Source organism: Dermacentor silvarum, chromosome 1 (genome assembly GCF_013339745.2).
Source record: "Dermacentor silvarum isolate Dsil-2018 chromosome 1, BIME_Dsil_1.4, whole genome shotgun sequence".
NCBI classification, from domain to species: Eukaryota; Metazoa; Arthropoda; class Arachnida; order Ixodida; family Ixodidae; genus Dermacentor; species Dermacentor silvarum.
The window spans coordinates 135,705,803-135,849,981 of NC_051154.1; the positions used below are offsets into that span (position 1 = coordinate 135,705,803).

At 46.3% G+C, this 144,179-nt stretch overlaps 4 protein-coding genes across 4 annotated transcripts; 3 read left to right on the forward strand and 1 right to left on the reverse strand.

Moving 5' to 3' along the window:
• The first annotated feature begins 5,912 nt into the window (after positions 1 to 5,912).
• Positions 5,913 to 15,162, forward strand: LOC119436075 (uncharacterized). The gene is made up of 3 exons (XM_037702822.2): positions 5,913 to 6,074; positions 13,560 to 13,771; positions 14,805 to 15,162. The coding sequence occupies exons 1-3, from the start codon at positions 6,056 to 6,058 to the stop codon at positions 15,057 to 15,059; spliced, it is 486 nt and encodes a 161-aa protein (XP_037558750.1). The 5' UTR covers positions 5,913 to 6,055; the 3' UTR covers positions 15,060 to 15,162.
• Positions 15,163 to 36,459: 21,297 nt separating this feature from the next.
• LOC119436076 (paramyosin) lies at positions 36,460 to 70,023 on the forward strand. Its single transcript, XM_037702823.2, has 14 exons — positions 36,460 to 36,710; positions 46,121 to 46,177; positions 47,655 to 47,908; positions 49,438 to 49,516; positions 50,476 to 50,721; positions 52,182 to 52,378; positions 54,882 to 55,231; positions 58,441 to 58,681; positions 65,409 to 65,604; positions 66,119 to 66,247; positions 66,698 to 66,862; positions 67,268 to 67,474; positions 68,104 to 68,304; positions 68,746 to 70,023. The coding sequence occupies exons 1-14, from the start codon at positions 36,609 to 36,611 to the stop codon at positions 68,941 to 68,943; spliced, it is 2,622 nt and encodes an 873-aa protein (XP_037558751.1). The 5' UTR covers positions 36,460 to 36,608; the 3' UTR covers positions 68,944 to 70,023.
• On the forward strand, positions 62,108 to 63,396 carry LOC125939998 (uncharacterized). The gene has a single exon (XM_049655645.1). It carries the CDS (start codon positions 62,624 to 62,626, stop codon positions 63,212 to 63,214), a length of 591 nt encoding a protein of 196 aa, XP_049511602.1. The 5' UTR covers positions 62,108 to 62,623; the 3' UTR covers positions 63,215 to 63,396.
• Positions 70,024 to 78,609: 8,586 nt separating the features above from the next.
• Positions 78,610 to 106,943, reverse strand: LOC119461427 (bifunctional arginine demethylase and lysyl-hydroxylase PSR). The gene is made up of 6 exons (XM_037722766.2): positions 106,880 to 106,943; positions 102,527 to 102,698; positions 98,162 to 98,386; positions 94,964 to 95,099; positions 79,349 to 79,478; positions 78,610 to 78,695 (listed from the first exon to the last, which is right to left on the reverse strand). Exons 1-6 carry the CDS (start codon positions 106,941 to 106,943, stop codon positions 78,610 to 78,612), a joined length of 813 nt encoding a protein of 270 aa, XP_037578694.1.
• Positions 106,944 to 144,179: the final 37,236 nt, after the last annotated feature.

Sequence of the window (144,179 nt, forward strand, 5' to 3'; positions counted from 1 at the left end):
GTATCAATATTCCCCGTTGTTGCACATCACCATAAATAACAGTGCACCTGACACCATTTGTACAGAAAGACGTCTAAGCGGGGCTACGCTTCCCTTTAATGCTTATGTGTCCTACGGACTCAAGCGTCCAATACTGCGACACCGGACACAGGAAGAGATCGGCTGTTAATAAACGAACGAGTGCACTGAAGATGAACTCGAGCATCTTTGCGTACGTTTGATCGATATAGTCAAACGTAAGTACAAGATATACACGCGAGGGGACAAGATGCAGCAGAATTCTTTTTTCCTCTCATGTTTACTCAGTCGGCCAGCAGAACCTCTATATTTATTGTCAGGTCAATGCTTGCTCTAAAGTAGAGCCGGATGGAAAGATCAACGTGTTGCATTATCTTTGCTTCGTCATACGTGGCAAAGGGAGGAGCTGTTATCAGGCTTCGCCAAACATGGCTAGCTATACTAGCTAGCATGTTACACGTTTACTGGCTGGCCGAGATGGCGTAGAAGGGCACAATTTTCTAATTCCTGTCTATACGGCTCTTTGATTTCGAACCCGTGTTACAGGGTAACCGTATTTTGTTTTACATCCTCCTGTTTAATTTTGATCAATAATGCGTATTTCATTTGTAAAAGAGAAAAACGCACTAGTTCTGCCCTTTGCTTTCGACTTTTTATGTATTTTGAACAATTCGACTTTTGTTTTCAATGCAAAGTTGAAGCTCAGAAGAATAGAACTTCAATCCCTCACGTACTACTGCTATAGAAAAAAAACAAAAAAAAAACATTGTAGTTGAATACGAGTAGCAGCATCGTCGGTGAGATGCCTGCATCGGAGTAGTGTTGCTAAATAATTCACTAGTCATTCGCAATCACTCACACACTGACAGCGAGAGCTGCAGTTTTAATTAGCTCTTTTTCTTGCATTAAGAGACACTTGTCTACTGGACTATGGGGACATATCTCAGTAACATTGTAAGAGACGCTCAGGCGGAATAATTGTAGGTCATGATCGCCAGGTTTAACCCGCTCTGTAGCCAGCACCACTTACACCACTACCCCCACAATTACCACCACCACCGCCACCACCATCACGACCACCACTACCACCACCAAAAAACGACCACAACAACAATAGCAGAGTGCTGTGAAGGCTACTCCGCCAATTTGCAGCAGCTCCTCGCGTCTATCACTGTATCGTGTAATAGCCCACAAACGCGACTGCTGCTCATAAGTGTCAGCAGTATTAGCTTTTATGACTTAGAAATACCGATGCACATGCTGCACCCGCTGACTGATATCTCTTGGCAGGAGTAAAAAAAAAAAAATCCTGTACGCAAAGATGAAGACATCACGGCAGCCGAAGAACATTGCGAAATACCTTTGACATCTGATCAGCGAAACATTGTTCGTTTGCATTGAAACAAAGTGGAGTGCAGTGGCATGTCGAAGAGGTCGTTGTAAGGGGCATAGAAAGCTGCCAGAATATTGAATAAATGCTCATCAAATGTTATTTGCGTCTTGCTTTGCAGTAAAATAATAAAAAATTGCTGTCATATGACCCTTATGGAGCACGGCTTTGTTTCAATAAACCTTTTAGCGATCACGTGTTGTCGGAGTGCTATTCCTGCATCACTATGGCTGTTTTATGGCGCCTCTGCGTTTAACTAAATAATGCTTATAAGGAATACTTTTTTTCTCCTGATGGCTTTACTATCATGGGAGTCAAGATTACTATCTGTATCAGCCTGCACTAACGACTATTATAACTTAATACACGTTTCCCGCTCTTGAAGTAAATTCTTGTTGTTATCGGGCCCATTCATATTACTCGGGAGACAGCGGAATTTCTATATGGTGAGTGGATTAGTCAGACCTAATTAAGAGCTGCCTAGGAACACGTCTTCTACTTTCATTGATGGTTTATGCATTTAATACAGGTATGCAATGGGTTCCAAGTGAATGACGCAGTTACATTATCCTTTAGGGAGAAAAGGGTTTATGACAAAGGTCTTCAGCTACTACTTCAGCTACTTTGGATGATTGGACGACCTCGCCCAATAAACAGGGACACATGCTCAGTAACGCAAGTAGCCTACTAGCTTGGATTGCTAGGTATGTGCTGGCTGCTGTTTTGCCAAGCAGACAACATGGGTCACTGGGTATGTTCCCAGATAGACTTCTTGCTGCTGACTGCTGTCTGGCGCATGGTATGCGCCACCGGGTAGGAGCCACTGTGTGTGTGCCCGAACAGTCAACTTCGGCGACGCGTATGTGATATTGGTATGGACACATTCTTGGTCAATACCGTAGAATCGAAGTGCTAAGGTGACAGAAAGCCTTAAATATATTACTGGGATAACGCTCCATCCGCAACAGACACCTCCTCATCGAGTGCAGCCGGTAGATGGACAGCCATTGCGACAAAGTTGCAGCCAGGATCCTACGGATAGGGGGGGGGGGGGGGGATGCTACGGAGTTTCAACTGGGGTGCAACGATTACAACAAGATATACTGTGTTGTTGTATCGCTCAACATGGAGGTTCGCAGCGAGATTGCCACTTCGTGTGTCTGCTGATGTGCCCATAACATTTCGCGATTCACGGATGGCATGGGAGCATGCAGCAGGTTACAAAAGAACGCAATCACTCACTTTGGCAGTCATCTTCGATGGCTGCCAAAATGTTTCTTCTAACGATGCATTATCAAATTATAAAGCAAATTCAACCAAAATGTTCTGAAAGCTCATGAATACATCATGGTCTCTACACCCCAGTGCTGAAGAGCGCCAGTTTAGCAATATCAGAGCACAAGTTACTTGAATTGAATCGAATCTTTATTTTCATGCATCATACTGTGGTGTGTGGAGTGCGCGACACAGTGCGGTAGATTGAGACAAGAAGCAGACGACAAGGAGTGCGCGCGCCGAAGCGAATTCCGTGCTGGTTGAAAGACGACAACGTCGAAGAGCGTAGGGCACGTGAACGTGCGGCGCAAGAAGAGAAAATAAAAGGAAAATCATCCAATCGCAAGAAAACACGGAGCTTCGAGCGGTCAATAAGAAAACGACGAATAGGCCAGAGCGGCAGAAAAGCGAGCCGCGCTGGCAGAAGGGGGAGAGTTCCAGGAAGCTACGCAAGGAGAAGGTCGGCCACCGGACCGGGGGTTCAAGACGGCCGTCGGGTTCCGGACCCGGGCCACCAGGACTTCACCCGACCGGGGCCTCCTGCCAACCCGTTCCTGGGCGTCGCCACTCTGCCCGATCGTTAACTGCTGCCCGAGGCCGGCGAGCGTCTGCGCCCGTGGGCAGAACGTGAGCTGTCGGGTTACGGGCCCGAGTTCCACAACCAGCTGCCCTGCCAGAACGCCAGCGCCGTCTGCCCGTGCTGCCGACACGCCTGTCTTCTCCCTTCAAGCCAGAGCTGCTACGCTCCAGTAGCCCGATCAACGATCCAACACATCGACGTTTGGTGAGACCAACGCCAGTTCTTGAACCGTCTCCGCTTCTCCGCGTCGAGACTGTTGTGCGCCCACACGCTCGATGCCTGCCCGAACTTGCCTGCCATCGTTAACGTTCTAGCTCCGTGTGTGTTTCGTATTACGAGTTTTATTGCGATAGCAATTATATGAACGCTTAACTGAATTTCTGCCGTCGCCGTCGCCGTGAGGTTCCGTATAGACAAAATCTTCGCCGCGCGCCGTATGCCCGAGCGGAAGCGTGCGGGGACGCGCGCTATCACGGAGAGCGAACGCACTCAATCTCCCACGCGCAAGCAAGGAAGCGGGAAGCCAGCGCCGGAGGGAGCGGGGGGGGGGGGGGGGGGCGCACATCTACTCTGCCAACAACCGCGCTCGTCGCTCGCCCGCACCGTCTATTATCTCCACATGGCTCTGACCTTTCTATGCGCTGTGTATTGCCGCTCAGTTTCCGTTGAAGCGATAGACCGCACGAACTTTCGCCCGCTGCGGCGTATGCGCTTGCTGCCAGCGTTTTGAGAGTCGTTGTCTGCAGTCATTCAGTGTGATCTATTCACATTTGTTTGTGCGCGCTCACACCACAGTTAGTAATAGTCGGGCCACATTTTCCAACGCACGCTACACATGCAATGCTGCCCGGATCGGCAGTGCAGCGGTACAGGTGTGTCCCTTCGCACGCGCTGCCCACGGGAAGCGCTTCTCATCAACACCACCGTTTCACACGCGCCTTCTCGTGGTCATCGAGTCTCTCTGCATGTCGGTCTACTTACGCCGCAGCACACCTGCTTACTTAATCAGCTCATGTTTACTACAATTCATATTGCTACCAAAGCCGCTCACCTTACTTCGTATGACATTGCTGTGTTGCTATCGCATTCATTGCTTCGCCCTTAGAGCGAAACTGTGACATTTTTCATTGAATGTTTGATTTATGGGTTGCTTTTCGTTTGTTTTAATAAATGTTTGTGTGCGTTGCACAACAAATGGCTTTGTCCTCAATGGGGTTCTCGGAGGCTCCGCCTCACAGAACCGTCTAAACCATCAAAGAAAAGAACCTATCATCACACATACATGAAGGATGGCGGGAGTAAAAGCTGCATAATCGCAGCTTCAGCGAATGCACCAATTTACTGACATTATGCGCATCCTGTTGATATTATATAAATTAGAGTGACCTCCGATTGGTTAAGCCACTTCACTACACACGGCGTATGTGGAGGGGCTCAAAGTTACCAAACATGGCTGCGAATTACGTCTTTGGGGAAACGGTGGTTGATCGGTGCATTGACTGTTGGTCGCCTTGAGAGCGATTCTATAGCCATAGTGTCAACACTTTGATTCCCCAGAAATACCATCATGGGAAGGTATCCACTGAAAGACAACACTACATTCCTTGCTTCTCAAGTTCTTGATTAAAGGCAGTGAATTCCGACAAAATTTCGTAGGAGTATCGCCACGGGAGAGTTGTTGGAGTGCAGGTTTTGAGTCCGTTAAAACGACGATGTTCGGTACAGCGCACCGTTCGAGCCTGCGTAGTGCAGCTGTAATAGCAGCACTTTCTGTAATTGTCAGTGAGACCAGGAAGTCTAACAGGCCTGGCCATGCGACCGCAAGGGAAGTGATCCAAAATGCCGCAGTGCCAGCGTCTTCGACCAGGTTGACTGACTCATCCGTGTACACTTGCAGATAATCTTGGTAACTTGTGTCTAGGTGCTCAAAAACGAAAGAGCTTGCCTCTGAAGAAGGTGTGACGTGCTCGGAGCGCTACCCAGGGATGCAGAAATCACAATTAATGTCATATAGCAACCAAGGCGATCAGTTCGCTACCTAGCTCTTTTTCAAATGATTGATACCGATGGCGCGTAGTGTGAGTAGTGCTACATACGTAAATGCGACAACGAGGTCTATTGTTCTCTGGAGAAGGGCTTGGCCAGGGCGGAGAGCTTAGTGTTTGTAGTGTTATATAGCTTATACCAGGACCACACAATGCAATGGGGCAGCCTCAAATAACGAACATTATCGCACACAGAACAATCGGACTACGCAGGTTCGACATGTATGTCTGCACTCTAAGTGTTTTATTGTGATTTTACTGCCAATGCTGGCTGCATGCATACTTCTCTTGGCATCGCGATATTTTGCGCTGAAATACAATGTTTATAGATGTGTATTTTTTGCTTACCATCTCGTCCGGCCTGTTCTTATCAGCTGCGGCCAATGGCCACAGCATGTTTAGGCGCCCTATATCTTGCATCGTTGCTATAGATAACATTTCTGACGGTTTGCGCGAGCGAAGGAGTCTCAAGTACAAGTGCGTTTATACCTTGCCGCGAAGATGCCGAGGGGATACTGCGGTGGATTGCCGACTAAACACACCCCCTTTTCTCTCATAATCTTCCTCGCTGCGCCTTTATCGTCCCCGACGCGTACGCCCACACAAGTGCCTCACACTTTCTTATCGCGTACACTGCCGACTGGGGCCTCCTTGCCTGAGAGGCGTATATATGAAGGCGCCGGTCTGTTCTCCCACCAACTCGATAGAAGTGACTTCCTGTGATCTGCTGAGCGCACCGCACTGACCATGGCTGCCAACTACGACGGTATGTGTTATTTCGTAGGACGCCATCAGCCGTCAAACGACGCTTGTTCATAGTTGCAACGCGCGGCGATATTTTCTTTTCATGATGCTTTCTTCAGATAAGCGCTGACGGCTTTGAGTTAAGGTGACACCTAACCTGTAAACTGCGATGGCATGGAAATCATTTCAAAGAGCAGAATGCGTGTATTAATTTGCCTATTTTTGGTGCAGATGAAAAGAAAAAAAAAGAGAAAGCGAGACAAAAAAGAAAGTGGACCGAAACAGTCGGTTTTAGTTTCTTTGCCTCCTTTACACAACCTTAAAATAGTTTAGAGTTTAACTGCACGCAGGCCTAATTCAATGGGAGGCGTCGGTACTGGCTGAAAGAGTCGAATGGGGCACGGAGCTCTCTTTAAATGTTCTGCGCATAGGGTTCAGTGTATGTTCGCGTAGGAGGAACGCAGTACTTGATATTGCTCTCGTTGAGCTGCTGTAAGTGCACAGAGAAATGTTTGAGTAGAGTGACATACTAAAATAAACGTATAAAAGATGGCATATGTAAGAGTCGGAGTCTCCTGGAAATGCGACCGTCTGGTGTCGTACGTTTAAGAAAAATACCTCTTGGAAAGTTAGGCGCTCGAAAGAAACACTGTTTCACACTCGCGTAGGTTAACAATGCTAATATGTGTGATGATGCTAGCCAGCGCCCAATTATACTATAAAATCTAGCGAGTTAATCTCAGTCATTTGGACGTCAGACCACCCTCAGAGAAAAAGATAGTGGGACCTTGGCCGAAGTTGTCGTCCGTGCACAAGATGACCAAAACATTATTACGCATTTTGAAGGCGACTGAACTGCACAGACGCCTGTGACTATGAGCAAGCATTTCTCTGCCACTGTATTCACACTGGTGGCCTCTTAATTATTATAATTTTGTCATTTTCTTCCTCTTTTCATTTTTTTCTAACTTTTTCCTAACCGAAGCATAGTGTAGGCAACAGTGTACGACCTTGGTTAACCTCACTGCCGGTCCTTCCTCTTCATCTCTCTCTCTGTAACCATAATAGACTTTCTTTCTTATCCTCATCTTTGATTGATATTCTTTGTCTTTCGGTATAGCACAAACATAACCATTTAGCGCCCTTTCCTTAGTAAGCAAGACGAAGCGTAAATGCAAAACTTCGCCACCAAGCTTTTCATCAGCACATCAATGGATAAAAGAGCGGAGTGGAAAAGCACCAGAAGGAGGCGGGGGGGGGGGGGGGGGTGCAACACATGCTTTAAGAATAATGCGGAAAGTACCCAGCACTGCGACAATCATTCTACCGCGCCTGCTTCATTGCAGCGGCGTTTGCATGACATCGACAGTGGCGAGTACTTCTATAGCGCATCGCACCCTTGCAAGAGGCTGCAATGCGCTAGCAGTGCCAATCGCATTAATGCGCCGAGAGATCTAGCGTATAGATCGAGACGAGTACGTTGTCTCATGTGGTGCATGAAAACGATGACGTATTGTATTGAGAGAGAAAAAGTGAGACAGCTGCCAGCGTGTGCTCTACTCAATTCACTGGCAAAATGCACTCGCCATGTACCGTTTAGGTTTCGGACGAAGGGCGATCCACAACATATAAACGCTTAGCGTGGAAGCTTTGGCGTGTTGGGGATTCATAGAAAAAAAACACAGCGCAAAAAAGACAGGGACACGAGAGAGCGACGCTCTCGCTGTCCCTGTCTGTCAACGCTGTTGCATATGACCCTGATCTGCAAAGAAATGCGACATGCATTCCATTCACGGTAAACGCGGCTTATGAATACTTAACGGAATTTTGATGCGATTACTGGTGGGTTTGGTATAGTACAATCTTTTGTTACTGTTGGCACAAAAAATGGATACATTAAGCGCCATATTTTCACTACCACTCGGAACTGACAGGAATATCCAAGATTGCTGGTTGCAGTTAGAAATTTTTCTGTTGCGTTATTTTTTTCTTTTGTACTGTGACCATGGGCGCTATAACGTAAATGATTCCAAACTGTTTTGATTCCAATTTCTGCAATCAGCCTCCACGATTGGTCAAAACATTTTCGGGCCACTCCCAACTTCGCCTGTCTGTCACGCGACGTCACGAAAATTGCGATAGCTCCCCATCTGATATAACGTGTACACACTGATTATGCATGATTAAACCGCAAAAAGAAAAATAATCATTCCACTTCGCCTGTCTGTCACGCGACGTCACAAAAACGAGAAAACTCACCACGTCAAAGCGACGTGTACGCGAAAAAATGCATTAATATGCGGAACAAAACTGAAAATGTTTCTGAATAGCCACAGACTGCCCCGTTCGGAAAGGAATAGAAGATGGCAGCCCGCCGATCGCTCAGGCCCTCGCCACCCGCACCTGCTGGTGAGCATGTATTTATTTGCGCATGATAAACCTTTTTGCGTGGCAGTAAAACGTTATCGAGCTCTTTCAGCATGCATACGACATCGCTCTGCCAACTCTTCCTTCCTGAGGGTCCGTTTTAACGGCATTCTTATCCTTCCGTTGCACGCCGCCGCGATTTTCAACCAGCCACCGCAAGCTAAGTAGGGCGAAGCGGACCAATCGGTCAAGCAGACACCACCCTCTTTATGCGGTTATCTATTTTCACTGTGCTGGCTCGGTCCCATCGAAACCCTCTCCACTAAAGCGTGCTCCTCGCTTCTTGTCAGCCAATTAGATAAGAAAGACCGCTGAGTGTAGACAATGTTATTGGTTTTGAAAGCGAACAAAGGTGACCTCCTATAAACGAGGCGAGTGTTTGATTGGGTTGTCGCTGCGGGTCACCGCCCGATGTTTGCGTCGGTGGTTACGTAAATTTGACGTCAGCAGTTTGGAATCAAAACAGTTTGGAATCATTTTACGTTATAGCGCCCCATATTTCATGATAATTTAGTTTTCGGTAAAGCGCTGTTTACTCGTGCGACCACGGGGCCATCTGTATAGTTGGCTGGATTAAGAGACTTCGGGTCTTACGGCGCTTCAATGCGAACGCTCATATGGAGTACAGAACTCGGCATGCGGCTTACGCCAAGCGCCCCTCAACTCTATAATAAAACCGAGTGTTCGTATTTTTGCGACAAATACTCTTTCAATACAATTATCTTGGAACCCGTAGCAGCAGTGAATATATTATATACAGAGTGTCCCACGTAACTTTAGCCAAACTTTAAAAATATGCAAATGCAACCTAACTCAATAGAACCAAGGTAATGCTGTTTGCGGTCGCTCAGAGATACTCAGATTATTTTTTACATTCCGCCTAATTAGATAATTAGTCATAATTAATTAATCAACTTCTCAATTATGTTAATTAGATTAAAAGTGTCAATGATAAAATTGTAGAGCACTATGAAAAACTCCCGATACAGCTTTCTGTTGCTCAATGCGTGCAACATAAAAGTGTTTTTCCGAGCGTGAAAGAAGCCCGCGAATGCACGCAAAATTGCCGCGCGACTGGCCGCTCGAGGCACTTTGCGTGTATTCGCGAGCATCTTTCACGCTCGGAAAAACACTTTTATGTTGCACGCATTGAGCAACAGAAAGCTGTATCGGAAGTTTTTCATAGTGCTCTACAATTTTCTCATTGACACTTTTCATCTAATTATAATAATTGAGAAGTTGATTAGTTAATTATGACTAATTATCTAATTAGGCGGAATGCAAAAAATAATCTTGAGTATCTCTAAGCGACCGCAAACAGCATTACCTTGGTTCTGTTGAGCTAGTGGCATTTGCATATTTTAAAAGCTTGGCTAAAGTTACGTGGGACACCCTGTATATTCTAATGCGAACACAGGACAAGAGAGCAGCGGGCAGCGTTCGCAGCGTGTCTCAACCAGAGCAGCTCAGGCAATCTCTAGCTCGCGCTTCACGGATGACTGGCGATGTGGCTGCAGCGCCGGGCGTTCGTCTTCACTACAATATATATATCGCAGACTTGATAAAGTAGCGTCGGTGCCGAAAGGTTTAAGGTCGCTCTAGGGGTGGTAAAAACTGCTTCTAGAGCATGTAGAGGATATTTTTAAGCCACTATTGCGCCTAAGATACCTATATAGAGAGAAGAACTGAGTACCTTTATTTTGATGCCACCAGAATGTCAGCAACACTACACGAGATTGAGTGCTCAGCATCGAACAGAAGCAGTCGCGCTAGGAGTGACCTTTGAACTTTTCACACAGTGTTTACTTTAAACCAACAGTGAATAGGTAGCACCCGGTGGTAGGGGCGCTCGAAGAAGCAACAAAACACTGCACGCCATGATAATTCAAACGTAATTCATCATCGGCATTGTGGAAGGCGCGGCAGGTAGGAAACATGAGACTTGGACCGATTGTTACGTGACCCCAAAATAAAAGCAAAATTATTTGTAGAACTCGTGTTAACATCCGCTTCAGGGCATTAATGAACACTTTGCGCTCATAAGCAAAGCCAGGTTGTCCTCGTCAGAGTATGTAGACATATCAAATAGTATCCCGTCATAGGCGCTATTAAGTCCACTCTACGAAAGCACCAGGCTTTGCTGAAAAGGGTTACAGTAGGATGTAACGTGTTTACATGTTTTGTAATGCCAATATTTAAATTTTCTTAAGGTTCTTGCAGGGTTCAGCGTAGTTTCGGCGCCGTGAACTTCGAGTTAAGAATGGCCTTAGCCCTGATATTTAACTCCCTCATGCGGGCAACCAAATTCAATCCTCTTGTGCGCCTGGAAATTTAGTGCGAGCACTAGAATGACTTCACGATGCCATTCACCTACAGAACTGCAAGGCTGCGAGAAAACCCGCCTAAAAAATACGTAATTGTTATCTCCCATTTCTTTCAGAGTGAGAAGACTGCAAGAAAAGTTCAGGTTTAATACTTGCAAAATGCGCTGTGAACCACATGTTTGAAGTTTCCGATGTTACTTTAAGTAGTTTCGCCACCTTAAATAAGTTAAATGTTTATCAGCAGACAGCGATTCAGACTTAATCGGTCGTTACCATAGTGAGTACGTCATTTCTCTTCCGGGATAACACATTTGCGGATGGTCTTTGGCGTCAATGTAACAGCACCTCCGGAGAGAACTTCAGCGGGAAAAATATGGGTTCAATCTTTCAGTAAGTACCGACTAGAGCAAGGAATCCAGGGACAAATCCACAATAAGCTCTTACTTTAGAATTGTCTGTAAGAGCGAATTTCTGCCATTAATAAGCTGATGTTGGGCACATTATTAGCGAAGGCTGTCAGCACTTACGAACAAAAAGCTTTGTGAATTCAGCCTCAGAGTTCTTCTGGGGTCAAATGTGCTGTCCGCCATTGGCCGGCCCCCTTCGGTAATAGTATGTACAGCATCAAGTTTGGAAATTACTCTTACCAGGAATTCTAGCATAAGGACGCTCTGTGAATACGGTCCGTGAACTACTTCCTACGGAGCTGACTCCGTGAGAATGACTTTGTTGATGCCTTAAGGGTGCTCGTCTGGCGACAAATGCATTTACACCCTTGGGAGCATAAAAAAGTTTTTCCACACTGAGTGTCTGTTGCGGCGTCTGTTTCAGGGAAACCTGGTGTCGGGCTACTTGCTTGATTCTTATCAAAAAGAAAAAGAAAGAAATTAAGTGAGAAAAGAAATGAGAATCATGCGGAATATGAGTTTAAGCTGCTTCTGCGTCAGATTTGTCTTGGTGGTATTAACGGTTAGTAGTATACGCTTTCCTATGATATATTTGCTTGTATGTTATTTCATTCTTGAAGTCGTACAAGGGCTAGACAAAGACGAAAAAGAGACCTTTAATGAACATTTATTTTTATTTCTTTTGAATGTAATCATCCGTGCATCTGGCCTGACTTCTGAATTACACAATAGTTGTTCGTTCTCAGTTTTACCTTTTTCCAGTTCTTTACTCGTTCGGCCAATTACCCGTGCGTACAATCCATCTTATTTGTGCCCCCCCCCCCCTCCCCTCCTGTGAGTGCGTGCCTATGTTTTGAGGGATCATCTTCATCATCTAGCGCTCTGAGATCGTGTGAACCACCTTTTCTGGCTTCGTCTCAGCGTCGGCAGCTTCAGAAGTGAATTCATACCAATTTGTCTAGGTCAGGATGATGATGAGGATGGTGCTAGCTACGCGCCCATCTAGCCCTGCAAAGCCATGCTGGCAATTACTTCATCCGAGCGTCTCCTTTTAAGCTGCGAGGATAAGCATGCCAGAGAGTCAAATGCAGCGTGAGTAAAGCGTTACCAAGACAGATGAAGGTGATTATAAGAAGCAGAGGTAGAAAGCTATCACTCCACTACGTTCACCTTTTACCCGTTCAGCATACTACATCAAGCGACTGGATACATTTAGCATTACTTGCTAAACGCCACTACTCTCTGAATAGATCGGTGCCTTCAAAAATCTTCAGGAGAAGGTGGAACACTCTCCTAAAAATTCAGTGTCCCTGCGGGAAAATTAAGTCCTCCACGGTAGCGCTGTGGAAAAAAGGCTGATTGTTTCGGCCAAGGTATCCGTTCTTCTGTCGTTACTGCTATCCGACTTGTAGAGCTCCCGCATACGCCGCCTATTAACCGTTCTCCCACGGGCTTTGCGTATGGGCTCGTGCGATCCGCTTTTTTAAATGCGAAGCATTTCTTGGCGAATATTTGCTACTTTGACAGTATCTATCTATCTATCTATCTATCTATCTATCTATCTATCTATCTATCTATCTATCTATCTATCTATCTATCTATCTATCTATCTATCTATCTATCTATCTATCTATCTATCTAACCACCTACGTCTTGGCGCTCTCATGGTCGTTCCGTTAACTTGGTCGGCTTCCCGCACTCTGCTTCGCATAACATCGATTCCCACAGGGCGTGGGATCTGCCGGCTTTTTTTTTCTTTTTTCATGGCTGCAAAAGAAGGCTTGCCCGAAGCACTTAGCGAGAGGCACATGCTGGCCTCTCACGGCGAACGAACCCGGCAAAAGGCGCGGTGCATGTGCTCGAACTGGTGAAAAAAAAAAAAAAAAAAAAAAAAAAAAAAACAAGACACACGTGGTTGAATTGGGCGCAGAAGCCTGTCTTCTTATTTTCTAGCATTTGCCTGCACTACCCTAAACTACTTCACCTCTAAGGGTGGTCGAACTTCAATGGACGCCCCGTGAGCGCAAAAGAAAGCTTTAAGATTCTGCAGCACCGTTCTGATGAATTCAAGTGACATTGTTTACGGTGGGACGAGGGCGAGCGCTCTCGAATAAGGCGAATTGTTTCGGCATTGTTCGTTACAATTTCTTTTCCTCGTCATAACTTCTCATCTTTCCTTTAATTCAGGCTTCGTTACCACGTGAAGTCGGAGCAGCCTACTGCTCCTTGTAGGGAGAAGCTACGCTTTTATTATTATTTTTTTTTGCGTTAAACATTTCTTCGTCTTCCATGGCGGCATGCTTGCGACAAGGGTGGCCCTTTATATATTGCGTGATCTTTGTGGCGCAGTGACCAAGTACCAGCTGTGCTGTGAATGGGTGAAGTGCTTCCAGAACCGGCTGCCCTACCACGCTCTGAGCGCGGGAGAGTTGAACGGCCATAAAGTGTACGTCGCGCGGGCGGTGCACGAAGGCGAGACGCTGATCGGCTGGGCGCAGCCCGACGTCGCTTGCTGCTACGTCAGCTGGGCCGGCGAGGCGCACGCGCACGAGGAGTACCAGGTGCGTCATTGCTTTTTGTTTCTCCCTTGGAGGAAATGAAACGTTTCTTTTTTTAAAATTCTGTTTTCCACTCATGAGTACCCGAAATAGGGCCGGGTGTGCAATGTATAATGCAATAAATTTCCGTATATAATTAAAATAACTTATGTATAAAGCGGCATACAATAAAGACAGAACAAAACCTGGATCTTAAATTAGTCGGTCAAAATATAGTCACTGAAGGTGCTGTCGAGACTGTATAGTGCAGACGGCCGTTAAGAAAAACGGCGGCTTTCTTGTTTCTCACTGCCAGAATTTTACGCGCATAGGTATAGAGTAACTGCGTATCCGTAGCGAGAAATCACTCAAGTAAGAAGAAAATGTGGAAACGTGTAAGGGAAACATAGGTGACGGAAACCATGAGAACGTCCACGAAGACTCTACACTGTATAGATTACATGCATTTTCCACGCGGAATCTATACCCTGACAATTGCTTGTACAATTTTAGGTCACATACTTGACTCAGTTGACCCAAGCGTATTGAACCAAATAACCAGGTCAGTGCTCGAATGACTTGTCTAAGCTTGCCGCACAAGAGAATTAAGCCTCAAGGGAGAAGAATCACTTAGCTGCACTTGACAAATAAGTCGTCTATGCAGGCTCGTAATTGCTGAGATGGTTCCTTGCGAAAGCGGTATCATTTCCCCTCATTAGCTGGTTGTGTGAGGTTTAGTAAGCCCGAGAGAACAAAATATAGTATGATAGCGTCACTGGCGCGTGAAGTAGTAAACATGGCAGAAAACATTTAGATGCACCTTCACGCGCAACTGAGACGGCGTGCATTAGGACAAATGCGTAGGTTGGGGCCAATCACAGAACCCGGTGATAGCACGCAAGTTATAAGGTGTAATCATGAATGGGGACATCTCTCGTGACTTCCGAAGTAGGGTCCACCTCTTTCTTTGCTGGTCCCATGGCGCTGCGCGCTGAAGCGTGCGAAGGCGCGTGCATGTGGACGATGCGCGTAAACGAGCCAACTGTTGTTCGCGCAGTGCTTGGCGACGGAGAACCCGGAAAAATTGGACTGGGTGCCAGCCAGCGAAGGAGATGTGCCTAACGGCGCCGTGCAAGGCGGCAGCACATCCGACGGCGAGCAGTTGTTCGTCGGTCGCGTACAGAGCGGCGACGACGTTTTCGTTGGAAAGGTGCAGCCCAGCCACAAGGTCCTCTACGTGGCGCACGATGGTCAGGAGCTGAAATTCGACCAGTACGAGGTCCTCGTCTGCAAGAAGCTCGAGTTGTGCTAGTTCGCTACCTCTGAGCTCCAGCACAGTAAGCAAGGGAACAAGCTCCGAAAGTTATACTTCCTACCCAGAATATTAATAAAGTGTCGAGCAGACTTCGCGAGGCCTTAGTAGTCTTTTGTTGTCGATGGCACACACTTCTCGTGTGACGACGCTTGCTGACGCGAAGGGCAACATCCGTCGCTACAACCTGCATTAAATTTCAATATCTGCAAAAAAAAAAAAAAAAAAAAAACGATTTGAAGAACTCAGGCAGAATACATCTTTGGGAAAGGGGGGGGGGGGGTGTCTGTCCATGTAAGCGGAACTTTCTTACTTTCGTAGAACGGTAACATTGAAACAAAACACATGGTATGTATAATTTACAAATCTCTTTATTTACAGATTACAACATGACGATGGTTTCGGGTCGTTTTTTTTTTTTTTGCCTGCGCTTTTTGTGTGTTTTTGTTTCGCAGCTGTCTGGATCGTCTGAGGGGCGCCATTCACGAGTGAGAGAAAGGGTCTTCTGTGGTCCTTTTTATATGCGTCCGATGGCGTTAATTGCATCTCTTTGATTGGCTAATAGTTTAGAGTACCTTTTCGAGCTATTTGAGAGAAGCAACTGCTCTTGCTACTGCCAAAAGACCACGTCCTACTATGTGCACGCGTCATAAATCACGCGAGTCAACTAAAAGCACATGTAGCGCACAACGTTTAGCCAATCGCCACAGTCGACCGGGGCTTAATTGTTATTCATGAGAGTTAAAGATGCTAAGGGAGCTGTTTGTGTGGTCCGAATTAGGTACTATATAAGCCCATACAAGAGAATATATATCCTGTGGCATGTTTTTAATGAGTTGTAGGAGCGCGAAGTTTTGACATCAGTGCGTGCCTGCGCAGTTGATAGAGGTTAGGTGAAAGATACTACCTCCAAACCATCCGCAAAGGCGCTAAAAATTTATTCGCTTTAAATTCTAGAAACCGGAATAGTCGGCGCTGTTACCCTACACCAGGCACGGGGTCCGATGCCGCTGCTCATGCACTCTATTGGATACAAGATACAACACCCTTCGTAGTTTATTATGGCACACGCAATATTTCTGAAATGCTAGTTCTTAATTTCAAACACAGTGGATGGAGGCGGGTACAGAGAAGTGAAGAAGGAAAGTGAGTACAAATCAAGTGACGTCGATGTAGACGATGAAAGCAATTAACATGTCACATGAGAATGGACACCCGATGAATCATTCTGTCATGGAAAACACTTTACGACTGGCATTGAAAGCGGTTGAAAGGAAGGAAAGACAATGATTTTTTATATCGTCGGTGTTTCTTTCCCCGCAGGTGTAAATCGGAAGGAACTGTTTATTCTCCGATTCATGGCAATCTACTTAGAATAGAGGCTGATCTAGATTTCAGTAAATGGTGTACCTCAGCTGTCAATCCAATTGACGGAATACTTACACACTGGTCATCGCTACCGGCCGCGATGGCTTAGCGGCTATGGTGAGCTGCTAAGCACGAGGTCGCGGCATCAAATCCCGGCCGCGGCTGCTGCATTTCGATGGGGGCGAAATGCAAAAACGCCCGTTTCACGTGCATTGGGGGTGCGTTAAAGATCCCCTGGTGGTCAAAATTAAACCGGAGTCCCACACTACGGCGTGCCTGATAATGAAAAAGTGGTTCCGGCACGTAAAACCCCAGAATTCATTTATTCATTCACTGGCCATCGCGCCCTGATATCTCGGCAGTCTCGGAAATATCCCGTACCAATTTCTTAGTAGTCAGATTTAAACTTGGGCTGGGTGTGCATTCTGTGCTGCGGTCACAATAGCGACGATAGAGTTCCAGGTTCCGCAGGTGTTGGCAGTCTTAAGCAGATTGTAAGCGTGCTAACGAAATCGGCCGTTTGCTGTATTGTCGGCGCTGGGAAGGCATACTGTCGGGTATAACAGTATGAATACGAGCAAATTAAATAAATGACTCACTCTGGTATGTGGATTAATATCTACATACCAAAGTGAGTCGTTTATTTAATCTGCCCATGAACAAACTTAGGGTCTTTGCTGTATGTAGCACGGGTAAAGAAGATATGAAGCAGAAAAAAACAACCATAAAAAATACACGTTAAAAACTAGGAACAATGTAAACAAAATAGGGAGCAATTGGGCATCACACGAGAAAAAAACACACACAGAGAACAAATATAAAATGACAATTGCGAAAAAGGACAGTTTGCATACAACAAAACACCAGGGTTAAGTTCAGAACAAAACGAAGGAGGAAAATACTTGAACAGTGTGGGAAAATGACTAAGATACAAGATTACGAAGATCAGGACAGAACAATCACAGAGAATTAAGAAAAAAATATCTATGCGAACAATATAACTGTTATAATGACTGTCTCCAATGCACAGCTGAGTGTTGGCGATGGCAGGCGAGAACGTGGAAAGGTCCATGCTCCCTGGTAATCTCATGCAGAATTCGAAGCACGATGCAACAGAGAGATTCGGGGTAAGTGTGGATACCATTAAGTTTGAGCGGAAAGTGAAGGTCATCGCAATTACGTTCGGCAACAAAGGGATGGTAGTGACGATAATGTAACAGTGCTAGAGCAAGGTCCTCAGTCGACATTAGTAAAGAAATGCTGGTAAATGGGTACAAACGTTTTATTGGCCAGTTCTATGATGTCACTTTTAGATTTAGAGCTGCGATTTCAGACCGACGACGCGTATTCAAGTTGAGGAATACATATTGTTGCGTACAACTTAAGAAAGGGTGTTGTAAAATTGAAGTATTTTGATAGCCTACAAACACAACCGAGATAAGCACAGACCCCGTATCGCCACACGTTTAGTGTGAGTATAAAAGTGTAAGGTTGTGTCAAAGAGTTCACCAAGATAATTGATCTCGAATATCTTGCACAAAGGAACACAACGCACAAAATAAAATAACAGAATACTTGCTGTCTTGCAAGTTAAAGTCATAACATTGGTCTTAGCGGCATTCAAGGTTAGGACATTCTCCTTACACCATTCACAAAAAGAAAACAGGTCGGCCTGCAAGATACAACAGTCATCAACAGTGTGAATTTGATTTAAAAACTATGTCACCAGTAGAGAGTAAGAGAATTTCGTAATAGTGGATGCAGACATAAAACGATCACTGAAGGAAGAAAGAACATTTGCCTGCTCAAGAAGAAAAATGTACATTGAAAAAGTATAGTACAGGAAAGCAGGATTACAGCACAGGAGTACAGGATGTGCAGGAAAATGACATAGAAAAAGGGAAAGAGAGAGAACAAAAATAAAAGAGTATCTTAATATTAGAAATATAAAAATGAAATCCGAACATCCTGCAGAACAACATGATAACGATACTTGTCTACGTTACACACAACAATGCGGCAGTCAACTGCCTTGCAAATGGTCCAGAAATTTGCACAATATTAGTCCACATTAGTTTTGACTACAGTAGGTAGTCTAAATGAGTCGCCTTCAGAAACGATAGCAGGCTCTAGAACTTATAAACTTGCATTCCACTGCGCACTAAGTGAGGAAGAGTCCAGGCTAAATGTCTCTGGGGCACCGACAAAAAAAGGACGTGATACGTTCGGATATCGTCATTGTCGGTGGAGCCACTCGACCACCACAGCATACGTTATCCGAAGCTTAAGCAGCAAACAACAAGCTGAACCGGGCCCACGAACTCGTGGAGGAAATTATCTGGTAGCTAATTGATTCAGTGGGTCAGAGAAGGTGGTAGCGGATTAGCATCAATGAGGTGGCAGGTTATGGCAGTGGCAGGTTGTCGCCCGGACAAGTGTTGTACTTATTATGAGCCCCAGAATTATGAAGCCCATAATTATGAACCCCTGCCTCTTCATATCCGGCAACACCCACATGCGATGTTGCACCTACACACTGAATAAGGAGACACCGCGCGACGCAATCGTGGAAGCGGTGGAGGAAATGCGACACATTAAAGAGCTGCTATTGCAGGGTTACTGTAGGTGACTAAGAGTGGCGTGGGAGTCATTCGGGAGAACAACTTTGCAACCCGTGACTTTCTCTTGTACATATCTGAGCGCTGCGTCTATGGCACACGTCTATGGCGTCTATGGCATAACTATGCGGTTATTGATGCATATGTTATACGGGCGGCACGTCGTGCCAATGTTTCGGGGAAGAACGCGGCGAATGCGCTTTCATCGTTGTTATGAATCGATGCATCTGTGTACGTGCACACTTGACCACAGTATTCGGCTAGGTGCGAAGGACTAGACCAGACAGAACCTGGTCAGAACGTCGCGGTGATTTGCGGAGGCCGGGGGTGAAGAGGCGTACGGGGAACTGAATTGCACTTACATCCTTAGTAGTAGAAGTCATGCCCAAAAGATGCTAAAAAACACTGCTGCCATTTTCATTGTGGGACTCGAAAAATAGCGAACGAGGCGGGCAAGGAGGTCTTGTCCATCCGGTGTCCGGCGAAAGCGCTTGAAGTCGCTCAGCTCTCGTTCATTTTCATGTAGGTTGATGAGAGCTTGATATACTTCCGTGAGCAGAGGGGTAGAGTGGGTTCCATGAGACAAGCCGATGACCACTCAGAAGGAAATACAATAGTCGCGTTCCACGTGAGACGTCAAGCAAAGTGGCACGTTTAGCAGTGGTAAAGCATACAGAACGCTGGAATGTATAGCACCCGGATGGATATGCAGGGCTTGATCCTATCCAGCTCGAGCAGCCACAACCACAACAAACTTTAGAATTGATTACACCCATTTGTCGTACAGGCCTCACAGCAGGCTGCGGAGGAATACTATGGTCAATCGGGACACTTAATAAACGATGATGTCGCACCAAAGTTCTAGCTATCCCCTCGAGGTACAAGCAGTTCATATTGCGACAGGCACGTTATTGCGAATGGCAAGCTATGCCCACCGACTTGTCGGGTGTAATCTCCAGGCCATGTTCACTGAGATAATTAGCTGTTACATCAAGTGTTCGCTGCCGTGTGGCACGGATACATGGACGGTAATTTGAAGGGCAGCTAATCTATGATGCATTATCTGCATTTAACGCGATGCCTACAAGAAACTCACAGTTCTGGGGCAGTGTGATGCAGGTTCTTTACTTTCATTAATGCTTCAGACGGTTACCTGAGGCAGAACCTCCGAGAACCCAATTGAGGACAAAGCCATTTGTTCCAACACGCACACAAAACTTTTATATCTAGAGCGAAAAAACAACATCAATAAGCATTCAACAAAAAGTTCACAACAGGGAACAACATGCACTCAAAGCTATAAAAGTACCAACAACACGCGAGTAAAGTAAGATCACGCGTGTACGCGCGGGTAACAGTTTGACGTGGATGAGCGGCGGCGAAACGACGAGACGCTGTTCGACGTCGTCGTCTTCCATCCAGCGCGAGATTCACATCCGCGCGTACGTTCCTTGTTGTCCTCTTCTTTAGACTACCAGGCGGCGTCGACGAGTGCAGCAGCACCCACATCGAGCTCCGCAATATCCATGTTTTCGTTGCTTATAGTTCCAGTAACCGACTGAAATTGTGTTTCATCGTCACCGTGAACTTCTAGGGAACCCAGGGACACCATCTTTCTGGGCCTAGGTACGTTTTCGGTGGCTCCAGGACCTTGAGAAGATACCAGCCACGCAGCGTCGGAGGTAGCCCGAATCAGGGCTAAGGCGCGGCGGTTGCCGCCGCGCCGCGTCGGTGCAGCATCCGTCACACGACACCGACGCATATGGCGTCTCAACACCTCGCCTCTGTTGCGGCAGGCGACTCAAATGGTGCGTCGGCCCAACGGAAACTTCCCACAGAAGAAGACGACATGGATTTCTCTGAGTCCTTGACTTCTCGGAAACCTACTTCTCCAACGCTTCTCCCGGACGCTGAGGATCTGCGGCCAACTACGAGTGAACCTGACGAAGAGGGATGGCAGACGGTGCTGACGCTTCGTCAAAAACGACAACAAGCGAAGGAACGCCTACAGGTGAAATATAATGAACCTTCGCAGAAAGAGCAGAAGAAATCACCCCCCAGCCGCAGACGCAGGGCGCGACGGAACAAGCTCCCACCACTGCCGCGGGGCGACTTCAAGATTATTCTCCGTCCACACCAAGGACTTCCGTTGAAGACTCTGACCAGCCCAATGCTAGCAGAAGTAGTGATCGCAGCCTGATACAACAAAGTAAGGGGTGAGCAATTTATACTGCGCATAAAACAAGGCTCAAACATCGCAATAGTTTCAACACCTCAGCAAGAGACTGCTGATCTCCTGCGCAAGATCACAGCCCTGACAGTTAATGGCAAGAAGCACGCGTTCAATGCCTACGCTGCCACCGGAGAAGGCGCCGTCAAGGGAGTCATTCATGGACTCCCCCCGCATACGCCCGGAGAGACAATCAAGGCCAACCTCCGAGTCCGAACATAAGGGATAGAAATAATCCAAGCAAGAATGCTAGGGGACTCCAAGAGCGCAGCTATCACTTTCCTCGGAACGGTCCTACCGCGGTTCGTCTACTATTGCTGTGGGGAGATGGCATGCCATCCATACCGCAACTAGGTGCAAGTTTGCAAGACTTGTCACAGTGTCGACCACCGCACGAGCGTTTGCCCGCAACCGGACATGAAAGTGTGCACAAGCTGTGGGGTTCGCGAGCCTGAAGACAGACACGACTGCTCACCACGATGTGCCGTCTGCGGGGAGCAGCACCTCACTGGCGACCGCAGCTGCCAGAAACGCCTGAAGCGAACGCAACCAAAAGGTAGACTGACGAGCGGAAAGCACGGATCTGCTCAACAACATCGTTCACGGTGGTTTGCAAATGAAGACGAAGAATTGGAGCTCAGCGATTTCCCAGAGCTCTCTCAACGGCAAGAAAGGACCCGCTCTGACCCTTGGCAAGCAAGAGAATCAAGATCAAGATCGCGATCGACGTCGAGTACCAGACGGCGAAATCATCACAGATCTAGGTTAACATCCTGGGTGCAATATCAAGACTCCAGCACCCAAACAGAAGAGGGCTCCACAAGGTAAATATCACACAGCGGCCACATACATAGAACAGATAAGCTGGGCGCGAGTAGTGTCTCACACTGCCGATCCAATAACTCAGAATCCAGCATATAAAAAAAATTTAGAGGAGAAAAGAATGTTAAAAGCTAGTATTGGAGAAATTCGACGGGAGCTAGCTGATCTCAGACAAAGGAATGACTCCCATACAAACAAAGCCACGCCAGAAACCACGAACGCGTTGCCACAGGCGACAGGAAAAGGCGATAAGCTGGACAATATAGCGCAACAAATACAACTTCTTATTGCGGAGCTGTACAAGCTCAAACGACAGGTAGAAGACTCCTCTTCCCACACCACGAAAGAGGGACCGAACAAACTCAGGAATGCCAGCCCAGGAACTCCGACACGCAGGCCCAAACAGATAGCGCTGACCGACAGCGAAAGCACTATCGATGGCAAATCACCACACGAGAGTAGTCGAAAACCTCGAGGTCTGGCAGTGGAATTGCAGGACTCTTAGAACGAAACACGCAGCACTTTCGCGTTTCATAAATGCGACGCCTGTTCCCCCGGATATCATATGGCTACACGAACCCGGTAAGGGGATACCGAAGCTCGTTGGATACAAGATGCACACGCACTCTGACAATCCTCAGATAGCAATGCTGACACGGGCGGACATAGCGGTGGGCGTGGACTACGTCCCTAACTGCAGTATCCAACACCAAGTCCTCACGGTCTGGCCATGTAAGCACGGCAAACCGAAAACAGTTATTGCCAACGTCTACAGCCCACCTAGGGACAGGAAGGCAAAATTCGACGTGCTATAGCTATGGCCACTTTGCGCAAAGTGAAACGAAACGACCGGGCGATCATCCTAGGTGATTTTAACGCTCCGCACTCTGACTGGAGCTACGATCGAGATACACCAAAGGGCCAAAGGCTAGTCGACCTCACGGAGGAGCATGAGCTGGTATTGCTCACGAGGCCTGGCGAACCAGCCAGAACAGGAAACAGTGTAGCAAAGGACACGTCACCGGACCTAACTTTCGGAAACAATGGCAGAGGCGTCATCTGGACCAACCTAGGGGAAGACCTCGGCCGTGACCACTGTATAATCAGTGTTTCAATTAATACAACGCGTGTTCGGCATAGATTAGGGAAAGCCATCATAACCGATTGGGTAGCTTAGAGAGAGAAACAGAGGCAAACCGCATCATGTGATAGTACTAGAGAATGGACGGAATTCATCAAGGCCATACACAGAACTACTACACGGGAAATTGCGACAACGGTCGAAACACCGGCAGTCGACGGGCACTTACTACACCTATGGGAAGCGCGGAGAAGCCTGACCAGACGGTGGAAGAGACAGAGACATAACAGAAAGCTCAGGATCAGGATAGCCCAGCTTGCGCAGGAATCCAATGAGTACGCACGGCAGCTGGAAGACACCAATTGGCTTCAGCTTTGTGATACACTTAAAGGAACGCTTAGCACAAAGCGAACATGGGCTTTTCTCCGGAGTATGATAGATCCCGCAGGAACAAGGACCACCACAAGCCGAACACTGAAGTTAATAGAACATGAATACGATGGCACGACCGATGCCCTCATTAAGGACATTAAAAGCATATGCATAGGAGTGCATGACACAAAATCAATGCAATACAGCTATAAGGGACCTGAAAACGCCGAGCTGGACGAGCCCATAACGACGGCAGAGCTCTATGCAGCCGCACAATCTTTCCGGAAAAACACCGCACCGGGTCCGGACCAGGTTACGAATGCGATGCTGCGCAACCTGAGCCGGGAGTCACTGAAGCAGCTCACGACCTACTTCAACAATAACGTATGGTCTGACGGCGGGGTGGTATCGGAAGGCTGCAAAGAGGCTACAATCATACTCATACCAAAACCGGGTAAACCTAAAGATCTACATAACCTCAGGCCAATATCGCTCACGTCGTGCGCAGGGAAGCTTTTTGAGAAGGTGATCCAAACCAGACTGAGCAACTACATCGAGCGGCATGGACTTTTTCCTGACTCTATGCTTGGCTTCAGGCCACATGTTTCGGCACAGGACGCCTTCCTCATGCTCCGTGACGAAGTTTTGGACCCGTTACAAAACAAGGAAGCCAGGATAGTTGTGGCACTTGATGTCAAGAAAGCGTTTGACACAATATCTCATGAAACGATCCTCGAAGGCCTCGAAAACATAGGTTGCGGAAAGAGTGTGTTTCGGTATGTCCTTACCTTCCTTCGCGAGAGGAAGGCAACGATTGGTTTGGGCAGCACTCGCTCTGACATCTTTGCAATGCCTAATCGAGGGACTCCACAGGGCTCAATCTTGTCACCGCTTCTTTTCAACGTTGGGATGAGGCGACTGGCCCTAGAACTTGAACAAGCACGATACCTCGGATGTACAATCTATGCCGATGACATTACGCTCTGGGCACACCGGGGTTCTATGGAGAGAAACAAGACCTACTACAGGAGGCCATAGACAAAGTGGTAAACTTCACCAAGCACGCGGGTATGACGTGCGCACCCGAAAAATCTGAGTTCATGAAAGTACGCAGCAAGCGTCGTAAGAAAGTTGCCGCCCCAAGGATTGACTTAAATGTGGATGGCCGCGCCATTCGCGAAGTCACCCACATGAGAGTGCTGGGCTTATTTCTACAAGATAACGGCAACGTAGAGGACACAATTCGGAGTTTAAAACCAACCGTTCAGAACGTGGCACGCATGATCTGTTGAGTGGTACGCAGCCGCAACGGTCTCGCGGAGGACGAAACTATCAGGCTGGTGCAAGCGTTTGTGATTAACCGCATCACTTACGGCCTCCCTTTCCAAAACCTCAACAAAACTGAAATGAGGCAAGTGAACACCCTTATCAGAACGGCATACAAATCTGCTCTGGGTCTCCCGAACACAGTCAGCACGGATCGCCTGGAGCGCTTGGGTATTTACAACAAATATGAAGAACATGCCGCTGCAGTTCTGATATCCCAAAGAGAAAGGCTGAGCTCTACGCCGCAGGGCTGGTCTATCCTCCGACGGCTGGGATACGAACCTCGACCCCTGTTCTGCGACGACGACACAGACTTGTCTCGAAATTTGAGGGACCACCTCTACGTCTCACCCATTCCACGAAACATGAATGCTAAATATCACGAAGGCCGCAGCCAGGCCAGGATGAGGGCTCTGCAGAAGCGATTCGACAATGATCCGGCCGCCTACTATACGGACGCGAGTGCAACTACTCGCAAAGACTTCTACACAATCACCGCAACCAACCAAGTCACTACGATAACTGCCACAGTGAAGACTACCTCGGTATGCACAGCAGAGGCTGCAGCCATAGCGCTGGCTATACGGGACGCCGACTTTAAGGGTCAACCGTCTTACGTGCTTACAGACTCGCAGGCAGCGTGTCGACTCTTCATGCGGGGAATTCTACCGCGCAGCGCTACAAGAATACTGGGCTCACGCCTCGACCTGGATCACGGCATAATGTGGTGCCCAGCGCACAACGGACTGGATGGGAACGAAAGGGCAGACCGCATAGCTCGAGGAAGTAACAACCGAGCGGCGGCCAGAACCCTAGAGGAACCTCCGTCCGCAGTGCGCGACATATTGGAAAATCAGAGAAGGGAGAGACGGACATTCGGCCTTCCGCACTCCAAACTAACCAGAATACAAGCGCGGGACTGGCGTCGCATCCAAACGAACGCATACCCACACCTAAATCTCCTATGCAAGATGCACCCGGCGCATTACACAGACACCTGCCCGTGGTGTGGAGCAAAACCCACGCTAGCTCACATAACGTGGGACTGTGTGGCTAGGCCGGGAGATATCAACTCATCCCTTCTAAGGCTGACAGACTTCGTACGGCAGTGGAAGGCACTGCTCGCAAGCGAGGACCGGGAGAGCCAACTGGACCTCCTGGACCAAGCTCAGCGAGCCGCTAGAGCCAGTGCGCTAGCGCTAGAGCGCTAGAGCCCTGGACTGAGGGCCCCACCCAGACCTGCCTTAAACCTTTTACCTATTTAATAAAGTTTTTTCCTCCTCCTCCTCTTCTTTTCTTCTCCCAACCACGGCACCGTATCGCGCACTACACACATCACAGGCAGCCAGCCCGAAAGGGGAGCAAGCGCACATTTTAGAAGGGGTGACAAAACAACGCACATTGGATGCTACTTGTCACACTACCGACTTGTACTTTCTGCAGGAAGTTATTCAGAAATGAAATGCGGCATCCTACCCCGGCGCTCGGAAGGGTCGAAAAAATCACTGCGTTCGGGAAAGAATCTTCTCAGACGTATAGATGAACATGCACGTAGGCAGAGTACTTGTTCGCACGAGCGAATTTGAGTGACGATGCAAGCCGCAATGCTGGACACGACATGGACAGAAACCACTCAAAATTTGGTCACAGGATGTAAAAGAATAATGATTAAATAATAATAAATCATTAATACAGAAGATACCGCAACGCCAGGGGACACGATAAAATGAAACGTGGTATTGAATCTGCATTATGAGAATTTATTTACTCTCAGTACACAACAAGCCCGTATTATTGTGCTTGAGTGAGAACATGATAATTAAAGAGAAGGCCAGTTGATTACTATGTTGATACTCAGAACAAAATTACCCAGCTTGTGTTGTTGCGTGACAATTATAGCCTACATTTCGGATCTTTACCGTACTCCTGCATACTTCCTGGCATAGTGGTTGGCAGCTGTTATTTCTCGGCGCCTGCCAACTACTACTTAGAGAGAAAATGAGGCTTTCTCAACGGCACTTCGCACAGCCGCAGTCGGCCTATCTATCACATAAGAGCTTCATGTAGGAGCAGACAAGCCGTACGACACAATTATTTATAGTATACTCGGTGCGGAAACCAGCGATATGAGGTGGGAGACAGACCAGGTCAAAAAAAAAAAAAGAAAAAAAAAAAACACGTTAATTCCTGACAGTGTTGCAGCGACTGTTTTTACAGGGATTCTTGAGCGGCATCCGCGACGACTAGACCGTACTGTCTAATAAATTTTGTAAGATGTTTGAGTAAAACAAGAAGCCAAGCTTGGAGTTGCAGGTTCTTCGTATACGCAAAAGGGGGGTAAATTAATGCACAGAGGAAGAAAAAAGCTTGTTACTGCATGCTGCGAATTCTCCGTGCTTTACAAGGAATATCATAAAGTTTTAGCCTGATACACTATCAAACAAAATTGAAGTGAAAACATCGGAGGGCGTGGCAGATAGTACAATCAGCGCAACCTGATGGGCGTGTTCGGTTCAGGCGATTAGTGCGAGGTTGCATGTCCCGCTGCAATTGTTTCTGCGACAGTTTGCTGCATACTTGATTTTCTGTTATGGTTAACCTCCCCATTTTTCTCAGTTCTTTTGTATCTCTTTTGTTTTGCCACCCCACCGCCGGAGCGCAACTTGGGCAAGGTGCTGCCGCAGCTGTTTCTGTTGCGTGCTATCGCCCCGAGGCAACCCCCACGCGCATACGCCAACAAGCTTAGGTTCGCGTGTAATTAAAACAAAATCTGTCCAGCTTGAGCGTATAACTTGAATGAGTGCTTTGCCGAATTTGTTGCTTTAATTTTTTTTCAAGACATTGAGCTGTGAATGCGATACTCAAATGATCGCATTAATCGAGACCAGCATGCGCCGCTTGGCATCGCGCTCATTTTCCAGTGACTAGGGAGCCTTCGATACCGGAGTGACATGGTCGCAAGAAAGGAAATAAAGCCGTGCATGCCACGAACTCAAGTTCCCGCTCGACTCGCACGTGCGGGCTGTCGTTCGGCAAACAACTGCGGTTGCGGCAACACCAGTGGTGCTCCGGCGGCGGTGTTGTGTGCAGCAAACTGCGAACGAACACATCGCCAGTGATGTGTTCGGGCTCGCACCGATTGCCTGAACGGAACATGCCGAGCATGTTGCGCTGATTGTACTAACAGCCGCACACTGCACGGTTCGGCCATTTGCCTTTGAATTTTGGCTGATATATAGCAAGCGCTTTGCAAACGCAACGGCGAGAACTCTACGTTTCGAAACAATCCCGACTCCTACGACACATTTAGTGCGACGTACGCAAAAGTCATGGTGTGAAGAAGTTGCGAATACCCGCCTCCTAATTCCGCACGTGTCTCAACGCTGCGATGTGAACACTGCTTGGTAAATAGCTCTTTGATATCTAGAGCTCTTAGGGGAGCCCTCCACTCCGCTGTACGGGACTGGCCAAGACCAACACCCAGTATGATCAGCAGTCAGCGTTAGGCGATAGCCATTACCTATAATTAAAGTCGCCTAACAGGGAGCGCGAACATTATGCTTTAACCAAGATGGGCCAGGACGAGGAGCAATTGGTAGCAATCGGCCATACCTTGCGAAACCATTCACGGATTGCGTATAGTGCACGCTGCACAAACGTGAACTCTCGCGTACGTATGCAATACGCCGATAATATCTTGCTCTGAGTGTTCGCACTTCACATCTGCAAGAGCTCGATGTGTGCAATTCCCCCGCGTGTCTGGAAGTAAAAGCTGTCTATTTGGCAAAAATCACGGAGGAACCTTGAGCAACTTAGACGGTTGTGCAAATGCTATTCGATGAAGCTCTGAAGTGATAGCTCCGTAGTCATAGTTCAGCGCTTGAGCTGATTCCGTGCGAAACTGCGCAAGGCCTTGGGCTGAACCGACAGCCTATGATTGACACCCTCGGGCACCGGACTCCTCCTTAGTTTCGGCCCGTATACCAAAGTACCTTCGTACTGGACGGGCCGGGCCGCCTACAAAATGCAGCTTCGGCCTCACAATGATACACATACAGTTAGTTATTTGGCCAATGCTGTAGTTTGCTGCAAGTGATGCAGTTCGAAACTCCCCTGCGGGGTTTTTCGCTATCCTTGTCACTACTTTGTACTTGAGTGAAACTGTCAGTTTTCTGTTGAGAGCGATTTCACATTATGGGGCACTGTTGTTGGCACATTTAATGACGTTTTTTTGTTTATTTATTTGTAATATTATTGTTATCTCACAATTTCTTATTAAATTGTTATTTGATTACTTATATTTTTCGTATATTATTTCATCATCTTTTTTTGCTTTCTATTCATCTGCTGTCAAGAAGTTCATTCCCGCTCCTGGCCTCAGAAGACACGTAATTGCTTTCCGACAATAGACCTCCAACAAGAACTATAGATTTAAGTCTATATAGCCATTTTCCTAGTAAGTTTCTGGATTTAACAAGGCGAAACAACGAAAAGGGAGCCTGGAGTCTTGAGGACTAGTGAATATTTGGTTAAAAACATTTTGAGCTGTATAGACGACAGCAATGTTTTTGCATTGCAACCCAAGTTATTGTAATTTCAGGTATTTTGCGTGTTGTTTATTTATTTATTTCTTTGATGGAGGTGCGATTCACTCTAAAACCTAATAACAATCCGTTAAATAAGAACATCCGCAAATTTCTGGGGTTTTCCGTGGTTTTTAAGGAATTCATGTTACATTATTTCAGCAATGTAGCCATTTCGTTGCCTTCTTTGCCTTCTTTTTCCCACTTTTTTCCCACTCCTCTCCTTTGCGATCCATCTCCTTGCATCGCTGCAAACGCGCTCAGCCCGCCGCAGTGCACGTGTCTCTCGTGACACGCGGTCAGTAAGGTGGAGTGTACTTTGTTTCTTATATTTTTCAGCCATATCCTTGTGAACATGCTGCACTCATCCTTAGAGACTTACAAACAAATCTAGCCCTGCCGGCTTTCATATTCCTCGACGGCATAGCGCGCATCGTGATGCCATAAGAACACCGTGAATATCATTCAAGGCTGAACAGGGCGTTATACAGCCCCTTGAAGGACTTCCTGGCCGTTATGTTCACGATCCGACTCTCAGCGGAATGCAACCGATACAGCAGTCAACACCAAACGACGTCTCCGCCCGGTCCCGTTGCGCTTCGTTGCCAGAAAGTAAGGGGGATACTATAGAACACGTCGGACACAGGCTTTCACATCAGAGCCAATATTTGCAAAAGAAGCCTCGAGTAACACTGGCAGTCACGTGCCCCCCCCCCTTCTTTCTGGCTGTGTTCTACACGAGGTCGTTCTATTTACTTGGTCGCGCTGTAATTCGTGGTGACTAAAACAGCGGCGGTTGTTGTTTCGAAAGGCTGCTGCCGCATGCTTGTGAATCAGAGGGAGCATCCACTTCTTGTCGCTGACTCATCTCAGCCAGAATCAGGCACCCGGGTGTACCGCGCGCGCTTCTGGAACAGTGCCACGGCTAAGGCGACGTCGGCAAGACTATACGCGGCCTGCGCAGGGGGCAAAAAATAATGCAGACGAGGAAGATCGCGCGCAGCCGTTGACAACCGCGGCGCGCTGCACAAAGCCCTTACGGACACGGCGAGAAAGAAAAGCGCCAAACGGATCTCCTCGGCGCACAGGAAGTGCAACAACTACAAGAAACAAGCGTATACGGGTGCAGAGACATTCGTGACAAACGATGGCTTCTCTGCATTAATATGGGAAAGGCGGTGGTGTCGCGAGGACTATACTCGCTGTTATATCAGAAACGGGGAGGCTCTCTCTCGAAGCTGCGCGGGACCCTTAATGGCGTACGCTGGCGCTACTCAGCGTCAGCATCAGGCCTCGTCAACCGAATAAAGCCAGGGTGTAATTAAGCTCCTGTATGCTTCTAGGCTTCACTTCGCTGGTATAACTCGCGGCTTAAAGGAACACCAGGCGAGGACATTGCTGAAGAAACAAGAAACTATTCCGCACGTTCCGCCTCCGGTGCAGTACGCACGCTCAGTAAAGGCGGGGCAGTGGTTGCAGCCACAAGGGCCGAGCGCGGCATTCATGCGTCACCGCTGACACCGAGCGCGCCATCAAGCCCGTGATCCGAGGACTCCGGTTTGACACATAAGTATAAGCTTGGAGAAGTCTCGAGTATTGCGGTTTACGGGCAATCAAATTACATGAAAAAAAAAGGGGGGGGGGGAACGCACAATGCGGAACCGTCCATAAGAACAGATGTTTGAATATTCTAATATCAGTTTAGTTCCTCACATACTTCCCCGCGACTCAGCATAGTAGTAACACAAGAGAATTGGGGCATGCTAATAAACGGATAAATAAAGGCCAAGGTGGCAACTTGATAACAGCAAACAAAATCAGTATCTCTCTAAATTAGCTAGGTAACTGTTTGTCTTCTAAAGCCATATGATTTTCTCTTATAATGCCGTCGTCTATTAGTGATCGCATCTAAAACATAAAGGATGTAGAATTCGTACACCTGTTTGATGACAGAAGGCGCTGTTATTCCACGCCATCGTACTGCTTAAAAGTGATCTCACACCTTGGCACAATGCTTGTTTGGACTCCTCCGTTATACTACGAGCTTAAAGGGATTCAAAATGAACATTATAAACAGTGCCGACTGCCAAAGCGTTCATAAAAAAATAATTCACATGCACAGATGGACACTGCACCAGGGGCACGCCGACACTTGTGCGTCGCCTCGCAGCCTCACTGCCCTTTTCCCAGCTTTGCGGCACGAGTTCCACGAGGACAACCCTAACGGAGGCACGCGCCTGCATTAAAGCACGCCCGCCATCGCAAGGCTGTTTCAGCGAACACTTTCAAAAATTTTGAAAGGTTGTCTGTGGCAGATAGCACAATTCTAGTTCATGAGCTGGTCTACTCGAAGAGGCGGACATTGCTTGTGCAAAAAAATGGAAATGGATTGGCGACTAATTAACATAATTTCACTAATTAAGTTTTTAACTAATTACCTGATGGCCCTATTGCAGGTTACAAATTCTAGCCGTCGAGTTCACAAGGCAGATCCACTTGGAACGAATTGTCAGGATGACACCAGTTTAGAGGTATTAATTCCCGAACATTGCGGAGAAATGCATTGGCGTTCCAGTTACTTTTCTGGTTCAATACATAAAGCAACGTTTTGTTAAGAAAGTAATTGTGAAAGTAACTAGGTGGTTCATAAGTCAAGACTATACTCGAGTGCAAAGACACGAATATGTATACAAGAGAGATGGAGGCGAAATGCACGCCGTGTGCTTGCGTTGTAGTGCACGTTAAAGAACCCCAGGTGGTCAAAATTAATCCGGAGCCCTCTACTACGGCGTGCCTCATAATCAGAACTGGTTTTGGCACGTAAAACGCCAGGAAGAAGAAGAAGAAGAAGAAGAAGAAGAAGAAGACGCTCCATCTCACCTGCTCGTGCATCTCTTTTCTTTCTCTCACTACCCACTCATCATTCGTCACTCTCACCACCGCACATTTCGTTTACATTAACGTGGTTACAGTGGCCTCAAGTGAGGCAAAATATATTAGGGGAGAGATGAAAACAGATACCTAGCGACAAGCATTGCATGTCCGAACAAATTAACTCTTTATTGACGGCTCATATAAATAGGGGGAAAATGTGTAGTTTCTATCTCAATGTGCAAAACAGATAAAAAATAAGCATAAGCAACGAAAAGAAAAAAAAAGACATATTGCGGAAGTTTTTTTCAGCAATAGGGAAAAACACAATGCAGAAAACTGGAAGTGGCCTTCGCCCTAAGCCACCTCTGGCTTCGTTTGGAATTTGCCCAGAAAGTTCTCGTCATATGTGAATCATAGGTGTACATTGCATCTGCTTTGCGCCAGGTGTGAGACACCACGTGACTGCAGCCGGATATCTTGCATCGGTCTGGCTGTCTGAGCGTGCTTTCAAAAGAAAGCGAGTCACGTGCCAAACTTCTCCCTCGTCCTGCGTTTCTGCTCTAAAGCAACAAATGACGCTCGCTGCCTGTACTTCAGTGTTGGCCGAAGACATTTGGCAAGAAACCTTGTCTTCAATGCCAACACTAAGCCAAAATTTCGTCTTCCCGTATGTTGCCCGTAGGCAACACTCGTTAATAAAGGGTTAATAAGCTCGTTGCGCAGAGATATACAGTGAATGTATTATACAACGAGCAATGATTTGAGCTCCACTATATATAGTACATATAAATCTGTACGCTTACAGATTTTATAAGAATAACCTAATTTTGTGTAGCGCACTGGTCAACTGCCGTATAAAATGATATCCCAAGTTTTTCTTCCTTTAGCGGTGGTCACAGTCTGGTGATGAAAGCTTATCCAAACGCCCGCACACCCAATAATAGAGAAAACGTTTTATGAAGAAAAGACAAAGAAGCCAAAAGTATTAATAGTGCAGCTACAAGAAGGCCACTGTAATATTTTGCAAGCTGTAACAGCCATGTGCACGCTAAAGAAGCAAAAGTACTAGTTGAAATTTGATGTTCTTGGCAATGAAATCATTTATAAGTGAAGGTGCTATTACGGGATGTAAAAACCCAACTAATATGAATGCGAGTACGATAATTAAAACCCGCCGTGGTGGCGCAGGTGGCTATGGCGTTTCGCTACTAAGCCCGAGGGCGCGGGATCGAATCCCTGCCCCGGCGGCCCCATTTCGACGGGAGGGAAATGCAAAAACACCTGTGTACCGTGCATTGAGTGCACGATAGAGAACCCCAGGTGGTAAAATTTTACCCTGAGTCCCCCACTACGTCGTGCTCATAATCACAACGTGGCTTTGGCACGTAAAACCCCCGAATTTAATGTTTATAATTTTCCAGAAAATTCAAATATACGTGAAAGACATCGCGACATAGCGAATAAACCTGCGGCTCCAATCTGGACTGAGATCGGACATAAACAACAAATCTTAAAGATCAAAAGGAAGAAATAATTTACTGCAACTCGCACCGATAAGCGAGCAGCCCCAATAACATTTGCGCTCAGTAAATTATTAAGGACCGCCATCAGGGCTATTGAACCTGATTCTTGCTCACGTACTGAAGACGATTACTACATCTTTGCCATTTCCACGTGAATTAATTAAATGTATCACAGCTAAGTATAGGACGTTACACGTATTCACAAAAACGTTCTTACGCCTGGAATTGCTCGTCAGAGCAAATACCAACCAATCCTGATGCTGGGCATATTATTAGAGAAGGCCGCCACCCAACACTTACGAACGGAAAGCTTTGTGAATTCATGCCCTTAATCGTAGGCGCTCGGTGAGCAAACGCTTTGTTCGGGTGTTTGATCACCGTGTGCCTACATCTAACAACGAAATATCAAGAAGTAATCACTTACATTTGCTGAAAAATAGCGCATGTGCCTATCATCGTAAGGACGTTCTGTGCTCTGCAGGTCTTCAAAATGCTTCTCAGGTCGCCGAGTTGCGCTGAAGACTGTAGCGACGTGCTGATTCTTCACCTCAATCGCACAAAAGACTGCCCTTGCGGCATAGTCTCTTGGGCGATCGAGACTGAAGCAAGCTAACCTGCTCGCGCTGTGAAGATGGCCCTAAAAAAGATCGATTTTCCGTTGCCTGAAGTTCAGGTATAACGACGAACAGTAGATTCCAATGGCATTCATTGTACGCTGGTAAAGCCAACTGTCCTCCTGGTGCATAGTCATCTTGACAACGGCCAACCAACTGCAAATGCAGATGTCGGAAGGCTGGTACAACAGCTGCGACGGCCAAGCAATGGCCGTTCCTTTGAATTCTCGGGTAATTCTTTTTAGAAGCAGTGTTAAGGCCGCAGAAAGGCTCAAACCATTCAGACTCAACTCTGAGAACAAACGGCGAGCGCTTCTGCTGCATTCCTATTTGCTCACGGCAGCCGATGCAACACCCAAAACACAGTCATCAGTGAGGATGACTCCGCTGCGGTGACACGGGCGCTTGCTTGCTTCCACTGCCACCATGAGGACCATTGCAGAAAGAAATGGAGACAAAGAAAAAGCAAACTCTGAGGCTGTTTTCCCTTTCTTTCTTGCTCATGACGTGACAAAAAAAAAAGAAGGCGTGGAGAAGACAGGAGCTGGAGACTGAGAGACAAGTTGCCACAAGCGAGCCGCAGCGGAAACAAGCAGGGAAAGTAAAAATACGCGTGGAGAAGTCGCAAGCTAAGAAGAAGAATAAAAAAAGGAACTCCTGGGGGCTATTTTTAAAGGATTCACAAATCAGAGCGGTTGAAGCACCCGAGGAAAGTGTAAGAGAGGAGGAAGAAGAAAAGAGAGGGAGATAGCGCGCGTGGAGGGGACGAAGCCGAGAAGATGGGGGCGAACTCTGCTGCAGCAAGTCGACGTTTTTGAGCGGAGAGTCTCAAGTTTTGCCGGTCACATTCCTCGACGTGGCTGGGAAAGGTGATTCCAAAATGGCGGGTCCCCGAAAACCGCCTTGACGAAGCCAGGTGTGCCGTTACGTGTACTGCGTGTCATTTTCGCCGAGCCGGGCTGCGGCTGCGAGAACACACGGACTTCGACATGACCATAGCCAGACAGTCTGTTTTGGTAACAATTGTGCCGCTTGGACCAATCAACCGCAGATGATATGCGCCACGCCTATTGGATAGGCATCATCCGATTGAGCCCCGCCCACTCAAGGTGCCAGCAGCGTAGACGCTGGCATTATTGATGCGGAATATCAATGGAACAGTATTGTACAAACATTGTCAGGCTCCGGATCACGATCCCAGACCTCGAACTGGAAAGACTTGAGCCATCATACAAGGAAAAATAAAAGTGGTTTAAATTTGGTATTTGTTAACTGAAGCGTCTCGCAGTGGACGAGATTTGCTCAGCAGGGTGAAACAATAAAGTACTTCTACAAGCACATTTTAAATATAGCCTAGACTACTCGAAATTAATGTAACATTATTTATGTCCATGAAAACAGAAAATAGATATTACAACAAAAACGCCCGATAACAATCCAAGATACACTAAACAATGCCCGACAGGTAACTTTGCTTGCAGAGAAACACTTTTTTTTTTAATGTCCGCGTCCTTTGTTCTCTTCGCTGACGTGCATCATCGTATGTGTCCAAATGGACGTGTATCCTGTGAAGCATGGCGTCATCCTTTATTTCCGACGACTCGTATACGTCCGAGAGCGGCCGAGCGATTTCTGGCCGCCCGTCATCGGTGCGTGCCTGTTCTCGCGTATATGGCCATGCGCGAGCAACTCGCGCGCCTGCGGCTGCAGCGCGAGCGTACCGGCGGCCGAGCGCCGTCTCCGAGGCATGCTCGCGGCTCGCGCACTGGGCCAACGGCGCGCTTCCCAAAAAGGGCTCCGGTCCGGGAAATCCGAGCTCGGAGCGCGGAGTCCCAAAACGGGCCGCCCAGAGCCGCCCTCTTGCAGCCGGCCGGTCGCGCAGCAAAAAAGCAACGCGCCTAAAGCCTCGCAGGAGCACCTTGTTGGCTGCAGGCGACCAGCGCGCCCTCACGCGGCCAAGTCAGCCCTCTGGAAGGACCTTCAAGTGGCGATCCCGGGCTCTGCTCACTTCGACGTCGAGGGCTCTTACCGCTCACTGGTGTGGTGTGTGAGTTCTGGTTCCCCGGTGCGCGGACCCCAGCCTTGCCCACACTTCGACTCCATTTCGACGAACTCGGCTCCGCTGAAGAAGACCGACCATGTCTGCCAGGACCAGCAAGTACATGTACAAGAGCACCGGAGGCTCTGGAGATATCTCCATCGAATATGGCACCGACCTCGGCGCGCTCACCAGGCTTGAGGTAGGCACGCACCGAGCACGCCCCGGTGGTTAGACGCGTGACGAACCGCCGCTCTTTCGCGGGCTGCGGTTTGTCTGCGCACTGCTTGACGGTGCTCGAGGAGAGCGATTCTTCCAGGCGGGCGCTCTATACATGCACTGGCCGTAATAGAAAGGGGACTAAGCAGAACCCTGGTCTCTCCTTACCATATGCCAATGTTTCAGCTTGGAGACTTGTCTTCCTGACAAAGTCAAGCCTTCTCAACGAAACGGCGGCATTGGCTGAGGCGACGTCTCGGCGCGCTTGTCGAGTGCGTTTCACCAAAGTGAAACGGACCTAGTTAATCGATATCAGGACGCAGTGACCGTCACGGGTATACTTTAAGGCATAATTAAAAAAAAAGCAATCACGACAGCCAAAGGGAAAGAAGAGTGTATGTTGGGGGGTAGTTATACTCCGTCTTGAGAATATTAGCTCCAGCTATGACTGCACGTTTCTACAGTTCTCTTGTAGAGCACAGAGAACGCAATACATATCTGATGAAACTAAAATTAGATTTTAAAGGTCAGACCGCATGAAGTGCGCCCAGTCGTGTGTCAGTGAAAAAAGTTTGGTTGCTAGGCGGAATATTACTCAGCGAAACACTGAAAACTGAGGGAAAATTCAAAGACGCCTAGCTTGCTTGAAAGCCTCCGAACAGACAGAACACATGTAGTAGTGTACCTACATGCTCATGCCCGCTTTCGTAGAGAAAATGAAACGGTCGAATGCCTGAACATAATGTCAATAGCTACGCAGAGATTTATTTTGCGCGAATATATTAACCGACCGACCGAGTGAGCGTAGTCGAGTAAATAACTGCAGGGGAAGGCGGCTTTTCGCTTTCTTTCCACAAGCGGCGTTGTAGAGCCAGCTCAACTTACTAAGCTCCCAGTTTCCAGGAGTCACCAATATGCATTCAGCTATACCTTTCTGCTAAGGTGTTGTCTCACATTTCGATCATGACCTGAGGGGAGTACGGGCGCAACGCATACTGCTTCAAAAGTCGCATGTTTATACTGATTCAGGGTCCATTGTTTGCGCGATGTGCCTGATCTTGTAGAGCTTGGATTGCGCAGAGCTTGCTTTCTGTCGAATACAACGTACATATCGCGACCACTCCGCTTTTTAATACTGCTCGAATACTGTATCTCCGACTTTAAACTTTAAGCACAGACAGCTAACGCATTAAATATTGCTGTTAGGTTGAGGCGACGGGCATTCAAGCCGAGTACTATGAAAATGAAAGCTCCGAACAATATACCGGGAATGCTCAATTACAAGCAAGCACTTGGCAAAGCTTCATCTATTCATTTGCTCGCTTAGTCATTGACCTTCCGTGAATGTTTACGTATGTGCCGTAAAGCAGTAAAGCAGATCTGACAGGCAGCAATAATTCCAGTTCGCGAGCCTGTTTAGGCGTCAAATATTCTTGCTTGATCTTTATATCTTCGCTATAAAGGCGCTGATGGCGGCTTGTACAAATCCTGCCAAATTACGCTGCCTCATTTGGTCATGGCATCGAGTTTCGGGGAGTTTCGCTTTGTTGAGCATCGCAAGTGAAAGAACGAGTTAAAATGTTGCTTACTTTTCAGCGCATTCTTTTTCAAATACATAAAATATTAGGAAAGAAGATTAAGGACCATTTCAACTGAAACTATTTAAACAACCAGATAATTTTACGGAGGCGAGAATACACAATCTAAACTCTGCAACAAATATTTTGCTGTTGTAAACTAAACGATCATGCTGCACGCGTATATTATCCGAATACCTATGTTTCGAAGAATATAAACTTAATATATATAATGCGAATACAAATAATATCATATTAAAGGTAACTTCTTAGGCAGTCGTATTTATGAAAAGGCAAGGACTGTAGGATGAATCAGAACTACTCTCGCTCAAAATTCGTAGGAAAACAAACTTACGCAGCCCTTCCCATAACATTCCCACTTTCTCAACGTAACACCTTTTTTTGTAACCTGTATCGGAACAGTCGCAATAACATTGTGAGCTTAGAAATCAATCGTTTTACCTGCGTTAGCAGCAGTTGAGGGGCAGGCACAGACGTCCTTTGAAATGCAGGAATGTGGGTGGTAGCACCAACATGCAAGACGCAAAAGGGGGCGTTGTGCTTTCTAACAAGCTGCAAGTTCTGCCCTAAAGAACAGGCGAATGGCCGTTGTTCGGAGCTTCAAGTGGCGCTAGTGTCTCTGTCTCGTCTTCGCCAGAGCTCGTTTTGTCTCGTTTTCGTCAGACATGGCGTAAGCTTCTCGAGTGCTGAAATTCACGGCTGCAACGTTTGCGCAAGACAAAAATCCCATGACCTTCTTTTGCCCTATGGCGGCGTGCCTCAGTTTGGAAGTGCTAAAACAGACTGTTACGAAAGGACGCGGCTGCTCTTCTAGCGCGAGCGCACTTCGAACCTCCAGAGTCTTGCATCAGTGGTGTCACCTGGCTCATGTCGCTTGCGGAGCAAGTGGCGAAGGGTTAGGGCAACACTCGCAGCAACACTTTACCGCAGGAACAGTTAGAGAAGCTGAGGAAAACCAAGAAACGCTAAGCATTGCCTCGTGTTCAGCCACCGCAAGATGCAGTGTGTACTTTTTAAGAAAACGATGCAAAATGGGTGATTTTCTGAACTCGTAACAGTAAGCGAACGCTTTAAAAATGTTCTGCCTCATAGATCTGGCGGTATTATGTCTGCAGTGTCTCATGTGGCATACACGCATCTATTGTGTGGGAATGCTCCTTTTTCCAAGCGTTTATGGTCCCGTAGCGGCCATGCACCTGGTCGCTACGGCTTATTTTGCCGGAAGGTTCTTGGTCCAAGCCCCACAGCAGCGCCGGATGCTCTACTTGAAGGCCGCCTGTTGTTCCAAGGAAGGTGCTCAGAGACCAACGCTGAAAAATCCCTGTAGGGCCACCACATGCAACTGAGCATCAAAACAGGGGACAATTCTTAACTATATAAAAATTATGGGCTGTCGGTGGCACTGAGGTATGAGCCCAGTGACTCCGGCCTGTAGAGGTGGATGCTCTACGACAAGGCCGTAGCTGCGATTCAAAAAGCAGCGTCGAAGTACGGTGAAGTGCATGGTTCATCCATGCTTTTAGACTCATAATTAAGCTATCTTATTAAGGTTAAACTATTTAGCTAAGGTTGTAAGGTTAAGCTATGCTATGGTTGGATTAACAATAGATTAACGTTGCATAACATTGCATAAGGTCACATATGTTTATGTAAGAATATATCGTGGGAAAGAACAAAGTTAGTAAATTGATCCACTCGGACTTGACGGTTCATGGTCGTCAATGCAACTTGCCGAAAGCAACGGAAGAGTTAATTGTCGTGACACAATTTTTTATGGGACAAAGTAATATTGTAGCCAAATTATAATTCTAGACAAAATGAATGGCATTATCCCCTGCAAACATTCCCTTGAGTCGCGCCTCTTATGGTTCTGGTGATAGTAATGTCCCCGTGCAAATTACGGCAGATAACCAAATGAGTGGTCACATTCGATCTCACAGCATTCGAAACTACGGGTGCATGCGCGCCTTCAGTCCCGAGAGGCACAGATGCCTGCATCAGTGGACTGAACTGCCAATTCTGTATCGTAAGCTACGGTGGCAACTTTTCGCCTTCTACGGATGAGGGCGTGTAGGAGGTAACACATGCTCTGACACACGCATGAAGTGTGATAGCTGGCATTTAAAGAGCGATACCAACGTAGCATTACGGTATCGTGCCCATGCATGCCAGTAAGCAAGTAGCCTTGTGTTATCTCGCAAATATCTGGTGATGTGCCGCTTGATATCGAGGCGTATCAAGCTCAGCTGTCGCTTCCACTATTACCAGCGATAAGAGGTTGTTTTGAGATGACTTTTCGGATTTGAAAACTATTCATTGCCTTTAAATGGAGGGAAAAAGCATAGAAAGGACAGTAGGAATTATTTTGCTGATAATTAATCATCGCACTTGAAATCTACGATGGCGCATTTGGTTTTCCATTGCTGCTACTACGCCCTACATGCCTTACGATATCTATAAGAAAGGGAATAAAATATGACCCCACTCCACGATTCTGACTTTTGCCGGACCGACAATTATCCCGTGACGCAGCCGATCCGTGTCCTCAATGCGGGAGTAGGAACCGCAACACTACTCTTCAGTAGAAAAGTAAATTTAGTGCTCTAAGTGGGCTATTTGGCCAGCTTGCAATTCTCAACGCATCCCATAAGTGAAATGCGCTTTACGCAAGCCTCGCATGCGCGAAGGAGGAACCTGGAGTAAGCGTCCTAGCCACGTTCTGTTCTAGCCAAGCAAAATTGCTCGAAGAAACTCAACATTGGTATTCATTTTCCTTGAGTGAATTATGACTATCGTTAACTGAAGAAGGTAAGTTGACGTGTTAATTTAGACCCCGAAGTCATCACAGAACGCGGAAGAAAAAAGAACGAGAGAAATATGGTTTTCATACGTAAATGTCGCGCGAAATATCGCCAAGTTCTTTCATAAGTACATTTTATGATAGATTACTAATAAAATGTTATAACTGTACGTAGACCATTATGTAAACCATTTAGTTAATACAACTGATAGAAGAATGAAAAATACTTGCCTCTTAGTGCATATGGGGATGCCGGCAAGGCAAATTTGCAACTTGAATGTTGAAGCCTAATTATGATGTACTAAGTGATCTGCGTGATGCCAAATACTTCGCTTCTTTTTACGTTTTTACTATAAAAAGACATGGACCCACACAAGAACTGTGGATGATGCTTATAAGGAAATGCGCACACATATTACCAGAAGGCACAAATTGAAACGCAAAGGACTTTAGTAATTCATTTGTCAGAAACTGTGCAGTCAATTTGGTCAACAATTAGTTAATGCTTTGAAATCACTACGTTTCGATATGCTGCGAAAGTGGGTCTGGGTGAGCTACGCAGACATGAATATTAACATTCGTTAGCGCCCCTTGTCGCCGACATGCCGAAAAGGAAGTGAATGCTAATTTTTCTTTGATCTTTAGGTGCATTAATCCCCCAGAGTGGGTACGTGCCAGTATTTCCAAAGATCTACATCTACATCTACACCATGGCAATAATCGCTCCGGCGTTGCGGCCCGGAAAACTGCGCGCACTGGTAATTCAGGTTTCATTACTCGACTCGCTTTACACAAGAACAGGGCGCCGTCGTCGGAACGCAAAGCGCAGTACATTAAGCTTTCCGTTGTCAAGATACCTGCGCACAAGGGCGTGCGAAAACTGTGTGCACTCACTACGAATTGAACAGGCGGAAAAAGTGGGAACGTAGTTTTGGTTCGGTTCAGCCGGCTGTCGCACCGTGCGACTCAAAGGCCTAATGAGATGGAACCGGGGCACTTTATTGCGCGTCGCATCCAAGATCGCTGGCCTCAAGCAGGTGACCTGGCGTAGCTTCCGCCACCGGGGCAGCGACCTTTAGGGCCTCCGGAGGCCACCGCTCTTTTCGACGTACGCTACCTGCCGGCGAGGGAGCGACGGTATGCCAGCAAGACCCCCAGCGAGAGAACGCTCGCGCCAGGGGTAGCTCTAAAATTTCAGGCAGCGAGCGAGGTAAGCTGGCGAGGAGCGATCGGGCGTGAGCTCACCAAGAAAGCGCGCGCTCGCGGGCTGCACACCACCGACGGAGGAACCGTCGTCGGCTCCGACGCTAAATTTGGCCACTGGCCGGAGATCCCGTCGGGTGTATTTATAAACGTCAGCAGGTCTCCTCGGCTTGCCAGGCCCTCCTGGGCAGCGGGTGGCGGCGCTGCCGGCTGGAAACAGAGCGTGGCTCTTCGGGCGGGCGGCGCCTCCTCCTCGCCTCGTCTCGAGCGCCGCGCACAACGCGCCGCCACGTCATACGCAACGACCTCTGTCACAGCCGTCCTTTCCGGCCGACCTGTCCTTCTATTTACGCCCGCCGACAACGAGGCGTTCCCCAGTTTGGCCGCCGCCCGTCTGCAGTAGGATTGGCAAAAAAGGCTCGCGTTTGTCGCTCGGCCCGAATAGTACCGGTGCTGGGCTTCACGAGGAAGGCTCGCGTCAGTCCTGACCATCGACGGTCGAGTGTCCTTCGTCGGGCGAAGCAAGGCAGCTCTTCCACAAACGCGACAGTTTGGCTAGTCAGTTTACGCATACGCTAGCGCTCGCGAGGCAGCGATGAAATGTCAGACTGCCAGGCCCTCGCCGGGCAATGACGACGAACGCCAATACGCCAGAGACCAGCTGGGTACTGGGGAGATGGCAAAACTGGCAATTTGCGGACTAAGATATGTCAATTTAGAGCCCACTTTCGGACATTATTCATGCTGTAATTATGAAAACTTATTGAAACTACTGGATCCCATTCCCATGAAAAAAAAAAAAAAAAACTCTTACCTGCCAGTTCTTGCGATCCGATGAAGCGGCGTGTTTAACCTGAACTTATTTTAGCGCAATTTAAGCACGCTAGTGTTCCGCAATTTATGCAAATTTCTGTTATTTTTGCTACTCATCATGTAATAAAAAAAGCGTGATCCTAAGAAAGTTCATAGATTTGAATTATAAGCATGGCATGTTAGTTCAGTAGCCGATTTTCATCATTAATTACAAGCAACCTGTGTATGATTGCGACATACGGGCTTTTGGTTTTTCTTCTGGTGCTACACCGACGGCTCAAAAGACGTGTCTCGACAAAAGAAGCTCGTTTAGCATTTATTATGGAAAGCCGCGCTATTCCTCCGCTCTTCCGCGCTTAGAATCCACTGGAAAGAAGGAACTCAGTCGCGCATTTCCAACACATTCTTAAAGGCAACGACACAAAGGCCAGCGGTGCGTTCTCATTGCCTGAAAGAGGATTCGTCCCTTGTGCGTGCGCGTCCTACGGTGAAACTCGATTTCTAGACTGCTTTCGTAAGGCAGCCGTTTCTCCCATTCTCTTTCATTTACTCCGCCCCTTGGTTCTTTTTTTTTCTTTTCCACTCGAAACACATTATCTTTGCTCAGTATGACAGCGCGCTGTCAGGCAGAACGATGAAGAGAAACACACAAGCAAACAGAAAAACGTAGGAGGAAAAATGAACTTTCAACTGCGGCAAATAAAAACTCGAGACGACAGAAGCAATGACACAGCGAAGCAATTTCAGCTCTTCATCTTTTACTGCGTGATACCCCAACCCCCTTTAAAAGCTGATTGCAGAAGGTTCTGGATTGCAAAACCCACGAAGATTTTCATTCCCGAGAAAGGTAATGGCTACCTAATAAGCGTAACGCTAGATCGACAAAGATAGCGCTCTACCACCATGCATTCCACAAAGGCCATTAAAGAGAACACGCGGAAAGACAGAGAAGAAGAGGGTGAAAAACTAAGCAGGAAGGGAAGACCAAATTAAGCAAGAAAGGCAAAACAAAATAATCAAAAAAAAAGAAAGAGCCACAGTCTAAAATAAAAGCAAGCTCCAGCCGGGCCTTTTCGGTCCCGCCGCCCCGAGATCGAGTTGCCTGTCAGTGGAGCCATCTCGTGGCGACCGCTTCCAACATTAGCGTGCGCCCGGCATGTCACGCAGAGGAAAAAAAAAAAGAAAAAAGAGAGTTAAAAGCGATGAGTGAAGAGTTCTCGCGTCTCAATTTTTCTTCTTATGATATACAATATTCTTTACTTTTCTCTTCTCTTTTCTTTTTTTTTTTGCACTTTCGCGAGAGTGCGCGGACTCGTTATTTGTAATGAAATAGGCGGGCAGTTACTTTCGCCTTTCTCCTCTCCTCGCTCTCTTCTTTACGCTCATCACAGCGTCTGCTCCGCGGATTGCATAGATTAGACCATTTGATAGCTGAACGTCTGATTTAATATTTACGAGTTGAGAGTGATTTCGACGGAGTTTATCTATCTCTATCGGCTTAGGCATCATCAGATTTCCTTCGGAGTAAACGAAATGAAAACAAGAACATAGATGGACGTTTGCAGAAGAAAAAAAAAAACAAAAAAAAACAAGAAGCCAATAAAAGAGAGCACGGAGAAAGCAACAGATGAGCCAAAGATATTCAACCCGCTTGCTGACCTTCTGCTACAACTAAGATTGAAATAAGCGGTTAGGAAAGCCGGCAGCCCCATAGGGCGGTTCGGCAAAGGGCCTCCGGTGCTTGTTCTGGGTCTTCTAAAAGGTATTGCCCAATCAGTCACTCGCAAGGCTTGGAAATGTGCTTTCTTCCTTTCTGTCGGAACGCGTGCGCGGAAAGGAAAAGGGACACCAGTAACGAAACACGATGGCGAGCAGCTCTGTGCGCTTCACATGAGGTGTCGGCACATTGCGCGAGTACACTGTGGCTTCCACATTCAAAAGAATCAGAAAGGAAAATATCACCACGAGGCACTATGGCTATGCAACGTGTTTTTTCTTTTTTATTGCGATAGCAATTATATGGACACTCAAAAGCAGATTTCTGCCGTCGGCGTCGCCGTCGCCGTCGCCGTGAGGTTCCGTATGACGTCATTTGGAGAAGAAATCGTCGCCGCGCGCCGAACGCTGTATGTGCGAGTGAAAGGGCGCGAGGGGCGCGTCTTTCACGGGGAGTGAACGCACGGCGGAGAACAAACGCGCGTCCTGCGCCGTGCTCGCTTAAGGGCTGCAGAAGTAGGCGTCTCTGTTCTCCTTCACAATCACCATGTATGTAGAGCAAACGCGCCTTCTTCCGACGAGCGAGATGCCGTGGGGGAGGGGGAGGGAAGGGAGGCGACGTTTAGCTGCGGCACGCAGTGCCTATTTATATCATTACTCCGTATAGCTCTCTACAAGTTTGCTATCGCAATTGATGCTTCGCCTTTCAGGTGAAACTGAGATAGCGCCAACCTTTCCCTTTCCCTCAAGAACCACTTATCATCTATTTATATCAGAGGCTCCGGCAACAGTCACCAACGCCGCACGCATTTTGAGCGAACGCGGGCAAAACGCCGATGGCGTCGACAACAGTTCTGCGTGTTGCCGATGCTGCTGCATGTCCAAGTTTATACAGCTGATAAAGCTAATATCATTACTCCGTATAGCTCTCTACAAGTTTGCTATCGCAATTGATGCTTCGCCTTTCAGGTGAAACTGCGACAACTTTTTCGTACATCTTGCTTATTGCGAGCAATCAGTGGCTAGCCCTTATACGTTATATCCTAGACTGCAATTTTCTCGTGCTCTGCATGACAGCATTATCTATTAAAAGCAGCGGGTTTTACCTGCGACGTTGGAGGCGAGGCTCATGTGGACATGTTAATGCAGAAATGATACCCATACTTTAGTGCATTCATCATGGTTGAAAAGTTGTTGTTTTGCCTCAAAAGATGTATTTGCAAGCAGAGCACGTGACATGGATATCTTCTTTCTCTTTTTCAGGACAAGCTCCGCCTGCTTCAAGAGGACCTCGAGTCCGAACGGGAGCTCAGGCAAAGGGTAAGAGAGCCGACGGAATGCCTTAACAAGTGCATAGTGCCTTTAATGGGACAGCTCATCTGATCTTTAAAAAAAAGAAAGAAAGAGGCGGCTACGGTGCCTGTATGCTTGCTGTGTATTAGAAATAAAAGTAAAAAGAGGGGAGGGGGGGAGGGAAGGATTTTCGCGAATCTTACTGAAGTAACACAATTTGAGAAGATTTTGTGCCTCTTCCATGAATGAGCTAGTATACACTCTTATTTTTCCTTTTGACACGAGTAACAAAGAACAAAATTTTCTCCCCGAAGTCAGCAGTGAGTACACGCGACTACGACAGCCTTACATCAATATATACTTAAGGATAGGTAAATGAAAAAGATCGTATGCGTTAAATTTTGCAATTTTCACGCCACTAAGGTGGAAAACTTCCATTTTAATCACGCGCTTCAATGCGGTATGGTGTCGTAGCTTTCCGATTTCACTTAGGACGCCCGATGTGCTCTTCACGCTTAGCGCGTTTTCATCCAAGATGGGCTTTATTAAAAAGGGAAGGAAAGAAAAGAAAACTAAGATCTCCGGAGAAGTAACGAGGACCACATGAGACTACTGCTAAGGTGTGGCCGTCTGTGCCTAGGTTATAGCATATATTGAAGAACAGTGACCCCACCCCGCATGACTACGACCTGGGCATAATGCAAGGAACGCGACCGAAGCGCTCGATTGGACAAGAATCTTGGAGCACTACTGTTTCCGCATGTTTCCTAAAGGGTCACACAACACCTTTGTGTGGAAGGTGAACTAAACATTGCATCTGCCGACATTTTCGCACCCACCTAGTACCAGTGAATAGCAACGCCGCGGAGAAACTGCCAAATAAGCGCTAGCACGACAGAATGAGCCACAAGAACCAACGGTAAATGTTTCTAGTCACATACGACGCTAGCAAGAGATTCACGACGCCAGCCGTCCATCTGTACAAGCGGGCGTCAATTTGCCTATATGGCAGGACTCCCGTGAAGTACAGTGAAATATAGTGAAGTGAAGTGCTCTCTGATACCCTTTACTCGTGGGAAAAAGGTGCTGTTAATGTGCAGTACTTAATCTAGCACCTCACGCACATGCAAAAAAAAAAAAAATGATTGCAGGGTTTCCGAGTTTTTGTGATCGCACTGTTAAGAAAGAGAGAAAGGTCTTAATGTGCACGCGCGCGCGCCGATGCTTGAGAAAATGGACGTCGTTGCCCTTTTTAAAAATTTATTTGAGGAATCTGCCGCAAGGTATATGTAGTAAAACAATTAAAAGATGTGCCGAATAAACGCAGTCCTCTGTGGCGCAGGTAGTGCAAACATGAGTTGCACTTTTTCTTTCTGTTTTTTTAGCATAGATTATGAAGCTTACAGTTCTAAAACCAAGCATTAAAGCTCAATGTGGTGAGCGACAACACGTACTGCTGTGTTGGGAACGTCTTGCATGGTTCACGTGCCACCTCTTCGTGCAGATCGAGCGCGAGAAGTCGGACCTGACGGTGCAGCTGATGCAGCTGAGTGACAGGCTGGAAGAAGCTGAGGGCTCTTCGGAGACCGTGGTCGAGATGAACAAGAAACGCGACACCGAGCTGTCTAAGCTGCGTAAGCTGCTCGAGGATGTGCACTTGGAGAGCGAGGAGACCGCGCACCACCTGCGCAAGAAGCACCAAGAGGCCATCGCCGAAATGCAGGAGCAGCTGGACCTCGTGTCCAAGGCCAAGAGCAAGTACGTTATTACAGCAGCACTTGATTCGAGCGCCTGAAGGATATGACCAGGGAGTTTAGCAGGGGAGCTTACCTCTTTAATCGTCTTGCCCGCGGCCACGAACTTATTACTATATTTGCTCATTGTTTCAATTATGCTTCATGCTGTGCCGTGCTTAACTATAGACGGCGAGTGGCCCTTTGCCCTGCGGCGTACGAACGTGTTATTGTTGCATTTTGCGCGACCACTCGATGTGCTCCTTCCATTAGTTTGCTGGCAGCTCGGGACAAGCACCGTCAGGACCCATCCCAGAGAAAACACATTTTTTCCCCTTTGACAAGTATAAATGGAGCAGCTTAGCCTATCTTTCCACATTTGGCCTGAAAGTAGCACAATGTCAGTTCAGTGAGTAAGTATACCGAAATCTACCACCCTAGGCATTCTTCGAAATTTCATCAGTGTTAACCTCCCTGCCTTTCCTTCTTTTTCCGCCTCCTCCTCCTCCACAAGTGGGCTTCTTCCCACATATATTTTACCACACAGCAAATACGGCCGACCTCCTGTTTGAAGCGAAAACACTGCACTGCATGAGTGGGTACAATTGGAGCCCTTGTGACACTTGTCCCTCGTGTTGGAGGAAGGAAAAGGGGCTCCTTTGGCAATAACTGGCAGCGCTTACAGCAGGAGCTCGGCCATCATGGGAGGGCCAACAGTGGCGCATGGGAAAAACCCTACGCAGAATTTCGCAAAAGATAAAGCAAGGTAAACCACAGGACTCAAAGATCAAATAAGGTGCTCACGTCCAGGAAAGCCAGTGGACCTATAATGGGCTGCGACTGTACACGTGGGTATTACTTGCTTCCCACCGACGTGAAGCTTGGCTAAAAGTCACGACTTCAGCTCTAATTATTTGGGTCAATCCCTGCACCGTAAACCTAAAGGGCTGCTAGCAAACCGCCCAGTATTAGCACGTCGACGTACAAATTGACAGCTAAAGCACGCCACGTTGCTTAGTGGTTATGGTGTTAGGCTGCTGAGCAGGAGGTCACGGGATCAAATCCCGGCCACGCCGGCCGCATATCTATGTGAGCGAAATGCGGAAAACACCCGTGTACTTAGATGAAGGTGCACTTGAAGAACCCCAAATGGTCCAAATTAAACCGGAGTTCCCCACTACGGCGTGCCCCATAATCAGGTGGTGGTTTAGGCACGCAAAACCCCATAATTTAATAAATTTTAAGCACATCACGGAATGGCGACACGTTGTATCTTACTAAAAGAATTTTCATCCTTGCTCAACTTTCATGCAATCAGCAAAAGTAGCCCATATTTTTCTCTTTATTGACCTCAGAACGATAGTGTGTTAAGTTCAGGCGCGAAAGCATTTCAACGGCGATAGCACGGCACATTTACTTTCTAGTAAAGGAAATTCGCTTTTTCCTCAGGGCTGTGGCTGTGGCTCTTTTAAATATAGTGATGTTACACTTTTGTTGTCATAAATGGCGTCATGTCTTTCATATTCTGGTAACTGTTTATTTCTTCTACTGCAGGGCCGAGAAAGAGAGGCAGAAGTTCCAGGCCGAGGTTTACGAACTCTTGGCTCAGGTCGAGAACACGAACAAGGAGAAGGTACGACACTTTTCAGAACGACGCCCCCTAAAGGGCGAACGAGTGCCACAGTCGGCGCACGTCTTCAGTGATTGTGTCGTTCGTTGTCTGTTGGCATGCTTAATAGATGAGAATTAAAAAAAAAAGATTCTACAAGCACTTGCCAATCATCTCGGTTACCACAAAGGAGCCGAATTAATAAACTGGAAAATATTGCAGTTATTATGCTAATTTACAATATCTGGCACGATAAACCCAAAAATTTTGGTATGCTGGCGAGTATCATAACGAGCTGACCTCTCTGGAAAATCAGTTTCGAGAATCTAATGGCCGCCGCCACATATAAAATGAAATCAGCAGTGCGTGCCTGCCAAACCTCCAAATGACGATGCACAGCCCGTTCGATGTTGGGTTGCGATAATCAGAATACGAAGCAAAGCTGAAACGATGTGCGGTATGAAAGAGATAAATTTTAAGCGATATCTTACTGGAACCGGGAGATAACATGTTAATGACTGCTAAAAGGCACTTGTGTATGGGAGGCGCACAGAGGAAATGACTTTGCATTAGTTAAAACTCCTTTGCAGATTAGTTGTGCAACACACGTTATTTTACGGCTAGCTTCTTATATGTTTATAAAGAAAAGATAAATTTAACTAAATGGCTAATTACAATACGTTAGGCAAAAACTGCTATGCGCCTCGTACTGCGTATTTTTTATATTCAGTGGTAAAATCTATATCAAAGAATTGTCCTCGTGCAACTAAATAATATTATCGAAGGTTATCCCCATAATTCAATATACCTATGACATAGCACTCTGTAATGAAGCTAAGACAAACTTTAGGTTTCAGGAAGCCTTGTTTTTTCAGATAATGCGTTCTCAAGGCATTAAGAGATTCACCGAACAATTTGATGGCGCAGGTACTTACGCTCAATGAGGCGACGCTCTGCTGTAAGAGAACGTGTCTTGTTCGCAGATCACGATCCAGAAGACCGTGGAGAAGCTGGAGCACACCGTGTACGAGCTGAACATCCGCATCGAGGAACTGAACCGCACTGTCACCGAGGTGACGGCCCAGAGGACCCGCCTTAGTGCCGAGAACGCCGAGTACCTCAAGGAGGTGCACGAACTGAAGGTCTCCCTGGACAACGTCAACCACCTCAAGACCCAGCTCGCCACCCAGCTCGAGGACAACCGCCGCCGCCTTGAAGACGAAGAACGGGTGAGCATTCGTATACGCTGCTGTATTCGGCCGCATATACACATGTGAAAAGTTGGTGAAGCTACAAATTCGGGAAAGGGGTTGCGAAGGAGGGAAACGACTTGCGCCTGTCACACTGAGCCCTGCGTAATCGCTATACACTTGTGCAAGATGCAGGGCGAGGAAAGGCACGCTAGCGTACTTTCGTCGATGCTGCTGCTGAAAGATAACAAAAGATGTCCAGCGTTTAGATGGATACTTCGCACGTCTGTACGAAACAAGAATAAGAATGAGGTGACAAGAATATGGAATGAATAAACGAGAACGATGTGATCATCAGACAGTGGTTGACACCTCTAGTACAATGTACAGATCTTAGAAAAAAAAATGCGTGAGAAAACTTACATGCTTTGCCGAGTCATGAAGGAACTTTTTTGCTTGATTTTGACACAACTTAACCTTGCTACTTTTACACCATGATTATTTGTTGCTTTCGAGTAACAAAAAGAAAAACTGCTTCATAATGCCTCCTCTCTGAGCTTAAAATTTAGATGCTTTTCTGGGCTTCGCGTGATTAGGTTTCTACATCGTTTATATAAATATATCGTCGTAATATAACTATGCCATCAAGCGCGGATCACAAAGCTGCGATCATTAAACTTAACTACTTTTAAGCACATTATATTTATGAAAGTTTAGCATAACAAGAACATTTTTTCTTAACTTAATGAACAGGTTCGTATGTTAAGCGTTTTCCCTTTTACATTGTTTCTCGAGACTACATCCGGTCGTGGCTTAGTCATAATGTGTTCTGCGTGTAGTGTGTAAATCAGTAACCCGCAATAGCGCACAAGCACGCTGAACACGGGTATTTTGAGCCATAAGAATGTATTCATTTGTTACATGGTTTCACTGTTTTGATGTGAAACTGCTTCCAACATTTTTATTCGGAACGAACCATCTTAAACGTTAGAATGGTGGATTTAAATGCTCCCGAAGAGCATATTACATTAAAATTTTCTGAAGAAAGATCCACCGAGTGTGCAAGTTCTGTGCTGTTGTATAGTATGGAATGTTGATTATAAAACTAATATGTTAGAACTCAAAATTTTACGGCACCGGATTGTTCATAGTCTGGAAGGTTGCTCTTATGGAGAAAAAAAAGTCGTTTCAATCATTTACTCGTCGTCCCAGGCAATCCGGGCCATTCAAACGCATCTGGTGGAAGTGATGCCTAGCAGCCAACTTTCAGTGGATTTTCAAACTTGTCGCAAATGTGACTCGAAAGTTTGTTTAATCTGCAGCGCTGCACAAGGTGTTTCTGCCTTTATGCCAGTAAAAGCCGTCGCAAACTCTATTCCGGGTTTAGCCACTTAAGTATTGCCTTAGTGGATATCAGTGCAGAACGCATGCGAGACGAGGAAACACTGTAAATACGTCTTTTCCTTAACTAAACAGTTGTTTGTGCTGCAATTTCGCAGAAACGCGCCAGCCTTGAATCTTCGCTGCACACCCTTGAGGTCGAGATCGAGTCACTCAAGGTTCAGCTGGAAGAAGAGTCCGAGGCAAGGCTCGAAGTCGAGAGGCAGCTGGTCAAGGCCAACGCCGACGCCGCCGCTTACAAGACCAAGTATGAGACCGAAGTCCAGGCTCACGCTGACGAAGTCGAGGAACTCAGGTATGTGGCCCAGCGTTACTGTCACGTGTGCAGCAGCGTCTCTCAAAGAGAAGTACTTCGCACAAGGTTTCAATTGCTTACGCAGAAATGCACAGAAAGGCACAGACCGGGCTCTCTCAATCAGACCCACCCCCCCTCCCACATACATGCATAGATGCATGTGCGCAAATGACGGCTACAAAGTGAAGGGGAAACTATTGCGAGAAGGTGTTCGTTGTCACGATTCTTCAATTTTCAATTGCAATGCTGTACGTTTAAGTACATTCTTTCGACGATGCGAACATATCACGCATGCACAAGCTTCTCGTGTATGTGTGATTTATTCTCTTGCGTATGTCTCCTGCGGGCAGTTGGGGGAAAATGCACAGTAAACTGCACCTACCACCTTGCTCAAGAAGTTCTTTCGTTCCAATGTACTGTTTTATCCAGGCAATAAGAAACTGAAGCAAAAGCAAAATACAGGTAACATTGCTGCCAGAAGAACATTAACCCGGTGGCTGGTACTCGATAACGCTGTTTGGAGGTGTGACACTGGACACGCTAGATATACAGCTTAAATCCGTCAGTCTTTTCAGATCTCGTAAACGAATTCGGCAACTCTACACTACTGTCCATCGCACCAGAACTTGTCCGATCGAGATCTCCATTTCCGCAAGGTGCCATGTATGAATTATGTAAGAGGACTTGGAATATATCCCATATAACATGCTGCAGACCGTACGTCGCTAAGAATGACAAATACAGAGCACTCCGAGTTGACACGCTGAGCTGAAGCAAGAAGCTCAGGACAGCGAGATCGTGGCCGCTCAGTGACGCTGTATTCTGACTGTATTTCTTTTATGTTTTATGTCTGCCAACGTCGCTCACAAAGTAACGGCATTCGCTCTTCCGACGTAGCTAAGAAATTAAATGAATGCGACTGTGCGCCGACAAACAATTTAAGAGCCGATGTGCTCAAGGGGCGGTAAGTCATGTGGAGAGTGAAGAACGCTGCGCCCTGTACGCGCTAACCTGCCTCCGAAGCTTATCCGAAAGCGCGTCTTGTGAAAGCAGAAGCGCTCTAGTTTGCTTCCTTCGGTGCCCATTTGACCGCTGGGGAAGAGCCCGCCGGCCAGCGCCTCCTCTACCAGCCTAATCGGCTTTATTTTCTCACGGACGGAGCACTAAAACGGGAGGAAAGTGCTGATGCCTAAGTTTCGGGCCACCAAACACGGCACTGTCGGCGGCACACTTTACCGCCCTTTGCGTCCATCCCGCGGTCACGCCGGCGCTTCCTATAAAAAGCACCCGGACTTTCGCGTGCGGTTGTGCTTTGGACCAAGTTATCGAATGACCTTTTGCCGAAGTCCCTGCCTTCTACCGCCATATTGGAGCTCCACGACAACGTTTAGCACGACGAGTGCTCACAGTGCTCTACGTAGTTCTTGATTGTATAAGTTAACACGTCCAAAGATTAAACCAGATGAAGGTGCTTTTCTCTTGCTTTGAAGGACGGGCAAGCGACGGTGATGGAAGTAGAGCAGCGATGACAACTTAATGACATTATTTATCGAAATTGCACCAAATAGCCAGAGTTGCCCGGAACAAATGTCTATTGAGCAACGACTTGTTTTGGTTTTCATCAATTCAAGAACGTGACGTTTGTATATTAGTTATCAACAGTCACGACTAGATTGCCATACGTAAGAGGGAATTCCATCCCCAGGTATTGTCAAACGCAAGAAATGAATTATTTACTCGGGTAACTATAAAGCAGTTGAGAGTATAAACAATGGTTTCGCCACATAGGGTGTTAATCCCCGAACAACAAGCTCTAACTTGATCACGCATGGTATTTAGAGAGAGTCAAACAGTGACAGGCGCTGACCAGATTGAACTGATTACGACTGTTCGACTCTCTCAATCAGTCCAGTCGGCAGGAATTGGCTGTTTCCTAATTTGCGAGCTACAATTTTTAGTGAATGTCAAACGAATAAGAAAAGCGTTTTGAATACGAGAAGTTTACGTCCCTTCAAAGCCGCTTCTAACGAATAAAGTATATCGGAGTAAACGGTCGACATTATTTCACTATGGTCCTTTTAGTTTGTTCCGAAATGCGGCATACGACAGAGCCTCCATTTCTTATGCGAATGGACACTGACGTTGTGTTACAAATGCTACAAACGCAATCTGTGTGATATACATGGACTCTTAAAGCTTACGAGGCCTTTTGTTTCACTATAACCTGTGGACATTTATAAAATGTTTTTCTACCTTCTTTTGCACTTTATCACACACCTGATGCGAACGTTACAAAGTTTAAACCACCTTCGGCTTAAAGTGATTCGCGACAGGAAACTTAGAAGCTTTCATAATTCGCTCAATTCATACGTGGACTGCGTTGAAACAATTTTGCCGTTGAGAGCTGGGACGAGGGCTCAATAATTGCATTATTTTGTTTGGCGTCCATTCTGAGCGTGCGTTGTCTTCTGGCCGCACCTTTTTTTTTTTTTACTTTTCCCAGGCGCAAGATGGCTCAGAAGATCTCGGAGTACGAGGAGCAGCTCGAGGCCCTGCTGACGCGTTGCAGCAACTTGGAGAAGCAGAAGTCACGCCTGCAGAGCGAAGTCGAGGTGCTCATCATGGACCTGGAGAAGGCCACCGCGCACGCCCAGAACCTGGAGAAGCGCGTCGCTCAGCTCGAGAAGCTCAACATCGACCTCAAGTCCAAGGTGGAAGAGCTCACCATCCTGCTGGAGCAGAGCCAGCGCGAGCTGCGCCAGAAGGTGGCCGAAATCCAGAAGCTGCAGCACGAGTACGAGAAGATGCGCGAGCAGCGGGACGCCCTCCAGCGGGAGAACAAGAAGCTCGTCGGTCTGTGCTCTACGCAAGCATGCTACTGCCTTGCGCTGATGCTTTACGTGCCACCGAGGTTCTGTATCCGTATCCGCGCAATTTACGATTCCTTTCAGCTTGAGCTGGGCTGAAGGTCACGCTGCGAATGTGGTTGGCATTCAGCAATACTATTCATGTGCGACTTCTCGCGCTTAGAAAGCAGGGGCCAAATCCAAGCGCATGACTGGCTCGCGCGCTTGGATTCTGTCCCAGCTAAGCTGCAAAGAAGTGTGCTTGTGGGAAAGGGGCAAACATAATGTCAGTGCTTACGCTATGCCATGAAATCATAGACATTGACACGTAACTGTGGCGCTTAAGTCCAAGCTTGAGTCAGCAACTTGTGCATTGACAGCCGAGCGCTACTAAACGCAATCCGTACCATAACGTTAACACTAAGGATAGAGACGCGGCCCATGCTTCTACGGTACGTCATGGAGTCAATCTTTGGCTATTATGACGTCAGCGGGACTCTGCTCACACAAAAAGATACAGAAAGTACTACAAAAATGCACTAATCCTCCCTGCAATGGTAATTATGCTAAACAGCAGTAAACCATTTTTATCCTCACTAACCTACCCCTTGATTTGACAATGCTAGTAACGATTAGGGGCGCTATAACGTAAAATGATTCCAAACTGTTTTGATTCCAAAATCTTGACGTCAAATTTACGTAACCGCCGACGCAAGCATCGGGTGGTGACCCGCAGCGTTGTCTGAACAACCCAATCAAACACTCTCCTCGTTTATAGGAGGTCACCTTTGTTCGCTTTCAAAACCAATAACACTGTCTACACTCAGCGGTTTTTGTTATCTAATTGGCTGACAAGAGGCGAGGAGCACGCTCTAGTGGAGAGTGTTTCAATGGGGCCGAGCCAGCACAGTGAAATTAGATAACCGCATGAAGAGGGTGGTGCCGGCTTCTCCGATTGGTCCGCTTCGCCTTACTTAGCTTGCGGTGGCTGGTAGAAAATTGCGGCGGCGTGCAACGGAAGGATAAGAATGCCGCTAAAACGGATCGTCAGCAAGGAAGAGTTGGCAGAGCGATGTCGTATGCATGTCGAAAGGGCTCGATAACGTTTTACTGCCACGCAAAAATGATTATCATGCGCAAATAAATACATGCTCACCGGCAGGTGCGAGTAGCGAGGGCCTGAGTGATCGGCGGGCAGCCATCTTCTATTCCTTTCGGAGCGGGGCAGTCTGTGGCTATTCAGAAAAAAATTCAGTTTTGTTCGGCATATTAATGCATTTTTTTCACCTACACGTCACTTTGACGTGGTGAGTTTTCGCGGTTTTGTGAGGTCGCGTGACAGACAGGCGAAGTGGGCGTAGCCAGAAAACATTGGACCAATAGCCGATGCCTAATGGTGAAAAGGCGTTGAATCAGGAATGATTAGTTTTCTTTTGTGCGGTTTAATCATGCATAATCAGTGTGTACACGTTGTATCAGATGGGAAGCTATCGCAGTTTTTGTGACATCGCGTGACAGACAGGCGAGTTGGGAGTGGCCCGAAAATGTTTTGACCAATCGAGGAGGCTGATTGCAGAAATTGGAATCAAAACAGTTTGTAATAATTTTACGTTATAGCGCCCCAGGTCTCGGTCCCAATTGTGCCTCGAGAGTACAGTGCGAGGGTGAGCACAAGAAGGCTGAGCAATTATCTCCAGCCTACTCAAGCCAAAGTATGGCCACAGATAAGTTTCTCCGCCCTCCTTGTGCTCCCCCTCTTTTAACATCAAGCAAACCAGCTAATGAGGCCTGATTGTTGTTGCTTGTTTTAGTCCTGTTACCTGTCTTCAATAACGAGCCTTTCAGTTTTCGTTCAATCTTTCACGTCACGAAATTCCCGGTGCAATTATTCGTCACCCTCCCGTCATCCTTTCGTTTGAGAAATCAGCCCATTGTAGCCTCCAGCTACCGTAGCAAGAGGACAATTTTAGGGAAATAAAAGGAACCGAAAGAAAAAGCAGTGTAGCACAGCTAAAAAAAAGGAACAGCAGTTAGGAGGTCACAGACGCCGATTAGTTAGATAACCTATCAGACTTATAACTGCTGTAACTGAATAGTTTTTTAAGTGACGTGCTGAAATTGCTAGCCGATAAGACAGAGTTTTAAAGCAACTGTTCTTCGTATTAGCAGATGCTTAACACTGCTGAGTAAAGGTCACCGGTTCCAGCCACCGTAATATCTTTATTACTTCTCCATCTCTGATCTGCTAAGAAACATGGCTAACAAATGTCGCAGGAATGTACACTTCCACTTGAAGGTCCCAAAGCAGTATGGACTACACCTCGGGTAACAAGCAGCAGTGATACGAAACAAAGTTTCTTATAGAACTTCAATCAGAGAAGTTTTCTTTAATGATCCACCTGCCGCCCCCACTTTTTCGCCACCCGGGAAAGGTCATTTTAATTAGATGTTACACTGAAATGATGTACACTACATATGCGTGGATTCGGTCACGTCACAGTTTGCAAGGCACGAAAGGGTAACGATGCGCGCCCGCATTCTTCCTTAAGGTAACGTTCGGCTGAAAAGAAGCTGACGTACGTTGGCTGCCGCGTTGTCTGACTGTTCTGCTGCTCTTAGAATATTTTATTTTAGAAAACAAAGAGCCATGTTTTCCGCACTATTGGAAATAATGCTAGCAGAATTCCGCCATTTTTCATGAAGCGGTGGTTGTGCATTCACCTTACTACGGCTAAATCTTCACTTACGTTAAATACAGCGCTTGTACGTACTACTCATAACTTGTTAGCTCTGGGTAAATACTAAGGGTGGTCGGTACTCTTATCATATTGCGACTGCCGAGATGTATCGTTAATGCATACTTCAGGCACTGCCAATCTTTTATCAGTTGGTTTCGAGCAGTCCTTATATGAACCAAACAAATAAATTAGTATTATCAGATAATCGCCGTTTCCTGGCAGCTTTATAGCATCGAGGAGACTCGAGCAGAACAATGTAAGGTTTCTCAACATAGGGCTATCGTATCTGTTGTGGGGATGTAACGCAAGCAGCAGCGAATTCTTAAAGTCAGCGAAGGCATCTTCCATAAACATAAGCTGTCCCAGCCAACTGCCGGGACTCAAATGTGTGCGGGCTAATGCTTCCACGAATAGTGAAGCACGACCGGCCGGGCCACATGGCCGCGGCTAACCCGCGGCACCACACATCCCGGCGCAGACGACCTGTCCGAGGCTAAGAGCCAACTGGCCGACGCTATCCGCCGGCTGCACGAGTACGAGCTGGAGATCAAGCGGCTGGAGAACGAGCGCGACGAGCTGGCCGCCGCCTACAAGGAGGCTGAGACCCTGCGCAAGCAGGAGGAAGCCAAGTGCCAGAGGCTCACCGCCGAGCTCGCCCAGGTGCGCCACGAGTACGAGCGCCGCCTCCAGATCAAGGAAGAGGAGATCGAAGCCCTGCGGTGAGTACGCTTCCTTGATATCGTCTGTAGGGCCTAGCGGTGGCTCCAACGTAACGCGTTGCATATGCAGCCATTCATAAACATTGCCCGAACACGGTAAGCATGCTTCGACATGTTTTACGTGTGCAACACATGCTGCAGAAAGCAAATTTACTCTAAGATCTTTGCAATAAGGGAATTGCTCAGTCAGCCCGATGTCCTGAAATATCGTGGATAACTTGATCTCTGTCGGCAAGACAAACTAGAAGACTCTTGAATCTTGCCCGTGTAAAGTATGTGGAAGACTACATTTTATTTAGCTGCTTACCGGTAGAGCTGCAGGCCACCGTTCGCTGGACATGGAACGACGAAAAAACAAAGCAAGCAAAGCTTCGGTGCAAGATCGATCAACTTTAGATTTGCAGTGAAAACAGTGCCCGATTGGAAACTGTGGTGGCGCTTGCTGCCACTACACTGCTGGCAGGGAAATACACGTGTGGCAGGTTATTACGCATCAGATCATTCTTTTTCCGGCTTGTAAGCGTGAGCCCACTACCGCCGATAATGAGACTCCTTAACATACGCAGACGTCCCAAACCACACCCTGACATGCTTGCCCTCCATGGCGGCTGGCCCAAGGCAACAAGGCACACATACGCAGCTAGAAAGTTAAGCTTTAGTAGGAAAAGTGTACGGAGCAGTTCGTGAATGTAAAACTGAAGCTTGCGCTACACAGGTCAAGTTTACTACACAATTTAAATTATTTGGACGTATGCGGAAATCAATACATTCAGGCAAAGTGTCAGAGCAACTGTACGATTTTTCTATTGCGCCCCGTATTTTCAAAAACAAGTTCCATGGCCAGATCTCCTTGTGGTCGCTGGTACTTAATACAAATCAATGTATACGCTGTCGCGAGGAGATTATTTGCTTGTACCGATATATATATAACGCTCTTGTTTACACCGGCCCTGTAGCAGCCCTGCTCAAAGTTCACTTATGTCAAACACCTAACTGAATCTATGCGTAGACGATATGTGCGTTATCAGCAGTAAATATCAGTACAGTTGCAGGAAACTTATTTGCGATTATAATGCCTAGCTGGGAACGGAATTCACACAGCTTTCTATTCGTAAGTTTTATTATTTGGCCGGCCGAGCCTTTGCTAATGTTATGTTATCATGATTGAATGTTATCATGATTGGCCGGCGTCTACCTTTATGAAGTAATCAAGGTACAAAATTATTTGTGAGTCTGTACCCTTATATGTATGTTGGGGCATGTGTGCTTAAGTGTTACTCATGCTTATCAGAACGGCTTATGCCGCACTGCGTGCACTGTCTGGCCACGTGCACATACCAGTGCACGTGGGCAGTTGTAATCTTGCCAGCATGTATCGTGCAGCATATTGCAAATTTAGTATTGCGATATGCTAAAAACGCTCCGTTAGAGCGTTTTAGAGCAGCGCAATATGCTACCATGATGCACTGCCTCGCGGAGCCGGGCGCGCATGTGTACCTGGCCCCTCGGTGCAGTGCATTATGCAGGATTCAGTATATTCCGACATATCCCATTCCTACTTATAGACAACATCAGTGCAATATTTTAACAGATGTTGTTTTCTCTAAGGAAACCCCATTGTAGTCTCTAAGCTTCATATTTTATGCGAAAAATGTGAAGCTTGGCAGTTTTTGTCCTATGCTCGCAATCGCTGCATGTTTGTTCTATTTGCTAACGGTCACTCCACATCCATGCCAAAACAATGGGCCTTCGGTTGCTTGTCTCAGCACCAAACCATTTTAGAGCCAACGAAATCAGTGGAACGAGATACGTGGCTGAAACGGAAGTTGCAAAGTGTTTTAGGGCGAAACGTCGTAGAGCAATATTTTCTACATTCGAACCTTTACCTCCCCACTGTCAGGATCTACTTCTGTACCTCACCAAGCGAGCACACCCTGTAAAATTTAAGAAAAGGCGGACGACTATTTGTAGTAGTCATTACGCCCGGCAATTCTTCAAGCCGCATGAGCAGCTGCTGGCACGAGGCATTTCACGCCCCAGTTGGCAGCACCGCAGGCTTGCCACACTGCATTGCATTCTTTTCTTTATTATTTTTTTTGTTCTGTACAGAAGCAAGGCTTAATCGAGGACGGGTTTCATGCACAACATTCCTAAACTTTTCTATCTGTGTATTCATGACCTTACCGCATACTTCGAACCGCTGACACAGCTTGATAGCGCTATTCTTTCGAAGCCTAAATTTAGAACGACTTAAAGAGTTCACACCGGTAGACAACTACACATTAGGTTACGCTCGTAAGTAGATCTGACTCGCAGACTATTTCTGACTCTACCGTATCCTGAAAATCGTGCTCTATCCAAAAAGGTGCTGGCAACCAAAGAACCGAAACGGCGACAACATGACGGCCTTATTTAGTATCGTGCTGAGTGTGATGCGTGTACACGGGCTATATATAGCAATCTACAGCGGGGATCATCCTAATAAGGATGATCCCGCTTTCCGCAATTCCGTGCGTTTAAAAATAGGCCCTGCGCGGATTTTACTCAGGCTGGTGCTTTGCCGTATGAAACCGAGCATGATCGTAGTCATGTGGACGGCACTTGTTTTATCGTTTAGCACGCATGATATGTGTATGCGTATGGCCGAAAAAGCCCTGAGGGGATCATTTTATGCTTGGACTGTTAATTTATTGAACAAAAATGCGCTGAATACACAACTTTGATACATAACTACTGAATTCGGATAGAGTATAATAGCGTTTTGTAAAACCGCAGGTGCCCTTTTACTCTGATGATAGCAACCTTGGCAAGATTTCAAGGTTGAACTAGTACGGAATTTTCTAAAGCTTTGTAAAGCCAGTGCACATTCCTCCTGGAAATAAAGCGATTGCAATTACAGTGCATCTAGAACATTTCATATAACGTGGCGCATTTAAGACCAGAGACGCGTACGCATTATTATAATTATGCTACCCACTTAAACAGTTAGACATAACAAGAATCACATGATTTTTTCGCTGTTTCTAAATTACAATTGTGTGTTCCCCCGCTTGCAATTCACAGGCATAAATCTCTCCAAGTTTGATGAACACGCAAACATTTTATAATCACCGCGAAATAAGCTTCTTTCGTCATAATATGTACATCAAATGACGAAGACAAGGAAGTCTGTGCAATGGGGCATATGGATATCAATGATATCCAACTCCTTCTGACACAGGGGAGAAAAAGAAGATGGCCTGAAGGAGTATGACATCGCAAATTTTGTTAGGCCATCAAATACACATCTCTGAACGAAAAACCAAAAGGAAACTAGTTTTGAGAAGAACAGTAATCTGGATGACGGAAGCACCAGCTCTAGCAATGCAGACAAGTTATCGCGTTTGGAGCGACACAACACGAGATGCTACGCCTTTTCGTTCCTTTTTTCTATTCATTCTGAGACGCTGCCGGTGCGCCCTTGGCCTTCTCTGTCTGCGAAGACCCACTGCGCCCACTGACAACACGGAAGAACCGCCTGGAATTTTGAGAAACACAGCATCAAATTTCCCCCACTGAAGCCACGTAACGGTGAGCTAACGGCTGAATGCACGCAAGAATGCGCAGAAGAAGCCAAACCCAAGCCATTGCCCCTGGTGTAGACAGGGCACCCTCATCTGGACCTGATCCAAAAGCAGCTGTCTTGTTCAAAGCGCATTCTTGCGCATCTCGGAGGACGGCAACATATCAGGTCACCCAGACTCGCGCAGGGGGCCGTGTGAAGAGGAGCCACGCTCAGCCTTGACGCGCGTGGCTGGAAATAGGAGCCGGTGGCCCGGCCCAGCGCCTTCTTGGGCAGCGCTCGAAATAACAACAAGTGGAGGCGAGGGGGCGGGGCCCACAGCCAGCGCCACCGCAGTCGAGTATCCGTCGGGCTTGAAGTCGAGGCTCGGCGGATCCACCATGGGAACCCGTCGACGACAGCCTTACCTCCACATGGTGTACGACCGGAACCAGCAGTACGGCGACAGCCTGTACCGCAAGACCGTGGACGACTTGTACTTACGAGAAGGCATCATGCCTCCGCGCGCCCTGCTATCCAGCAGGCGCTTCGACGACTCGTACTTCATGACGCGCTACCCGAGGATCCCCTCCATGTACCGCCTGATGAAGCGCTGGGACACTGGTGATGACTTAGCCTTACAGCGGAGCATGTCGCTGTCCCACATCACGCATCCAGAGTACAGCAGGGCTATGCTCAACCGGCTGCTCTACCCTGACGACAAGCTGTCCCGGCGCTTTGGTAATCAGAACAAGCTGCACGTCCACTCGTCCCACGACCGCCACGTCCGCGCCATGGAGGACCACCGTTCGCTGATGGCCGATCTCGAGATGCAGGAGGTGCAGGACCGACTTCGCCGTGAGCACAACCGCAAGTGGTTCAATCCGGACGCCATCGCATACGAGATTCCATCATTCAGAGACGACCCGCTGGCCACCGTGTACCGTCGTCGCAGGCCGTTTAGCTTCTACGACTTCTACTACTGGATCTAGACCTGCCCGACCACCGTGCCCTTCTCAGTGGACATTTGCGATGACAACAACTGTGAGCCCCAAAAACTTTAGGGATACCCGACTTCTCGGTACAACGATACTGTTGATTACTGCCTCGGATACATACTTAGTGTAATCTATTCCCTCTAGAAGAATAAATGTCCAAATTTCTGGCTTTACAATGTGTGGTTCAGTGCCGGGAATCAAGGTTCTGATTCCCGCTAGTGCTGTGATTTCTGCAGTAGGATGTTGTCTACAGGTAAGAGTTTTCGGTTTATTCATCGCAGTTCTTGATTTGGCACCTGCGCTTGGTTATCCAGTTGTGGCATCCGATCTTTCTTTGCAGAAAGAAAGATAGTTTGCCACAAGCCTCACAACCGTCTGATAGTGCGAATGTTTTGTTGCAAATATTGCTTCGTTGTGGCTATAACAGAGTTCTTGTGTCATTGTTCCCCTTAAATCAACCTTGGGAGAACTTGCGCAACAGCGAATTAGTTTTCATGGAATTCGTTCTGCAACACACGCATCGCTGTCAGTTGCGAAAATGTGTATGTATATATATATATATATGAAAGCAACCATTACCAATATACTGAATTCTCTAGTTGAGTACTCTGGTTTAACTACATGTACTGCACACATGCGCACGATGCTTTCACATGTGGCTTGTTTTACAAGACATTTTTAACGTTGACTCTCAGGTGGTACATACGAAGTCCATAACATCTTTGCCGCTACTTTCGGGCAACATGATTCATGTTTCGTGCTTTATCCAAAATTCAGGTGGTGCTGTACTACCACAAGGGTATTTCTCAAAAAACAGAATGGAGCAGGAAAAACCCTTAAGGAATTACGAAAATCATGCTGCATTCATATATTTCCCTTGTTTAAGTCATTTGTAGATATTTATCACCATGGAAGCAGGGCTGAACTAAGACTTTTAGAGGTCAGACGCATTTAGGATAACACAACCGCAGAAATAGTGCTCTGTTGGATGTTGGGAAGGGTGATTGAGACAGGAAGGGAGAGAGAGGGGGAAGAGTCTCCACCATTTTGTGCGCCAAGGTCCTTGCGGCTCGACATAGCTCAGGAGATGTGACCTCCAAAATGTCGCAAGACAGCTGGCAACCTTGACCTTTTTTTTTAAACTCCTTAATACGTAAGCATTGGGATTTCGCGACGACAAATCGTGGCCAAGGTTGAAATGTAAACCACAATGTCAAATGCAAGCTTCTCACTGCAATTCTTTGCTTTAAGCACTATCCAAAAATTGCACGGTCCTTGCGTTTACAAAAATAGTTATATTTATGAGGTGATGTAGCCATTAGGTGATCCTCGGTACCGATATGAGGCCGAATTACCAAAACTGTTAGTTCGTAAGTGCTCTTCGCGATTGGCCGGCCGTCTTCGGTAACTTATCCAGTATCAGGATTGGCTGACATTTGCTCTTACAAACAACTCTAACGCAAGTATTTTTTGTGAATACGGACCCAGGGCCTGTTATTTACAAAAAGCTCATACGCTAGAATTGTTCGTAAACGCAAATTTCAGAAAATTCTGGGAATCGGCATATTATTAGTTATAAAGTGGCCAGCCAATGTCAAAGAGCATTTACGAACAAAATTTTTTTGCATACGGCCCCTGTTTTGAAGATGCATTCGCCGGTAAGTGGGCCGCCAGTGTGTGCTATCACATGGAATACAACAGCACACGATAACTTAAAACTTCTGTTATCTAACGGTAGAACCTTGCTGCACATTTCAAGGCAGGCTGTGACACAGCATTTACATGCATTTCATTGAAATACTTCCGCTGGATATGACTGTTCAGAGCTTTAGCTGCTACTCCCGGCAAAACCAGGATTTTTTTTTCTTTTTAAGTCTGTATTTACATGGTCATTTTTGTGGCATTATACAAGCGTGTATTAGTGCACGATAAAGCGTAACTTCAAACTGGTAAGCATTCGGTAGCCTTTTGGTAATTGTTTTTCTAGTGTATTCACCGAGAGACTTTTGAGTGCTATGTGAGCTCAGACCCAATTCTATGAAGAATTGCTGCTTATTGGTCACTGAGATCAGAAATCTGGATAAACGAGAACACTTAAACCATACTTTAAAGTTTGTGCATTAACATCATAGCGAAGTTTCATGAATGTCAAAGAATAAATCAAATTAAAAATGTTTTACGCCCACAGCAAGCAGTACCAGCTGGAAGTGGAGCAGCTCAACATGCGCCTTGCCGAGGCAGAGGCCAAGCTCAAGACGGAGATTGCACGCATCAAGAAGAAGTACCAGGCTCAGATCACGGAGCTGGAGATGTCCCTGGACGCTGCCAACAAGCAGAACATGGACCTCCAGAAGATCATCAAGAAGCAGTCCATGCAAATCACCGTAAGCGAAATAATGTCTCTCGACTTAGTAACCCCTTGCACAGTTAGGACTCTCGTTCCGTCACTGCTCGCACTCTGTAAATTTGGTGTCGTTAACTTCTAAGTCTTTTACACTGGAAAAGTTGCTGCCCAAAGGTGCTGAATCTTCTGAACGGCAGCCTCTACTGCCTTGCAAATAGCAAGGTCTAATGGTCAATACGCTCGAGTACAGGCTAACTATAGCTGTTTCACCTGTGATTCCTGCCTGACTAAAATTAAACACGCGATCTTTTCTTTTGACTTCAAAGTTCTCGGGATGCTTTTGCAATGTTCTGCTTTTCGTTGTAAGCAGCAGTCCTTAGGCGCAAACAGTGGCGCACAGTGCCAGGCTCGAAGGTTTCTTATTGAAGAAAAGGAAAACAGAACGAATGTATGGCAATAAATTCAAGCAACGTTCTTTAGAAGCCAAGACCTCCGTACGTTTCCACAACGAGAACAACAACTGAGACTGCGCGGTATGTCTGGTGCACCCGCAGGAGCTGCAGGCCCACTACGACGAGGTTCACCGCCAGCTGCAGCAATGCGCCGACCAGCTTGCCATTTCCCAGCGCCGCTGCCAGGGACTGCAGGCCGAACTGGACGAACAGCGCGTGGCTCTCGAATCAGTAAGTTGCCTTTTGGGACCGCTATTACATCTGGCATGATGAGTGAGCAATAGCACTGAGATTCCCGTGACATGCTAAGCCGCTGCCGCAGGGCGCATTCAGGCTTTCAAATATGCCTTGCAAGAGAAAAGAATAAATTCAAGTAGCCGATATCTTGAAGTTTTCTGTATTACACCAGATATGTACGCCTCTACCAAAATGCATGATTACTTTTGACTGAGGCAAAATCACACATCTCCAACTTTAATCTCGATGTACATTGTACCTTTGCTTGAAACAAGAACAGCAACGTTGTGCGCAACGCCAGCGCTAAAGTGAGCTGAAGTATTATATTCTAGTCAGTGGGAGGAAATATTGCAACTAATATTTAAATAAATGGTGCAGAGGCATAAAGCATGATGCTTTGCGTTGGGGAGAAACATGCGCTGTTCTCTTCTGCGCCTGTCGCAGGCTCTGCGCTCCAAGCGGGCCGCCGAGCAGTCCCTGGAGGAGTCGCAGGTGCGCGTGAACGAACTGACCACCATCAACGTGAACATTGCTGCAGCCAAGAACAAGCTGGAGAGCGAGCTCTCTGCTCTGCAGGCCGACTACGACGAGCTGCACAAGGAGCTCAGGGTAAGCGCACGTGGCCAGGTTGTGCACTCTCTATCTGGTGCTCGATGAAAACCACGCAGAGTGGATACGTCATGTTTCAATGCCAAATGGGAGTAGCTAACATTAACCACGATGTATGCGAAAGCTTTTCTTGTTACCTCATGTTCATCGAATTTCGGCTTTTTGGAAGTAACCTAGAAATAATTTACGTTTGCTTCGTACACCTATTCAAGTAGCCCCTGAGTAATTAAATAAATTACACCTTCAATTACAGATAACTCGTTAATGCAGTTATGGAGGTTTTGTCAATAGACGCATATTGACAGAGGCCACATAAAACACTTCTGTAATTAAGAAGAGATACGCAAACCATAAAGGTACAAACGTTACTCGAGAAATGACCCGGCTTTCCCTTCCCCTCTCCAGGTGGTTGACGAACGTTGCCAGCGCACGATCGTGGAGCTGAAGAGCACCAAGGACATTCTGATTGAAGAACAGGAGCGCTACATCAAGGTCGAATCTATCAAGAAGTCCCTCGAGGTCGAAGTCCGCAACCTTCAGGTGCGCCTGGAGGAAGTGGAAGCGAACGCCCTGGCCGGAGGCAAGCGTGTCATCGCCAAGCTCGAGTCTAGGGTAAGCACTCGATGCCTTGTGCTTCTCCTGCTGTTGATAAGCAATTTCGGAATTGCAGAACGCGCATGATGTCTTTTCGCGTTATGGTTGATAGCTATAGGAGCGCTAGTCGCTATGCAGCAATTCTCTTCTGGAGTTTTGAAGCAATCCCTTCGTCTAGACAATGAAGCGTCGACAGGACTAAGTGAAATACACTGCGCCATCCACTTCGTTGCCCCACCTGCTAAGAGCTGAAAGCATTATTATCCCATTCGTGACGCTGAGCTAGTCCACAGCTCGTCCTTTTTCAGCTCGCAGGTCTCTATTTAGAAGCAACTTGAAATTGATACCGTATGAAAGACATCGCGAATTGCTGTCACACGAGCCAGCCAATGATTACTATCCAGGGATCAAAGCTTGATGCAACGTTTTTATGGTAATCTTGTTTCACTGTCGCTCTACAAAGCCGCCCTGCTAAATTTGCTGCAGTAATCGAACAAAACCGGTAGCTATGAGCGGGGTTGCCTGCCTCAAGATACGCAAAACTGAAACGACGTCACTCCCTCCTTCATGGCAGAAATAAAATTTCTGGCACGTATTTAATTTGTACGAGGGACCTAAGAATAGCTTTATTGCTATTTTGCTTCCAGATCCGCGATGTTGAGATTGAGCTGGAGGAAGAGAAGAAGCGCCACGCCGAGACGCAGAAGATTCTGCGCAAGAAGGACCACCGCTCCAAGGAGCTGCTGCTCCAGACCGAAGAGGACCACAAGACCATCACCATGCTCAACGACGCCGTCGAGAAGCTGAACGAGAAGGTCAAGGTCTACAAGCGACAGCTCAATGAACAGGTGCGTGCTTTGGAATTAGCGGCTAGATATCATTCAAGGCGACGAGTACAAGAACAGTTACGTACCTACGGGCTATTGTTGTTTAAACAACGGAAGTCAAGACTCGCAAAAAGTGTCGCTGGTCATAGTAACAGCGGTAGTTTTTATACAGTTACATAGAGGATACTGTAAAGTGACTAGGTAAATCTAAAAAAAATCTACACTACTTATTATCAATCACATGAGATCACTAAGAAGCAAACGTCATCATCTTGAAAGGTTGAAGTTATGTAACTACAGAAATAACCTGGCAGTCAAGATATCAGAGCTATGACGCCTTACGTCAGATAAATAGCGAATGCGGCAACTGCTGCTACAGAATTGGTCAAAGTATCCATTGAGGCATGCGCGCAGTCGGAAACTCGCGGAGAAGTGACACGTTTTTGTGCTCTCCCTTCGTAGGAGGGTCTGAGCCAGCAGAACCTGACCCGTGTGCGCCGCTTCCAACGCGAACTGGAGGCGGCCGAGGATCGCGCCGACTCCGCCGAGAGCAACCTGTCCCTGATTCGCGCCAAGCACCGCTCCTGGGTGACCACCAGCCAGGTTCCCGGTGGCACCAGGCAGGTCTTCATCACTGAGGAGTCCAGCCAGAACTTCTAAGCCTAACGACGATCCCGAGCGACAGCAAGCACCCTGGCCGCCACAGCATGCAACGTCCACGACGGCGGAGACCGTATACCACGCCGTTCCTGAAAGAACATAACCGCTACAATAAACAGACTCCAGGGTTGCTACGCTCGATGTTTCCAGCTGTTCTTGCCTGCCGTTCTCGTCTATGACTGCCACATAGAACGGGGCTGATGAATGTGCTGTGTTCTTGCTCATTTATATTGGGGCGGCTGCGAGAGGGTTTAAATATGGCGCGGAGAAGGAATTATCTCAAATACCACTGCCCTCATCTGCCACTGAGTGCCTCTTACAAAGAAGGGTGCTTTCTGTTTAGTAGACGCGACTCTTTGCCTGCCATATTTATATTGAAGCGAACTGAACACAAAAGCTGCGGCACTTTCCTCAGCCTTCCTTAACCTGCCTCCCATGATTGACGAGATATGATATGGGGGCCTTCTATAAATGGCGTGTAGAACGGCTATCATTGACTATAGTAATCCTGGCATCCATAACCTTTTCAGGAGACGCCTAAATTTTTTCGCATAAAGTGCCAAAGCGCAGCCATAACGAAACTATATTGGCTGCTTTTACAAAGCAGTGTCGGAGAGGTGTTGCCTGTGGCCAGTTATGCGAGCTAGTTGGCTCTATGAAACGATGCGATGAAAATGCTATAAATTCAAGAAAATGGTGCGAAGCACTTTTTTTGTTCGGTCTTACAAGACCAGTCACAACCTTCCATGGTTATGCTTGACCATATCAGTATAGCACTGATACCTTTATAAAAAATTGGCCCTTTTATTTTTTATCCTTCCAGTATTGTTCTCAATATCTGTTTGGGTATATTTTGTGACTACTGATGAGAGTTACACATACGTTAACAATATTCATATGCCGCTGACAAATCTTGTTCTACTTTATCCTCTCTACTGTGGGACTCTTGTCGTCCAATTTTTCGCTAAAGCTCTCTCTCTCTCTCTTTCCTTTTACTTGATGTGATTTGTGTGTCGTAGAGCGTGCACGCTGCAGGTGTAATTTTACAGAAAGAATAAAGGCGCCTCCAAAAATCCTCTACCTTCATGCATCTTGTCTTCGGGTCACACTTGACAACGAAATTTCGGACCAAGAACCACAAGCTCGCAAGTTAAGAAAACGCGTGTGTTATAATGCGAGAGCCCATTACGCCTTCCAAGTTTTTAGATGTGCCACGAACTTTGTGCACCGTGGGTCTCATCAACGCTGACTATTCGCAGGCGCACATAGCCGCCGTGAGTCGCTGTAGATAGGCCAATAAATCGCCAATTCTTACATAGTGCTTGCAGAAGCCACGAGGACAAGCGTTCAAGCTTATCGCACTGACAGCAACACCATAAATATCACAAATCAGAGCCAGCAGAAGAATTTGGTAGTATACGTTTGCTGTTGCGCGATGCCAGCTACCACCACTGCACGTACGAGTGTCCATATACGAATGAACGCATTGATATACACATGCCCTGCATGAGCGACTGGCAGTTAATAATAAGGTGGTGCGCGAAGTGATTCAGCTAAGACTTGCCCATGACGAATTGAACGGTTACAGAAAAAAAAGTAGACTTCGGCAATTCGTCTGGCGCTGAACGAATTTACTGCGATTGCCGCAGGCTCACATATGACACTCCGTCTGCCGAATAACAACTGCTTTGTGATGCTCAGAACGCCATCCTCTTCCGCTACACTAGAGCCTTTCGTTCCTACGAAATACATGCACGGACACCACCAGTCTCAGGCTCTCTGTAGGGCGTAAAACCTCGCACAAATTACCCAGAGCAATTTTTGCACTACAGCTCAGTGGTTACCATGTTTACGTGAAGTTGCCATGTTTCTTTTCGAAGGGCACATTGCCGCAGGGACGTGAGTTTCAGCCAATTTAGCGGGAAATATTTACTTCAAAACCGGCTCATTGGGTTACTCTATGCGCGTTTTGCCGAAATTTGTATGAAATGCCTCTATAGTGTGTTGAAGAAAAAGAAACCGTTGAATATCGCGCGCTCTCCTATAAGAAGGTCGGGGATCACTATGAGCCGATTATATATGCGCAGGTTTAACGTCGTGATTTATAGCTTCATTACGCATAACCGGGCCGGGATAATGGAACGTTGCTATTCCAATACTAATCCTCTTCGTGCTTCCTCAGTAGTTTGCGAGAGGCGCTCCTCCCGTGTTATCACTAAGATGGGCCAGCCGCGAACAGGGGATAGTAAGAAAATAATAGAATTGAGCGGAAGGAATCTGTACATTATACCGGCCATGAAATCTGCTCACTTGCACTACTACTTTGCGAGTAAAAATATCGTTCTATATACTAACAGCCACTTGGCTGGAGTATGGATTGTCTCTACAGCGCAAGCATGTAGTGGCGGTGATGGGCAGACTTTCTTCACCCTGTGGCGAGGGGGAAGGTAACTAAGTGGCCTGACTTGGTCACAACGACGACTTGACGAGGACTGCAGCCGCCGTCGGCGTAACAGAAAAGACGGACGCAGTCAACCCAGTTTGGAGCTTTTAACTGCTGCCGCAGCAAACGCTTGTAAAATGACTCGCTCTCTCCCCAGTGCGAGTTTTCTTTTGAGTCACTGGATAATGTATGAACCTTAATGCTAAGAGTTACGTTTCCTCTTGCAGGGGATAAAATATAACCAAATCCGCCTTTCACGTTTTGTCACTCATATGAGCGCGTAGGTTGAAACCATGAGAGTGGCTTGATGGGCTAGTTGGTACATGGTTATACTATGCCAGCAAATTTGAAAAAGGGACTTTCCTGTCACTTTGTCTATGTCTGCCTCTAAATTTTTTTCTTTTTTTAAGTTTGCTGGCATTCTCCTAGTAGGATGAGATGTCAGGAAGCCGAGCTTCCTTGTATTCGATCTATTAGCCACCTCGTTCACGCAGTAAGTCTTAAAGTAGTATGTCGCTTTCCAAAGGGAATACCAACTTTTCTTGGTATGTCATCAAGCGTTTCTTGAGGCTGCAGAAGAAGAATGCGTGTTTCTCAGCACGGGAATATGCATAGCTGGCGCCTTGGGCTCTAGCAGGCAGTAAGAAGCAACAAGATATTAGTGGCACACATAAAGAAAACATTTTGAAGGATACAAAAGCTGGGTGCTTGGGTTGCTATAACGTCATGCTATTCCAAACGTTTGTACCATGACTGGTCACACATTTTAGGCCACGCCCACTACGCTTGTGTGTCCGGCGAAGTGACGAAAAGTGCTAAAACGCCCCATTTCTAAATACTACGGACACACTGCTTATGCATGAATTGACAAGACAAAAGAAAATAAATTATTTATCATTTTACGCTTTGTTGTTATGATACCTCCGCTATGGGTCAAAAACTTTTCGAGCGGTGCGCACTTCCCCTGTCTGTTATGAAACCGCATAACCCCACACGTCAAATTGACGTGTGCGCAATAGAGATGCTGTTTTGAGCCGAACAAAATTGAATATTTTTTTTTTTACATAGCCTCAGACAGGGCCCCGTTCCGAAAGAAATGGAAGATGGCTGCCCGCCAATCACTCTGGCCCTGTGCGCTTGAAGACAGTGGTCAGATTTTTTTGTGTGTGATAAAAAAAGAAGAAGTTCGGAACGGAAAAAGGCTGCGACTGTGCATTCTGAGTGAACTTCCCGCACTTATGGCCGCGCGCAGCGAAGTTACGTAAACCGGTGTTTGCTCACCTCTTTCTGCCCTTATGGTTCCCCACTTGATTGCAGCAAATACCGTTCGCCTTAATCAAAAGTGCACCTCGGTAGCCGACACCTCCAATTGAAGTAAAGGCAACGCGCCTCATACAGCCGATCAGCTGTTTTCACAGTGGCCGCCATCTTGTGGGCGCTGAACGACAAATATGGGGTGTAGAATCGATGCATGTATTGCCGCTGCTTTACTAATCGAGTACTTGATTTTATTTCAAAAAGAATTCGGAACCGCTTTTGCATTGAAAGGAGAGAAAATTTATTAAGCAGTTAAATTTATTAGGCAGTTCTGTCGAAAATGAAGTTGCTATAATGCCGCTCTAAGGAAAAAAAAGCAGTAATCATCTAAGATAATTATCTAAATACACGAATACTTGCTATTCCGCTGAATGGTCCGTGGATCCCTCAAATGCAATGGATGTACGAAGATATATACCGTTTAAGGTTTAAACAGTTTTCGGTGATCAATGAGTGAATTTGTTTTGTAATGTTTTGGATGAGTAAAAACAAAGGTCTTCGTGGAGCAATCAATGATGTGAATTCATTTTTCTCTAGCTTTCCATACTTCCACATGTCCGACTGGATCCACGGCTGATCGCGCACACCGCACCGAAATAAGGAAGTGCTTTTCGAAGTAATCGATAGCGCAGCAGATGAGGATGGTTGCTGACGTTCTGCTTCGCGCTGTTGGGCGCGGAACTTTCTCATCTAGTGCAGTCGTGGCCGGCACTGGGCACCCCTCTTGGCAGGATAATGTTGCGAGTCTTTTTGGCACGCAGGCGACGTCACTTAGCCTACTCTTGTTCGGTTCAGGATTCGTTTTGTCGGTGTCCTCAGCGCTTCGTTCACGCCGCCGCGATCGTGAAAAGGAAACTGTAAGCTAATAAAGGGGAAACAGACCAATCGGAGACGCCAGCACCATCCGCTCGCTGCTGGCTCTTCTGCGTCACGCCGGCGTGACACCGCCACCACCCTCCTTTCCAGGAGGTCTACCTTCGCTCCACTAGCTCAGCCTAATTAAAGCCCTCTCCATTTCTCAGGACTCTTCGCTTCTCCTCAGCTGTTGAGGTAAGGAAAACGTGGCAGAGCAGGTAATGTTATTCGCTTTAAAACCAAACAAAATCGGCCGCCTGTAAACGAGGACAGCGTTTGATTGGGCTTTTCAGAAACCCTTGCGAGTCCCCCTCCACGCTTACGTTAGTGGTGACATAAACTTGACATCAGGAAATTGGGACACAATCAAAACAGAATCGCTTTACGGTATAGCGCCTGAAGTGCAACACTCTTGTAAACGCTGTGTTACAACAGTAGTTAGCGCGTACTCAAAAAAATATGTATATTAAAACAAAAAAAGTAGCGCTCTCATTAGGCTTACGCCTTGAAAACGTGAACTGGAAAGGTAGTGTCTGCAAAACGACGCTTTCGCTTTACTACTATCAGAAAAAAAAAGAACCACAAGAAAAACGAGGGATGTGCCTGAATTTCGGCCACTGTGTAGCTATACGTATTGCATTAGGCGCTCGAGAGACCTTGTCGCAAGTAGCGCCGTCTGCCGCTAACGACGGATACGCGTGCACGTCAAAGCACTGGACCTTGAGCGAGACACTTCATTAGAGTCGGTTTCAAGCGTAAGATTCGAATCAAAATTCAGTGGCCAGCTCAAAGTGTTTACAAGGGAATTCTCCCCGCTGCGCGTATTCCGCTCGAGAAGACGGGCTTAAGAAAACTGCAGCGCGGAACGTCTACTCTCCGAGCACCGGCGCGCTTTATCCGCTGTTACTTTGGAGCAGCGGACCGACGCTAAATCCTCGCCGGTGTTCCAGCACTGCTCTGCTCAGCCTCAGCGCTGAAAACGACACGTGTGCGGATCATGCTGCTGCTCTTCTTTCTTTTGCCGCTATGGCGGCCTGATCTACTTCTCCTAATCGCCTGTCGTCAACGAGATGTTTTATAGAGCTGAGGTGGCGTATACACACGACGACACGGCTGAATTAGGCCGAGCTGGTGCCCACTGCGCGCTGCCTGTGTAGTGTGGGCTAATGAAATGGGCAACTTTCCATGGCCGTGTTTATTTAACTTCGTGAGGCCAAGACATTATTCTTCTGAGGTAGTAAAGCGGCTGTTCTTGAGCGCGGCTTAAACCTTAAACTTGCGCGCTTCGGTAAGCTACAAACTTATCATCCTAAAAGCGTGCATCTAAAATAAAGGAAGTGAGTCTGGCACCTACCATATTATTGAGACAACAATGTGGGAGAGAGAGAAAGAAAAGGTTTTAATGGGAGCTAGAGTGGTTAGCTTAGCCAATCACATGTCATGCGACGTGAGAGGATTAGGGTTCAAAATGATAGAGAAGAAGAGGAAGGATAAAGAAAACGAGGTAATATAATAAGAAAAAAAAATTAGGAACCTTCATGCAAACATACCCAATAATGAAAGAATAAAAGAAAAAAAAACTGAGAATAAAAACATATACTCGAGCAAAAAACCTCTACAGGAGATGATTAATGCCTGGGGTAACGCAAGAAAGTCGGAAGGGCCTTGGTTGCGCGCAAGGCAGAAGCAGTGCTCCCCCGAGAACATAATGACCATAACGTTATCACGACGAAAGTTTAAAGAACTCTTTCAGTGAGATATTCTCTGGTTAACCTCCCTGTCTTTACTGTGCCTCTCTCTCTTTCTTGAGTGAGTCCTTGAAGCTATGAAACCCTTCCAAGTACAGATTATGTAAGCCAAGTCCTGGCGAACACTGCAAGCGTGGTGCATTTACTACACAGCTCGGTATTAGATAAAGAGCGAGTAAAGAAAGCAACATTGAGCAGAAAGTGATGCAAGCATGTATGAACATACCTATGGAGGCCATGAGGCATGCGGAAGACGCTTTTCTGATTAACAGTGCGAAGGGACCCGTCGAGCCGTTCCGCAACATCCCCTAGGGACCGCTGGGGGCGCCAGGCTACACCAGACAAACAGCCGCTGCATCACGCTAAGTGAAAGGAATACGAAGAAGAGGTTCCGAGGATCCACTCGGGAAGTTAGAGAATCTCGAACTGCTTTACCCCTATAATTTGTGTATTCAAGTGAAATATGCTCCACGGATTACACGGTTGTCTCAATATGGACGTGCAATTCAGTCTCAAGAGATTCTATATAGTTGTCGAACTATACTATAGGTACTTCCAGTTTTGAAAAGAATAACGGGGTCGTGTACATGAGGCCTAGTTAAGCCGGTCATATCGAGGGTCTCTAAATTTACCGACGTAGACATCGTAGAACCTTTGACTGGAAATTCAGATCCATACTGTACAATAAATGATACTGAGCTGAAAGTGAAGGCCACTTTCTATTACTTTTCCGTGGGCCCCTGACACTTGGCCAATCGTGATACCGCTCCTTTAATGAAAAACACCTATAAAACTCATGTGATGGCGGCCCTTCCCAGCAGCCCCATCCGCTTTCTCATTACTTCTAATACCATGGTTTGTCTCTACGAAAAACAGAACTAGACCAACATATACACTGGCATCAGTTGAAGAATGTTTTCTTTCTCTCTCTGTACAACACAAATCGAAGAGGAACTGTTTTCAGTAGACGAGCGCAACGTATCGCCTGTGAACTGTACGTCCAACTGTATGCAAACGCGTCTCCAGTTACCTTGGTGACTGAGCCAGTGATAATGGAGGGTGACCAGACTTTATGCACTCTTCAAATAAATAAGAACTCTCACGTGCTGAATTCCTGCATTGTTAAAGATTGTGATTGGCATGTGCAATGGCTAATCTTATCCAGTTACTCGAACAAGCTGGCGTGTTGTTTCTTAAGTGGCACGCTGTAGGGAGATAAATATGCGGAAGACTCACAAAGGCCCGACTGGGAGATTTGCGAAACACAAAATTCTTCGAGTATTGTGGGCGCAGATACTGCTTCCTCGCACACTTCGGCAATAGTTATTGCGACACTTCTTGCGGTTCCCTAACTGCCTGCCTGCGTTTTATCAAAACAGTCGGCAGTTTTCCGTCTTGCAGCTGTCGGGCTGACATAGCTTTTCCGACTAATACTACGGTAAGATTTCTTTGTCTTTTTTTGACAGACGTTATTCAGGCGCAGTAGCACACAAGGAAAGCAGTAACTAGTAGGTAACGAGTCAAATGGTTGTTTTTTGAAATATTCCTTGCTTAGTAACGGCGTAGTCTTGCTTCGTAACATAGTAGTAGTACTCTACTCAGTAGCTAAGCCTGACGGAGCTCCAAATTTTGTTGAACCAATGCCGACAAAAGCAGTGAAATGGAAAAGCAGTGCAGCCTGATGCACTTTAATTGTTAAGTTCGTAATAGATAGAAAGGATGATTTTATTGGGGATAGCCCTCAAACACATCAACACGGATCTTGGCAGAGTGCCTTGGAAGGGTGCCTTGGCGGAGTGCCTTGTTGGACGTCAGCGTCTTATCACAAAGTGACGCTGAAAGGAAAAAGAAAACAAAAAGACATTCTTGTTTCTGGGTGGAGTTCGGATTCATTACTTTTTTATTGTGAGCTAGGGGCTGAATTCGCAAAGCTTTTCGTTCGTAAGTGCTCTCTGCCATTGGCTGGCGGCTTTCGCTAATAATGTGTCCAGCATCAGCATTGACTGGAAATTTCTCTTGGGAACAATTATAGCTTTTTGTGAATACCGGCTCAGGTGTTGTGACCGCTGTGCCACGGCACTTCCGTTGAAGTGAGAGAATATTTGTAGAATATTATCCAGCTCGACGCAAGTGCGGTGAAGCAATTAAACGCGCCACTTTGTGCGTGTTTCTTGGAGGACTGGAGCCTGAAGTTGCAAGCGCCGGAACAGTATGCGCTTCATTGAAGGGGCAGATTTCTTTTTATGCCCGCATTGGCAATGAACCAGAAACCCATGTGAGATGGAATATCGATGCATTAGTAGTTTTTACACGTCGTGATATGATGTCAACAGTTTGAAAACGTCCTAAAAGATGTGAAGTGGGCAAACGCATTTCTCAGCGAAAACGTGGGTCGTCCTTGGATATCGCAATGGCATCTCGTTTCCTCTCAAAAGTGGAAAGTCTCGTAGTTACTTGAACTGCTGTTTGGAAAGAGTATATTCAAGTGGGTGATCAAGATCTCAGTGTGTGTTTTATGACTCGGAGCATCTAGATTCCATGCGATGAACGTCTGACACCTTTCACTTTGCTACATCGTTCTCCACCACGAGGTAGGTGTCTTAATGACAGGTTACGAGATCACCGCGCATCTGGAATTTGAGGCGCAGGTATCGGAGGGACATTTGGCCGACCATTGGTCGCCAGTGCTTATGTACTCCAGCCTTCAGTGCCACACGTGCACAGCGAATAGAAAAGACCATGCGATGACAGAAATGCTTGCAGCCCTTGCTATCCGCAAAAACCACTACAAATGTGTAAACCCTCCGTCAGTGGCATTGGCACAAAAAGAGTGGCAGTACTTGAATGAATGCTTTCGTGGGCGTGCAGTGGTATTTTATTTTCGTAGACATTTTTTCTGACGTCGATATTTCTTCTATTTATATATTGGTCACAATGGGCTTTCCCCCCCTCGCTTGTGCACAAATGGTTTGTCCATGCGCAGATATTTGTGACAATGCGATCAAGGTCAGTTGATGTCCCGCTCGTACCACCTATATCGCTTCTTTCTTTGTGTACTTCGCTTTTGCGCTGTGATTATGAATGCAAGCGCCTCTCCTTCCTTTTTAATTTTTATAATACCGGCACGCCGTCCGGAAATTTATGCATTGTAAAAAGGGCTTTCAGAAAAGGTACGTAGCTCTTAAGCGACAGGAGAACACATGAGTCACCGATTTTGCTTCCTATTTTGACCTCCCAGATTCCCTTTATTCGAAATAATGTTTATTAGACCAGAGTGAAGCAGCAAAGGGTAACGCGACGACATTAGTCGTACTCCGAACCGATCGCAATGCTTAATTCGTTGCCGACAATCTCCGTCTTGTGGTACCATAGGTTGGAATCCACAACAACTGAAAGAGAGAGAGATAAATAGAAATAGAAAAATAAAACTACGGGCACTATAAAACGGCTATATGGCGTAAACACAAACGTTTTTCTACCCGTATGCACACTGTGTAATACAGTTGTGCATTCCAGAACACCTTTGTTTTCGAAATGCCAAACTGCAAAATACAAAACAAGAAACTTAGTTTTTTTTTTACCTGGGTGCATAAATAGCAATAAAGGTGGTTCTGCGTCTATTTCGTTCATTGGGTTGCACGGGGTACTTCTCAAATTTTGGCTGTACGTTCAAGCAGTGAAATTTTTAAGTTTTTGGCGGCAGCGCCATTGTGCCTACAGAATATCAAGAGTTCTCTTCATTTTCTGCTCTTTAACGCATTTAGCAATGCCCTGCTTGTTAACACTGCGCATACCCGTGCATTTCAAACTAATGTGTGTCGCACGAATGGAGAGAGCTTTGAACTTTAATTCAAGCATACATGCACCAAGAAGTTGACACTACCATTCTTCAAACTGCTGATTTAGTTCTTGCTAAACATAGCGCAAATGCAGCACAAGTAAACGCTTGCGCCGCTGAAAGAAGCACCATATTTGTATAAAAGCTCCGGCAGGCCCAACTCAAAATACCAAAATCACACACGACAAAGGAGACAGGACTCACATATTTCACCCGGATGTACGATTACTTGGAGTTGGTGGCATGTCGAATAACACTCCGGAACGGGCTTCAGGGTCCAGAGTTTTTTTCCCTTAATCTGCGCTTGCCAAGATGGTTTGCCGACATGATCGATCTTCACGGAGCGCAGAGGTGATGTGAATCGGAAAGAAAAGAGAAAATCATAAAAAATGCTAGTAAAAGCATCAGACCTTCTCAAAGAGACCAGCTTTCTTATTTATAGTTAACTGAGCTCAAGAGAAAACTTAGCACATAGGCCTACCCTATCTACCTACATGATTGCATAAAAATGTTTCACTTCACAAGTGCTCCTGGGGTGGGGACGATGAAGGGCGTAAAAAATTGGAGGACGCTTAAGCTTCGCCTTTAAGAGTGGAACGCGATGGCGTTATTGGGCCCCGTTCGCATAGCATTTTTCTTTCAGTGGAAGCGCTTGACTGCAACACAGAACATAGGAAAGCCTGCTTACAAAGACTAACCTTACACCAATCCTCTTAAAGTCGGCTTCACTTTTCAACAGAAATGCATTGCTGGGAAGTCGTTTTTCTAGGGGCAATATAAGTGGTCTTATATTAAAATGTGAAGGCCCTAGCACCCTTTTTTATTATTTTATTAATTGTTTGCTATTTCCCCGACGAGCGCTTGTGTCCAAAACGCATTAGGCAGGTGAAGTCCCAATTTGACCTGCCGAGGATGCGAGCGCAATCTGGATATCATTTTCGCAAGTAAACTACACGAGCGCGCCGCTGTAGATCTGGTAGAAATGCTGGAAAATGTGTTTGTGTTTGAGTTTCCCCTTAACAGAATTATGTTTTCTCGTACATTCAAATTTCAATTCGACGCCGAATAGTAAACAATCCGACGCCGAATCCGACGCCGAATGGCAAAGTCGTACTTTACCATTATTCTGACCGATTTCACTGTGAGAAGGAGGAGGAGGAGGAACAACTTTATTAAAAACACCAGTCAATGAACATCGGGAGAGAAATCCTTCTCCCCCGTCGCCTCTAGCCGTCGGCCGGAATACCTTGAGACACAGCAGCAGCAAGGGCTTGACCGATGATGTCCTGCTGGACGTTGGGGTCTGGGCTGCGGAGCAAAGCCTCCCAGGAATCTAGAGTGCGCGAGCTATCATGCTTAGACGGACATGTCCACACCATGGGAACCAGATTTGCTGCCTCATCACAGAATTTGCACTTTGAACCGAATACTCTTGGATGCCACTTGCTGTAGAGTACGGGGATTGGAAAAACCCCCGTCTGTAATTTCCTCCACATAACCTCATCTTTCTTCTGAGTGTTCTGTCCGCTGCCGGGTAAATTTGTCGATTTAGACTGTAGTGTACTGTGATTTGCTGGTATGCACGCATAGCCTCGATTCTGTTTATAGTTTCGGTGACTTGGGAGGTTCCGGGGGTCGACCGGTAAGTGAGACCTCGGGCGACCGAATGAGCCTCTTCGTTCCCTCTAAGTCCCTGGTGAGCTGGTGCCCAAACGAGCAGAACAAGCTGTCTCGGTCCCCCGTCCCTGTTTAATATACGGATGGCAGTCTCCGTCACCCTCGCCGATTCGTAATTTCTCAGAGCGTTTTTGGAGTCGCTGATGACCACCTTTGCCCCCCTTTGGCTGACGGCCAAGGCTATGGCCACTTCCTCAGCTTCAACCGTCTCGACGCCACTGACTGTGCAGCACGCCATTAGTGTTTCACCTTCTCTAACCGCCACGGCCGCTTGTGCCGCTTTGCTGTCATATTCTGCAGCGTCCGTATATAGGACGTCCTGTCGACCAGTATACCTAGTTTGTAATGCCTCTGCTCTGTCTTTACGCCGGCCGTCGTGAAAGGCAGGGTTCATGTTTCTGGGTAGCGGAGGTATTTTTATCTTGTCTCTGATCTGTCTGGGGATGTCTCTTGAGCGTACTTGCTCATGTTTGGACTCGTATCCCAATTTATCCAAAATTTTCCTCCCCATTTTAGAGAAATTTGATTTTTGTACACCAAAACCTTGCACCACGTGGAGGGCCTGCGCGGTCCGGGTGGTTGGGGATTATTTTCTCCACCATGGACGCCGACATCCACGCCGACACCGGCGCCGGATTTTCTGCGACACGGGGCCCTTAACGTTATCGCGTTAAAACAGCGCGAAGGACAGGACGAAAGCAGAGAAGACGTACGCAGTGCTACAAGCGACGCACGTAACCGACGTACACAACCGCAACAGTAAGGTGCGGTTCTTGGACATGGTATTGAACTTTAGGCTAGACCACGTGTGCTTGATTTATGAACACTAGTTGTGCCTTTTACCTTATGCGTCCACCCATTCAAATCTCGTTAAATGAAGGATCGCTCATTCCTGTCTTCTTTTTTACTGGGGTTTTACGTGCCAAAACCAGTTATGATTATGAGGCACGCCGTAGTGGCGGGCTCCGGATTAATTTTGACCCCCTGGGGTTCTTCAACGTGCACTACAGCGGAAGAACACGGACGATCTTGCACTTCGCCTCCATCGAAATGCGGCCACCGCGGGCGGGATTCGATCCCGCGACTCATTCCTGTCTTAAGGCAGCACTAAACCGGTCTTGTCAAAAATGGCAAGGAGCTTTCTACGCCAAGTGCAACGGCTACAGCATGCTGGCTATCCAACACCGTTGTTAACCTCCATAGCGGAACGATTAGCCAATCATCATCATCATCAACATCATCATCATCAGCCTATAATTATGTCCACTGCAGGACGAAGGCCTCTCCCTGCGATCTCAAATTAACCCTGTCTTGCGCTAGCTGATTCCTACTTGGACCTGCATATTTCCTAACTTCATTCCACCCCCCCCCCCCCCCACCCACACCCCCTAGTTAACACTGTCGTTGAAAGAAAAGTGTAATATCATTACATTCTACCGGTGCTAACATATCGGGCACAAACTTGGAGGTTAACAAAGGAGCTCGAGAACAAGTTAAGGACCGCACAAAGAGCGATGGAACGAAAAATGTTAGGCCTAACGTTAAGAGACAGGAAGAGAGCGGTGTGGATCAGAGAGCAAAAGGGGATAGCCGATATTATAGCTGACATTAAGAGAAAGAAAAGGAGCTGGGCAGGCCATGTAATGCGTAGGGTAGATAACCGGTGGATCATTAGAGTTACAGAATGAGTGCCAAGAAAAGGAAAGCGCAGCCGAGGACGGCAGAAAACTAGGTGGGGCAATGAAGTTATTAGCCACTATGAGACCGAAAAAAGATAGTTACGATAGTCATGATCCAAACCATGAATATTCTAGTTTAGCTGCGATCCCATACTTGCAAGACGTTTCCCATAGGTTAAAAGAGATTGCAGGAAAAATTGGAATAGCAGTTTTATCACTGCACACACTAAACATTGAGCTCTTTGCCGTAGAATGAACAAAGAAGGTCCAAAAAAGCGCGAATGTGATGAGAAACATGCACGATCTTTCATTCACTGCACGTTTAAGTCGTATTTAAGATACCGTTTGCATGCGGGCGCTGCTACATAGGGCAAACTGGTCGATGTATTAATGATCGTTTACGAGAACATGCTTACTCGCTCAGGGGCTCAGTCGCAAGTCAACTGGCTTGTCACTGCAGAAGCTGTGGCTGCACACCATGCATGTCTTGAAAACTGTACGCTCCTGGGACGCCACCAAGAGCAACGTGCTCGTCAAATACAGGAAGAGAGAGAGAGAGAGCAAAGAGAGGAAAGGCAGGAAGGTCAACCAGCATAGCATCCGGTTTGCTACCCTGCACTAGCGGTAAGGGAAAGGGGGAATAGAAAGAGTAAAGTAGGGAGAGAATGAGTACTGAGTACACGTGGGACGATGTACAGGGACACTATAGGCGGCCTTTTAAACCGGTGCACTTCAAATACTGTACTAATGCACGCATCGCTTTTTGTGCCAGTGACAGGTGTAGCCACGGTCCGAGTATATTTGACTCAGAGAACGGTCTCGAGTCCAGTCGGTTTAAAGTTGTCCTGAGAGAGAGGAGTTGTGCGTCGTACCGAGGACAGGCACATAATAGGTGCTCGACGGTTTCCTCGCACATACAGGAGTCGCACATCGGGCTCTCGGACATTCCCATACGATGTGAGTAAGCGTTCGTGAACGCCACTCCCAGCCACAAGCGGCACAGCAAGGTTGTTTCGCCGCGGGAAGGCTATATAGATGGCAGTTGTAGACGTAGCAAGGGATCCAACTTGTACAATCGGCAATTGAAGGCACTTGAACTCCATAAAGCTTGTGACTTTTTGCGTGCAAGCAGACGAAGTTCCCTGGCAGTGTCCGTCCTCACCAAAGGTATTGTACGCGTCTGGGTGTCTTCGTGGGCAGATCGGGCAGCCCTGTCAGCAATGTCGTTGCCGATGATGCCACAGTGAGCAGGAATCAACTGTAACACTATGATGTGTCCTGTTTCCAGATTATGGTGATGTACTTCCCTGATGTCGGATATCATCTGCTCGTAAGTTCTGTGATGTAAGGCTGACTTGATACTGTGAAGGGCTGCCTTAGAGTCACAGAATATGACCCATTTCTGTGCCGGCTCTTCTTTGACGTAGGTCACAGCTGCATAGAGGACTGCAACTTCTGCCGACGTAGATGTAGTCGTATGTGATAATTTGAATTTAAGTGCAACTTTCTTGGCTGGAACGACGAATGCGGCAGTTGAGCTGGTAGGTGAGGTCTAACCGTCGGTATATATATGTATGTAGCCATGATATGTCTGGTGCAATAATAGGAGCGTCAGTTGCTTCAGAGCCAGCGATGGATGATTGGCCTTCTTGGTGATCCCGGGAATAGTAAAATTCACTTGAGGCTGTCGCAGGCACCACAGGGGAGATGAAGGCTTCGCCGCCGGTGTAAAAGATGACAGTATACACTCTTGATGGGCGCTAATCACTTTTGGAAAGGTCGCTTTAGGTCTCTCCGCTGGTAGGGAAGCTAAGTGATGGTCGGGGATCCTTGACAGATGACGAATGTGAGCTCTGAGGGAGTCGGAAGCAACGTATGTCTGGATCGTATGGTCTCTCGCGATGGCTATTGTTGCTGTTGTTGAGGTGCACCGAGGCAGCCCTAAACACGTGCGTGGGGCTTGACCTTGTATGCTCTACAGAGCGCGAATGTTCGTCTCGCATGTATTTGATAAAACTGGCAGACTGTAACGAAGGAGTCCCAGGAACAGTACCCTGTACAGCTGCAGCATAGAATGGGCTGGTGCACCCCAGGTTTTCCCGCAGAGAAACTTCCATACCTGAGCAATAGCAAATAACTTCTTCAGGTAGACGCAGTGAGGAGTCCACGAGAGGTTGCGGTCGATGATGACACCCAGAAAGCGATGCGTCTTAACATAGGACACAGCATGACCGTTGATTGAATCACGATACAGGGACATTTGTTTGCGCGTAAAGCCAACCAATGCGCACTTTCTGTTGACACACTGAGGCCTTGTTCTCGTAGATAAGACGCCGTCATGGTTGCCGCCCGCTGAAGCCTGGCACGCACCTGAGGCCGAGTCACTGCAGAGGCCCAGATGCAAATGTCGTCGGCGTATATAGCGACATGAACTGTCCGCGGTAAATACTCCACAAGTCCCACCAAGACGAAGTTGAACAATATAGAACAAATACCGGAAGCTTTCTTAATAGACGAAAAGGGTGATGCATGTGTAAGCGTGCCCTCTGTATCCCTACATTGCAGTGAAATCTTGTAAACGATCATTAATACATCGGCCAGTTTGCCCTATGTAGCAGCGCTGTGTACGTCGTCTCGGCTTTCGTCCTCTCCTTCGCGCTGTTTTTACCCTCTTCGTCATGAACCAGCCAGCCCAATTCAACACACTCGTGGGAGTGACATTTGCTGTACATAAATTATACATTCATATTTTGGATGATAAAATAATCAATGAAGGTAACACGTCACCTACAAGGCACGGCATATAGTTCGGTGTAAGGCAGTAAGAAAATAACATTACTTGTTACTATGAAAAAAAAAGTGAATATGACATCCTTGCAAGTAAAGGAATGCATTAGCTCTGCATAATGTTTTGAATAAAGGACTGTAATACTCAGGACCTGTTTGAAAAGGTTTACACCTGCTGCGGGAACTCGCGGTTATGAAATTGCATTTCAGTGGGGTTCCCAGTCATACGGGTATAAATTTCAAATTAACCAACGGACGAATTAGCGAAACGTGCATACAAACATGGAGAAGAGTACCCCATTCTCCCGTTCACTCCCGACGTTAAAAACAGCACAAAAAACTCCAAGTGAGAACATGCTCTTCGGTAAGGTTCGATGAATGGGTCAGAAGATCCATACTTTATACCGTAGACCCTGGATGAAGTTCTACGAATATGTGAAGTCACCACGAAGTGTGGGACCCTTATTTGACCATTTTCGCCTTGGTGCTGCCTACAATGAGCACTTTCCGTTTAAAAGAAGGGAGTCTGCAAGCTCCGCATCATGCGCGGGTGGAACAGCGGATGAGGATATAGTGCGCGTCTTGCTAAACTGCCCGCTATATGCTCAGCAAAGACTGTAAATGTAGGGCGCTGCGAAAAAAAAAAATCCGCTGCCTCTTGGGACAATACTTGGACCATGGATGGACATTTAGTGGGCATTAGTGGTTAGCCTGGGCACGCTGCCTGGATTTCAAATTTGCTGTATGCACAGAGCACATGATCAACACAGCGTTGTACTGTTTTAATGATTGCAAGCTAATACTGGGCTGATATTTGACTTTTTTTCGCAGAACCCACGTTGATGTAATCTTTCGACCCTGCATGTACAAGAGCTGCACTGTGGATTATGAGCCTACGAGAGATGCACTACTTTGGGGTCTTTAGGGCCCGTGTGCTGCTGCTCTACAATTGACCCAAGGACGTTGTGCTCAGAACTACAACGCGCCAGTGCTGAGCCCCTGTGACTAGCATTGATTTATCGACGGGATTTAACGCCCCAAGGCAACGCTGAGGCTATGAGAGACGCCGTAATGGAGGGCTTCGGATTAATTTCAACCACCAGGGAACCTTTAATGTGCACGTAACTGTAAGCACACGAGTGTTTTTACATTTCTTCCCCGTCGAAATCAGACCACCGCAGTTGGGAATCGAACCTGCGACCTCGTGGTCAGCAGGAGAACGACACAACCACCGAGCTACTGCGGCGGGTCGCTGTGACTAGCGGCTAGACGTCCCAAAAAAGCAATAAGTAAGAACAGATACTGCAAGACTGATTTACCTCTGCCTGTATCGACGCAAGAAAATGTCTGTCTGAAACAAATTTTTCTGGCTGGGCACTGTCCATGTATATAAAAAAAATTCAATGCAGAACAAACACTTGAGAACTTGGTTCAATTTTAGCGATATGAACATTTCATTGCTGAAGCTTTCTCGTGTAGACTAGATGAAGCAAAGCGGTGAATTGAAGTGCATTTCCTAACTCGCTGAAGCATATTGCTAAAGCTATGGCAGGGACAGAGAGCAGAGTGGTTATGTACAACTGAAGAGAAGTCGACAGCCAAGAAAGGCGGTCACTCTAGCCTTTTGAAGGTACTAGCGCAAAGACATACCCTTTTATAAACGGGAGGAAAAGATGGTGGGAAGGGGATGAAATAGAGGAAAGATGAGATGGTCTCGTTTCTCTTGCTCCTTTGCTTTGACTAGAGCGATATTCTCGCTGTCTCTATCGACATGCTATCACAGAAGAAGGAGCGAAAAAAGGTAAAGGAAGAAATAGAAATAAAAGCATGCAAAAATTTTCAATAGTAGCTCCTGTTTGAAGCAGTACAGAGCGCAAAGGATTTGAAGGGATCGAAATGCGAAAGAATTAGGTTTTTGTTAGGCGCAAACGCAAATGGAAATCCAAGATAATGGTTCTCTGCGACAGCAAAGTGCTGACCGAATATCTTTTTTGGAAGTCAATCAAATTCGGCTTCATATTTTAGAATTCTCACCATGACTCACCTGTGCACACTTCGCTGTTATAGCAGCTCATTTTTTTTTCTCTTTTTTGTAGGAGATGAGTCAGCGAAGGTGGGAAGCGGACACACAGTCACGGTGGCACAGTAGAGTCGGCACAGTGAGAAAGCACGCTCCTTTCAATTAAAATACGTGGGAGGATAGATGCTCCACTGCAAGTGACACGTCGAGAGTACCGTTTCTTACTCCTAATTGTCATACTCTTCCTTTATCCGGCCATATGAACTCAATAAATTTGATCGATATGATTTCAGCAAGGTGCTTTTTGGCAACCTGCCAAGCATCCACTTCGCAAATATCAAACAAGTTTGTCAATATCTGGCCCACTGGGGAGTCTGGAAAAAATAAATTTTGGAAAGGAAGTATCGAGATCCGACTTTCGCGTGCGGGGCTCCACAATTCCTAAACAACAACAGCGGCGAAAACATCACTTCAAATTTTCGCACATGCTCCATGGAGTGGACGTTGTTTTGATTATAATATACCAGTAATGTTGAGTTTAATTTTATTGTTTTCCACAGTGGGTCGCTTTTATTAATTGTGGTTTCAACAGTGTATGTACAACCTATTTTGAGAAAGTATTGCAGTTGGAGTTTTCACTCAAACAAGAGCACTTAGTCGATTTTGGCCTGGCCTTCCGCAGAAGATTCACTGGTATTCTGACATCCTACTGCTTTAAAACAGCTGGTACTAATCGTTGCACTCTTTATTATATTCAGTGACATGTGAAGAACGATCATAAAGCTGCTCCCACAAAAAAAGTATGCAGTGCCTGTTTTCCATTCCTCCACGCCCCAAGAAAGTAGTCCCCTCATAGAACCCGCAAGCACTACGTGGAGGCGCTCCAGTCTTTCAAGTGATCCAGTAACAGACACACAAGCAGCTGTCACGCACCACACACACGAAAAGCCGCTATCGGCAAGTGAGGTAGCGAAGAAGACACCGCAGAGCATAAACACACGTATGGTGTTGCGGAAACACTAAAAAAGAATTAAGAAGGGCTCGTGTGGTGTCTAGAGATCCTCCTCGCGCACAGCTCAGAAGGTGGAGTGCAAAGGGTCCATCCAACCTTTCTATAGACAAGTGTATCGTTTGTATCTCACGATCACCATCTTCACCCCAGGTTTCAGGACGCACCGGTTCTTGAACAAAGCTGAGGTGGAAGCGTGTATAGTAAGGAATGGACGAGGTGATTCGTGGGCGCATGTATTCGCGCTCCCTCTGAGGAGCGTTTGCCGCTGCATTCTTCCCCTGTCACTGGCTATAAGAATACCGGGCAGAGCACGCGCAGGCTACGGCGCTAGTTCAAGCTGCAGGTGTAGGCGAGCTTGACTTTCAGAGAGAAGCTGATCGAGCACCTTTGTTCGAGTACGAGGAAGGTAGTGGATGCTCTCCAGCCTGACAAGCATTCCTTCAAAAGCTTCAAAAATACAGAAAAAAGAAAACGAAAGTGGAGGCGAACTACCGGACGCGATAGAAGCTCTTCCTACACGATAATAGAAACTTTAATAGAAACCTCTCAGTCCAGTGCCCCACTGGCCTCTGCCGCCTGCCTGACCTGGCTAATTCTTCCTACACGATAAGAAAATGTTTACGTGTTCTTCACATTTAAGGAGCTCTGGCATTCCGCATAGCGATGAACGACATATTGGTTAACATGCGTCTCGTCAAAAACTACCTTTATTAAATTTATTGGGGTCCAATTTAGGTAAGGTGAAAACATTGGCAAGCATATGTGTAATATGATATGTATAACGTATATTTCAGATTGCTTTCGCAAACGTTGAGTGCTTTATAGTAAAAATCACCGGTTATTATTTCTGGTCATGCTTGATGAAGTTCTGCTATAAAATTTAAGCTTACAAAATAAAAATAAAAAATTGCCCGCCAATCCACCCTGTGAAGGTGGTTGGAAAGCGAAGCTTTTTACGCCACCCTCACGGTGACTGGGGCGCACTTGATATTTCACACACTACAACGTAACTTTAACCACGGCCTTTATTATTATTTACTTCACAACAATGTTCACTACTGCTTTATGATCGGTGTGATATACACTACTAGACTACCCCATAGTGGGGTAGTCTAGAAAATGAACCGAAGCAGTTACTAGGCTGGAAGGGTTACGAATGACGTCAACCCTCTTTCAAGCAGCTGCATAAGCTTTGCAACAGCTGCAATCTAATCTTACGGACCGCGCCGAGCCTGTTTCCGTTGTTTGCCCGCAGCCCTTATTATCCATCATGTTGGCTCATCACTTTGAAGCTTGTTTTTGTGGTTTTTCTTCCGAAAACGAGTGCTTAGTTGTACGCTGAATGCCTGAATTCAAGTAAGCTATACTGCTATACCTGCAATTGTTAGCGGTTCGTCGGGATCGTTTTTTGATTACAACGACGGACACGACAGAACCCTTGGCTGGTAGAGGTACAAAGCTTCGCTTTAAAATTTAATACCTAGTTCTCAATTGATCTCATTCGAAATGTGATCGTTTTAAATGTCAACCTGTATTGTTCAAGCTCACTGACCCCCAGCATCGTCATTCTGGAACGCGAACCACTAGCCAACGACGTTGTCATCGCAGAAAGAAAGGTACTGCCCTGCCGTGTAACTAGAAACAGTTAGTTTTGTGAATGTGCCATGTCTTCCTTCCTCTAGGAGACTACTTGAGTTGACTCAGTTAGCTAGTCTCGCAGTGGCACAGTCCAATCGCCTGTTTCCAAGGGGGTGCGCTGCTCGACGTGACCAGGCCCATCGAGCCCTGCTAACATTTCTGAAAGATACTGCCTTGGCCTCCCGTTTACAGACATTATTTGTGTTTTGTTTTCTTCTGTCTGTGTCTCCATCATTTCTTTACTTCCTCTTTTCTATCCTCTTATATTCATTTCCTCTTTTCCCTCCTCCTGAAAGTGTAGGCAGGCATTGTGCCCCTCTCGGTGGCAGTTGTCAGCTTGCTCCCTCTCTATATACTTCGTGTCCTTGTGTGTATATGTGTAGGAACCAAATAATAATAATAATAATAATAATAATAATAATAATAATAATAATAATAATAATAATAATAATAATAATAATAATAATAATAATAATAATAATAATAATAATAATGGCACAGTACGTACTACAATAGTGCACAAGAAATCTCGCAAAGATAGGACTCGCTCCAGTTGAATGCACTGATGGGCAGTTTGAATAATTACGAGAAAACCGCGCCATTTCGGTCATGAGGCTAGCCGTGGTTCAGGCGAGAAGGTGGAGCCGTGGAACCATATGCACTATTATAGCAGCGTTATTGTACATTTCTCACCTGGTAAACCCTTACCAGCACGTGTTCTGGTTTGATTCGCTATGCATACCGTGGAAGGATATTTGTAGCCTGCAACTCACTGTTCATTCGTTCACGTTGCAAAGTCCTGGGATCGACAATTGTGGCGTGACATTTATACCGGAGCGCACGATAAAAAAGCCTGCACTTCTCGGAACTAGCCTAAGTGCGCCAACTGCAATAAATGCCACGCGGCATCATACGAGGTACGTCCCAAAAGTCCGCGCAGTACGTTTAAAAAATAATTTCACAATCTTTTAGATACACCAATGTGGTCCCCTTCATTAGAAACAATACACTCGTTCCACCTCTTCTTCCCTCGCCGGAAGAACGCTTGAAAGCCATCTTTTGTTAAGCGCTTCAGAAGCAATGCCGTTTCCTTTTGAGTTGTCGCATAGCCGAAGTACCACCTCGGAGCACCAGTTTACATTTCGAAAAAAAAAAGGCTCAGGATTCTAAAACCACGTTCCGGCACAGTGATGGAATCATGTGCCAAAACTTCATGGACTATCAATGCCTCAGAGTGCGCAGGGGTATTATTGTATAGAGAATACAGCGTTCCCCTTTCGGCAAATTTGGTCCCACGCGGCGCACACGATCTATCAGAGGCTTCAGAACCTCCACGTAGAAAGCTGCATTGAGTTTGATTATCAGCTACAAATTCGTGATGCATAATTTCATGGTAGTAAAGAAACACAATCAACTTCACTAAATTTCACTTTTTTATTCCGCGCTTTTTTTTTTTTGGCCTTTGTTCATTTTTCCCCTTCCGCTCTTTACTCTGCGATTTCAGCTCGGTGTCGTATTCGTAAATCGAAGTTTCGTCGCCGGTGACGACCCTTTGCAAGAATTCATCGCTGTCATCAGAAGTTTTTCAATCAATGCAGCCCTATTTTCATGGCGCAACTTTTGCTCAGGAGTCAGCACTTTCGGCACCATCTTTTGCTTTTGCATTTCCAAAATTTCAGTCAAAATGACTTTGCCAGACCAAATTCTCCTGATTTCATGCTAAGAGTCATTCAGTGGTCGCTGAGCACAACACAACCCACACAATCGATGTTTTCATGGCGACATGTTCTGCATGGTGGTTTTAGAACTTGCATAAGGGTTTAGCGCCAGCAGACACGGACAAAATGGAGACGTATACAGTACAATGCATTACGTGGTGTCTTCGGCTGCCTTTTGTCCTTGTCTGCTGTTTCTAAAATGTTATCCGATGCTTTCATCTTCGCACGAGGTGGAAGGGCGTCCTGATCTTACATCGTACTTGGTGTTTTTACGGTTCTACCGAAAACGCTGGACCCACTCGAACACAGTTCTTTCATTTAGCATCTCCATAAGCTTTTGTAACATTTCATCAATTTCTGCATCATTCTTGCCAAATTTCACAAGAAATTTGATACTGATCATTTGTCGATCTCCGCAGCGACAAAGACTAAGAATGGTTTGCAGTGAGCGCAGAAAATTCTGCCTTGTCATACAGCAGCCCGGCTTGTGTTAGACGTCAACCGGTTTCTTTCGAGTGGAAAGAGCGAGATAAAGAGCGGTGCCGCTACACTCTCTTCCACTTTTTGGTGACTCACTGCATGAACTTTTGGGACAGCCCTCTTATGCCGGATGCCTTAAACACCACGCCGCTTCGAACCACAGGTGACAAGAAATCTTACATAGTCATGCTCCGAGGCAAGACTCGCTTCCTCCGGAACTGGTAAGTTAATTCAGTTTATCGTGCAAGTAATGTCCGCATCTTCGAGTAGACGAGCTCAAGGACTAGAATTGGGCTATCTGTTAGAGGCAATTTTTAAGAATTTTCGAAAGTGCTCGCTGAAACACCCAGTCTATGAGCCGTAGGAACATTGCTGTTGCCACATTATTTACGTTAAGAAAGAATTCCACTTGGTCAGTTATCTTTCGGTTCTGCGTGGGGTTATACAGCGAAGCTGTATGTGACTAGCCGATTCGTCCGTCCGTCCGTCTGTCGCCTGTACGCCGAAAACTCCTCCGGCGCAACCCCATGCGCATGCACGAAAAAATGTCACAGTTTCGCCCTAAGGGCGAAGCAATGAATGCGATAGCAACACAGCAATGTTATACGAAGTAAGGTGAGCGGCTTTGGTAGCAATATGAATTGTAGTAAACATGAGCTGATTAAGTAAGCAGGTGTGCTGCGGCGTAAGTAGACCGACATGAAGAGAGACTCGATGACCACGAGAAGGCACGTGCGAAACGGTGGTGTTGATGAGAAGCGCTGCCCGTGGGCAGCGCGTGCGAAGGGAGACACCTGTAGCGCTGCACTGCCGATCCGGGCAGCATTGCATGTGTAGCGTGCGTTGGAAAGTGTGGCCCGTCTATTGCTAACTGTGGTGTGAGCGCGCACAAACAAACATGAATAGATCACACTGAATGACTGCAGACAACGACTGTCAAAACGCTGGCAGCAAGCGCATATACGCCGCAGCTGGCGAAGGTACGTGCGGTCTATCGCTTCAACGGAAACTGAGCGGCGAATGCACAGCGCATAAAGGTCAGAGCCGTGTGGAGATAAGAGACGGTGCGAGCGAGCGACGAGCGCGGTTGTTGGCAGAGTAGAAATGCGCCCCCCCTCCCCCCCCCCCCGCTCCCTCCGGCGCTCTCTTCCCGCTTCCTTGCTTGCGCGTGGAAGATTGAGTGCGTTTGCTCTCCGTGACAGCGTGCGTCCCCGCACGCTTCCGCTCGGGCATACGGCGCGCGGCGAAGATTTTATCTCTACGGAACCTCACGGCGACGGCGACGACGACGGCGACGGCGACGCCGACGCCGACGGCAGAAATCCGGTGGAAGTGTCCATATCATTGCTATCGCAATAAAAAAGAAAGAGAAAGAGAGGCGCGCGACTGGCTGCGCCAGTAGTAACGTCGTTGCTCTCCGTCGCAGCCGCGCGCGCGCAGCAGTTTCTCTCCGGCTCCGAAATGGTAGGCCCCACGTCATACGTAGTCTAGCGCGATTCGAAGGTTATCGCGCGAGCGTCAACCGGCCTAGCGTCCCAGGAGCCTAGCGGCCTGTTTCGGAACAGTGAAAATCGACATTTCGCATTCTTCTCTTCCTCGTTGGCTGTTCCACGCTACATCAATCACCCCCACGACAAACTCACCACCCTTCCTATTTTAAGCTTTCCATTCGTTGCGATCAAGCGTAGACTTGGTTGCCTCTTCGCGGACGATAACAAAAGCGTCCAATTCTTAATAATACGGAAGAACGCATTGCGCACCAAAGCATCACTACCTCTTCCCTAAAGCAAAAAAAAAAGGAAAAAAAGAAAACATAGAAATGAAAAAAAAAGCGCCTTCCTTGAACGGGAGTGACCGCAGCTTAAGGAACAGCAAAAAGAGTGAGGGAAGCTGACCTGATTAAAGCCCCTATATATATAGGGGCTTTAGACCTGATACCTCCCTCTCCTCGAAAGAGGATTCTGGGCCGTGGCGCTGTTCTTGCGCTGGTTCGACGCTGGCGCGATTACCTTCAAATCGCGACTGTACTCCGGAGGAGCAGGCAGCAACGCGGCGAGCCGAACCGGGAACGACCTTGTCTACGCCGTGCCGATGCTGCAGCCCGGGCACACGAACAGGCTCGTGCAGCCGAGCGCAAGCAGCAACTGCGTACCGAGGATCCGGCAGCTTTCCAAGCAGTGCTACAACGCAAAGCGGAATGCAAGCGGCAATGGCGGGCGGATGCCCCCAACCAAGAAGCAATAATTCAGAAAGACTTTAATGAACTGTCAGGATTAACCCAGTGACAAATACCGGGGTCGCATGTTTCAGCTTCGCTGGTTAACCATCTGTACGGAGTGCTTGGGCGGTGATTTTCATCGTTATAAGGGCCTGGCTAGCTCCTCTAATGGATAGCTAACTTTTTGAAAGGCAGGAACATGGGTATTTGTGAATACCAGTAAGGGACAAATTGATGCCTACACCTTAAACGTAGGAGTTCCGTAAGGAAATATCTTTAGTCCACCTCGTAGGTATTTGATATAATATTCGAGTAATATTTGATGGTGCAAGAGCACCATCGAATAGCACTACTACTACTACTACTACTACTACTACTACTACTACTACTACTACTACTACTACTACTACTACTACTACTACTACTGCTGCTGCTGCTGCTGCTGCTGCTGCTGCTGCTGCTGCTATTCGAAAATGAGCAGCCGCGTCATCACTGTAAGGTGACGAAATCTTTTATTTTCATTTCAACAAAAAGAAATAGAACGCAGTATAACGATTAATACTCAGAACGCAAGATGTGTCTGTACTCACGTGCATATGGGCCCCATAACCTGGGCTGCCCATAAAGATCCAGTCGAGCGTAGACCCCTCCGAATGCGACGGCAGAAAGTACGGTGCTTGGTAATGCTTTCGGAGAACATTAGCCACACTCGGGTTACAATTGCTCCTGGAAAAAGACAAGACATTTTCAGCTTAGTAAATTCTAGGAACAAAATCAAACGTAAGGTGCACATGACTTTTAGATTGTTGTCTAAAATTCGTATTATTGTCGGCTCGTGGTACATTTATAGGAATAGGCGCAAAATATAACAAACCTTCCAAATGTCCAAAATATCCAAAGAAAAAATGAATGATTAGCTACTTTCATTAAATAATCTAATAAATATATGCAAGCTCTCCAGACCGCCGGTAAATGTGTCTGGACATCCTTAACGATAACTTCCACCATATTATCAGCACTGGCCGTGCTATGCGGATCCAAAGACAACCTTAAAAGCTGCATTCAACATACGTCATGACGTGTGCCTTTAGCTACGGGATATTCCTAGACCATGGTGGTCATCTGCCTTTTTTTTGAGCTCTGGAGAGGCTCTCCTCAAGTTCTTGCGACATACAGGTTCCTACCAAGCCGGATAAGCTCCCGAAAGTTGGCGTGCGAGAGTGTTTTCAACGCGTGTGCATTTCTTTAATGCTTTGATTTGTTTTTATTCGTTTTAAATATCAGTCATACCCATCTAGAGTAGCTAGCCAAACATACAGCTAGGCTGTACTCTGCGGTAATTATAAAACATAGTCTCTCTCTCCGTCTGGAACTCATGATTGTCTCTACTGTAGCACTATGGTCAAGGTTTACAGCTCAATGTGTCACTCTTAAGACAAGAGTTCTTTCTTTTGCTTTCTGTGGTTTGGATTGGCCAGCTTTGCAGCAGTAAAATTTTTCATCCTGCCCCCGCTTGTAGAACATTACATACATAACATCCCTTACTTTTAAGTTGTCACGAGATGTTCGAGTACTGGGGTTCAGCGTACCAGAGCGATACTCAGCCTATGAGTAAAGGTGTAGTGAAGGGCCCCCCATTAATGTTGACCCCATGGGGCCCTTTATCGTGCACTGAAAGCTGACTACAATAGCTTCGCTGCAATCCATTCTCATTGAAATGTGGCTGCTGCAACCAGGACACAATCCTGTGGCTGCAAGCTCAACAGTAATGCTAAGAAATATCGTCATTGTACATCGGTTCTCACTAGGGGCGCTATAACATAAAGCGATTCCAAATTGTTCCTATTCCATTTCTGCCATCAGCCCTCCACGATTCATCGAAATTATTGGGGGCTATCAAGAAAACATATCAGGGCAGGAGTAACACATACTACACTGACGCCACAGTACACAGAACACGTACACCATGGCTTGCAGCCACAGTGATAGATAGCAGTTACAAAGAAGTCAGGAGCACCACAGCGCGGGCCCACAATATCTGCGAGACCGAGGAGACGGCCATCACTACGGCTATAGCAGCGCACACAAACACAAGTGAGGTAGCCCACATCTTGACGGGCTCCATGAAGGCGTGCAGAAACTACCGAAACGGTAGGGTCGGCGTGGCAGCCGCCAAGATAATAAACACAAGGACCTTGACGCAATCAAACTCATCTGCATACCAGGTCATACTGGTATCGGGGAAATGAACTCGCCCACATGGTGGCCACTGCGCACGCAACATACCAGTGCCACCGCGACAGTGAGGCGAGCATCGAACCCGAACCGGTAGGCTGGAGCCGATCGGCAATCCTTGAATATTACAGGAGAGCTCGAATTAAATTCGTCTCACCCCATCGGAAACTAAGTAAAACGGAACAAGTCACTTGGAGAGGTTGCAAACTAAAACTGACCCGCACCTTCATCTCCAACACAAAATAGGTAAAGAGAGATATCCAGATGAGTGCCCGTGGTGCGGGCCCGAACCCACGCTGGTCCACATCACGTGCGAATGTGGTCTCACGTGGGCTCCTCAAGACTACATTCACGAAAACACAACGCGAGAGGGATGGGAGGCCCTGCTCTCCAGCTTGGAGGAGGCGGCCCAGAGAGCTGCCACACTACAGGCAAGCCGCAGAGCAGACGCCAGCGGAGCCCTAGGATAGGGGCCCCGACCAACCTGAAGACCGCTCGTCCTGTTGTTTACAATAAATGTTTTCTACTACTGGGCTATGCCCACATCACGTGTCTGTCATGCGACGCCACGAAAACCGCGAGAATTCCCCATCCGATATGACGTGAGCACATGGATTGTGGATGATTAGACCAAATAAAAGAAAAATAATTACTTTCTATTCTACGCCTTCATCGCCATTGGCCCTCCTCTATTGGTCAAACGGTTTAGCGCTGCGGCCACTAAGCCTGTCTGTCACGCGATGTCGCAAAACCGCGAATACTCACCACATCAAAGTGACGTGTAGACATTAAAGATGCATTAATATGCCGAACAAAACAACTTTTTTCGGATTACCAAAGACTGCCCGTTCCACAAGGAAGAGAAGATCACTGCCCACCGATCACTCTGGATCTGGCTGCTCGGAGCTGCAGGGGAGAATGAATATTTTTGCGTATAATAAAGTTTTTTTGCGTGGCAGTATAACGTTGTCGAGCCCTTTCGATACGTATACGACATCGCTCAGCCAACTCTCCTTCACTGAGGACCCTATTTAGTGGCATTTTTAACCTTCAGTTGCTCGCCACCGCTATTTCCGACCAGGCACCGCAAGCTAAGCAAGCGGAAGCCGGCCAATCGCAGACGCCGGCACCACCCTCCTCATACGATTATCTATTTCGCTGCGCTAGCTCGGTCCCACCGAAGCCCTCCTCGCATCTTGCCAGATAATTAGGCAAGAAGAATCTTTAAAGGTTGGGAATGCTATTTGCTTTGAAAGTAAACAAAAGTGACCTCCTATAAAAGAGCATAGCCTTTGATTAGGCTGTTCAAACAGCGATGTGCGTCACCACTCGATGCTTGCGTCGGTGGTTACGTAATTTTGACGTCGAGTGATTGGAATAAAAACAGATTGGAATAGTTTTACGTTATAGGGCCCTAGGTCTGCACACATGTTCGTAATAAAATGGTATTGAGAGTCTAAGCAATTCGTTGCCTCTGAGCATTAAAAAACGCAATGTTATTAAGTAATAAAGCAAAAAATTTAATGAGACAACCACGGAACTTGCATTCTTACCATCCTATGTACCATGGAAGTCGTGACCGTTCAGCCGACATGTTGAAAACTTCTTCGAGGCTTTTGAACTCCGTTTTGTAAGGGAAGAACTGGCAGGCATTTCTAGACGTTTTCAATGCCGAATTCTGGTAGACATTCTCGAAAAAGCTCAGCGAAAATGACTGAAGTGCGGTCCAGTTAGAAGCCCCGTCGGTGACGACGACGGGTGTACCAGTGTAAGCGTATCTGGAACAGAAAATTGAAAACTGCATTGTATGTAGCTGCATTGTGAAATATTATCGGTGCAACAACGTTGCGACAACGGACTTTACAACGTAGAACGAAATGCATGCAGTCATAAACGACGAATAACTCAGTCAGTGCTTGACATATACCAGGTGCTTTTTTTTTAGCTGCACCTAATTAAAAAAGTTGCCTGTGGCAGATAGCACAATTATATACCAAAAGTTAAGTTACAGAATTACACTAATTAACTTTTTATTAATCACATTGTGGCCCATATTTCAATCTACGAATTGTAGCTGGTGAGCTCGCCAGGAATATCTGCTTGGAACGAATTCTCAGGACTACACCAGTTTCGACATACTAATTTTCAAAGTGTCCGACGAAATGCATGCATTTGCCCTCCAGTTAATTTTGTGCTTCAATGCATAAAACAGCGTTTTCCTAAAAAGGTAAGTTGAACAACAGTGTATTTTTACCGGAAGTTTGACAGCTCATATCTCATTTCATTTTTCATTTCATTTTATTTCTGAAAGTGCCCAAGAACAGCTCTAGGCCTTAGTATTGGTGCACTTGTGTTACACAAAGAACAGAAAATAAAAAAACAACAACAAACAAAACAGAAAGCATGAAAGTACAGTGGTAAAATGCGACAAAAAAATTGAATTACAAACCGGTGCTATTCTCAGGATTCGTTCCACGTCTATTTGCCTTGCAAACTCATTAGCTACAAATCGTAGATTTAAATATGTGCCGTACAATAATTAGTCAACCGGATACTTATCGTAATTATGTTACATATTCAATAAATCATTTTGATTTCTCGTAGAAGTAATGGCTGCCTTATCGAGTAATTTAGCTCAAGGGTTAGAATTGTGCTATTTGCCACAGGCTATTTTTAAAAAATTGATACAGCAAAAGAAAAAAACCTACATGTCATTAGTGCTTTCAGCTTGCTCATATTTGAGCAGACAAAACGTGAGAAATATGAATAGTAACTCCACTATATTATGATGGAGGCAAAAGGCGTAGTGCCAAACGTGTGTGTTGTATGTGTTCTTCTTGTGTCCTGTTTTTGATGCGCTACGCCTTTTGCCTCCATCCTGTTATATATAACAACAAGCGTATGCTTGTTGGTATATATAACCAAGCGTATACCAATGTGCAACGTTAGTCCACTATATTTCCGTCTTGTGAATGTTGCCAATATAGTAGTGGAATACCATCTCCATTACTTGTTGCCGACAAATGTAGGCTGTGTTTGCTGGGCATTTCCTGTAATACTCAACATTTTTAAAATCCATATTTCGTCCCCACCCTCTAGCTTGAGCCATCGGCCGACCACTGAGCGAGTGCATAATCGATAGATGGATCGATAAGCAGTTACTTAAGCGGAGACTCTATGGAAGCTTTTTAATGTGACTAGCATTCCTTGGGAAGTTCACCCACTTTGCGATGTGTATCTAACCTCTTTGACACACCCCGTGACCCAAGTCATCTACTAGCTTGGGCCACTAGGTACGTCCTGGCTGCTGTCTTGCCGAGCAGAATACATGGGCCGCATGGCATGTGCCTCCCAAAAACTAAGCTAAATTCAGGGGTGTTACGTGCCAAAACGTCGTGGTGGTGGACTCCGGATTAATTTTGACTACCGGGGTTTCTTTAACGTGTACCCAATGAACGGCACACGAGTTTTTTTGCATTTTGACTCCATTGAAATGAGGCTGCCACGTCCAGGAATCGAATCCGCCACCTCGTGCTTAGCAGGCATGTGCCTGTACAGACAACATCGACACTGCGTATGTGATATTGGTATGTGCCCATTCTCGGCCAATCTCCAAGAAAGGATGCGTCATGGGGACACAAATGGCACGTATCCCTTAAAGGGACACTAAATCAGAACACTAAATCAATTTAGACGGATAAAGCTCTCCTTGAAAACTTTGTTGTCGTTTATTTCGAAGCTTGATTATTATAAGAGAAAATGAAAGTCAACGTTCCAGTTTTTTTAATTTTGCGCCGAAACCCCAACGCCAGTAAGTCACTGTGACGTCACAGATTTCAAAGTATTTTATCGTACAAGTGACATCAACTTTTAGATCTGGAAAAGTACGATTATCCGTGGAACTGTGATACGACACCTTTCGGCTATCAGAGCGCCCGAAAACGAAGCTGGGAAGTTGCAGCGAGAGCAATTAAGCCGCATCCCTTGAGATGACGTTCTCTTTACGTCACCTCGAGTGCACTTTACCAGAGTTGTCAGAGCAGGCTGCATGCTAATTCGTATGTGTCCGCTCAACCCAGTAGGCGTGCATATTTTTGGTCTGTGCTTCTAGCCCTTTCTACTACTTGTCCTCTTAATTGTGACAGCGGATAGCCCATGGAATGACTAGAGCAAAATAACGTGATTATAGCCTAATAAATGTTTCTTATGACGTCGATAGGCTGAATGTAATCTATACAGCTTTCGCGCGCCCCGGATAAAATTATGATCTAGCTAGTGACGAGTTGCGAGGGCGTTTCGCGTGCCCCGTTATTTGACCACTTGAGCCAGAGCAGAGCAGAGCCCGGCATGCTCACTCCCACTGGGGCTGCAACATGACGTAACGTAAGCAATGCTTGCATCAAAATCTCTGTTCCTAGTTCCTTAGCTCTGACATGCGCCTTCAAAGCAATAAAAGTTTTCATTAAGTTCCTGGGGACATGCTGCTATGGTGTCTCTTGTCCATAAAGGGTGTGCCTATGGCAAGCCGAGAAGCTTTAGCTGTGAGCACGGAGTTTCAATGCTCGATCTGCGATACCAATCCGATTGAGCAATAGGTGCAAAAGCAGTAGTGTCGCAGCTGTTGGTGGTAGGTTCCTGAATTTCGAGCTCGTCGAAGTGGAAGCAGCCAAGCAGCCATTATTTAACGCAGAAGTTAACTAACCAGAAGCGGCGGAGCGCGAAGCATCAACACCGCTATCATAAATTGCCGCTAACCGCTCTTCGCGTCGCAAGCAGCCGTCGCTCGCGAACCGGCGCAACAGTCGTCCTCGTCGCATAGCTTGCTTTGCACCTCATATGTGATGTGCCTATTGCGTTTTCTTCCTTTCTATGTTTCTTTTTTATCTGCCTTTATTATTTTTCAGGAAACTGTGTTTCAAGCATGCGTCGCTATGTTTACATTTAAACGCTCCGCTAGGGACAGCGAACAGGAAACTTTGTCGATTGGAATCGCGCAGGACGTAATATTAGGCGGAGGGATATAAGTATAAAAGCATATTCGGCCATGTCGACATATACTTGCGGTTTTAAGCTGCCTCATGTAATCGTAGAAGCTGTAATTGTGATGCTGGTACAGCACTGCAGTAGCGTACTTGAACGGATACATAGTGTAAGCACATTTAAGGCGTGTTGAAGTGACTGTATATAGGCGTGAATGACGGCGTACAGGCGACATTGCCGTACAATGCGAGTGAAATTTATGGTATTTTGAAGTATAATCCGGGGAAATCAGCAAGGTACTATCGCGCTGCTCAGTATGAGCTAAAAAACGCGACCGCTTTGCCACGCGCTTTCGCATTGTAGCTCATACTGAGCGAGATAGTACGTGCAACGTGCACATAAGAAAACTTATTTGTCTATAAAAGCGAGTACGTCTGAAGTATTTTTAGTCCCTTCCTTTCTTTGACACAGAGACAAATATTATAATTGCGAACATAACACAGCTGTTGTATCCTTGCAGTCTTGAATTTTCCGAGATATCTGCGCAGGCGCGTGACAATCTTGGTCGAAGATCACTAAGCGCCCAGCAGTCTTTGAAGGTCGCTGGTTAGTCGTTGCGATTTATACTTCTTTTCCCTTTCCCCATCCGGTAGCGGAATCCACACAGTTTACTTCTACGATTCGTAAACTAATTTTTTAACACATCTGTAGCATTATAGCAGTGTTAACATAGGTGCTTCAAGGAGATTGGCATTAGGGCATGAGGAAAGATATTATCATAAATATCATGACAGAATGTAACGTTCATTAAGAGCATGCACGACAACGACGAAAAAAACATGCCATGAGTACCTGCCTGGTATAATTTTCTGCCACGAAGGTTTTCACATACTTTAGTTGAATAAAAAATACAGACGTGTAATAAGAGGGATACTTGCTCTGTCTCGAAGTCGTATTGGCTCAGTGACGACCTTCTAGACACTTTCTTGAGGTTCTTGCAGATGTCACAGTCGACAGGCGGCATCATGCCGTTCTGAATTTTAGCCGGCATGTCCACGACGCATGGCTCGGATTCAAGCTTGTGCCTCTCGACAAATAAGGAGACCCAGCCTTTTTGGGAATGAAGACTATAGCACCAAAACTGAAAGACCACCCCAACCACGATTAACGCAAACAGGAGCCTCACGCACCGGTAAGATGGCTTCGCACTTCGGATGAATCCAGCGAGCTGGCCGAGCAGACGTGCTAAGAGCCAGGGAGATATGCCTAAACGCTGAAGTCTTTTTACGCTAGGCAGTTCGTACAGTTCCTTTGGAGACAGCCCGAGTGCCAGGGCTTTGCTGTGAAGCTCCGTAAACCTGGCTTCGTAATCCAGCAGTTTTTTAGGAGGGGCTCTTTTCAGGAGAGTCTTTTTTTGGAGCTGCATCACAATGACAAACTGCTGCGGGCTACAATGGTCTGGCACTTCTTCCGCACTCGCGACTAATCGCTACCAGACAGAGCTTATAGAATTTGCTTTATTTGATTTTTTGTTCTGTCAGCTCTAGTTGGCGACGAATCACTCGTCACGCGACCCAGTTTTCGAGGAAAGAAAAAGATATTTGTTGTCTTCTCAAAAAAACAAGTAGTGCAATGGTGTCGTCCCGAAAAGTGGATTTTCTCAGAAATCCTCGATGGAGGAGTACACTAAGAAAACGAAGCCCCAAGACGGTAGCTTTAGCCACTCCTTTACGCAACAAAAACAGTCATGCCCAGCAGTGACGCGACCTACCTTTCGCTAATGGAGATTTTGCTTCACTCACCCAGTGGATGCCAAAAGTTCCACCTTAACTCCCCAGGTGTTGCCCGCCAGAATGCTCTTGTCTCAAGAGCAGCTCAAAACTCAAATTGGAGCGGACCTGCGAGAGACGAAAAGCCGCTTTTGCAAAGAACCAACGGACAACGACGACGGGACGACGTCAAGCGCTGACGGGTCAAGGGAAGCTCCTCGGTCCTCCGCAGTCGCTCGTGAAAAGACGGGACGATACACGCATCCACTGCAGCGCATGCTCTCGCCACTTCCAATCCGGCAGCGTGCATGCGCGCGCCTGTCCGTGAGTCGAAAGCTCACGGACGTCTTAAGTCGGGTGGAGCGCAGAGCTGAAAGAGGCGATTAGAGCCCGGCGGATTTGCTATCTACCCTCCGCAGGAGGAACAAACAAACGCGAGCTTCACTGTTCACAGAAACAGGGTGAAGCTTTCAGGAAAAAGTGAATAAAAAGATGTCGAAAAACGTTAAAACTACAGCCCTGAAATAATAAATACATCGTAGGCTCAGGGCCTTCGCAATAAGCAGGCGCAAAACTGTAGCTGGGGGGTAATAGCGAAGGTCACTTCAAGTACAATCTATTATTAGCAACTCTAGGAACAGAGAGAGAGAGACAGAGAGTAGTGTGGAGAGAAGACATTTGAAGACACCACATTATTTTTGTTTTATTGTAACATGAATAAACGGTTTCGTCGAAAATAGCAGAAAACATGGGTCACAGCGCCATTAGTCATGCACCATATTTTGTATACACCTTGGCAAATTCTAGCTATGAATTCTGTAGCGTTCCTGCTGTAGCCGCCGTCGCAGTGGGCTTTCACTCCTCCCCTTCCCCCCGTACTGCCTGTTTTTCTTCTTTCTTTTTCTTTTTTTGCTCCAATGCTCCAATAAATGCAAAAATTGTGGCAATGAGCACTTCCATTTGTCCACAACATACAACTTCAAGAAAGGACGACACGGACACAACTGCCATCCATGGAGAGAGAGAGCGCGAGAGAGGAAAGGCAGGGAGGTTAACCAGAGGCGAGTTTCCGGACTGCTACCCTGCATTGGGGTGGGGGATATGGGACAGGGTATGTAAATGCTTTATTTAGATCAATACATTGCATAATCTATAAATATATGAACTAACATTTGCACCAGCGGGCCACGAAGGCCACGTGACCGACGTGGTCGCCAAGCGGCGGTCAGAAATGGTCGCTTAGGTCGAAAAGTGACTATTTTGGTTAAGTCGCTCGGGCTGCTCAGTACTTACCGCTCTAAGGCTGAAGCCACAAAACTGCTGAACCAATCAACGGATTGTCGCAGCAGCACGTCACATAATGCGGAATGTGTGGACTTCAAGCAAGCATGATGTGCATGATGCGCCGCCACTAACCAGGCTTCCTAAGTCTGGCACTGCACTAACGAGCTGACATATTGGGGACACATTTTCAGTCGATTCGAACAAGATTTCCAACGAGGGAACCCGAGAATAAAACAAGTGAAAAGCAGCGACAAGCAGGCATGTGGTACCATGATTGGGTGCTGACTCTCATGTTCCTTGTATTGAATTCATCTTGGACAGTAAATTTTTTGACTACTTGAAGTTAACAAGGCTTAAGCGGAGATCTAACCGTGAGGTTACTTCATCAAGTAGCTCTGCTTCAGTTACATAAGCCCACTATTATTTATTTTTTTACCAAGGTGGACTGGGGTAGGAGCCCGTCTGGTTTGTGAATATAATAAAGGTTTTCTACTACTACTACTACTACTACTACTACTACTACTACTACTACTACTACTACTACTACTACTACTACTACTACTACTACTACTACTACTACTACTACTACTTCTACTACCAAGTTCGGTTCTTTCCCAACACGATGTGCAGACGTACGTGTGCGCCGACGACACTGTATTTTTTCGCTCGATTAGGTGAAAACACTAAATGTGCGAACTTTTACAGCCTTATCAAGGGAGTACTCTCAAATCTATGTTTGATGTAAGCAACCTGCCTCTTAATGTCAGCAAAAGTGTGCCCCTAGTTCTCCCTTTAACTTCCTTGTACAAATTTAGTGTCCTTACTGAGAAGTTGCTCCCCAAGTGGAAAATGGCAATATCTGGGTTTTATAAGCAACAAAAAACTTAACTGTCGTGCGCACCTTTAGCACATTGCACTTCAATAGGTACGCGCTGTTTTTCATGCTGTGGGTAGTTAGTGACAGTTGCTCCTGATGGCATAAAGATATCCTCCTTATGATTTGTCACATATATGTTCACCCATTTCGGCGTATTGTCTTCTGGCGGACCTAGCTAATACAAAATTCGGTCGCATGTATTCCTAGGAGAGTCTACGCCCGTGCCTTGGGACTTCATAACTGGGTCGGAAACAAGCCTGCCTCTCCTTGTGGTCAGTTCGCCATCTATTCAGTAAAAACATTAATATATATATATATATATATATATATATCTTCTCGCTCATTACATAACGAGGGCTCGAATTCGGCAACATTAATGCCCTCAGGTGTAGCTTATGTGGGTTTATTGACCAGTTGCCATCACCCAAAAAGATAACGTGCTCTGTGACGCCTGCGGAAGAAAGGATGTTCCACATCCGCTGCCATGGTTTGTGAGTGGTGGCGCTGGCTAACATTCCCAGGGTTAGTTCTAGTTCTAAACATAAATACCCCAGAAAGTGGATGGGAAAACATCTCCGCGGTAGCTCAATGGTAAGAGCATCGCACGCGTAATGCGAAGACGTGGGATCGTTCCCCACCTGCGAATCCAATTTCATTTCCCTTAATTTATCATATCTTTAATTCAATTAGTAAGTACACGTAATTTCCGCCATGTTGTCCTTGGTGTCATTGTTTGTTGGCTTCTTATCATAGATATATGCATCACCACAGAGAAGGTCGCAATGTGTGCAATTTCATTCCCGAGCCGAGCGAATATTTTAACTAGTTTGCGTTTCCCCCAAGTGGTTTTCGTGGAAACTGTCCTTGGCGCCCTTGAAGGTCTCCGTTGACGAGGTTAACACTGAATGCCCACATTAACAATGAACTTTATGATATCTTTTACATAAAGCCAAGTATATTCCCTCTCAGTGCCTAGGCCATCTTCAGGCCGACGACCTCGCCCAACTTCAAATACAGACTTGGATTGCGACTGATGCTTCGGTTTGGTTTTTGTTAAAAGAACGCAGGCATGGGCGTGGTATCATCGTCCCTGAATTGGTCTTTTGAATTCGTGTACCCGACTTCACACCTGACATCATTCCGGATGAAATTGATTAATTCCGTGGATGTGCTGAATGTGATGCACGAAGAGTCGCCAGCGCACGAGGCTGAGGTGTTCGGCTGGAGCGGTCCAGCTTACCCACGAGTGTGGAAGGGGTGGGGGCACGTACCAGTCGTGTGTAAAATAAAGTTGATCTCCCTCATGCGCTCTCTCTTTCAGGTTAAATTGGGGAGCGTTGCTTCAGCTCCACGTAAGTTACCTGCGTCTTTTTCAACAGCCATAATTTCAACAGACTCTGCGACTGTTTGCTCTTCGCCTACCATGTCATATATTTATCAAACGTATTAGAAGCGTCCTATTTTTTAGCCTGACATTTTAACCTCGCTTGTTTTCTGTGGGAGCCAGGCCACAAAGGTGTAGCAGGACTAAGAGTTAAGCTCTACATATCGGCTTCGTACACTTGAAATGTCAGGAAGTTTCGTCACATATCCCTTCAATACACTAAAGGACAACTGCTCGAGTTTTTGAAAGATTTTGGAGTAATATCAGTCCGCCGCCAAGCAAGATACTACCGTCAGGAGGATGGTACAGTTGAATCCCGCTCTTTGCATAGTGTAATCCTTCACTTCAGAGATGACAAACTAATGCCTCAGAGAATCCACTTGGGGTTCACCAGCCACCCGATGGAAGAGTACCTTGGTCCTGCGTTGAGGTGTTATAATTGTCAGAGAATTGGACACCTGGCAAAAAACTGTCACGGATCACGTCGATGTAAAATCTGCTCTGAGAACCATGAGCACACTGAATGCAAGTCTGTGCGACTGCCTAAATGTGCGAATTGTGCGGGTAACCATACGGCTTCCTTCTCAGGATGTCCACAGAATAAGGCCGCATCCATGCTACGCAAACATGAAATAATTCATGGGAAGCAACCACGACACAAGGAGCCTCTTCCGAATCTTGATGCAGTAAGCCCAGCGAAAAATCGCCAGTTTACAGCAACTAAACAAAAAATCAAAAGAACCATCGTATGCGTCGGCATTAAAGCAACCAGCTGGGCAAGGGTCCCAGAGACGGCGGAGTCATCATACTGCTACCGCCACTGAAGACCACACATCACAACAATATCAGCGACCTAAGCTAGGACAACCTCAGCGATCTTCTCAGAACACCCCTCAGCGATCACGCACACAGCGTAACATGGGGGAGTAACCACTGTGATGCACGTGGGAATATCCTTCAATGCGCCACGGAAATATGCAATCTGTCAGTATTGAATGATGAATCTGTTACATTTATGCGTGGATATGGCTATGTCAGTTGTATAGACTTAACACTGTGCTCTAATGATCTTGTTACCGATGCTGGGTGCACAACAGTTGCAGAAACACGTAGAAGTGATCACTTCCCAATTCTTATATCACATCCACGAATAAAAAGCACTGCCAAACGAAGATACGTCGATATAACAAACTCGCAGCCCTTTCGTCAACTCTTGTCCAGTCGAGTGGATTGTAAAACTGATGTAGAGAACCTCACATCAGTGATACAAGAAACAATGAAAATGTTTACGAAACAAGTGCCCATTCCAGATGTGTATGCATCAGTTGATGGAGAATATGAACATTTGTGAGCTATCAGAAGTAGAGCAGAAATAGCTTACCGCCGCTGTGTAATTATAGAAGCGCATAGAAATTTGCAGCAAGTCCCCTCAGTCATGCGTAGACAACTACAAAAATTAGGGGGGAAAAAGATGGCGTGAATCTTGCAATACGTTGTCTCCTCTGACGCCAGTTACTCGAGTAGGGATGACTATTCGTGCATTAAGAGGCCCTGTTGTTCAAACACAACCATTTCGTGCTCTCTAAATAGCCAAGGATACTTCAGAATTAGTGATTCCTGAAGAATTCTGCAAGGTTATAACTAGAACAGGCGTTTCTATTAGTTTTTGCTGAGTTTCAATATTCAGCTGAAATGGCAAAACAAAAAGTTCTTGCGTGTTTTCAGTCACAGCATGTACAATTGGACTACGAATTCTCTATGATTGAGCTAAAATGTGCACTTGCGTCTTGTAAGACAGACTGCTGCAGGTCCAGGTTCCATTACATACAGTATGTTGCAAAACATGGGACCTAATGGTTGATTAGCACTTTTGTAGTTACTGAATGACTTGTGAAAAAAGGAGTATGTCCCCGACTCTTGGAAAACAGCATGGTGAAAACAGCATATTGAAGCCTGATAAAACTCCTCTCTCTCTTGAATCTTTTTGTCCTATGAGCCTGACGAGCTGTTTATGCAAGGTCATGGAGGAAATGATTGATACTAGGCTGCAATGGTCGTGTGAGAAAACAGAAGCACTTCCAGATCACATGACAGGATTTTGAAGGTGGCGATGCACCATGGATGCAATTATGGATATCGTCACCTATGTTTAACATGAATGAGCTTAGGGAAATGTCACAATAGTGGTTTTTTTAGGCATTAGGCGAGCCTTCGACACAATCAGTCATGCTCATATATTGTGTGGTCTACTAGAAGTGGGAGTCTCTGGAAGCGCACTACGCTGGATATCCAACTTCTTCAATGGCAGATCAATATTTATACAAACAAGCGACGGAAAAAGTTCCTCTCCTAATCTTATTCGAGTAGTACCACAAGGCAGTGTCTTAAGCCCACTTCTCTTTAATTGCGCAATGACGGATTTACCACGGAGACTTCCACCGACATTACACTACTCTATATATGAGGATGATGTTTGTATTTGGGCCTCTTGTTCATGTGCCAGCCTTGTTCAATCAACTTTGCAGGAAGGCCTAAACATTGTGGACAAATTCTTAAAAGAAAGAGGAATGGAGCTGTCTTAAAGTAAGACGGCTGTGCCACCCTTTACCAGAGGATACCTAAAAGACTTTCAGCTGTGCCTTGAGGGACCACGTTTAGACATAGTAAAACAACACAAATTTATGGGGGTTATACTAGACAGACAACTTTCTTGGAATACTCACATTAAAGCATTCGAAGAACAAATAAACTCAACAATAAATGTTCTTCGCCGCGTAGCAGGCACGACATGGGGATGGTTGGTTTCATCACTGCTGAAAATACATAATGCACTTATAAAACAAAAAATAGCTTATTCTTCACCTGTTCTGCATGGAATCTCCCGTTAATCTGAAGAGCGACCTTAACGATTAATAGCTAGGAGCCTTAGAGTATGCTTAGGCGTTCCTCGAGTAACCTCAAGTTCCTTAATAGTTGCAGAGGCACGTCATCCTCCATTCCCTATTATGAGGACGGTGGAAACCTGTCGACACTACTTTCGCGTTTCAGTGCAGCACAAAAGGCACCCACTATCAATTACACTTATTGAGAGAGACAGAGAGAACATCAATACTGTGATTCAGGTGCACAAAATGTATTACTACATCATGAATTTTGTATCTCAGATATTTCGCACCCTCCATGGCGACTTGTCGCCTCCAAAATTGAACTTTCGGTTGACGGAATTTTCGCAAACGAGACATGTTTATGCTAGCAGGATAAAAACAAGCGCTATACGACATATACTTTCGGGTACCCTGGATATATTCAAGAGTATACAGATGGTTCTTGTCAAACAAATTCTTCTACAGCTGCCTTTGTCATTCCAAAATGGAACCAAATGCAGACGCTTAAACTGTCTCACACGACATCATCAACTACAGCAGAGCTTTTTGCAATATTGTCTTTGTTAAGATACATAAATTCATCGCAAAAAGGAAACTAATAGGTCATCATTTGTGACTCACAGGCAGCTTTGTCATCACTTCATGGTGGCATCAGCAATTCCCAAAACATGGCGTTAATTTATGAGAGACTAAAGGAACTCACAAAGGCAAGTAAAAGAAATCGCACAATAATGTTCCAATGGATATCTGGCCACTCCAATATCCCTGGGAATGTTACAGCCGACAAAGCCGCTAGACAAGCGCATATTAATAACGTCATATACGGTCTCCCTCTAACGCAAGGCGAATTGCGGCACATACTAAGACAGATCTCAGTCCGTGGTTGCAAAGCGACATGGTTTTGATCAGAACTTGAAATCTTCAGATTTATTTCACATTGACCAATTCAATTCAATTCAAAATCCCGTCCACATTAGATACAACCAGAGCCTTTGAAACGCTCATTCACCGTCTGCGGCTCGGTACAGCGTACACAAAACATTTTCTACAAAACATTTCAAGGGCTGATAGTCCGGAATGTACTTGTGGCCACGCTGATGAGGATGTGCAGTACCTTCTGTTAGAATGTCCGCGAAACGACACATACAGACCTCGTTTAGCACGTGATTTAGTGGCATTAGACCGCAGGCCCTTGAGCCTCAGGAAGATCTTAGGTCCTTGGCCAACATATTAATTGCAAAGACGAGCGTTAATGGCGCTCCAAAGATTTTTAGAAGCGAGAAATATTCTCGGAAACTGTGTTTCCGAGAATATTTCCGAGAAAAAGAGTGTTTATCTTTGATAAGCTCACTCTATGGGAATTTTTATTTTATCTGAATTTGGTCAATTCAACACCTGGGTTCACGTACCTTCATTTGAATCTAATCCGTGCTACCTTATGTGCCCTGATTTTAGTACAGTTACGCGACCGGACTTTGTGTTTGCTTTAGTGCACCTATGTGACTTAGCTTTGTGTGCTGTTGTTCTGAGTTGACTTTCAGTTTTAGTGTGGCATTAGGGTACTTATGTGACTGGATTTTGTGTTTAATTTAATGCGCAAATGTGACTGAATTTCGTGTTACTGTGTTTCCGAGTTGAATTTCAGTATTAGTGTGGCGTTAGTGTACTTATGTGACTGGACTTTGTGTTATTGTGATTCGGAGTCGACTTTTAGTTTTAATGCGTGTAGGTAAATTCTCTTTTTTTTGTCATATCTCTATGCGAAAAGGAGTAGCCGGCGCCAATTAAAGGCGACAACATTTCCTAAATACCACATACCAAAAAAAAAAGGTGTAGTCCCAAATGAATATGCTGGCTCACTCTCGATAGCATCACATATGATGGCTCTCTGATTCCTGTTTTACGAACATTGGCGTAAGTCTTCGTGGCGCTGTTTAGAAAATTTGGTGCTATTAGTAATGGTGACAAAATATTTCTTGTCCTTTTTTACATTTTTGCCTCTTAAACTTTTCTTCATCCAAAACTGCTTCAGACGCATATAGTAATCAAGCCAAGCTTGCTTGGCACATATTTTTTCTAGAAGAAAAGCATTTTCGGCTGTTATTAAATGTCTGGAACTTCTGGTAGAAAACCGGTGAAAATGGTGTACAAAACAAAGTAACGTAGTCATGCGTAGTAGTGCTAACTAGCACAGGAAAAGAATCACTTGATTACTTGGGCCACACCACCAGCTACGAGCTACACGTCAAGAAGGACTCGGCTCCGTCCCTGTGCACCAGCTAGTTCAGAATGCATGTCGGAAGCAAGAAATACAAGTTACTAACTTGACTCTTTATACAGACATCTTCTTTTGTGCTATTTTCCTGCGCAAGAACACACAACAATAATACAGACTAGACAAGACAAAGCACTGCGTCCTGTCTCGTCTATGTGGTTGTCCCGTTTCTGACGCTAGAAAATAGCACTATGTGTAACCGACTAGTCCAACAGCACAATCTCGGGAATATGTTTCCTTTTTTTTCAGCGACCATTGGTAGCACCACAGTTCACGGGCGAGATTAGTGCAATGATGCGAACAAACGCTATCGGGTTATGAAATCCGGGTCTCGCAATGCATTGTAATAAATATATGTTGCTGAAGACACGTCATACCGATATTAAATCTAAGTCATTAAAACGGACTATGCGCCAAAGCTGCCTTTAGAAGCGGACTGTTGTACGAATATTTTCAACGAGTAGAATATTTTCATCTTTCTCTGACAATGTGGTGACAATGAAAAGTAACGAGCTTTGTTACTTTTCAATTTGTGAGCCCCGTGGAACATACCAAAATCGAAACTATAGTTTCGTCGGGGATTTTTGTTTCTCTAAAATTGCTTTATACTTTGTTCAATTACCAAAGACCAAAAATAAATAAAAAATAAAATTTAAAATGACACTGCGTAAGAGTTCGCTCGGCATATATTAAGTCCATTGCCTCCCTACCTTTCATTTCTTCTTTTGCTCCACCTTCCTCGAAGCATTTCCGGTTTGTTGCCCGTGGGCTTAGTTATTTCCGAGTACCGGCTCCCTCCCATACCAATCGCACTTTTTTTTCCAATGGCAAAATGAGTTTTATTCTTATTCAACTTATAAAACGGCGAGCTTCTTACGTATGTGCTCGATTCTTGTGTCGTATATGCTTGCAGAAAATTGCGATGGTGATTATCGTAGCACATGCATGCACTTAGAGCCCGTGTTAACGCATAAAAACCGCCCATTATCTTGTTCGAAACAACTAATGCTTCGTGCAGTGTTTCCGGGGACAACGCCCAAATGTGCAGTACTCCCATCAACAAGAGAAGCCGCAAATGTAAACACCAGCGGCGAGTCTATTCCAGTAGAGCTCACCGCGACACGGTTGGCAGTTCCAACGAGAAGCAAGTGAACTGCCGTTCCAGCGAACTCAAGTTTGCTTTACCTCAGAACTTTAGCTGCTATAGTGCAAGCCACTCAGTCATCGTTTCTTTCCTTTTCTTTTCTTTTTTATTGCGATAGCAATTATATGAACACTCAAAAGCAGATTTCTGCCGTCGCCGTCGCCGTCGCCGTGAGGTTCCGTATGACGTCAATGGAGATGAAATTGTCGCCGCGCGGCGAACGCTGTATGTGCGAGTGAAAGGGCGCGAGGGACGCGCGCTTTCACGGGGAGTGAACGCACGGCGGAGAACAAACGCGCGTTCTGCTCTGTGCTCCCTTAAGGGCTGCAGAAGTAGGCGTCTCTTTCCTCCTCTACAATCACCATATATGTAGAGCACACGTGCCTTCTTCCGACGCACGAAAGGCCGTGGGGGGAGGGGGAGGGAAGGGAGGCGACGTTTAGCTGCGGCACCAAGTGCCTATTTATATCAGAGGCTCCAGCAACAGTCACCAACGCCGCACGCATTTTGAGCGAACGCGGGCAAAACGCCGACGGCGTCGACAACAGTTCTGCGTGTTGCCGGTGCTGCTGCATGTCCAAGTTTATACAGCTGATAAAGCTGCTATCATTATTCCGTATAGCTCTCTTCAAATTTGCTATCGCAATTGATGCTTCACCTTTCAGGTGAAACTGTGACAACTTTTTTTTTAGTGGCTGACATCGTAAACCACAAAAGTATATTTATTTTGGCGATGAGATAGTTTGATGCTGATTTAATCAAACGTAAGCCGAGTCCCCAGACCACCCGCCGTGGTTGCTCAGTGGCTATGGTGTTGGGCTGCTGAGCACGAGGTTGCGGGATCGAATCCCGGCCACGGCGGCCGCATTTCGATGGGGGCGAAATGCGAAAACACCCATGTACTTACATTTAGGTGCACGTTAAAGAACCCCAGGTGGTCCAAATGTCCGGAGTCCCCCACTACGGCGTGCCTCATAAACAGTTCGTGGTTTTGGCACGTAACACCCCGTAATCTTTTAGTCCCCAAACCATAACTTATGCACTCATTTCTAAATTCTACCTTGCAAAGACCTGGGGAATGTCGACGAGCGCTATGCTTCAACTCTAAAGGGTACTTTTTCTCGGCTTTTTGCGGTACAGCTTGACAGCATCGACTAGCGCAAGTAAAACAAGCCTACGTACTATGCGAAAACACCCGTGTACTTAGATTTAGGTGCACGTTAAAGAACCCCAGGTGGTCCAAATTTCCGGAGTCCCCCACTACGGCGTGCCTCATAATCAGAACTGGTTTTGGCACGTAAAACCCCATTAATTACTATGCAAAGTGTACAGGAGCAGGCGCTCCGGAGATTTGTCTAGGTCTTCCTCGAAATGCTTCAACGGCGGCAACTGTTGCAATCGCCAGAGACTACCTCATCAAGACCCACTTCGCAGTTGAAGCAGTAAGATGCACGCAAATCACCTTGCTTGGACTCCTTGCCACCATCTAGCCTCTCTACCTGCGGAGAGACCACGCGCCTCGTTCTGCTGAACGGTATCCGCACATCGTGAGGCTATACCAGCTTGCTTCACACCTGCCACGAGACCTTCGACTCCTTCTTGGTGCCTCATTCAGCCAACAATCAACCTGACAGTACCTGGCGTCCGGAAAAAAGCATATATGTCATCGCCAGCTCTTAAACAGCTTACCTTACACCTATTATATGAGAAGTACCTGGATTTCACCCACATATACACCGACGGCTCCGTCCTGCAGAACAGCTCTACCACAGCTGTTGTCATTCCAGAAAAAGCCTCATCCGGAGGATCGCCAACAGGCACCGGGGAATCAAAGAAGACAATCTCATCCGCATTATAGATGCTTTTGTGCTCTGCCACCTTTCATACTCAGCGGCCATGCATAATTGGCATTGTTGCAGAGAGGAATAAGCTCAATTCTCTCATCAGAAAGGTGTTTAAGCTCGCCCTCGGCTTACCTGTAAGCACTCACACCGAAAACCTGTTCAAGCTCGGAGTGCACAACACGCTCGAAGAAATAATCGAGGCGCAAGAGCGCTCACAGCTGCATGCTCAGGCTATCCGGCACCCCGGCGGGCCGCAAGATACTCGACGAGGTGGGCCTCAACCCTGTCGACCAGTGCCCCGACGCCGTGCGGATTCCTAGTGACATCAGATCTCAACTGCGCATTGCGCCCATTCCCCGCAATATGCACCCCGCACACAACGTCGGCCGACGTCGGGCCAGGGGTAGAGCTCTACTCGAGCATGTCCGTAACAACCACATTGAGGCAAGCTTCGTGGATGCCGTGGCATATGTTCAACAAGAGGCATTCGCCGTCTCCATCGTTGACTCTAATTCCAGGATCGCTTGCTGCGCTACGGTGCGCACTTCAAAGCCCGTGGTAGCCGAACAGGTTGCAATCGCGCTGGCTGTGCTTGATGGTCGCAGAGAGGCAATATATAGCTATTTCAAGGTGGCCATTAAGGCCTACCGGTCTCCCCTCAGGCCCTCCGTATTCTCTAAAGCATGAAAAGTATCTCTCCGTATTCTCTCACTTGGTTTCCCGCTCACTTGGGGTCGACTGAGGGCTCTCGCTCTAAACCTAACGAGGGCACGCACGAGGCCGCGCGAAGACTCACTGACCATGCCGCCTTCGCAGTCCTCCTGCCCCGCGGGGAACCCTTTCTCACGTTCCATGAGATCACCAAACACTACTATATGTCAAGATGGGTATTCCCCCTCCCGCACCCTGCCCTACGCAGGACGCGGGTCCTGACCCTACGACTTTTACAATCCCGTGCATATCCATAGCTTGTGGTTTTTCAGACTATATACCCTGGAAGGTATCCCAGTGCGGACTGCCCTGCCTGTGGACTAACGGAAACATCGGACCATGTTTTGTGGGAGTGTGAATCCATCGGCTCTGCCTTCAGCGAGGATAGGTGGGCTGCGCTCTTGGGCAGTCCCGAACTCAACGACCAAACCCTGGCCGTCCAGAGTGCCCGCGATCGAGCCGTCAAGCTCATCTTGGCGGTTCCTACGTGGGCCTAACAGGGTGGCGCGGGGTCTCTCCTGCGTCTCCTCTAGACCGAAATAAAGTTCAACTCATCAACAAATCAAGTTGAAAACATCTCACTTGCCAACGTTGATGGTAGCAGAACTCGCAGCGCTTCGAGTCGCATTACACTTTATTAATGATGAACCAACACACAAATGGTCCATTTTCGCGACTCGAAGACGGCACTGCAGAGTTTACTGTCAGCCTTACGGCGCGGTCCGTGTGAGCAGTTGGTTTCCGAAATCACCGGGGCCATACACCACCTGACGAGAAAGGACATGAAATAATTTTTCAGTGGCTACCAAGTCACTGTGGAATCGTTGGCAATGAACGTGCCGATCAAGCTGCTCATTCAGCTCATGTAGAAGACAACCGCCTATGAATCCCGCTGTCTAGGACAGATGCTGCAAGGATGCTCCACCTACTTTCACAGCAGTGCACTACATCAGAGTGGAATGGACCACATTTTATGCACGCCCGATTATGCAACTTGGACCCAACCTTAAGCCTTCAACTTCCACCAAGACTTCCCCGAAGAGACGCGACCCTTTTGTGTAGGCTATAGTTGGGCGTCGCGTTTACGAATGCCCCTCGCGTTCCGCCTAGGGATGGCCGACAGAGCAGCCTGTGGCGATTGCGGGGACGCGGGAACGATTCGGCATGTTCTTTGTCAGTGCTCACATTACAGTGTGCAGAGACAATCACTGCTGAACCAGCTGTACGACCAGCCTCTGTCGGAAGAAAGAATTCTGCAACATCGACGCGACTTAACATCGCATCAGAAAGCCGTGCAAGCGCTACTGCGCTTCTTGAGATCGACCGGCCTGTGATTTGAACGCCTTTTCTGTTACCTATTCCTGTTTTTTTTCTTTTTTTCGCACGTTCTCTCTCTCTATCTTTGTCCTCTTTCCAACCCCTATATACCCCCCTCTCCCAAGTGCAGGGTAGCAAACCGTAAACTCGCTTCTGGTTAGCCTCCCTGCCTTTCCTCTCTCTCTCAAAATTTCACTTCATGCAGCGCTTGCTTACCCAAGTCGCTTTCTTGTCGAAAATACCTCGCAAAGTTTATAATTTTGAAACATTTAGGAAGTTGCAACTTCGCACAAACTTTAATCGCGAAAGACAGCGTTTACGGAGGCAAATCGTGTATCTTTCCCACTAGCATTCTTTAGAGGCCGCATTTATTCATATCAGGATTTCTTTCCGCGTCAAGGCCGTTTCACATGGTGCGATTTTCGTCGCATGCGACGAAAATCGCAGTCGCCGGGCCTATTCTGCGATTTTCGGCTGCGACCAACCGGTTGGTCGCAACGTCGCAGCAATCGCTGCGATTTTCCGTCGAAATTGCGCCGAGAGCTATTTCGCGGTCTGTTTTGGAAAATAGCGGCGGTCACTCAAAGCAACGTTTATAGATACTTTTTTGTCTATAAATATTGGCTCAACAAGCCTCGAACAGTGCAACTAATTGAGTGGAGCCTTGGATTGCGCAATCGGTACGTAACATCAGCACCGACACGCGAACAGTGCAGATAAAAACTCGTAGGTCAGATTCAGTTCTGCGATTTCTATGCGTTTGTCGACACGCTACGTTGCTAATCACGCGACGCTTTATTTTAGGTTGGCTTCGGTTACTGATAGTACGTACTTTTGCGTGATTTTCCGTTACTCACACACGCTGCGAGTTGGTAAATACTACGAGGTGTCCCTCACAGGAAGGCATGGCCTTCGGATGTCGTCCCAATTTTCTGGTTGTAGAGACAACTCGCGAAAACGCCACAGTTTTAGCGCGGCATGCTTTTACGGACGGAACAACTTAAAGCATATGCAACTATGGACAAATGCTACGGTCAATAGGTCACGCTATACGCGCGACCATTTAGTGGCAGTCGGTTGGTCTGGGCTTTCATGCGCATTTTCCCCAATGAATTATCTCATTTCAAGGTTCTTTTATTTCCACTGCAAGACGTAAAGCGAACGTGCAAACTGCATATCGTAATGAATGTTCTACAATAGCATATTTAACGCTTTGACTGAATGCAAAAACGCCCGTGTGCTTGCGTTGTAGTGCACGTTCAAGAACCCCAGGTTGTCAAAATTAATCCGGAGCCCTCCACTACGGCGTGCCTCATAATCAGGACTGGTTTTGGCACGTAAAACCCCAGAAATAATAAGAAAAACGCTTTGACTGGGAATGAACAGTATTGTCAATTTGTTTTTGAAGCAATATTTGAACAGGTTTTTTTTTCTCATTTTTCTGATGTATCATTTTTCTCCTGCACAAAAACCAATAAACCTTCAGTGTGTTGGAAACTTTGTATCGTTGCTGCATCTGTATTAACCCTCACATTAAAAGGTAATTGCATATTTCGCTTACTTCAATGCATTGAATTACTTTTGTTTATGCTGGTTGCAACATATCGCAGTACTCTAAGAAACTACTTCGCCATAAACATCCTTGCCTTTTCTTGCTTCTTTGTCTCCACTTTCTGTAAAACGCATGCAATAATGCGAAAAGCAGGCGAACACCTTATTCTTATAAGCAGTAGATAACTAATTAAACAAAAGCAGATCAAAATTGTGCAGGGAAGTTGGCTGGTTGCATTCCTTCCTGTGAACGATAGCATCTTTTCAAGTGTGGGTGGTTCTTGCATGTCCACACTCATAAAGTGTGCAGACTCATCACGAGGCATAGGTATTGCCCATCAAGATGGAGGCAATGTTGCTAATGAGTCTGCCCTTACATGCATTACGGCATAAACTCGTATAACCATATCCCATCATTACTCAGTCGAGTTTGCTCAGAGTCATATTCAACAAAATTCTACTTATCCGAGATTGCTCTGACTGAATTTCACCAAGATTCTACTCAGGCGAGCTTGCACCGAGTCATCTTCCCCAAAAATCTACTTAGCCAAGCTTGCTCTGACTCATATTCACCAAAAGTCTACTCAGCTGAGCTTGCTCTGACTTATATTCATTAAAATTCTACTCAGGTGAGCTTGCACTGAGTCATATTCACCAAAAATCTACTTACCGAGCTTGCTTTGACTCATATTCACCAAAATTATGCTCAGATGAGCTTGCTCTTACTTATATTAATCAAAATTCTACTCAGAAGAGCTTGCACTGAGTCGACCAAAAATCTTCTTGCCGAGCTTGCTTTGACTCATATTCACCAAAATTATACTCAGATCAGCTTGGCCTGACTACCACGTGACAATATTCACTAAAAGTTTACTCAACCGAGCTTGCTCTTACTCGTATTCACCAAAATTCTACTCAGATGAGCTTGCTCTGGCTTATATTAATCAAAATTCTACTCAGGCGAGCTTGTACTGAGTCATATTCCCCAAAAATCTGCTTAACCGAGCTTGCTCTGACTCATATTCACCAAAATTCTACTCAACTGAGCTTGCTCTGACTTATATTCATCAAAATTCTACTCAGGTGAGCTTGCACTGAGTCATATTCACCAAAAATCTACTTGCCGAGCTTGCTTTGACTCATATTCACTTAAATTATACTCAGATGAGCTTGCCTTGACTACCACATGACAATATTCAATAAAAGCTTACTCAGCCGAGCTTGCTCTTACTCGTACTCACCAAAATTCTACTCAGCCAGGCTCACACGAACTCAGACTCATGGTTAGTTCGAAGTCTTAGTGAGCCGACGTTTGAGTTCACCGTGCTATGTATACATTACATTATGGGACCTGTGCGGTGAATAAGCAACTATTGCATATGAGTACGTGTTGCATCGAGTGAAATAAGGACAACTGTACACACTGCAGTTAGTTTTCTAGAGTTTAACTGACCGTTGCGTGAAAGCTTCACCTCATGTCGATTCAAACAAGTGCATTGGATCTGCATAATTTTTTTGCCAATCCTGCTGGCTGTCCGGGCCATTACTGGGTGGCCACATTTTGTACATTTCAACACAAAGTTGAATAAATGACTGTGGTGCACTATAATAAAAAAAAGATGCTTGCATCACTTCAAGTATAACAATCAGAACATGATACAACCACATGCACATAAGATGCACACAACTGATAAGTACATAACAGACGTAATCAGCTAGCCACCACTTATTAAAAAAAAAGAAAAAACACAGACCAATGCTCCAATGGGACTACGTATAACCATTCCCCTTGCCAGGTACATGGGCTATAGGAGAAACACACGTGCAACCTAACAGTTACCTCGAGGTAGCCGCTATGGACGCTTTTGCATTCGCAGATGGCCACTCAACCACTCAAGAGTGTTCAGTGTGTATACTTAGGCACTCTTTTTATTGTCTATATCTCAAAAATTTAATGTGGCTCCTCAAAATTTTGAGAATGTTTGGATTCTGAGGCTCGAAAAGGTAAATATTTTTATTCCATTCTCGTTCAAGGTGAAAGCTCATACAAAAGCTTAGAGATATTGTCAGTGCCCCTCACTTTCCCTCACAACATAAGTAGTCTGTTATTGAGATTCTAGCAGCTTTTCAACAGCAAGAAAGGGAATCAGCTTCCCCTGTTTTCAGCATTGGGCTAACGCAGGCAATTCAGAGAGGCATAAAGTTTTGCTAATACAATCGGTTCGGGAATACCAGATTAGATTGTACCTTGACGCTTTCCTTGCACTTTCTTATTTGGATCAAATAATCTAGTTTGAAATGGCTCCAGTTAGCATGCTCTAACATTGGTCTAATATAGGATAAGTACATCACTAGCTTAACAGACTGGGATGCTGGCTTTCATTTCCAGGAAAGGAACCATAGTGCCTGCTCCCGTTGCATATGTTTTTGGTTATGTGGGGTGTTTAGCCTCATTTTTAAGATATTGTGCTCAAGCAGGTAGAAGCACACATATGCTATTAGCGGATAGTTTCGATAATTTCTTATTTTACTCTTGCCACTATGAATACAAAATTTTAGCGTTTGATTTTGTTATTAAACAAACAAACGTACTCATAACCAGCTATTTTAATGTTAGCCGTGGGGTTACGAGGCTGTGCTACGTACTGCAGAATATTGACTTAAGCTTCTTGATACAGATTCACAGCACACTAACAGCGCGAGAAACAGGACGAGAAAATAGACGAGCCCATGTCTGTCAGAATGATATGATACTACGTACACAAGTGACTGCACCTCCTAAAAAAAATGTGGTGTCGGCTTTTACGCCTTTCGAAATATTCATAGAGCACTTGTATGAATAATTACAGCACACGCCCCACGACGGACGAACCAGGCTGGCGCTAAGATTAACGTTAACAACACAAATTCTATTGCACGTTCAGTAATTACACTCAGATCATTTGCGGCTTCTTTCAGGCCAGACGTGAGCTTTTGGGTTGGTGCTTGCTGCTAAGTTTGGTGCAAGAATATTGCTAGGAGCAGGAACCGCTTATGCGCAATCACGAGCAATATACACACATCATTTTTCAGAAGCTGACGTTAAGCACGGGTAGCGCGAGGGTCTCTGCGTTGACATGACGACTTCGCTGTAGCCGAATTTCGAATGCTGCATATGCGATGACATCAGCTATAGGATAGGGGCTTGTTGGTAGGTCCTCTTGTAATTTGTTGTACCCCAGGAAGAACGACACGGGCATAAAGCACAAACGAGACAGCACACAGCGCTGAACGACCACCTGCCAATAGCTGTTTACGTCCGCCATTTCTCCTCGTATTGAACTTCATAAACCGCTGTTGCGCACTCCAAAACAAATTAAACTTTGAAGCGTTTTTAAATTACAAAACGCACGTATTATTTGGTCCTAATAAAGAGAGGTCAATTATATTATAACGCGCACGTCTTTTTCATTACATTAAAGGAATTATGCGGCGTGTGCGACAAAACCTGGCAGCAAGCAACCCTGGGCGTCGCACCAGTCGCATTGTTGCAATCGCAGTCATGTGAATGAGCCCTCAAAAAATCGCATCGCGACGCGTGCGATCGCACCGATTTTTTTAGCGCCAGTCGCAGCATGTGAAACGGCCTTCAGTTAGTAAGATCGAGAGCGTGGCGAGCCACGGGGCTATTTTCAGAATAGAAGCTAACCCTTCTCCACGCACCACGTTCATCGATGTCGAGTCATGGGGTTTGAACGTGGTAGTGCTCGAAAAATGTCGTCTGCGCTTCATCGCTCTTGATGGCCAAGCGCAGCTTCAGTTCGAGTCGTAGCGGCTTAACTGGCGCGGAAATCGCCGAAAGAGACAGACAGCGTAACCTTCTCCGGTATATCCATACGCCGGCTACTGCAGAAGATGAAGCGGAACTACCTGACGTGACCTACTTCGAAGTGCCGGCCAACTTCCGCAATGACCACGATGTGGAAAGACAAGTTCGGTGCAGGCCAGCCGAATCGGTGTGTTAGTTGAATTCGGTTGTTGCGCGCATTTGTGCACCTCATTCAAGTAAGAAATCGATAGTTATGGTAAGAACATAAGAATTCGCTGCTCTCAACCTATGTGATGCGATAACAAAGCAGTATCCAGTAGACGGCCGTCAAGCACCTCGCTTTCATAAAATGAATGGCTGAACTGTTTGTTTCATGAACATAATTAAACAACTGCCAATATTTTCCCCTGCGCAGGAACACACGTGTCAGCAGCACATTATATTAGTAACAGCCCGCCCTTATACGGGAACCGGGAACGGCAAGAAGGAACCGGGAGTGGCTAAGCACAAAATGTTTTAAGTTCAAGTAGTTCGGCAGAGAGAGGGCACGAATGTATCATTAATTTTAGCTGACCTGCGTTTTGCGTAAGAATCCTAAAGCTTGGTGATTATCGCTATACTTCTCATGCAATATTTCATTCTTTTTTATTTCAATGATGTTCTCATTTTTTCGCAACATAAAGTGATGAAACGTATCTGCCACTATCATACGGGGAATAAGCCTCGTTCTACTACTCAGATTTCAGCAATGAAACAGCAAGCAAAATCCAGTGACAAGTTAAACCTCGATCAGATTATGAGGCACGTCGTAGTGGGGGGACTTCATAGATAGTTTTATTGGCTGGGGTGGAACCAAATGCCCGGTGCACCAGCGTTTTCGCATCCTGTCTTAGTCAGAATGCAGCCGCCGCGGCCGGCATCGAACCCTCGACATCGTGGTCAGCAGCGCAAGGTCATAACCACTGAGCTACCGTGGTGGGTCGCCAGTAATATTAATTAGTACTATATGCCCTATTCGGCAACCCATAACATGAGGGAAATAATTGAAGCTGCTCAATTTAAATCATGCGACGAAGCTTACGTCTTCCGTCCTTCGATAACACTGTTGAACAAGTGATGCACGCGGTACGTATACAGTGGTGCATGTTTACAATGAATGATGTTCATACATGATGGCCTTCGGTTTCCTGGTATGTTTTTTTTTTCTTTTTCATTCACACGGGTACATCGGCTGTTTTCGAAGTTTGAAGCTGAATGAAAAATAGCGATACTTAGGTAGTTAATTGGAAACAGTCACTAGGTAACTTTATTAATTATGCACTTCCGGGCACACGTTGCGGTTCCAAAATTGAAGCTGAGCAGTAGTGATGTCTGCTTAACAAGAAAAAAAAAAGACATATTTCTGGAGCTTTACGTACCACAACCACGATATGACGAGGTACGCCGGAGTTGGGGACTCCGGAACAATTTTGACCACCCGGGGTTCTTTAACGTGCACCCAATGAACGGTACATGGTCGTTTTTGCATTTTGCCCTCATCGAAATGCGGCCGCCACGGACGGGATTTGATCCCGCACCTTCCGGCTTAGCAGCGCAACACCAAAGCCACTACGCCACCACGAAGTGTGATGTCTACTTAACAGAAATCCTAAGACTAGCACCGCTTTCGATGTATATGTCCATAAATTGTGCTAAAGAATGCATTAGCGTTCCACTTAAAGGAGTATTGACATGAAATTTCCTACCCTTAATTATTTTTTCGTTCAATGAAGGTTAGAAAAATAGTGGCACACCTCAGATCGCTCTAAATAAATCACTATAATAGGTTTCCTACTAACGAGTTTCGCTTTTGCTTCCTATAGGAGTTATATGAATGATTACTTCATAACGTGGAAGGTGGTCACGGGGGAGCAGAACTTCGTGACGTTCTGGCCCTCGCTCCAACTACGCTTGGTCTACTGTTAAGCAGCTACATGCAACCACGCAACGGGTAGGGACATAGCACACGACTGAGCGAGCAGAAGCGAGTTTAAAAATGGCGCAAAGTTCTGCTCCCGCGTGACCACCTTCCGCGTTATGAAGTAATGATCCATACACCTCCTACAGGAAGCAAACAAGAAACTCGCTAGTAGGAAACCTTTATAGCATATTATTTAGGGCGCTTTATTATTATTTAGGGCGCTTTATTATTTAGAGCCCTATTATTTAGGGCTCTCAGGCTTGCCAGTGTTAATTTATTTCAGTGTTTCGAAATGCAGGACCATAATGCAAAAAAAAGGAAAACTAAAGAATGTCATGTCAATACTCATTCAAACCATCCCGCATTGCTAGAAGAAGTGTTTCGGGAGGCTAATTGACGCACCTATTTGCATATCAAAAAACTTAAACGTTCAGCAAATGATTTGTTTTTTTTGTAATCACTCAATCAATTGGGCTTAAATAAATGCACGGCGAATTCATCGCAAGAACAGCAGGCTCCGTATGTGCAGAAAACAGAATGGCTGCAATTAATTATATTTGAAGGAAGCAAGAAGGAACGCGAAAAAAAAAAGTCCTTCTGTGAACAATCCCACCCCAAAGCTATAAGAGTCTACTCCTCCGACAGAATTACTTTGGAAGCATAACGTGTGGAGCATACTGGGGAGGAATTCCCACAAGAAACGAAGGCAGAATGCCCCTTTCCACGGTCAAAAGTGCCTTTACCTATAGCTGCGACGAGCTCACATTGGTTAGTAAAGCCAAAGTGATGCAGCAATCTAGTAGGGATAAGAAAGTAAAAGAAAAACTAGAAAATTTGGTAGAATATCTCTCATCGTTTTCTCGGAGCCCCATACATTCTAAAGTATTTTGTGAAGAAAAGCTTTTATGCAAATGATTTCTTAGGTTAACGTGTAGCACTGTGCTGTGGCTGTCGCTGAATATCAGTTTGGCAGTGCGCGACGCTGTTAACGCGAGCGGCCGAAAACAGACTGCGGCCAGCAGCTGCTTTAGGAATGAAAGACCTGCGTTAACACCACGAGGCCACCTTCACATGACGTGACCGACGCTGCCTTTTGTCGTCCAATTTGCGCGCTTGTAACACGCAGAAGCCAGTAAACAAAATAACGAAGCAAAAACACATAATAATGTGTTTATTTCTTCGCTCTCTTTTTTTTTTCCAACGTGGTGCTCGAGTTATGACTATAGAAGCGGTTTCCTGGCGGACGCCGTTTTCAAAGTAGAGAGCTCGTGAATGGCGAAAATTAAAAGCAAGAAAACAAGACAGCGCAGTCGGGCGTCGGTCAGAACGGAGCGATGCGATGCGCCTCATACTCTGAAGAACCTCGGGCGATGAAATGACGAAACGGCGCGGGCGCCAAACGTCTTCCACGGGCGAAACGCCCGCTTCGCTCTGGAATTCCACTCCGCTCGAGCATCGTCTTTTGCGCACACGGCTTCGCATTCACGGGGAAAATAGATGCCAGAGCGCAAATGCGAGAACGATTTGCATCGTGAAAGAGTTGAAAAGAAGAAGAAGAAAAACAGAAGGCAAAAGTTTGTTGCACCGCGTCGGCGTATGCAGGTAAAGTACGTTTCTCCATCCCACCTTTCTTTGCCTACCTGAGCCCCATGCTTCTTTATTCATTTTTTTCTCGTGCTAGTGGTTACTATTGTGGCTTCAACGAGCACTTCTATTCACTCCAGGGGAAAGAAGGCACGGGCAAGGGAGAGATATTTATTTTCCGTTCACGCCCGGTTTCTCTGTGGGTTATTTCGTTGCAAAGCGTTCGATATGCGGGCACATTTTAAGGTGCACCAAAACTCAGCATTGCTGTAGACGACGCGAGCGTCGCCTTCCACTTGACGAAACAGGCCGTGAAGGGCGGGAGGTGGACGCCAGCGGTAGGAAATAAAAAGAAGACAAGAGATAAAACTGCAGTGCTGTATGGCGGAGAATGACGTGAGAGGCGCCGCGCCGAGTAAACAAGCTCTTCTCGGGTGGGCCGCCACGCGCGCAGTTCTGTACACGCGACAACGCTTTGCACCCAGTGACAAGGCGAACATAAGGAGAACGGCGCTGACGCAACGTGGAGACAGAAAGTGAAAATCAGACGCGATAGAGGAAAACGGTGAACAATCAGGCAAAACAGGATGCGTGTGAACAACACGCTACAGCGACGACTCATGTAGCAGCGATGGCAAAAGGCTGCCGATGGTATTCGCTATCCTGCTTTTCAACTCGTAATAGCTGCCTAAAAGCGAAGACAATTCTCGATTTGGCGGGGAAAAACACGCGCCTCCATAAACCCCGAAATTGTTTCTATTGAATTTGCAGTTTTAATGCGATTATCGTTCTTGGAATATTTGACGCACTTACCGCTATACATCCATCTATTTATGTCCGGACCTAACCGCTTTCCTTTCACGCCAACTTGAGTCGCTGGATATGATCCACTGGGTATGTGCCGCTCGCCATAATAATCATCAGAGCATACAAAAAATATCGACACCAATTGCACGCCCATTATAAGACAGATTGCTAATTGCCATTAACGTCGCCAATCATCTCCAGAGGATGGATGCGTCACCAGTTTTCTTTTCTCTCACACTTCCACTGTTCATTGGTCATCGCGAGCCCTCCGGATGTTTAAAGTAGTGGGCCTGGTATACAGCACGCAAACTAGATCATGCTTTTACAGGTTCTTTCTTTCTTTCTTTCTTTCTTTCTTTCTTTCTTTCTTTCTTTCTTTCTTTCTTTCTTTCTTTCTTTCTCTTTCTTTCTTTCTTTCTTTCTTAGAACACAAAATATAAAAACAGAATATTTCGACAGCCCGCCAAAGCAATGATGTTTTTGAGCGGGACTGTGCAGTGCTTTCGCCTGAATGACACAGTTTTGTGCTCTAAGAACAAAGGAAACAATAGGAAAAAAAGTAGGTACAATAGAAAAATTAATTTTTTGCCAATAACCTGAAGTCTGCGAAAGCATCGATGCTTTTATGCGGGCCACTGTATAGTTTCCCTCAGCAAGGTATAGTACAAGCACACAATTTCTTTTTCTTTTCCCCATTCTTCCCTTTCCGTTATCCTCCATCGTTCGGCTAATTTCTAATTGTTGTTCATGCACAAGGTTACATGTATCTATGCGGCCGTTTCCTTTCTCTTCTTTTTCTTTTTTTTTTTTTTTATTGATGGTGCGTTTGCAAATATACCCAGGCATGGTCATGGGTTTCTTATAAATAAAATTTGCTCTTGCAAATTATATTTGTCCCTGTGTTTATGTGTCCCTGTGTCCCGAAATTGGTCTCGAGGGCTTTGACCTTCAGTGACACGACAGAAGGCATCGTGACGGAACCAAGTGAATGAAAATTTGAAAAATATTGCGGCCATGAAGGGACTTGTGTATCGATTTCCCTTTATCAAATCTCCTCATCTGTACTCGCGAGGCCATCAAAGCGGCAATTTTTTTTCTGTATGGATTCTCGTGCAGAACACAGTCATTTGAATTTTTTTCATGACATTTTTTTTCTTAATTTCGTCAAGGCATGCAAGTTGATTCCATCTTCTTATATTTTAGAAAAGATTTTGACTCTGTGCCACATGTGTTGCTATTACATAAGTTATCTCTTCTTTGTATTGATCTCCTAGTTCATCAATGGGTTCGCGAATATCTTTCTGGCAAAACACAACCCGTAATAATTAACGGAAGCTGGTCGGATTAAGTAAAAGTAGGTGCACACTTCCTCAGGGGGTTCGTGCTAGCGCCTTTGTTGTCTTTTTTTTTTTTTTACGTCAATGATAGTGCTCAAAACCTTGACTGCAGAATATTTCTTACGTCGATGACAGCGTGATATATCGATATATAACAAATGTGTCGGATATACTTTTCCCCCAGCACGATCTAGACTGTGCACATCAAAAGCTGCACATAATGGGAAATGTGCTGAACACGGAAAAAAAAATGTCACAACAAAACCTAACTCCGTAACCGCTATCGCCGGAAATGCGCAAAAAAAAGTACCCGGTTGCGCAAGTACCCGGAAATGCGCAAAAAAAAAGAACCCAGGCCCGCTGTGCGGGAGTCAGATACTCTACCACTGAGCCACGCAAGCTTTTTTTTCTTCTTTATTGCCTCGCATGTCACAGATCTTACGAGCGCAGAAGAGCATACTAACAGGAGCTTATATCGGTGAACCGTCAGCTGTTTGCTGACTACATGTAATCAGTATTTCGGCATGTGCAACAAAAGTTCCAATCTATAGGGACCCACTCCGGTACAAACGTCTGCACCTTCTGCACTTCGACAAAATGGGGCACAGATTCGCAAAAATGTTCGCGAACTGGTCGCACATCAATATCTGCATTGTGTGCAGCCGTCCACGTTCGCCATATGCTGTGCAGGCCCAGGAGCATGACAAAATCAAAAGGCACGCCATCGTCGTTTTCAACCATGAGATTTAATGGCAACTCTTTTTTCAGAGTTCTCTGTAAGATGTTCCAGAAGTTGGTCCAGAAATCTAAAAACACGTGTTCAATGGTCTCTGGCTTTTTGCGTAATAAACAGTTAGTACCCCACGGAACAAATAAACCCCTATCTTCTAACCATGTTTTAACGGGTAAGGTTCCTGTGTGCAGCTTAAAAAAAAAGTTTTAACCCCTGGCGCAACAAGCATTCTTTTAACGCTTTTCAAGACATATTTTCCTGGGCCTACACAGTATCATTCACGGTACAATGGCACTGGAAATAACACATCAACGAGATCTTTGTACAGTTTCTTACGTGACACCTCGGTCAAGTATTGCAAAGAAAAGCGTACCGATAAGAAACGGAAAGATGTAACTACTTCTTTTAGATATCCCCGTACTGGTCCTTGCTCACACACCGAAGACACAACAAATTCCAGTAGCACTCTACCCAGCCTTAGTTGAATCATAGTTCTGAGAAACGTGTCATCTACATCTCGGAGAAAAACAAATCGACTGACGTGTTGTCTTACATACATAAACCAAGCCCACCATCACGCACTCTTTTAAATAGATTTGTACGTCTTGTTTTTTCTCATACAGAGCTCCAAATAAAGACCGCGAACACTCTGTGCATTTTTTGTACAAATGCACAGATGTAAGACCTGCATTACATACCATAGCTTGCTTACGAGAAATATGTTGAAAGTCGTGGCCAGTGCGAAAATGGACTTATCCCAGCCTTTCCATTTCTGTGCTTTTTCACGCAACACTTCTGTTTGTTTTTTCCAATAAGGCTCATCGTCACAGTAGTACTGCAGGGGCACACCTAAGTATTTTGTTGGTGTTTCTTGCCATTTAATGCTCATAAACACCCTGGGAGCAACGTCCCATTCCCCATGCCAAAACCCAAGGCACTTGTCCCAGTTTACAGCACTACCACTTGCCTGACAAAAACTTTTTACAGCATCGACAGTATGCATTACACTTTCATGATCAACACAGAAAACTGCAATGTCATCAGCGTAAGCAAGAAGGCTGACCTTGGCTTTATATAAGTTGAATCCTCGTATCGCGTCGTTCCTAAGTACGCTTAGGCAAAAAGGTTCAATATATATACAAAAGAGAAGCGGTGATAACGGGCACCCTTGTCTTACTGAGCGCTGTACCGGTATGCGCTCTCCAACTGATTTGTTTATTATCAGCCTCGTTGTACATCCGGCGTAAGCCATCCGCACACCTTCGTTGATCACATTGCCTACATTTACATAATCAAGTATAGATAGAAGCAAGTCATGCGGCACGCGGTCGAATGCCTTCTCAAGGTCAACCTGTAGCATGGCGACACTGAGTTGCATTACGTCACATCCTTCAAGGATTGATCGTGCTATGTGTATGTTTGTCATAATTGTCCTTCCTTTTATTCCGCACGCCACGCAACCGACTGCTATCCGGCAGCGGAAAATGCCCTATAAACGTGTCCTAGGCAAGCGCGCAGGCACAGACAGCGAGATGCGATTCGGACGAGGCGCGCAATCAACGCGATCCCGAGCCTCCGCCAGTATGGTGGTGCCATCTAGTTAAGACGCCGGCAAACGCAGCGTGCCCGACATGTGTGTTTCATATAGCAGGTGCATGCTGCATGTAACTGGACCTGGTTAACTCAAGCAGGCTAGGTGACTATTTGCCACCAGCCCGTTTTGAAGATTCCAATAAACAATCATTATCATCAACAACAACAACGTATCGTGCCACGGGTCAAGGGATGTGAGATGTGCGCTATGTATTCTGCATACCTCTTCGGTACACGTTATGGCGTCTCCTCGCAAGGTACGAACCGCTGCTGAAGAAGCGAATCGTAGAGCTACGTGCGCGGCTACAACCATGCGTCATCGGGCTCAGTAGACTGTTGTGCAGAGAGCATTACAAGCCGCAGCTCGCCGTCGACGCCGGGCAGACAGTACAGATCGTTCTCGTCAAAACGAGGCGAAGAGACTTTGCCGCGAAGACCCTGTTGTGCGTGGTGCCGAAATTGGAGCTACTCATGAGCTACTCCACCAGCTTACGCTGTGACTGTGCTGCATGTGCCACTCAGGCCTGTGACTTTTTTTTTTGTTAGTTACTCTGTGTAGGTGCGTTGGTATAAATTCCCATATTGGCCTCATAGCATTGTATACTATGAGGCAAAACTCATGATTGACTTCTCTTCGTTGTATTTATTGCCTTTATTCCGCCCTTGAAATAATGTCTATATGATGCATATGCCTAAATAAATTGTTGGTCTCACACATTAATTGTTCCTAAGACGTATGTGTCTGTGGGGCTGGCCGCTCAAGAACGACGACAAGGCCACCTGACGTCGAAAGGTTAACGGAAAGTTAAGGATCCTGTGAATTTTAAGGGAATCAAGTGTATATCCAGTTCACTGGTCAAGAAGCGTTGTTAGCTGTGTCGACAGAAGATTAAGTCAATGTCCTTCTAAATTTCAAGGCGATCAAGGGTTTTCAGTCTCTGCACAATGTCAAATTCGCATCTGAAAAACACTTATATTGTCGAAGGAGTGACGAAAGGGTGTACCAATAACGCGGGCCTGTGAGACCGATACGCCTTAATCACTTCAGAAGAGCGACTCGCCACGCCCGCCTTTCTGAATCCAAAGTCCAAGTCCTTGCTGACGCACGGACGACACTGCGGTCCTGAAGTTCCCTCCAAGTATTGATCGCCCCGGCAAAATCAACCAATTATTCAACAAGACATGAACGCTTAAAGCTACGTAGATATGCCGGCATTGCGCATGAAATGTGAGCTACAGTTTTCCAAATATTGCTTAGGAATCAACGGTGTAAAGAGCGTGGAAGGCTACATATGACTTCAAAGCCTACACGCGATACGAAAACTTGCTGTATGAGTACTGTAACTATAGTTAACTAGTTATAGAAACTTCCCTACGTGGGCAGCGGCCCTGAAGTGGAAGGAGGTGTTTATCCGCGAACTTATGACGTCAGTAGTCAAATCGATCAAGCAGAGTTGCGAGGAGTCAGATTATATCCCCGCAGCCTCTCGGGGTTGACTGCTTTCCACAATCCAAAACCGCACTTAAGGAGCTCAGAAGGTTAACTCACATCACACTAATCACAACCCCACTTAAGGAGCTCAGACCCCACTTAAGGAGCTCAGAAGGTATCACATCACACTAATCCGGCGAAAGCAAACATATAACCAAATGACGAGAAAACTTTTGAGGTACCGAAACAATGGCATATCGATCTGTATTGAAGCGACCTCGCATGTGTCATGGCAAAACACCGCAGGAGGACTGCCACCAGTTGCTTCGTTCCCTCTTCATGACTCTGTGATTGCACATCGTGAAGATGGCAGCGAACTCGATGAAGTACATGCTGGAAGAAGTGCTGCATTTAAAATCAGTGATTCTGAGCTCTGATACCTCTTACACCTCCAAGCACTATGGATTTCAATGGAGCTACATTTCTCCTCCCACCCAAAGGTACCGCTTCAATGGAGGTATAACTGTGCGATGTGTGTACGAGTTGCCATCTATCTGAACTCACGTTATCTTACGAAACATACAAGTAGCAATTTAGCCCTGTTTCATGTTGGCCTGCAAAATACATTCCATCGCTTGTTATGTCGCATATGAAAACACACCAATCTTTACCTTCCCGAACGAAAGCGCCACGCTGTACATGACAAGCGAAATCCCACACTCTTTTCTCCGGTTCAGGATCTTTGCAACAGTTGTTTGGAGGTGTCAGTTTTACAAGTGTGACTGAGTTTTACAACTGCGAAGTCTCAGCGTAAGGTCCGTGTAGGCGAGCTTCCGTCGAGACGTGTCGATGAGAGACTTCCTAAGATACTTCTCTAGCCTTCACTGAGGATTGCATGTGGAGTCTTCAATACGCACAACAATCTCTGAGGTGAAAACGTCGCCTGTACTCATGGGAAGCATATTGTCGACGCTTTAAATGCGCAGGGCTGATGTGACTGGCATGACTGACAGCACACATTTTCAGGCCACTGCACGCACGCAGGGTCAATGACCGGATATTGCATTCAGCGGAGTTCCTGACATCCTCGACGACCAGTCAACAACAAATATGCAGTGACCGTTCCTATTTTTGTCGTATGGCTCATTTCCCAAGAATCGAAATTGAACCTGCTAGAAGACTACCCAGCCCAACACTGCGATAACGTGCTATTAGCGCGTGCGGCGTAGAGATTGGTAGAATGGTGCACACCTTTTTTTTCTTTTTTTGAGATGGGCATGAAGATTGCCTTCCTGGAAACTTCATACTACGTACTCCCATCACGCTCATAGGGCTTTCAACTAGTGTGTGTGAAAAGTCCACCCACACTGGCAAGTACTTGAAGTTTGACCATAGGTCGGCAAACTCACTCAGTCTCACTCCAACTGAGATTTACCCGTGCGTCTGAGTCTGAGTGAACCCGGATTAGTGGAATTTTGGTGAGTCTGTGTCCGAGTGAGCCCTGAGCAAAAAAAAACATAAATTGTGTGAATGAGTCAGTGACAGACAGACAGACAGACAGACAGACAGACAGACAGACAGACAGACAGACAGACAGACAGACAGACAGACAGACAGACAGACAGACAGACAGACAGACAGACAGACAGACAGACAGACAGACAGACAGACAGACAGACAGACAGACAGACAGACAGACAGACAGACAGACAGACAGACAGACAGACAGACAGACAGACAGACAGACAGACAGACAGAACAGACAGACAGACAGACAACAGACGACGACAGACGACAGACAGACGACAGACAGACAGACCAGACAGACAGACAGTACAGACAGACAGACAGACAGACAGACGACAGACAGACAGACAGACAGACAGACAGCAGACAGACAGACGACAGACAGACAGACAGACAGAAACAGACAGACAGACAGACGACAGACAGACAGACAGACCAGACAGACACAGACCAGACAGAACAGTACCAGACAGACAGACAGACGACAGACAGACAGACAGCACAGACAGAACAGACAGACAGACAGACAGACAGACAGACAGACAGACAGACAGACAGACAGACAGACAGACAGACAGACAGACAGACAGACAGACAGACAGACAGACAGACGACAGACAGACAGACAGACAGACAGACAGACAGACAGACAGACAGACAGACAGACAGACAGACAGACAGACAGACAGACAGACAGACAGACAGACAGACAGACAGACAGACAGACAGACAGACAGACAGACAGACAGACAGACAGACAGACAGACAGACAGACAGACAGACAGACAGACAGACAGACAGACAGACAGACAGAACAGACAGACAGACAGACAGACAGACAGACAGACAGACAGACAGACAGACAGACAGACAGACAGACAGACAGACAGACAGACAGACAGACAGACAGACAGACAGACAGACAGACAGACAGACAGACAGACAGACAGACAGACAGACAGACAGACAGACAGACAGACAGACAGACAGACAGACAGACAGACAGACAGACAGACAGACAGACAGACAGACAGACAGACAGACAGACAGACAGACAGACAGACAGACAGACAGACAGACAGACAGACAGACAGACAGACAGACAGACAGACAGACAGACAGACAGACAGACAGACAGACAGACAGACAGACAGACAGACAGACAGACAGACAGACAGACAGACAGACAGACAGACAGACAGACAGACAGACAGACAGACAGACAGACAGACAGACAGACAGACAGACAGACAGACAGACAGACAGACAGACAGACAGACAGACAGACAGACAGACAGACAGACAGACAGACAGACAGACAGACAGACAGACAGACAGACAGACAGACAGACAGACAGACAGACAGACAGACAGACAGACAGACAGACAGACAGACAGACAGACAGACAGACAGACAGACAGACAGACAGACAGACAGACAGACAGACAGACAGACAGACAGACAGACAGACAGACAGACAGACAGACAGACAGACAGACAGACAGACAGACAGACAGACAGACAGACAGACAGACAGACAGACAGACAGACAGACAGACAGACAGACAGACAGACAGACAGACAGACAGACAGACAGACAGACAGACAGACAGACAGACAGACAGACAGACAGACAGACAGACAGACAGACAGACAGACAGACAGACAGACAGACAGACAGACAGACAGACAGACAGACAGACAGACAGACAGACAGACAGACAGACAGACAGACAGACAGACAGACAGACAGACAGACAGACAGACAGACAGACAGACAGACAGACAGACAGACAGACAGACAGACAGACAGACAGACAGACAGACAGACAGACAGACAGACAGACAGACAGGGAAGTTTATTAAGGTCCTGAGGAGCCAGCCATTGGAGCTCCAGAGAGGCCGCTGGCTAGCTGTTGGCTAATCTCATGTTGGAGCCGGGAGGCCATGCCTCTCTGCTATCTGATTCTAATTATTTTTCCGGCCCATGGACAATGTAGGAGAAAAGTCATCGCTAAAATTGTGGCGACGGCGGCAACGTGAAAAGTTTATCCAAGCGGCACACACCATTCTTCGAACGACTGCATCCAGAGCATTTCCCTACCGCTAATTTCTCTTCTTTCCTTCCCTCCTTTCTCTCCCTGTCATCTTTGTGTTTCCTTTTCCCATTCCCCTGGTGTAGGGTAGCCAACCGGACGTTATTCTGGTTAATCTCCCTGCCTTCTGCCTTTCTCTTGGTTCCGCCCTCCTCCCTACTTTGGCAAGACTGCAAACGTAAAAACAAGATTTGAAACGACGTCGGGAAAGACAGGGCAAACTCGAATGCCTTAGCGGAGCCTTTCATTAGTGCTAACCACAACGTTATCTGGAATGTTGCTGGCGTGATCACGACACAGAAGCGCCTATCTTTTAACTTGCTTCTGTTTTGGATCCAGTCGGCAACACATGCGGTAAACTGAATGCGGAACAGTCTTACCGATATATACACGCCCACTCTGCACCATATCCCGCATAAATAGTCGGGCCTACTCGCTCTGCTCTTTAGTGTGAACAAGGAATCCGTAGTTGCGGTATCGAACCAAAACTAAACCGGAAACCGAAAAAAAGAACACATTTGTTTTTGCGCGAATCAGAACTCACCCGGAATGTTGCAGCTTTTTCCACCAGAATAAAACCGAAAAGAAGAGAAATAATAGTTTTCGGTTCAGGTTACGCCACATTCTATGGTGCTTTTCATTCATGCATGCCTGTACTTGCGGCTTAACCATGTACTTCATATGTAAATGCACAGGAGCTTGCTGTCATTCGTGATGTATACTCGTGATCGTTTGAAATTGGTGACCGGCAAATGGGGCTTACCAGAGGTGGCAATCGCTGAAATGAAGGGCTTCCTATAGCTGGGCGATCACTTTTGAGCGTTCTGGTGCGTAAACTGAAGTAGGTGCGACGGAAATGACGTATTGCGTCTGAGGTTCGGTTTCTAAGTGTGGTTTCTTCCGTTTCTTTTTTGTTTGTAACTACTTGCTCCCCAAAGAACAACATGCGTACCATTTTAATCTTTCTGCGCAGCTCAGGAGCACCATCGAGTTTTCGTACCAAAAAAGTTTATTTATTTATTTATTTATTTATTTATTTATTTATTTATTTATTTATTTATTTATTTATTAATTTATTTATTATAAATACTTTCAAGGCCCGATGGCACTACAGAAACGAGTGGTATGATTACAAACGCATGCAGTAAAATAACAGATAAAACGTGACAAGGCATTTTCCAAGGCGATCTTGAAACATTCTGCACCAGCAATGGCAGCAATGGAGGAGGGAAGGTGGTTCCATTCGGTGCTTGTTCTTGGGACGAAAGAATTATGATATAAGTTAGTGCGACACAAGGGCAAGCTTACTTTGAAAAGGTGATCGGTTCTAGCTGAAACGTAGCAAGGCGGTGAAAATAGTTTGAAAAATCAAGTTTTAATACTTGATTGCAGTGGTAGATTTTATGAAAAAGATTCAGGCGGGAGCATTTGCGCGGAGGGAAAGGTCCGGTAAGTTTAATGTTCTTTTCATGGACGTGATGCTAGAATGACGGGAGTATAGTTAGAATGAAACGCGCGGCGCGATTGTGAACTGCTTCGAGGGCAATGATGAGAGATGTTTGAGTAGGGTCCCGTATAGCGCATGCGTACTCTAATTTTGAGCGGACGAGGGTTTTTTAAAGCATTAACTTAATGGGAGAAGGTACTGTGGAATAATTTTGACGCAAATAACCAAGCAAGTGGTTCGCGTTACTAGTAACATATTCAATATGAATTCCCCAGGACCGATCAGACATGATGTGAATGCCGAGATATTTGTAACAGTCAGCGGGGGGTAAACAAACATTGTTAAGGAAATAAGTGGGCATACTTTGAGTAGAAGAACGCCTAGATATATGCATGCTTTTACATTTAGTTGGATTGAGTGTCTATAAGCCAGTTAGTGCACCAATCAAAGACACTGTCGAGGTCAGCTTGAAGTTTAAGGGAATCTGTATTGTTAGGGATCTTTTCGTAGATTGCAGTCATCTATGAAGAGCCGGATAGTTGAAGTTGAAACGCAGGAAGAAAGGTTTCCCTCTTAAATACTGTTAGGATATGTTAACACACATAAACCAGTTCTCAACACGATTTCAACCATTATTATTTTAATTCCGAAGTTGAACCGGAACTGAACCATTTTCGATGATACCGAAAGAAAAACGGAACGAACAAGGTGAAAGTTCGACACTCTGCCCGTTGTGTCTCCGAAACGTCAATTATGTTTCTTTCTGCGCAACTTATATAGTAAAAAATACTTGGTTGAACATTACCATCTTTTACTAGTACTTATAAAGTACTAGTACTTAGTGATCGTTTTATCTTTACCACGTATTACCCTGGATTTGCTACTACCACCAAGAGATGTCCCAGCGGTGGCTCCAGGCGTGCTCACGCCCGAAGTTTCCGTCGGACATTCAACGACATTGAAAATATAGTTCACGCATACATTGAATAGAACATTCGCTAGGATGCTGCCTTGAGTATCAGCCTTGGGTATCAGTATACAGCCTTGGGATACTGCCTTAGGTATCGATTCAGGGATTATCTCTATAGTCCCTGAATCCGAAGCATTCTTGTTTACCTGTACAGATTACGTACCCTGAAATCGAAGTATGAACTTCCGCATGCGTCGAATCATATAAACAGAAAAAAAAAAAGAACGACAGCTCAGGCTCAATCGATCCAGTAACTGCTTCTGATGCGAGATATATTGGTTATTGTCGCAACAGCCGTCAAGAACCTGCCGCCCTTTTCAACAGGTACAATTGCACCCGGCCGAGTGCTTTATTTTTGCCTGAATGAAAACGTTTGGAGGTAAGACGCGGCAGTGCCGTTTTTGCCTTCGCGCCATGTCGGTTGACAGCTTCGAGGGTAGCCCACTGTTGACCACTCTGTCGATGGAACTGTGCGTTACAGACGAATCGCGGTCGCAAGAACTTACGCGACGGCTCACCAACTCAGTGCAGCGCCACCTCTCCTTGGTTCATTCCTGTGTATTAAGTGCATAGTCAAGGCAGACGACTGGCGGACTGGCTACAGCCAGTTCGCACCCGAGCCAGAATAATGTATTACCTTACACTCGACACTCCTAGTGCATGCCTACAGCCTATCTACTTCCTTCATTTTTCCCCTCTCTATCTTTGAACACTGGAAACCTTTTCTCCGACGGGACAGACACACCAGCTCTGTTGCCATGGTGTGTCTGCACCTTTCCCCGTAATCTCACTCGGGTGGAGGAATTCTCTCTCCAGAGGCTTTGGGCTAGGGCGGCGTTCACGCCTTCCGTAACCTGGAGCTGGTACCCAGCCCCTGATAACCCTATAAACTGCTTAAGTGCTCTGCCCCCGCGTCTACAGGGGACGCTCGCCATCTGCTGCGGCAGTGTCCAGGAAAAAAAAAAGCCGTACAGGAGAAAGTGCTTAGAGGTACCGAGATATGGACAGACCAGCCTACAGACTACGAGCGGTTAATCATCGGCAGCAAGTTGTACAAACCAGTTCTGCAACTTCTTCCCGGACAATGCCTGCATGCATTTATTAAGGTAAAGTGTCATGCCGTGTGGCAATCCGTGCTTAAAAAAACAAGAAAAACAAACAAACAAAGAAGAACAGAAAGACAGTTGGAAATGCAGCCATTGGCTTCTTAGATTGAGAATAACGGCAATAAAAATTATCGCAAATGAAGGGAAGATTGAGGTGGCCGGTTCACAAAATTAAAGATAATTATTGTGTAAAGTTTCAAAAGGAAAGCTTTTTGTGCTCTATTCAAGCATAGATCTTAGGAAAAACTAGATGGAGTTCAAGTTGTTCCGATTGAGAGACGTCTCGAAAAAAACATTTTACCGAGCGCGACGACTAGCCGGTGATTTGCCTACGGCGGGAAGCCTCTCGGGCCTCCCGACGTGCTCGCCATCGCTGACGCGCGCGTTCCACCGTCGATACGAAGCACGTTAATCTTCCGGCATTTCTTCCGGTAGTTTTTTCTTCCTTTGCGGCACCGCGGCACCGCAGCTTCAGCGGCACGGTTTTTGCGTTGCTTTCTTTTATCGGCCCGCTGTTCATCATAGTCCCCTCTTGGGATGTAGGACGTGTTCTCTGCAGCTGTGGTACGTGAGGCGGGAGGCAACATTCTTTGAGTTGGTAATCAGAATGCAAACTCATTTGCAAACAGTGCGTCTGACGACTTATTCGGGCCATTTTTATTCCTTGGAACGTAACAACGTGCCTCAATTGCGCCAACAGTGCACCGTCCTTCTTTCTTTTTAAAAAATAATGGCAATAATAATAATAATAATAATAATAATAATAATAATAATAATAATAATAATAATAATAATAATAATAATAATAATAAATCAAACGTCTATTATTGTGCCATAAGGAACAGCTAAAGCGTCCTTGTAACGTTGCACTTAGAAGTAATGCTGAAGACAATGCATAGATAACAAATACGTAAGAAAAAACAATGTGACGTAGAAAAACGAACAGAAAAAAAGAATGCGGGGAGGCGGGCGTAAAAGTGAGTTAATAATACATCATGTTCATTTACACATGTACAGGACACAAAGAATGGACTCTGAAATATGTCAATAGAGGCAGAATGCTTATTTCTTACCAGTTTTCTGAAGTCGAGCCAAAGGACACAATGACTACTGCAATAAGGCCACGCAGAAAACACTGAATGCTGCCTGGTATACTTTTGCGGCACGGAACGTTACGCATGATCAAGAAGCTTTGGGCAATGTATAGTGCCATGGACCACCTTATAAAGGAACAAAAGGTTTGATTTATTACGTCTTAATTTTAGAGGTGCGAGTTGAGGTACATCTGGAGTAGCTGGACTAAGGTCACCAGAATGGCTAAACTGGTGTTTGGAAAAAATCTATAAATTTATTGTGGCGTTACATTTGTTGATGCAGCCCAATATTCCCATGGCACACGATTTGTGGCCGTCGCCACACGCGATGGAGTCCTACACCACGCCTCCAGCGTCATTACCCCCACTGCCGAAACGGCTGAAGAAGTGGCCATCGCCCTGGCCACTCTAGATCCCACCTGTCACACCATCGTGTGTGACTCTCGCTCAGCCGTCACTAACTTCAGCAAAGGCCATATTTCTCCTCAAGCTCTTCGTATCCTCCACCAGGCACCACACTCTAAAGAAAGCATGATCTCCCTGACATGGATCCCGGCCCACGCGGGCACTGTCCACCCACACCTCCCCAACCTCAACGAGGTCACCCACTCCATTGCGCGAGGACTAGTCAACCGCGCCGGAGACACTGGAGACGAGTTGGACACTAGGGACAGTTTGACTACTTACAACGATCTCGTTAAGGCATTTTACCTTAGTCGTCGAACCTTCCCCCCACCTCACCCCAAGTTCAGCCGGGCGCAGGCTACCACCCTGCGTCTGCTACAAACAAATACGTACCCTTCACCCGCCCGCCTCCACCTTATATTCCCTGAAGTTTACAATACCCCCAACTGCCGGTGCTGTGGCACTCACCCGGCTACGCTTCCGCATGTACTGTGGGAGTGCCCAGCACAGTACACACAAATTTACACCACGACCCTCTCGTCGAGGTTGCGTGAGGCTCTGCGGAGCTCCGCCCTCGACGACCAAACCTGGGCGACCCAGCACGTCCATGAGGCGGCGGCGAGGCAAGCCCTCGACGTCCCCTCATGGGAGTCTTAGGCCCGGCCATCTTAAAGTGCTGGTTCCAAAATAAATGTTTATTCCTCCTCCTCCTATTGTGTACGCATTCAGTGCGGTCAGAATTAAATTTGCACGTTCCGCCCCAAAACTACATAAACATATTCTAGTAGCCCGAAGGCACACAGTAGAGTACCATTTCAGAAAGGCAGCAGGGGAGTGGAAGTCATGCGATATTCGACAAACAATGCTAAGAGCGTGAAGGGTACGTTGTTTTATTTATCTGAAGTGTTGAGAAAAGCATAGCGCTTTGTCGAAAAACAAACTAAAATATTTCATTTCATTGATCCTGGGCAATGGAGCATCACGAAACGTGTACGATAATTGCACATTGTGTTTCCCGCGTATAACTTAATACAATAGTTTTGGAATAATTTAAGAGTAGCTTATTGTCTGTGCCCCAGTTTGAGAGGGAAAAATGACTTTTCGGAGGCCAGTGCAGTCACGAACTTTCTCGACAGCCTTAAATAGATTTAACTCATCAGCATATAGAAGGAATGAAGAATGTTGAATTGCTGACGAAATTTCATTTACAAACAGCAAGAAGAGAAGAGGGCCAAAGCCGAAGCCCTGAGGAACTCCGCTAGTGATCTCATAACTAACAGAGCTCGGTTCACTAATGCCCACGAAGCAAGATCTATTGCTTAGGTAATAAGATAACAAATCAGAGATGGAAGAAGGTATGTCCATTTGCATGAGCTTTCTAATGTAAATATATAAGTCAAAGTAAGCAGCATCTAATTGGCCCCTACAATATACCAAATTGGAAGCGTGGGTCATGAATGTGACCAAGTTCGTTGTTGTGGAGAGCACAGATTAGGCGGGCTTTGTATCCAGCCATGATGTATACAAATCCCGCAAAAGCAATCACAAAGAAAACGAAGGAAATATTGGTTACAATGACGTTGAGTATGCATACACAAATGTACACAAGGTAGAATAAGGGAAAGAAAGATATCGGCAACAAAGTCGACTGGACCATCCATTTAGTGACAATAGGTTGTGAAAGTTAAGAATTATTACAAAAAATAGTTGGAGGACGCTTAAGCTTCCCCTTTAATAGCAGAACGCGATAGCATCCAAATATTCTTGACTGCTTCTCCCACTTCCCGGCAACTGCAGCTTATGTAACCGCAATGTTTACTGGTAAACGCTGGCGGCGAATGCTACGCACGAAGGCGAGCTTGCTGGTACAAACGCGGCCTCTTACGTGGGCCGATCCCGGACGCAGTGCACAGCCGCGCGGAAAATATCATTTTCAGGTTTCTGTTACTGTTTCGCACTTTCAGTGTTTCAGTCTGAGAAGATTTAACATAAAAGGCATGCGTTGTCGGTGTTTTTTTTTTTTTTTCATGACATTTGTGTGTGGGCTGTCATTCTCAAAATTCCGAGGAATAACTTTGTCAAGAATGTAAGACGAGGTATGAGCACCTTAAGTGATAGAATGGTGTGGCAATATAACCCGCATATACCGCATATCACATATCATGGCGCGGCATATACATACACCTAAATATATACGAAAATTGTCGCTCCCGAACAACTCCGCCGATAGCAGCGCCGACACCGACATCGGATTTTCTGCGACATGGTGCCCTTAACGCTATCGCGTTAATAAATTGTATCGCATGGAACCGTGTTCGGAAAGCACTCAGTCACCTCTATACAGGTTTAGAAATTCCTTCAAGACAAAAAGTGCATAACCAATCTGTGCAGTACATATAACACTAATGACTTTAAGCGCTTTTTTTTTACTTGTTTAAAGCAGGGTGACGAACCAAACCTGAACCGAATCATAAACCACATCCAACCTAGAATTTTAGCCGAAACTGAACCCAAGCCCGAACCAATATTCTTAGTATGTGCCTGAACGCGAACGAAACTTGAACGGCTCTGCACAGAACGGTTCAAGTATAGAAGACGTTTAATGGCACTAATAGGTTCTTAACAGATAAGGGATTCTTTGAAATGTTTACTTCGTCAGTCGGTGCACCCCGCTAGCAGATTCTTATGACTCACGAGTTGCCTTGTGTGCGAGAATTGGGATAGACCTAGGCTTGCATGCACTTTTGAACTCGGCTATGCCAGTTCTGTGCCATGGCCGAAACCGTTGTTTCAGGGGCTCCGCAGAGTCACCGTTTCTCTTGTAGCTCCCAATTCGGCCATTATATGTCAGCTTGCTACTATTGCTCGATAAACCGTAAAACGCACACGCCAGGATACACGGCGAGCCTAAATGACGGTGTTCTCGGGAAGAGAAAACAGGAAAACCCATGAATTCATTAGTACGGCTTCTTGTAACAATAACACTGCGGTCCTTAATACGCACGCCGTCACCATCGCAGTGCATGGCAGCAACGGCGCTTAACGGCGCGGGAAATGTGCTTATGTTGCGTGCTGTGGTACAACATACGCTTGCCGCCTTCAAGTAGATTACAACGTTATTAGATTTTTGAAATCCTACGAGGGACACTGTGAGCATTATTCGGACTTTTTTATTGCGATAGCAATTATATGGACACTCAAAAGCAGATTTCTGCCGTCGGCGTCGCCGTCGCCGTCGCCGTCGCCGTGAGGTTCCATATGACGTCAATGGAGATGAAATCGTCGCCGCGCGCCGAAAGCTGTATGTGCGAGTGAAAGGGCGCGAGGGGCGCGCGCTTTCACGGGGAATGAACGCACGGCGGAGAACAAACGCGCGTTCTGCGCCGTGCTCCCTTAAGGGCTGCAGAAGTAGGCGTCTCTTTCCACCTTTACAATCAACATATATGTAGAGCAAACGCACCTTCTTCCGACGCGCGAGAGGCCGTGGGGGAGGGGGGGAGGGAAGGGAGGCGACGTTTAGCTGCGGCACCAAGTGCCTATTTATATCAGAGGCTCCGGCAACAGTCACCAACGCCGCACGCATTTTGAGCGAACGCGGGCAAAACGCCTGCGGCGTCGACAACAGTTCTGCGTGTTGCCGGTGCTGCTGC

Bases quoted from the DNA above. Each gene is read 5' to 3' on its own strand.
- LOC119436075 (XM_037702822.2), top strand. The intron at 13,772-14,804 runs GTGCGTCATTGC...TTGTTCGCGCAG, and splicing joins ACGCGCACGAGGAGTACCAG to TGCTTGGCGACGGAGAACCC.
- LOC119436076 (XM_037702823.2), top strand. From the start codon at position 36,609: ATGTCTGCCAGGACCAGCAAGTACATGTACAAGAGCACCGGAGGCTCT. The intron at 47,909-49,437 runs GTACGTTATTAC...CTTCTACTGCAG, and splicing joins GTGTCCAAGGCCAAGAGCAA to GGCCGAGAAAGAGAGGCAGA. The intron at 49,517-50,475 runs GTACGACACTTT...TCTTGTTCGCAG, and splicing joins AGAACACGAACAAGGAGAAG to ATCACGATCCAGAAGACCGT.
- LOC125939998 (XM_049655645.1), top strand. From the start codon at position 62,624: ATGGGAACCCGTCGACGACAGCCTTACCTCCACATGGTGTACGACCGG.
- LOC119461427 (XM_037722766.2), bottom strand. From the start codon at position 106,943: ATGGTAGGCGAAGAGCAAACAGTCGCAGAGTCTGTTGAAATTATGGCT. The intron at 79,479-94,963 runs GTGAGTACAGAC...CGCTCCGTGAAG, and splicing joins GTTATGGGGCCCATATGCAC to ATCGATCATGTCGGCAAACC. The intron at 78,696-79,348 runs GTGAGTCCTGTC...TCTCTCTTTCAG, and splicing joins CGTACATCCGGGTGAAATAT to TTGTTGTGGATTCCAACCTA.